The 107,827-nt window shown below is 42.7% G+C and overlaps 2 protein-coding genes across 4 annotated transcripts; one reads left to right on the plus strand and one right to left on the minus strand.

Annotated features, from left to right (window-relative positions):
- Positions 1–23,672: 23,672 nt before the first annotated feature.
- Positions 23,673–97,391, minus strand: MAN1A2 (mannosidase alpha class 1A member 2). Of its 3 annotated transcripts, XM_044449624.1 has the most exons (13): positions 96,520–97,078; positions 71,911–72,166; positions 66,772–66,868; positions 54,075–54,193; positions 47,457–47,537; positions 38,252–38,346; positions 37,843–37,966; positions 37,622–37,715; positions 35,481–35,596; positions 32,440–32,659; positions 30,316–30,488; positions 27,660–27,775; positions 23,673–24,417 (listed from the first exon to the last, which is right to left on the minus strand). In XM_044449624.1, exons 1-13 carry the CDS (start codon positions 96,828–96,830, stop codon positions 24,285–24,287), a joined length of 1,935 nt encoding a protein of 644 aa, XP_044305559.1. In that variant the 5' UTR covers positions 96,831–97,078; the 3' UTR covers positions 23,673–24,284. The 3 variants fall into 3 exon arrangements, with proteins under 3 accessions (XP_044305559.1, XP_044305560.1, XP_044305561.1); XM_044449625.1 differs by lacking the exons at positions 23,673–24,417; positions 27,660–27,775; positions 30,316–30,488 and adding an exon at positions 33,885–34,064 and having other exon boundaries at positions 32,544–32,659; positions 35,500–35,596; positions 96,520–97,391; XM_044449626.1 differs by lacking the exons at positions 23,673–24,417; positions 27,660–27,775; positions 30,316–30,488 and having other exon boundaries at positions 32,547–32,659; positions 35,500–35,596; positions 96,520–97,117.
- Positions 56,564–59,135, plus strand: LOC123033177 (signal peptide peptidase-like 2B). The gene has a single exon (XM_044449627.1). It carries the CDS (start codon positions 57,439–57,441, stop codon positions 59,050–59,052), a length of 1,614 nt encoding a protein of 537 aa, XP_044305562.1. The 5' UTR covers positions 56,564–57,438; the 3' UTR covers positions 59,053–59,135.
- Positions 97,392–107,827: the final 10,436 nt, after the last annotated feature.

Here is a 107,827-nt window from a genome sequence, read left to right on the forward strand (position 1 = left end):
CACCAGTTCCACATGCGAAGGTCGAGATGTGCCAATGGTGCTGACTTAGTACTGCCCTGTTTATTTATATAGAACATGGTCACTATGTTGTCTGACACTATCTGGACCTTGTGGTCTTGGAGGAAGGTTTGGAGGGAATGTAGCGCCTTGAAGACCACCAGCAATTCCAGGTAGTTGATATGCCTGGTGGTCCAGTGTCCATGCCAGGTGCCTTGGGTCCAAAGAGACATGCAGTGGGCACCCCATCTAGTCAGGGAAGCATCGGTATAAAGGGTCACGGTCGGCTCTAGTGCATGGAAAGGAACTTCGCAGGAGAGATTGGTATCGACAGTCCACCAGGACAAGGTCTGAAGAACCGAGTGCGGAGGTTGTAGTATCCGGTTGGGTCAATCGCGGTCCAGGTGGAAAATGCAATTGAACCAGAGCTTCAAGGGTCTCATTCACAGTCTCGCATTCGGCACCACCGAAACCGCGGGTGCCGTATGACCGAGCACCTGTTGAATCGAATGTGCAGAGACAGTCCGCTGGGCAGTGATCTGTCGAATAGAGGTGATCAGTCTTTTTTGTCGGTCCCGAGGAAGGCAGGCTCGTGTGCGCAGAGTCCAGGCACTCTCCAATGAAATTGATGACCTGGGAGGGAATGAGGCATGATTTTTCAGTGTTAATACAAAGTCCCAGTTGATCAAGCAGAGAACAGGTAGCATCAATTGAGGCCAAAAGGTCATCTCTCGACGAGGAAATAAGCCAACCATCCAGCTAAGGGTAAATGTGGACACCCTGAAGTCTGAGTTGGGCACAAACCGGAGCCATGCACTTGGTAAAGACTCTCAGAGTGGCGGCCAGCCCAACGGGGAGAACGTTCTATTCGTAGGTGTCAGTACCGACAGTGAACCGAAGGATGCACCTGAGAGCAGGAAAAGGAGGGAAAAGAAGGACAATAGAGGGGATTTATTTATTTTGAAAGGGTGAAGGGGAAGTGGGGAAGAACAAGAGATAAGGGTAGGGGTTCAGTAAGGGATGAACTGGGTTTAGGGTTATAAAGCTGCAAAGTGGCATTTTAGAGAAAAAAACAAGTTCAAGATTTAGAGATTACGTTGAGAAGCATGAGTAGACAAGCGAAGAGAAAAGGCTCGAGGCACGGCGAACGGCAGTCACGAGCAGACTGGGGAAAGGGTGGGCACTCTGACCATTTATACTACAGGAGGGGGCACAGAGTTCCTGCCAAAAACCATTAATGCTAGTAAATCTTCCCGGCAACAGGCACTGGGCAGGCACAGCATCCATGATGTGTGATGCACGGAGACCACGATGAAGAGCACTGCCTCTGTTTTGCTCTATCCTGCACCTTTTCCACCTTTACAATATCCGTTTTGAGGTGCAGTGACCAGCATTGCACAGAATTGCAAGTGTGGCTGCACCACAGATTTGCTTAAGAGCACTATGAGCTCAGTAATTTTTGCAATAGTTTAAACTGTGCAGCTTTTCTAATGATGCCCAGATGGATGGTGAAATGACAGAAACCTTTCTGTACAGGTTGTTAAATGTTCTATTTCACTCTCCAACTCACTGTGATTAGCAAACACAGCCAATAAAGGTATTATCTTCCTTCCACATCATTGTATTCAACAGCTGGGGTTCAGCAGTGACCATACAGCTTAGAACATCACACTGAAGAATGTACAACAATAAAACTAGGAATCTTGATTATTCAGATACTACATACTAAGTAGGAGTTAAGTGATTTAACTAAGCAGTGACAATGAATATTCCAACCAGCAGGAGGAACCAGCAGCCCATGTATTACTGACCCTCAGATGTTGGGTTTTGATTTTTGTTTTAAATCAGAGCCACCAAATCATGAGACTCAAGACAGTGAGATGTTAAGCATCATGGTACTCTGCAGCCCCCCCCCCCCACACACACACACAACTTGACCACTAGTGCTTGCACCTTTCCAGCTTAAATCTGAACTATGGTTCCCCAGGAGATTTGGCTCTGCTCTCAGGTCATTTGTGTAATGGAAAAGTCAAAGTGGAGCATGAAAACCTTTTTCTCATTGTAATAACCACAGCCACAGTTCAGATATCTTGAATAAACTGGCAGTTTGCAGAGCAGAGAGAACTAAGCACTATCCTCACCAAGGATCTAGATCAGGACTACTGCTTTTCAACTTGATTAAACTGGAATTAGTAAGAGATTTAGAACACTGAAATGACTAGTTTTGCTGATTACAGCAGACTATTTATTTCTAAATCTTATTTGTAATAAATTAATTTTATAAAACTACAAAGCTTGGCTGTAAAAGGTACAAACGCTATCTCCAAACTGCGTTAATGGAAACTAAAGATATACCAAAGTATAAAAAACAAAGAAAAAACTAAAACCCTAACTTCCGTATGCACTGACGGTTTCTGAACTGACAGGAATTAGCAGGAAAGAGCTAACTGTCTGAAAGGCAGTAAATGCTAGTGGTTAGAACTGGAATCATTGAGGAATAGAGTTTTTATTCCAATTCCAATGAGACATGCAGCTCATCATACAACTCTAGGGAAAATGTTTACTCTCACTATAGCCTACCCTATATTGAAGATAAAATGAAGGCCTGTGAACACATGAACAATGCCCTGTATTTCTTTGAAGAATTGTGGAATATTCCTCTTGCAGACTACATAGGTTTTTGTCAGGTTGTCACAGTGCCATGCATCTTCTGTACTCCAGGTTTATTGGAACCATGTTCTGCACTGCACATGAAGGAGCAATAAATTTACTATTGGCATTCCCCAAAATGTCTGATTAGGGTAGAAGAGTCATTGCAAAGAAGGAGACTCTATTCTTTCTCTCTGCTCCCCACCCTTGGCAGTACTTTCTTCTTCCCCTCTCTCTTCACTTTTCATAACAGGAACGGACAAGAAATGCTTTCCAGTGAGTAATTAACAAGGCAAAAAGGAAACCACTAGAACAGGGGTCCTCAAACTTTTTCAACAGAGGGCCAGTTCACTGTCCCTCAGACTGTTGAGGGGCCAGACTATAGTTTGAAAAAAAATGAACTAATTCCTATGCACATTGCACATTAAAAATAATTAAAATAAAAATTTTAAAATTAACATTTAAAAAATAAAAAATTTAAAATGTTTGCTCTGTTCTCTTGGGTTGTAGCAGAAGCCCAAGATGATGCTGTGCCGCCTGCCGAAAGGGAGCGCACAACACGAGGGGGAACCATGAGGACGCACTCGCCTCAGTCTAGGCCAGGGGTTGGCAACCCGCGGCTCCAGAGCCACACGTGGCTCTTGAATCCCTCTGCTGCAGTTCCATCATTCAAAATACATGCCAGCACAGCCCCCGATCTGCGACAGCCCCCGATCTGTTTCATAAATGCAACCCACTAGTTTTTTTATACATAGCATAAAGGTAAAAAACGATATATGCAGTGTTATTTTCATTTTAGAGGTCACACGAGTTTTGCGGCTCCTGGTGTTTTCTTTTCTGTGGGAAAAGGGTCCAAATGGCTCTTTGAGTGTTAAAGGTTGCCAACCCCTGGTCCAGGCCTTCCTGGCTCCTCACCGCTGCCCCGCTTCAGAGCAGCCGAATCTGGGAGAGCAGGAGTGGGAGGCCAGAAAGGCAGGCGTAGGATGGCTCCCCCTGGCCAGGAGAGGACCATGAGAAAGGGCTGCTTTCCGCGGGCCAAGGCAAGGGGAGGAAATGGATGGGACCTGGCCCACAGCCCGGGGACATGGCTCACATAGTTAAAAATAAATTTAAAAAGTTTTATTTTTCTTACCTTCAATCCTTTTATAGTTTCTTCATCTTATTCTCTCTTCTGTCCCCCCATTCTGTTTCCCACTTCATATTCCCACTCTGTATATGCATGCAATTGTGGCGGGGGGGGGGGGAGCCAGTGCACACGCAGTTGAGCTCTTACAATTTGGTGCATGTGCTGGCTCGGAGCTTTTGGACTTGCTTGGAGATCGTTTTCTCTGAGCGAGTCCAAAAGCTCTGAGGTGGGCTGGATAAATGAGCACGGCGGGCTGGATCCGGCCCGTAGTTTGAGGACCCATGCACTAGAAGGTACTTCCAATTAGTCCTCAGTGGAGAAAGAGGTTGTAGTGTGTTGCACTCATGACTTGGGGACTTGGCTGAAATCTGCCCCTAAGGCAACCTCTAAGGAGCCCCATGCTTAGCCGAAAGGAAGGGGGTACTTCAACTGGTCTGACTCCATGTCAGACAATTTCATTTGATCAGATCCCCTGAATGCCAACCAAATATTCCTTTTGCTGAGTGTTTGGCTCCAAGCGCTGCCTTTTGAATGGTTAAGTATCATTAACAATCAGAGACTAATATTAGCTCAAGAAACAATTATGAGAGCTCATTTCCCTATGCAGCAGCCATCTTCCCCAGTTTATCACCATTAATTGATAATGTACCTGACCGCAGCTTATGTTGACGGTTTGTATTGCTGATTTTCTGAAATATGAATGAGTCTTAAGAGTTTACTTGAATGGCCAAATACCCAACAGCACCTTTAGAAGTTGTACTCATGTGAAAGATTTTTATACATTTCGTATCTTTAGGCGAATGTATCTTACTTTTCTGGAACTTTACACAAAAGTATAACTCTCAAGAGCATACCTTAATCTTTCAGATTTCATGTAAGAAATGGCTCCAGCCCACAGTGCCAGCAAGCCAAAGGCCATGCAGTCCCATTCTTGTTGAAATAGCTTCATTCATTACTCTAAGAATGGTTGATCTCCATTAAGGGATGCCACACAAGTATGGCAGACACAACTGTTAGTGCTCACCAAACTCCTGTGCAAGCTTAACTCATCTACCCACAAAAATAAGGGGTAATGAAATTTTAAAATGCATATAGTGTATATAATACAGTGTTCACTATTATCCAGTTTCAGGCATCTGCTGGGGGACTTGGAACTGATCTGTGCGGATATGAGGGTCCTGGTATATAAATAGTAAGAAAACAATAGCCTTACTGATTTAATATATATAAGTCTTTTGTTCAAATTCAAAGCTGGATCCTTCTCCCACCACTCTACCTCATAGTTTTCTCTATTTGCATTTCATGTTTTTTACTTTCACAGATGATTTAACTGGAGGATTAATTTTGGAGTTTTTAAATCCTTATTCCAAGTGTTCTGCAGAGGAACTCTCTCTGCTATTCCATGTTTTGTTTTTATTATTTGTTTTTAGCTGTTTAAAACTTTTTAATATTCTGATTTTCTATCTTTAATTGTACTTTTATCATCTCTTTTTATGGGCCATGTAAACCACCCAGAGAGCACTGGCTGTGGGACAGTATAGAAATGCAATAAATACATGGAGATTTAGGATGCAACCCATACCTCAAAACTAGGTGGTTTATGGGCAGACCAGAACAAACCAAGTAGCAGAGGCAGTCTCTGGTCCAGTCCCTGTCCTGGAATTTCCACTAGACCAGCTTTTTTGCCCATCTAGGTAGAAAAACTCAGAGAGAGGAGGCTAGAATGGCTGCAGGATGCCTCATAGCCTGGTCTCTTTTTTCCTCTTCTCCCTGCCCCTCAGTAAATGGGTGAAGGAGTAACGTCAGAGCTCTGATCCCCAGCTCTGAGGTCTTAGCGATGTCTGAAATCTCAAAACTGGAAATCCAAGCTACTCTTACTAAGGGACACAGGATAATTCCCTTAAAATGTTCCAAAACAACTGTGTGTCATTCACACCTAAGAATGCACACAAAATCATACTTTATAGACTTATAACAATCTAGAATGCTCCCACTCACCAGAGCAGTGTAATCTGCACTGCTGACATTCTGAGGCTGGTGTGCTGCATTATTATTTGTGACTTTGTGCTCCAGTTCCTGGTTTTTACTCTGTGGGAACTCATTTAAAGATGTACAAGTTTTTGTACAATTTACTGAAATTGAAGTATTACATTGTTCCATTCCTTCTCTATCACAGTAGCAACCTTTGTGGGAGCACACATACATTTAAAAAGCACCCTGTGTTATTGATGTCCACCAGTATTTGACATGAAATATTGACAGAGAAAAAAATTAAAAGACACTTTAAATCAGGGGTGTCCAAACTTTTTGCAAGGAGGGCCAGATTTGGTGAGGTGAAAATGTGTGGGGACCGACCATTCAGCCTGAAATTCTTTGAACCATTAACATTAAATGCAAATGAACTATTTTATGAAAGACTAAACAAATAACTTTACTGAGATCTCGACTGCATTATATAGGCCAGGTCTGGCTCAAAAACAGTGGTTTGATGCGCAAGATGTCATGCAGGTGAAAGTCACTTAGTCTCGTCCTCACGCGGTTCTTGTTAATGTTCATAACTGAGAATGTCTTCTCGCACAAGTATGTCGAACCAAACAAGCTCAGCATTTTCTTAGCAAATGTTCGAATCTCTTGGAACCTGTCTTTATCCAGCTGGCGGTAAAAGTTGACAAAAGGGAACTGTTGGTGCCAACTGCGACACTTGGCGTCACACTGCAGCTCAATGAGCTCCAGCTGCAGGTGGTCTGGAGCGTCATCAGGGTCCACAGAGAAAGGAGATGAAAAAAGCGTGATCTCCTTTTCAATAGCTGCAAAATCCCGAAAGCGCTGTTGAAACTCTTCAGCCAGAGATGAGATGTCTGCTTCATACCTCCTTATTTGCACACTCATATTGTTCTGTGAAAAACTGGTCATATTTCCTGCAGCGATGGGAAAAGTGTGGTATTGGGCTGCGTTTGTGACAGGTGCCTTTGGAGAAGTGCCAGCTTGGTCCCAAAGGCTTTGATATGTGAATACAGTTGGCTTACCACTGCATTTTGCCCCTGAAGGCTCGTGTTCAGCACATTCAAATGTTGTGTTATGTCAACTAAAAATCCAAAATCAGCCAGCCAAACAGGATCAGATAGCTCTGGCATCGGTTGTCCCTTTTTTGCCAAGAATTGTCCAATTTCCTCCCTAAGAGAGTAGAAGCGCTGCAGTGCAGACCCCCAACTGAGCCATCTTACCTCGTTGTGATGTACAGGATCTCCGTATTCAGCCTGGATGTCGAGTAGAAACTGTTGAAACTGGCGGTGGCACAGGGCTTTGGAGCAAATATAATTAATAGCCTTCATCACCGGTTTCATAACATGATCATATTACAGATGTCTGGCACAGAGAACTTGTTGGTGAATAATACAGTGGAGTGTTATAGCTTTGCCTCCTTCTTCGCTGACTTTGTTACAGACTAGGGTTGATAATCCACTTCGCTCGCCAGTCATGGCAGGTGCGCCATCCGTAATAATCCCAGTGACTTTATTCCATGGTAGTTCCATGTCATCTACGGCGGAACAAACAGAAACAAATAAATCTGTTCCTCTTGTTTGGTCCTTAAGGCTCTGGAGGTCAAGTAGTTCTTCACTCACGTTCAAGTCATTGTCCACTCCTCTCAAAAAAATCAGTAAGTGAGCAGTGTCAGATGCATCCGTGCTTTCGTCGCAGGCTAACGAAAAAAAGTCAAACTCGACTCCTTTTGCCTCTGTCTCTTAATATCAGATGAAATGTCTTCAATTCTCCGTACCACAGTGTTACGAGCCAGGCAAACATTGGCAAACTCTTGCTTCTTCTCAGGACAAATTTTCTCCACCATTTTCATCACGCAGTCTTTAATAAATTCACCCTCAGTAAAAGGTTTGCAGTGCTTGGCAATCAGCGTTGCCACATCGTAGCTCGCCTTTGTGGCATTTTCATTTGACTCATGGGCTCCTGTGAAAAAGCGCTGCTGTGCTGTTAAAGCAGCTTCCAGTTCCTTCAATTTTTCGCTGCGTTCATTCCCAGTTAGCTTGTTGTAGTTAGCATGTTTCGTCTGGTAGTGCCTCTTGATATTGAATTCCTTGAAAACAGCCACAGTCTCTTGGCAAATTAGGCAGACACAGTTGTTTCGTATTTCAGTGAAAAAATAATCCAATTGCCACTTGTCCTGGAAGCGGCGGCGGCCCTCGCAGTCAACTTTCCTTTTTTTTAGTTACAGTCGCCATTTTAGAAATGGGCACACAAGCCTTGTGTCACAAGGGTCACGCGGTGAGAGTGCTGACTCAGGTCTACTGCCATCTTCTGGTGAAATGTAACCACCAGCCTTGAAGGAGCAGGAGGCAGCAGGGGACAGCTGCGGGAACCGCTGTGCGGTGAAGGGAAAAACGCCGGCCGGCGGGGATGAGTGACAGGCTGAGCCGGTGGGGAGAAGAGGCTGCGGGCCGCTCAAAATTTGAAAACGGGCCGCAATTGGCCCCCGGGCCGGACTTTGGACATGCCTGCTCTAAATGAATTAGGTATTATAATATGTAAAAAGTGTATTGGAATACTTGTAGAAAATTAGGACAGTAACACGTACTTTCATTTTTTAAAATTTAAGAACAAATAACAAGCATCTTGGAAAGTGATAAACTAACAAATTTAGCAAAGAATTGTGTATGATATACTGGCAACCACTCATCTATTTCAATATATACGCTATGTAAAATTGTGGTTTTTTTAATCCCAATACAATACATAATCACTGATGATGAACTGCTTGTGGTTTTTATTCTCAAATCCCACAAACAAATTCCAGGAACACAGGAAGCTGCCCTAAACTGCATTAGACCATTGGTCCTTGGGTATTGTTGGCATTGGTTGGCAGCAGCTCTCTGGAGTTTCAGACAGTAGTTTCTCCTGTTCTACTTGGATCGATGCTGGGACCGTTGTCATGAAAAATATTAGGTACCACTTTTAAACTAAGATTGTATTTACCAATAAAACTGAAAAATTCCCCAGGAAAAAAACCTTTTCTGTGGGCAAAAAATTGCCCTACATCACTAGACAAGGTATTTTGACTTGTTGCACAGAAGGTGAATAATTAAAGGCTGGCTGGTGCAGGCCTTTCTCTGGCCCATGCGTAACCTCAAGGTGCTACATGATATCTGGAGCAGGGGGTAGAGTTTCTGGGTCACATTCTGAACCTGAGAAACTGGAGGCATTGCCAAGACTTGGTTCAGATAACAGAATAATCCTCGTGCAAGAGTTGAGTATGGAGCCATCACTGAACCTGGAGTTGTTGCTGAAATGCATATCCAGGTGCACTAACAGGTCATGGCTTGGTAACCAAAATCAACCCACCAACCCATGTGGTGTTCGGGGTTGTTAGTTACCCCATCTACGTTCCCACACTGACACCCCTCCTTCATCCCGAAAATGGGTCACCCAGCATGAGAGCTCTTGGGGCAGAGCGGGGTGGAAGCCCGAGCCGCGGGAGTTGATTTGGCGCGTCAGCCTGGCGTCGCCGAACAGCAGCAGGGGAGGCGGCGCAGACTCAGCAAAGACTCCTCCTCAGTGGCGACCACGAGCAGCCGGCCCGGTACTTCACGCCCTCCCCGAAGGTGCTAAGGCGGCTAAAATCCCGATACCTCCAGGAGGTGTGTGGGGTTTCCTGGGAAGGCAGGGGAGAAGCTGCGGGCTGCATCCCCCATCCCCACTGAAGAGCTTTGCTTGAAACCTGGCTGAAGCCGTTCGCTAAGCCTTTGCCTAAGAAGGAACAAGCGGGCCTCCTCCTGCGAGTGAATAAAATCCCATGTGGTGCAGGAACCTGTGGCCGGCGGTTTCGCTGCCTCGGCCGCAAAGCCCTTCCTCCCGCCGGGGCCCGATCGCGCAGCGGGCTTCAGTCCCCGGGCCTGTTCTGCGCCCCACATCCGAGCTCCTCGGATTTCCAGCGCGGTCGATCTGACCCGCAAACAGCTGCCCGCCGAACCGGCGAGCACCCCAAAATGCCCTCCTACCTCTTCTTCGCCTCGCCTCGCCTCCGCCCCGCCACAGCAGGCCTGGGGAGAGACAAAGGCCGGGCCAGCCCCGCGGATTCGTTCTCGCCGCCGCGCCGCGCGTCCCGCCCCCACCCCGCCGTGCTCCGGCTGCCCCTCGCCCAGCCCGGAGGAAGACAGTCCGCCCTCCCCCAGCCGCTCTCCCGGTAACCCGAGAAGGCTTCCTCAGCCGCCCAGCGGCAGGCGGCCCCCCTCGGACTTGCAACGCAAGTCAGCCAGAAGTTGCCCTCGGTGTTTTTGCCCCGCTCTGCGTGGCATCAAAAGCGCGAGACCAGCGGCTTGCAGGGCTGCGCGGCTTGCGATGTACTTGACGGCGGACGTGGGAGCCTTAATGAGCTCGGTCGTCCCGCCGTTCCTTTTCTGAAACGGAGCTCGCCCCACACCTGCCCACGCTGAGGCTAGCGCAAGCCGTTTTGCATTCCTTTTAGATACCCTCAGTGCAAAGCACGCACCCTCCAGCCTCGGCTGCAAAGGTGAACGATGGAAAGCCGGGTTACACCGTGATCGTCTGGAGCAGCCTTCCCAGAGCGCTGCTACTTAGATAAGGGAGCAGCTGCGATCTTGAAATTAGATAAACTTTAAGGGGTTCTACTAGCTGTAGCCCCTTAAATAACTTCTCTTTCCCCACCCACAAAAAGTCTGCAAAAAGAGGTAACTGCTTCTCTGTCCACCAACATCGCCTGACCCCTAAGACAGCGCCACGAGCTGTGCCTGCAAAGCCATAGAGTTAGAGGTTTGATTATTACGTCTTTTGCCTAACATTTGATCGAAAAGCATCAGGTGAGAGCAGCCAAAGGTTCGCCAAACGAGTTTTTTCTTCCTTTCTGCATCTGCTTTCCCAAATGAGCAATTTAACTGCAGGGCCGGAGTCTTGAGACCTCGGCTTTGCAAGAAATAAACCGTTTGCAATTTTGAATCTGTCGAGAGCCAAACGTTACGTAGGAGAACTGTAATTAGATTTCCTGTCGGGTTTCTTTCTCAGTGCTGGAGAGTTTAAGCCGACAAACACGCCGTTTTCTGATTAAAATCGCCGCAGGGCAAACAGCGTGAGGGAAAAGAGGGCGTCAGGCTTGCTGGAAGCACCCACCGTCTGCACGATGCTCGGGACAAGTCAATCTGCGGAGCCTCCTGGCCTGGCTGCCTCTGCTTGCCCTTGCCGAGCAGGCGCGCACTGCCCCGGGAAAGACTCTTCCCTTGGTTGGACTTTCTCCTTTGCTCTCCGCCCTGGCAGCTGTACAGAGAAGGCTCAGAGGACAAGCCCCGCTCTCGAGCTGGCTCTGGAGGGAATTGTGCAACCGTTCTGCAGCTGAAACGGCCAGGCCTGACTTTCGTTTAAAAAAATAAAAGATAAATCAGGAGGGACAATTCTGACTCTCCTGTATGCGGAGATGTGGGTTAGAGGAAGCCTTCTTGGTCACAGTTGTTTTCTTTGGATGCCTGATGCAGAGTTAATAACAGTGCTGCTGATGAAGGCTTTTTTTCTCCAAGTGCACTGTGTGTGCATGAATAAAAAGGAAATCGTACAGACCCTGCTAGCCTTCGGCACACTCTTCTCTTAATACAACAGAGCCCGGGGGAGCGTCCCTCCATCTTAACAGGCACGGAAGCAGCGGGAGCTACCGTTAGCAGGCCGCTTGGCATAAGGCGGGCATGGCAGGCTTAGCAGCTCTGGCAACCAAGAAGCAGGCAGCCATTTTAAGAAGTCCTTGCTTGGTGGCAGACAGCGGAGCTCTTTTACTTAATGGTTCTACCAGCTACATAATAATACTTGCTTAAATGTAGTCAATAGTTAAAAAGATAAGCCAAAACTAATAAAAAGTGTGCATTTGGCATCCTCGAAGGGATTTCCTGATGTACACTCAGCTCCATATCCAGCTATAGACTGGAAAGTTCTGTGTTTTAAAGGGGCTCAATCCATGAATAGCTGCAGGTACAGCATCCTCTTTGCTGAGTGCCTGTTGCCCTCTACACATGAGTCAAAGAATTTTGGTTAGAGTATACTCCTTTGCAAGGTGAAACAGCAGAGCAAACTTAGGGAGCCTGGACTGGGCCTTTATAAGTAATGCTGGAGCCAGGTTCAAGCAAATCCCTTCCTTTGTATAAGACATGCCATACACACCCTCCCCAACCACCATGAGAAGATCCCATATGTTACCAGACTCAGCCAGTCAACAGCTGGGGCAAACCCTGGTGGACCCCAGACTTGAGCCAAACAGAGCCTGAGATGAGACTTAGAGCCAAAATCAGCTTTATTCTAGTGCACTATAGAATAAAGGGAGACAAAAGGGGACAGTCAGCCCAAAGCAGTGTCTCAAAAGTTGCACCTCAGTACATGCGTTTTATACCCTAGGTAACCAATTAGGTCACCTAATACACATCTAATACATCGATACATCAATGTATGCACCCCCTCCTGTGCTAGAGAAAGAGTCCTTTCTTCTGTCAAGGACCAGACATTTCCCATGTCTATTTCTTATCTGCTCGAGATTCACACAGGCTTGCCATGTTCTTACTCCCCACACATTTGCAACTTTCATGGCGGCTAGAACCAGTTTCCACTGTCCCTTTGATTACTGTATTCGAGGTCAGGCTAGAGTGTTAGCTAGAGTTCATTTTGTTCTTATCTGCCCTCCCTTCTGGGACAGTATAACTGTGGTGTTTTTACTATGTGGCCTTCCTGTGGCCAACTACTTTTGGGGCCTTCCTCTGGCCAATTACTTTTGGGGTGTTTTGGGCTGCTGCAATTGGCAACACATATATCAACAGCAAACTCTTTGAGCCAGTCCTTTTGTAACCAGAATGGCACCACCCATTCACAAGAGGGAGGTATCACAAGGATGGCAAAAGTAGCACGTGTCAGAGAAGAATAATGCCAAAAAGCCCAATGAGAAGCTGAGTGAGCTTCCTGCTTAGGTGGGGCAGGGGATGACAGGATAGGCTGTGGAGAAGAACAGAAGAACTGGGGTGCCTAGATCCATTAGGGGAACATTTGCAACATTTGTTCTTTTAAGGCACAGTTCTATGCACATTAAATAGAGAAAAAATCCTACAACTTCTAGGATGTTGTACAACTTCCAGATGCTAGGACGGCTTCTTTCTTAACATGGGTAGGATGGCATCCTGAAATAAGTACCAAGGAATCAGTTTAAAGTTTCACTTTTAGTCCTCTGAGTTTAGCATTGTAGTTTGGCCATATGGGCACAGAATCAAAGCCACCACCATTCAGTATCTAATATACTTCATTCTGAGACTTTTGAGACTTTTTAATTAATTTGTTATTTCATTTTTATACTGCTCAATAGCCCAAAAGATCTCTGGGTAGTTAACATAGTCAAAACACATAAACAGCATATTACAACAAGACAATAAAACCAATAAATCCCCCCTAAAACAACCAATGCAACAAGCCCACCACTGCCATAATCAAATTGGAAAACAGGCACAGCAGTAATAGAAAATGCACTTGAATTTAGCTATTAAAATACCTGGAGAATAAAAAGGTTTACACCTGATGCCCCCCCCCCCAAATAAAGTAGGTGCCAGGCATACCTCTTTGGGGAGCTGATTCCATAAATGGGATGCCACAACTGAAAAGGCCCTACCCTCCTTACTTCCATTGAAGGGAGCTCCCTAAGAAGACCCCAGAAGATGCTCTTAAGGCCTGGTAGGTCCATACAGTATGAGGCTTTTTTCAGACAACCTGGCCCCAAGTGGTTTAGAGCTTTAAATGTTAATACTAGCACTTTGAACTGGATCTGGACTACAGGTGGGAGCCAGTGTAGCTGAAAGAGGACTGGCATAATACGATCTTGTGGACCAGTCCCCATTAACAGCCATGCTGCCCTATTTTGAACCAACAGAAATTTCCAGACTGTTTTCAAAGGCAGCCCCAGGTTGTGAGGTTCTGAGGCAGCACCAGGGCCTCTGCTAGCCAGAGACCAGAATAGCAGCTCTGGTGGTTGCAGGATTCTGACCTCAGTCCACTGCAGCTGCCGGGGCTCTCATGAGTTCCACCTGGGGAGGCCTGGGGAAGAGCTACATAAGAACCAGCTCTTCTCCTCACAAGCTGCCTTGGCAACAAAGGTCTCCTGTTGTTGGTGAAACCCTTCCTGGTCTATTAGATGTGGAATGCCCTGCCTGTGCCCCTTCTCTCCCTGACTGGTCTGCATTCCTTGGTTTTTCTGGCCCTTGGCTTGCTTTGGACTACCCATCTCTACAGACTTGCCTAGTATATTGACCCCGGCTTGACCTAAGACTATGTACTGGACTTGCTCTTGCCACACCCTGTCTGCCTGTGTCCCGGTGCCTAAACCCTGTTAGGTAGCTGCCCTTGTCCTGGATGGTGACACAGGTACAGTGTTACAATAGTCCAAATAAGAGGTTACTAGAACATGGATGACTGTAGCTATGCTCTGTCCAGATAGGATCATAGTTGGTAAAGCAGCCTGAACTGATAAAAGGTGCTCCATGCCACTGAGTCCACTTGTGACTCAAGCAACAGCTCTGGATCCAGGAGCACCCCCAAGCTATGAACCTTGTTCTTTAGAGAAAGTACAACCTTATCCAGAACAGTTGAGTATCTCCCACTTGGAGAGATGACCAATCCACCAACAGCATCTGTCTTGTCTGGATTGAGTCTCAATTTATTGGCCCTCATCCAGTTCATTACCAAGCCCAGATGCAGATTCAGAACAGTCCCTGGGCTTGATGAAAAAGAGGTAGAACTGAGTGTCATCTGCACATGCCCAAACCTTCAGATAACCTCCCCCAGCAGTTTCATCTAGATGTTAAAAAGTATGGGTGATAGAACTGCCATGGTGCAGAGCAACAATCCCCCAGCACCACCTTCTGGAATCAGTCAAATTGGAGCGGAACCACTGCAGTGCGATACTTCCTACTCCCAACTCAACCAGCCTGTCTAGAAGGATGCTATGGTTGATGGTATCAAAAGCCACTGAGAAGTCCAGGAGAATCAACAGGGTTGTACTCCCCCGTCTTCCTTCTGGCAAAGGTCATCCCACAGGGTACTCAAGGCAGTTTCCATTCCAAAACCAGGCCTGAAGCTGGATTGAAATGGGCCTAGATAATTCATTTCATCCAAGAGTGCTTGGAGCAGCTTGGCCACCACCTGTTTGGGTACCTTGCCCAGGAAGGGAATATTGGCAGCAGACCTATAATCACATCCTTTGGGTCCAACTTACACTTTTAAAAGAGTGGCTTAATCACAGCCTATTTTAAAGAGGCTGGCGCCACTCCTCTTTCAAAGGGGCACTTAGAAGATGCAATGCTGGTGGAAAAGAACTCTTTGTCACTTTCACTGCCATGGAGTTGGCTCAGTAGCGAGTACTAAGCTGTGTTTGGTCAGATTCAGCACAAGTTTACCTCCACCTGTGCTCTAGCCATGTCCCCTCTTATTTTACTGCCCTCAGCTTAGGTGTATATCAAGTAGCTGACCGGTCTGTCCTTGAGGGAAGAGGTGTGAACCACCTGTGCCATCTCTGTGTTCCACAGAGAGACTTAGGCTTCAACAGGAGCACCAACCATATGAGCCAGAAATTCCCCCAGAGCTCTCTGGAAACCATCAGGATTCATTAGCCTTCAGGGTAGGACCATTTTAAAAGGTCCTCCACCTTTGCAGAAAGGAAAAAGGGCTGAATGTCTAAACCTCAAAGGTAGTGATCTTACCACGACAAGGGAGTTAATGTTAACCCCTGCACACGTCCAGATCACCATCCTCCTGCCCAGTTGAGAAAACCAGATCAAGAGTGTGTCCTTTTACATCTGTTGGGTCAATAAGATGTTGAGACAGTCCCATGGTTGTCATGTAGGCCTTGAAAACCGGAGCTGCCCTGGAAAAAACAGCCTTGGCATGGAAGTTGAGATCCCACAGATCCTGGGAGTTGTTACACCAGGTAATCTTGGGGAGCTATACACCTCAAAAGGAGGCACATGCTCTCCAGGTTGCTCCAAAAGGTTAGGGACCTTTTGCTGGGGTTTAACATGCACAGCCAGAGAGAACAAGCTCTGGTTTTGTATGCATGTGCATGTGGGCACACACACACAGCACTTAGAAAGGAAAAGGACCGTTTATTCATTAGAAAAAATATAGAGCAGGCACACACTTTATTCCCATGTGGTCTAGGCTGCAAATATTCCCACTACATCCCAGTCTTACTCTATATTTGTAAAGAGAAAGTTTTCTATTTAACAGAAAGACTAACAGAAAAGGGTGCTGGGGAGGCATTACCTGTCCTGCAGCAGTAGAGTTTGTATGTCCAGCACTCCGGGAGGGCAGAGTGGGGAGCCCACTCCTTTTTGATGTCCTGATATTTATACCATTTCTTTCTGAACATGGGAAAGATGAGCTTCCCAAGCTTATGTGAATTCTTGGGATGGGGCTTGATGGCCTCTGGATGGCCTTAACTCTTGTTTCCCTGAGTAAGAGGTGCCTTCCTTGTCTGTGTTTGCTGGCTGCTATAGGTGAGGCAATTTCCAGGTATTTTGGGACAGTGGATCATCCTTCTTGCAGGGCTGTTTTGCCTGATTTCCTTAAGGGGGGGCAATGCCTGCCCTTTGGCAGCAAGAAAGCCTGTGTGAGAGAAGAACGCAAACTCAGGATATGAGGTCCCTTCTTCTGGAATTCAAGCCTGTCCAACATAGTCCATGGCCTAAAAGCCCATTCTTGCCTGGCATGTGTGGCTATGGTGCTAATATTGATATATACATGCATTATAGGGTCCTCAACACCAGATCAAAAACACCTCTGTCAGCTCAGGCAGGGATGATGTACTTAGATGCAACATCAGTGGCAGCCTAGTTCTCTGGAGATAGAGTATTCACTGCTTTTTGTTCTGTGGCATTGGCTTGAGTGTACCCAAGCCAGTGTGTTTTGGGGCATGTGTAGGGTGCATAGTTCCCCTTTGGTTCTTCTGTAGCATTTGCCCTTGCAACCAGGCCCTCAGCTGCCATAAGGCCATTTTTTATGAGAAAAAGAAAATGGCTGTACAAACTACCCTTGAGGCCTACTTCAAGAAAGCCACTCCAGTAGTAACCTGCCACTAGAGCAGCACAACCAAACCCTGCCTCTGCAGCACCAGCTCCATCATCATCAGTTAACGTTAATGTTACCTCAGGTATGTTCTAAACTCTTTTAAGAACTGTTTTTTTTTATTTCTTTACAATAGTGTATACGTTAGCACATACAGAAATCCATACAGATTCTCTCTCTCTCTTCAAAACTTGTAGGTACTTTATTATTACAGTGGTACATCGGCTCATGAACACCTCAGTTCACGACCAAATTGGGTCACGAACAGAAATTTCAGAAAAATTTTGCCCAAGGTCATGAACTCTGCATCGGGTGCCTTCCCCAGCCCACAGCCCTGCAAGCAGTGTGCCCCTCCTGATGCCCTGGGGAGACCGGGGGTGAGGGAGGGGGAGAGAGAGGGCAGGCAAGGTGTGACAGAGCTGCGGCATGCTGAGCCTCCCTGCAGGGCCTCTTAAGACAGCTGGCACCCAAGGCCATCCACACCTGCCTCGCCATCGTCAACTGCTGCTGAGGGCCTCCAAGGAGACTGCCTCACCCCCTGAAGTCCCACAACCTGCCCACCACAGCTCCCCCTCCTGATGCTCCGGTGAGAGTGGGGGTGTACACCTGGGTTTTTTTATTTTTAATAAAAAGATCTTCAGTTTTCCTTCTCTGTCCTTGTGTGCTGAAATTTTTCTGTCAATATATCTTAAGTAAAACATTATGCTAAAGCATTTCATTTATTTCAAAAAACAGCATTTTCCAAAATTTCAGTTGGGAAAAATTGAAAAAAAAAAGTCTTTGCAAGGAACAGGTGAAAAGAAATCTATTTTTCCCTAGTCTTCACATCTAATTAAAACTAGGAATGTCCATTCACTTAGTCAAATCTTGTCAAATTATCAGAGACAGCCATGGCAAGAAGCAGGGGTTGATTTGGGGCACCAATGAAAGGCATCCAAAGGGGAGGCAGATTTGATTCAAAGGAATCTGTAAAGAGAATTTTTTGTTGGCAATGAACCTAAGACATTTATGCATCTTGGGGAACTCTTGGTATGGTGGAAAATAGACTGCCACGTCAGTGGCACTCTTCATCCATTGCAGCTTTTATTTTGAGCTTCACAGGAGCTATTCATGGTCCTGAATTTATCCACAAAACAGGATCACCACCATGGATAAGCTCCTATAAAATTCAAAATAAAAGCAGCAATGGATGAGGATCCCCACTGTTACCATCCTCTCTAGTTACTCTGATAACTGAATGAAATCAGTTACATTTCTTACCATCATCTATATTAAAAAGATATACACATTGCACACATTTTCTTTTAAAGACATTCTTTATTTTATATACAATATTTTTAAACCTTTAAAAATTACATATGCAGGATGTCAGCTCAGAGACAGCCAAAAGTTTCCCAGTTCACAAGTCTGACTCTACCTTTTTTAATATTTCAGAAGAAAAATATAAAATTTAGGAAAGTGAAATAGAGGCAGGATGATTGGCCAATACCCACTATGAATAGCAGTGTTTAAAAGTAGATCCATCAAGACTCCTTGCTACCTGGGAGTAAGTCCTTATGAATGCAGTGGGACTTACTTCTGAGTAGACATGTATAGGATTGCACTGTAAATCTAAGTGGGCTATCCTTAGGCCAGTGCTTGTTGAAAACTGCACAACAACTTGACCTTTTAGTCATAGGAGTGAGCCAGGTCCAATATCATTTAATCTGTAATGGCAGTCCAAAACACAAGGGCTAAAAATATTTACCAATAACAATACATTACAAGCTAGCTATTTAACTGTCTGGTTATCTCCCCAATTTTTTTGGTGTGAAAAGAAACTGCAAGTTATACAAGCAATCCAAAAGGCATTGTGTATATAGAATGCATATAAACCAATACTCCGAAGAATACAGCACTACCCCTTTGCTCCCGCCATTGACTGGGCTCTTAAATGGATTGTGCCCAGAATATTTATGGCTTTATGTTTAGAAAAATTGTCGAGGGGAGGGGTTGCTCAAATTACTCCAATCAGCTAAATATATTGAAACGAATAGGAAAAGCACATTCCTGTTGAAATGAACATCTTGCTTACCAAAAGATGATCAAAGTGAGTAACGCCACTATCGCCACCTGGGGGACCCATTTCATGTGCGTGCCTGTATGTATAGTCCACATGGATTAGAGAATATATGGTACGTCAATCACTTTTTACTCTTGGTCTATCATAGGAAAAAGACTACAAGTGTTCTCTCAGCAGAAATCCTAAGACTGCAATCCTAAACACAAGAAGACTTACTTCCAAATAAACATGCATAGGATAAAATTGTAAGACCCGGGTCATATTTGCGTGTGCAGCATTTTATGATTGCAAGATCAAGCGATTTGAACACTTAAAAGAGTGCCATCAGATACTGTAGCACACAGAACCCTTACCCCTCACCTCACAGAACCGCAAACAATACTTTCACTTAAAACAGGTCTCATTCTCCGCTGCCAACCAACACGTGCAGTAGGCTCATGCAGAGAAAATTAGTGATGTACATGCAACCATATTCTCCTGGGCATTCCATTGTGAGGTTGTCATATGTAAGTAGTCGTTTTTAGGAGTTTCTCTGGGGAGGGGGCATACTGTAAAAAAATGGGATTAGCTATTAATGTGTGTGTGGTTAGGATGTGGGTGTTGTAAATACCCAAATGCAAAAAGTCACTAAAGAAAACCTAGAGGAATGCATGTGGAATGTCATCAGTCCTGAATGTTTATGTAATCCTTTTTTCTTCTATAAAGCAAGACTTAAGTACATTGCTTAGCTTTATTGCAGCTAGTTTACACTAGCAAACTCTACATATTGTTTAAATAATTGTTGTAATAATCATCATATGTATGGCTGCCATCAGTCTGTGGCAACTTAATAGAAGGATGCACAAGGATGCATCAAAGGACAGCAACTACCTTCTTGTGCAAGCAACCCCTCGGTTTAGCTTAATGCGGGAAAAGAAACAGGAGTCTGCCAAAGCCAGAGGTGAAGAGCCACACTTCAGGGCTGTGACTACAAGGTGGTGCAGACTATCCAACAGAGTCACTGCCTCTGTGAGGTATTTGAGAGGCAGAGCACTAAACAAGGAAGCAACTCTTTGCAATTTGCTAATTGATTCAACAAGAGAAAATTGGCATTGCACCTGATAGGTGAAAATCTCTCATTACTTTTGAAGTGACTCAGGATCCAAGATTAGCCCTTTCTTATGGTAGAGAGCTAAGCTATTTTGCAACTCAAGCCTTAGTAATGGGAAAGCAAGCGTCTGTCAAGCAGGAGAGTAGCAACTACTCTGCCTTAATAGAATTGTCACTAGACTCACAACTTAGGGCAACTATATTTTCTCCATTCAGAAGAGTAAGAATGAACTTGGAGGGATTACAGTTTCCCCTCATTTCTCCTTATGCACAATAAGTTTGCAGGAGCCAAGTAACCAAGGGCAAAGCTCAAATTACTAGCAATTATAACCAGAGTGGAAAATCTAATTTTAAACCACTCTTTTAAAATGGAACAAAAGTACTTGCCTGAAGTAATTAAATACTAATTAGATAATTAGTTTTAATGATACTAGGAATGCAATTGCAGCAATTTAATCCAGCTTTTAGTTTCCAGTAAATAGCCATAAGAGTCACAATTTACTTGAGTGGCTATTATTTATACTAGCAATTATTTTGAACTGCAATGTTGATTTTTCTAACATCAATTATGCCAATAGATTCACCTTTACCATACAAGAGCTCACTGTAGATGTTCTTCAGACTCTTCAAGTCTCAATTTTGAACAATTCCCCCCCATTTATTCGAGTATAGATATTTCAAGGTGGAATTACACACTGGCCTTATACATAATGCTACCCCCCTGGCTTATTTAACCAATGAGTTGTTACAATGTCCCAACCCAGCCATGCTAACAAACTGTAATTAACTGTGAACAACCCCCAAAGAATACCCATGGCTTGTTGTTGTGTTGTGGGTTTTGGGTTGTTTAAACCACAGGTTGTCAATATACTGAACCCATAAACATGGGTTGCAGATGGGCTGTTTCCCCAGGCTACAGAAGTGGCAGGCAAGAGTGGTAAATTCACCCATACTCTCTACATGACTTTACCACTGCAAAGGCATTTGGAATATAGCAAGGGAACAGCAAGGAAGACATTAACAACCAGCCCAGGGACTGAGAAAACAAATAATGCTGAAAACGGCACCCCTTCGTCTTTTCCTTAAGTTTCCCTAACAAAGTTACAATGTCATGGCACAGCATTTCCCTATGTGAGAATACTTACTGATGCCAGTGGGGTGGGGAAATTACATCACAACGAAAGATAAACAGAGGGAATGCCAGCTCCAGACTTCCTGGTACTGGGAAGTGGGGGGGGGGGGAGGCAGCTGTGGGGCAAAGCCCCCGGAGGGGACCCATTCCCACCTCTTGCTTATCATTGCTGCAAAGCATTCAGTATCCCTGCCCCAGGACCAGTCCACAGTGGGAGAAGGCAAGCTGAATAGAGGCTACTGAGATGCTGTTCCTATTCCTTATTCCTTGGAGAGGGCAGGTGAACAAACAAGCACCATGACTGGCAGGGACAGGGACCTCTGAGGGTTGGTAGTAGGCCAGCGAAGAGAATCCTCTTCACCAGTTGCCCAAAAACATGGCCCTATACAGATACTATGTTTTTGTTTCATAGCTTGGCTCTACCCTCCTTTCTGTTCTGATAGTTAAACTTAAAGAATGTCTGGTATTGATTTTTGCATTTCTGTATGTCTATTTTGCAACAAGCTGCTTGTGTTTTAGTTCTTGTTTTCTTGTGTGCACATGAATACACCATACAAAAAGCAAAATAGATGGGATCCCCAATCACTCCAGGATTCCTTTTTCTACGGTGGTTTCACTGATGGATTTTGAGCACATACTGCAATCACATTACCACTGCATTTTGCAGGACTGGACAGATCAGCTTTGTGGAACCCTTTCTTTAAAAAAGATCCATTGAAAGCACAGTGCAAAACAATGCTTGGAGAGGGTAGCAATTAATGAACCATGTCCCTGTGAGCAAATAGTTTAGGCCAGGAATTTGTTTTCATTATCAGATCTGAGATCAGTCTTCACACAAAAAGCTACTCTGCTTCCTTCAAACTCTTTTTCGTTTTAGCAATCCAACTGAGCAAATGGGCAGAGTGGAATCACCTCCTAGCTTTTACATACTGCAAATAAGCCAGAAAGCTGTTTTAATTAATCCACTCATCCACCCTGGTAGCCAATGAGGGATGGGGAAAGAAGCAGGCTGAAAGTGTGGTAAATTCCATGCAGTATCTGAAAAATGTTTCGAACCTTTGTGTGTGTGCGCGCATAGGGGGCAGAAATGGAAGGATCACTTAGCACCTTTAATGCTAATCTACAAAACAGATCAGAAAATCCCTGTAAGTATTCCTAAGCATAACATTGTGTTGTTCTAATGTGTGATTCTGTTCTAAAATGGAAAAGAAAATATAGTCTGCACATTATTATCTAAGGAGAAGACAAATTTAGCAGTAATGTGGTAGTTTTACCACAAGGATCCAAGACTGTATGTTCTAATTTTCCAGTAAGCATGTGGGAGCTGAAAACTTGCCAGCTAAATTCCAAACCTAATTCCATTCTATTTAGGCTGAGAATCATTTTTAGCCATCCATTTTAGAAGATGTGTGTGCTGAGAATATCTCCTGATGTCTGAAGTTTCTCCTATACTAGCCTGTAAATATTTCATAATTTTCCCCAGTATGTCTGTGGGATTATCTTTGCAACTGTGTGGACTAGAAGCATTCACAAAAAAATAACTGGATTTCTCATTAGACAGCAGAGTGATCATGGCCAGAGCTGTTGCTATTGAAAATGTGCCAATGCAAACTCTGCTCATGGATCTCTAGTATAGTAACTGCAATATGCAAAAGACATTTCACTTATATTCCACAACAATTGGATCATATGTTTGTTAACAGTTACCTAGTTAAATGGTTTGCTGAGCTGCAGATTCATTATGTCCTTGAACAATAGTAAGGTCCCAGTAGGATAACTTGGTCAATCAACACTAGTGATTTTTAACCAGACTTCTGGATTTCATTACTCTTTTTAAAAGGTATGCATTCCAACAAAAACGGACTCTTATCTGTATGTACCAGTAAATCAGATTCCGGTATACATGAGCAATATTCACATGAAACTTTTACATATCCTGTTCAGCAAAACATCCCCAAAATTTCTCTTTAACTGAAGCTGACAAATCAACAAATCAACTTAGAAACAAAGCAGTTTCTAACCCAAATTGTCAACAGCATCTAATAATGCTAAGAATGCTTTGCAAATTAAAAATCTCTTTCAAATTTCTATCGATCTGTTGTCTAATATGACAGACACCATAGATGTTATGCTTCCAGTTACCCAGAGATCAAATGGTAGAATTTCTGCATACCTTACAACTGACAACTTCTCAGACTTGTACAAAAGATGCAAACACAACCACTGTAAGACCAGGTAAATCTTACTTGGATGATTTAAGAGTGGTAAAAACATCTCTTACAGGACAGTCTTTGAATTTTTGAATATTGCACAAATAAAAAGAGTGAGATTTGAACCATACTCCAGACTTCATAGACAAAGTTAGCAACTTAGTTGAAAAGAAACTTTACCAAGTGATAGTTGGTATTGGATAACTTGTCAAGAAATAACTCTGTGCTGAATGTTTTCCAACTCCTAAAATGGAAGATTGAGAGAAAGTGTTGAGCATTTCCATATCCCATTTACTGATGAACAAGAACACATGACTGATAATTATTATTTTATTAATATCATTTTATTTTTATTATTATTATTAAGGAGGCAAGGGTCTCAGAGGCACTGGGAATGGCTGCCAGTCCGGATAGACCGATGAAGAGTAGAAAATTCAAAACAAGTTGAGTAGCTTCAAATCTGGGTGCTATTAGTGCACTTTTGTTGCCTGTCACTGTGTTGCTCATGCCATCACCAAAAGAAAAAGCAAACGACAAAATATCAGTAATCCACGTCATTTGGGCAGGAGACAGATCACTACAAAGATCAAGAGTACCAGTTGTAGCTCACTCCTGTCATTGGGCAGGAAGCATGTTCCCTTGGCCTTTGGATCCTCAAACACCATGCTCTCTGCCTTCTCAGTTGCAAATGTGTATGGTCTCTTTCTGACACACACTGCACTAGGTTGTTTTGGTCATGTATAAAATGGAATTTTAAAATTTATCTACATGCTTAAGAGTGCAGTTTTGATCCTCTCTCTTGTTTCAATGTTCTTGATTAATTAAACATATACCAGTTTTCTCTCAAGCCTTAAGTCTGAAGTGGTCCATGTAAACAAAACACAGCTAAAATAAAAGTTTTTTGTCCTTGTCCTGGAATAGTTTCTATCGATATGCATGGTTTCCTGAAAGTGTTGTGTTGACTAAATGTAAAACAGGCAGGGGATGAGCTTCTGTGTTAAAAACCCAGTGATCCAAAGGTAGAAGATCATCATTGGAGAACAGCAAATACAAATACCTGCAAAGTCAGAGAGAGAAAACAAGCTCAAGTGAGCAACTGGTTCAAGTCTGTCAGCAGTCTGAACAAGATGACCTTTCTAATTATGCACTGTGGGGTTTAAAGTAAATATATCACTTGATTAAAGAAGTTGTAGATGATCAATTACATCTGTATAGATTCGTCTATGAAAACTAGTAACATTTCTGAAAGAAATTTTCTGACGTAGCCATGCCTCATAGCAGACCTGTTAAAAGGTGCCTCCACTTTTGTCATGAAGAAAAGAAAGCTTCTTCTAGGATGATGCCTGCCGCTCAAAAATGTTAGTGCTTGCTTTAAAAAACATAATTCTAAATCTGCTACCTAATTAACTGGGCCAGCTGTTTTACTAGTTTAACAGTTGCTTGTTCATATACATTGTTTTCATAATCTAATTTAGATTTTGAAAATGTTTTTAATACTGATATAAAATATAATTCTTTTGAGCCATCTGACTGTATTTTAAATCTGTAACATAGGACAGGTGTGTGTTGGTGATGCTCTACATCACCTGTTCATTTATCTTAATTTTTGTAAACATTTAAATAATTTTGAGAAAAGTTAGGATAATTGAGGAGATTACAGGACACTTTTTATTAGTAAATTGCTATGTTACCTGAAGATTAGTAACTATATCGACAACAAAAAGGACAGTTGAAGAATTATTAATTGTGTGGGTATGCTGTTACTGTTGTCATTTACTTTTTGATTGTTATATTGTGCCAGGGTTTTTCCTGTTTGTTTGTTTCTATGCCTTTTTAAATTTGTAAACCACCCAGAGAGCCATCTGGATATTGGGAAGTATAAAAATGAAATAAATAGTAAATAACAGCAACACTCCTATTTCAGAATGGTATTTAAATATATGGTATACCATCTTATCTAAGAAGACATTATCTGAGAAATGAAAGGGAGAATGATAGTGAAAGATTTAAGAGAATGTGTATTCTGCTTTTAAAGTACTGGCATAATAAATTTCAGTAAGCCAGTAAATGTTCCATATATTTGGGTGAATAATTGTGATTTTGTCAGACTGTGAAGACTTAGAAATGATGGATATTAAGATCATATCGTTTGTAGTAACATGCTGCTGTGATTGTCCATTTATATGGAAGAAAATAAGTAATATTTTAATTAAATACATAAAATACTTGAAATAAACTAAATGTTCACAAATGGTCCATTTTGTTACAAAATTAACACGAGTGAATTCCATTTGGCATTCCATCTGCAGTGAGACACCTCACTGGAGGGTCTTGTCTCTGATGAAATGTGATGCTGGCTTGCAGGCTTTACTGGAGACCCATAGCTTTCCTTTTCAGTCCTCATCAGGTAATTCACCACTATATACCCCACCCTTGCCCAGTATAGCCATATATACTTCTTGGGATCACAGTCAAAGAAAGCAGATGTGGCAAGTGAGCTTTAATTCAAAAGCTTTTCAAGCTTCCTCCTACAACATAACACAGAACCTCAATATAGCAAGTTTAAGGAAAACTAGAATAAATGTGTGCCGCCATAAGAGTAAAATACTAAGCCTCAGGCAGAAGGTTTTAAAAACACAATATGGCTAAGAGTTACTATCGAGGACAACTCCTTAAGGGATCCAACTCAGAAAGACAAAATATGCATCTCCGCTTTCTTCACTCTAGTTCAGGCATGGGGAAACGAATGAACTGCTTTTGGCCCCATCCTGTGCAGCCCAGAGGACGTCAGTGGACAACAGCCCTGCCCCTTTCTCTATGTGGAGATGTATAAAATTCAATGCCTTGCTTAGCACAGAGAAAAGAACTTGGCTGATGTTAGCAGCTGCTGCTCTATCCGGCACTGGTATAGTCAGGCACCTCATTTGTGAGTCTCTTGCTGTCCCCACTTGGGTGAGGACTAAGATGCACAATTCCTCTCAATTCCGCAGCAAGAGGTACAAAAGGGAAGATTTGACCCACACTAGGAGGATTGGCTCCTTCCAGGACTGGCTAACTCCTTGGCTGTGAATATCCTTAAGTATTCTGTCTGATATTGGAAGCTAAACCCCAACTCTGGGGAACCTCTGCATGCCCCGTTAGCTGGAGGTTCCACATCCCTGTTCAATGACTTCTAGATTATGGTATTTCATAGTTATACATGAAATTTCTGGAAGAATGTGTTAGGCAACTGCCATATTACTGTTTCAAAGCATCAGAATTATGATCCAAAGAATTCTAAATTCTGTACACTTACTTGAATTCTATTCCCTACCCACCAACTGCAATGTATGGGTTTTCACGAAATTCAATCAAGTCAAGGAGTAGGTATGAAGGATCAAGTGAAGGGAGAAAGATAAGAATTAGACCAGAAGCACTTGCCTAATGAATGACTAAAAGCTGTGTAGAGCATAAATGTATCATTTATTATAACTAGAAGTCCTTCCTCAGATATATTTTACGCTCGGTATTCAGAGGACACTACAATGTAATTCAGATCTACCCCCATCCTGAAAACCATGCACACCTATAAGGACTAGACACTTCTTCGTGTAACAAAGGTAGTTTGAAACAGCAACAACTGCCTTCACTATATTCAATTTTCCCTTGAGTAGGACTTGACAGCATGGAGACCTTTTATAATTTCTTTTGCATGGAGGAAAGGGGGCAATACAGCAAGAAAGTAAGCTCATGGTGAAACATACTAATAGCCTGCTCCTATAAAATATCTCAGAGGTACTTATCTAGATGGAAACACAACTAGTATGGCAAAAGCAACTTCTTTGATATTTTCTGTAAACAAGTAACACTAAAATTTTAATTAAGAAACAGGGAAGTATTATACTTTCAGGATCTCAGAAACACTGTTCCTGAAAATGCAACTTTTGTCTGGTCATTCATTCATACATAGTTTACCAATATCCTTTTTGTTCTTCTGTTACATTCAGTACACTGTGCAGCAGTGTACCTTTCTGTCAGCCTGTTTGTGTTTTTACGTCCAATAAACTGGTTGGGTGTTCCTCACTGGGTCACTCTCATCTATAAATAGGTTGTTTCTAGGTTGTTTGCAGATGACAGTTATCCATTTAAAACATTTTATATTAGCCTTCATCAAGATCAATTCCAAAATAGTGTGAAAAATGCAATATGTGAGAAAAAAAATAACAGTAATTAAACATTTGTAAAAAAACTAGGTATCTTTCTGTGATCTCCACTGTTTGAAGCTTGCTCAGACAAATATCAAGAAGAAAATGAGCTTACTTTAGTGTTTCAGCAAGAAAGAAACTTTGTTGTACATCATCATATGTAGGAGCTGAAGAGTAGACATCTTTCACACCAGAAAATCCTCCACTCACTCGGCAGTACTTGTCAATGGCCTTTATGAAAGGAAAATATAATGAATGCTCTACTGACCAGTTTGCCATAATTGCTAGATGCAAGTCACATTCAACTATGCCCCATTATGGACCATACACAACAAAAATACAAAAAAGGCAGCAAAAAAAAAAAAAAAAAACCGAACCAAGGCCAACACCAGGTATTTGTATCTGAAAGATAAGATGCCAATTTGGCAGCAGTATGGCCTCATGACCTGGGCTCAAGCCATTAATAGCTTGAAAAATTAAAACTATCAGCTTAAATTGGTCCCAGAAACACAGCCAGTGCAGTTCATAAAGCCCTGGCATTAGCTGAGTGGACCATCAAGTTCCAGTTAATAATATTCAGCAGCCCTATTTTGGACCAACTGCAGTTTCCCAGTCATTTAAAAAGTAAGCTGCATGCAGAAGGCACTGCAACAGGTCACATAAGATTAGACCCTACACAAGATTTATCTTCACATATTTGTTCCAAGTTTTCCCACAAACACAGGATAGAACTACTTCCATTAATCACACTTCCTGTTTTGGGATGCAACCATGATGAAGCATTAAAAGGGAGTTTACTTTTTAAAATGGTATTTTAAAATAATGTATTTTCCCCACTTTACACTTGTGGATTCCTCCACTGGGTCAGAAGCCACATGCAGGCAGAAGGAGCCCTTCTGCCTGTGAGAAGCTTTACTGGATCCTACTCAGTGCTCATGCAACACCATGCAGTATCTTTGTAAGAAACATCCTTTCCCTGCTGTTATGTTGCATTCCTATCCCACCTAGCCTCACTCTATGTCCTCCTTACATAGTTTTCCTCCATTTGATTTTATTCTTACAACAACACTGCAAGGTAACACTGAGAGCAAATGACTGGCCCAAAGTCACCGAGTAAGCTTCATGGCTAAGCGGGGACTAGAGCCTGGATCTCCCATGTCTGCAGTCCAGCACTCTAACCACCACAACACACTGCCTCTTGAGTCTCATCTACTTCAAATCCCTCCACTATGGCATCAAATAAAGCAAATAGATGTATCTTTAAAAGTACACCCATAACAAGGAGCAAGCTAAGATGTGGCACAGTTGAAAAGTTTTTTTCGATTTATCTATCCTTCGGGTTTCAGAAGTCCATGCAACTCCCAGTGCAAGTTCACATCCAGAAGTTATGGATCTTTTAGACCAGGATTTAGGCTAACGGATGGTAATGTTTTCATGGATATTGCATTACCGATATGGAGTGGAATATAAATAAATATGGACCCATGATACTAATTTCCTCTGCAGTTACTAAAGGCTGACCGTTTGCATGTTTGATCCAAAACATAGCCCACTGAATTCAATGGGCTCATTTCCAATTAATGCTGCAATTCTGTGCACGCTTACTAGGAAGTAAACCCCATGGAAGTCGCTTGGGGATACTACTGAATAAACAAAGGATTGCACTGCATATGCATAAATGTTAACTGAATATCTAAATTGTTGCCACTCATCCATAACATTAGGAGAAGCTGTCACCACTGGCAGCCAGCTGGCTGGGCTCAAGAAGATGAGAGTGTGCAAGGCCATGCCAGTAGCGCAGCTGAAACTCCCCCTTGAGAAGGCTCCTTTGCACTCCCCTCTCACCACCACCCACCGTTCCAGCAGGCCATACCGAAGGAAATGAGGGAAGGATGCCGTATGCAGAGCCATTCAGCTGTGTCCGCTTTCCCCTTCCTATTCTTTTTTCTTTGTATGTCATGTCTTTTTAGATTGTAAGGCAGTAGGCAGGGAGTAGTTTCTAGTTTCTCCCTCAGGACAAGTTGCTGTGGGAGCTCTTTTGGAAGAGGAACAGCAAAAACTGCTCCAAATAAACAAATCTTTGAGCTATTCTCTCTAAATATGAATTTCTTCTGTTTCTGCAAGGTAATACTTAGGATAATAAAACCTTTCTTTGTTTAATAAAACACTGATAGCATTTTAAATGCAATTTGAAAGTTCAACCTATCTGCTTACATGTAACCCAAATGCAGCAACTTAGAACTGGAACACAGAATTAAGCAGAACTGCATGGTGCAGCTCTGGATTGCACCATATCTGACTACAATGAAGATATCTGAATCATACATAAGCCCCTTCTTTGCACAGCGTCAGGTTCTTCCTAGTACTTTTTTGGTTGTGGGGAGATTTTTATATGTAACATCATTCTGACAGGGGCTTCCCAACTCCAAAGACTAAAATGGCATATCTCAGTGAAAGTGATACTAGTTGTCTGTTTTTCAGCTGTCATGTTATATTCCCCATTAAAATATGGCCTAATTTTGAATTATATGAATGCGTAGTATTCTTTTTATTCCAATGCTCATTTCAGAGCTCAACTGTATTACTTGTACAACAGATTCAAACTTAAAAGAGTTTCATTCTTTGAACTGGCACTTGTTTGGTGTGCAGGTAATTTTCTTTCTTTCTATTACACTGCCTGTAAAGCAAACAACTATTCAGAAACTTCACACATAAGATAAATTGCTAAGTAAACATTTTGATTTCCAAACAAAAAAGCAGTCAATGGTTACCTGTGCTGCCTCCCAGCCCCACTGCCTGTATTTTGGATCATGCGTGAACCGCCACATATACCAATATGTTTCTATCACTTCTGGTCTTAAAATGTAGTATTTTTCATTTTGTCGTACTGCTACTGCCTCCACACCACCATCAAATTTAAAAGCTTCAGGTCCCAGTTTTAATGCTGCAGAGATAAGAAGGAAAAATTTAATCCATCAAAGCTTTACAGAATTTTTATGCCACACAGGTTAATATATTAATTGATGTTTGTTTTCAATGGTCACAAATATTTCGTGCTAATAACATTTGTAATGAATGATTCCTGCAAATCTGACAAGGCCTTTCATAACCTGAGAGAAATCTAAAGCCCATTCAATTTTGAGCACCCACATTTGAGAAGCCTTTGCTCCACATAATAATAGAAAGCTATAGCACAATGTTTAAATTCTGTCTAGACTACCTCTAGTAATGAGTATGTAACAGGTCACTAACCAAAACTAGGTCACTCAATAGGGTTCTGGACTTTATTTCCTTCCTCCTTCCCCAACCCTGCCTAATTTTTCCCTGTCCTCTCCTACCAGCCAAGGACAAAAGCCAGGTGGTTGCTTGGACACTGGGAGCCCTCCTGGTCTCCACCTCTAAACCCTGTACTTAGTTCAAGAGTGAAAGGAGATTCAGTCAGCGTCCTAATGGTGCACCAGTTTCTTCCGCTTGTAATCATGAGAGTTGAAGTCATGATAAAGCATCCCAGAATCCCCCTTCTGAGCTCTACAATCTCAGAGGGATTCTAAAGAAACCCATGCTCCCTAGGATACTCTCCAAGGAACACAGGATTACACCCAACTTCTTGCTCCTAGGCATTCTGAACCATTGTTACAATTCCACTGTATGTATATTCACACAGAGGAAAGTCTGATTTTGCTCAGAGTGATTTATTTATAAACATGCATGTAATTTTAGCCTTCCTCTTCAAGTAAATGATGCAGCTTTGCATCCTTGCATGCATATAGAGGGAACAGAACAGAACTCTGTCTCTTGTGTCAAAGCCAGTAACTATATATGTAGTTGCAAACCCAGGTTTAACTGATACAGCTATTCATCCATATGCATGCCTAATCAGGAGTAATTTCTAAATGAGAAAATGGAGTTAATTTGTTCTTTTTCTTTACAATTCTAAATCAATCCAGCCTAGTTGGAATGACCCACCCACATCTTCCCAAAACTCACATATTGCACGTTTGTGCTTCCCTCATGCTGCTGGCAAGTATCCCCACTAGCCCATGGCTCAAAAAGGCAAGGAGCCGGTTTCTGAGAAAGCAGTTTGTCAAAACTAATTCCTTCTTTGCCCAGCCCAGAGCAAAGAAGGACAGAAAGGCTCATATTCCATCCAGTGCTGAAGCAACCAAAGGGGACACTCAGTAGAAATACATCCTTTAGCACACTTCTTTTGAGGCCAATTCCCTCCACTCTTCAGCTATAAATGCTCTCTCGCTGGTATTGAACATAATTGTCTTTGGAATGTTCAGGCAATTGATTCTCAGCCTTCCCTCCATCAGGGGCCAAGAATGGATTTCATGATGTGTCACTACCAGTAGATGTACAAGAAAGTCCATAAATAATTACGTTCCTGCCTCAGATGTTTGTTAGAAATCCATCAGAAGCCCAATCAGCCCCTTCTATCCCAGCTTTCACGAAGGCAATTTTGAATTATCTAGATTTTGCTCCTTGTATCAAGAATTAACCCTCAAATATTCGGGCTTAGAACTTCTCTCAGCTTTCAAGGATTTTTAATCTTAAGGCACCCTGTACTATCTTGGTTTTCAGTGTTTCAGGATTTAATTGTTGGATTTAATATTCCCCTGTTCTAATTCTCCTGCAATTAATGTCTACCAGAAACCTATGGCGCTTTCATGCAGTCTCTCTTCTCAAAATTAGGTTTAAATACACACAGCACATTCTCAAGGTAATCTAAATATCAAGTCAGGAGCACAAAAAAAAAAAAAAAAAAAAAAATCAACCGAGTTTACCACCTCTCCCCACTTGTCCACATTCCGTTGCCCAAATGAGTTCCTTTATAATTGGCAAAGACAAATATTAAGGAAAGCACACACACAAGCCCCGAAACAGATGCGTACTTGTCCTGTCATATGATTCGTGACATGTATGCGCAATCTCTGCTCCAAGCTGAAGGTAGTGCCCAGCCTTATCATCTCTTGAGCCATCTGCTCCAAGGGCAAACATTCCCCCAGCAAAGCATGTGAGATGGCCCATCTTTCTCTCAAGATGGCCATTCTTCCACTCCCCAATAAAAGTTAGGCCTCCATTGGACTTTCTGATAAGATGTTCCTCTATGGCCTGCAGGGAGAAATCAATATAGTTCAATTATTTTGAATCACCAAAACATTTCATACAGTAAGTATATTTTTATGCTTTGTATGAAAGCATTTTCCGAGAGTTTTTTCTCATGCCTTGCTCTGAACCAAAGAATGGCATAAATATTCATATAATTGGATTAGCACAATAAACATACAGAAGGGAGACTGGGAGCTAAGCAGCTGCTCATTTAATTCCATAGCTGCTGAACAGGGTAAAGAAAAGGAAGAGAAGTCATGTAGCTCCTGCTTGGTTACATATAACAGGGGTTAGGCACCTAGCCCTCATCATCCTTCCCACAAAAAGTGGTTGGAAGGAGCAGAGTTAGAATTCAGTAAGGCATATTTTACACTCTTCTCTCTTCTTCAGAGGCTGTTTGGGGTGGGTAAGGGCTGGTTATAATTAGTCTGGAAGCTTTCTTTTAAGTAAAGTTGGGAAAATATACCCTTTCAATGTTTTGACTTTCAATTCCCATCACTCCTCACACTTGACAGTGGTGGCTAAGGCTGATGGGAGGTGTAGAACAATCCACCTGACCACCAGATGAAGTGATCAGCTATTAGAGCAGAGGGTTCTGTCCCTTCATCTCAACAGTTCATCAGTGCTGTGGTCAAGATGATTTTCTGAACACTATTCCTGCCGAAATACACAGAGCTATGAGCCATAGGTTCTTCGGCCAGCAGCTGAACTGTTCAGTTGTGGACTCTAGCTTCCATTCCTGTTCAGACAACAGCCAAGAATATGGTCTTCAGGATTATAGCCTTCATTTATCTGAGGTAAAACTTCTTGCCCAGGTTACTGTGAGGACATGCAGCTGATTTTGCATACACTGTCAACATTACTGTTTCTGCTCATTTTTCTTTTTAGTATCAGATTACTTGGCCAACTATTAAACTGTACTAAAATTTCCATACAACTATGAATACCACAGTAGCAACTCAATTTGTAATTATGTAATGTTTTCATATAAAATTGCTTTATATCCCCTCTCAGTTTATTAATTTATCATGTAGTTACTTATTTTATAGATTTAATGTATTATCACTATCAGGTTTTTATTACTATTAATTTTATTGATACTATTGTTTTATTGTATTGTTGATTTTACTCTGCTTGTATGTAAGTTGCCCCGAGGACCAATGGCTAATCGGGGGACATATAAAATAAAAAAAAAGTGTTAGCAAGCACATGAGCGACAGCTACTTGCCCTGTAGCACTCAGGAGCAAACCTAATGGCACAGGAACATTTCTCCTCACTGGCTGCCTCTTAGCAGTTAGTGTTGGATTAGGAGGACTTGGTTCAAATCCACATCCACACTCAGTCATAAGGCTCAATGAATGACTTTGTTTGGCCCAGTCCCACTCTCCACATAAGCTACTCACAGGACTGCTGAAAGAAATGGGATGGGAAGTCACAGATGCTGGGGGTGGGGGTAGAAACATTATATGTTAAACAAAATTGCAGGTATCTCCAAACAGGAACATAAATTGTTCTGAGAAATAGACACCTAACCTAGTATATTTAAAATGAATATGAATATATATATTATATAGTCATTACTTTTTAAAATTCCATTGTTTAACAAAAATAATGTGTTGATCATACATAGCAGACCTCCTGATCCTTATGTGTTTTTGTTCTTGTTGTTGCTCTAACAATATTCATGTTCTAGAAACACTTTTTTGGGAGCAATATGCTGAACGGGCATCTTTGCATTCACATATATGGGCTCTGCACTTGCATGCAGCCTTGATTCATAGAATCATAGAAACAGAGCAAGTCAGAAGGGACCTCCGGCACCAGCCGGCTCCGCTCACAACATGCCAAAACTGCAACACCTGCAGACTCTAGGTAGGAAGCCCTCCCTCACCACAGTCATGCACAAGTCCTTTGTGAGCTCCCATGTATTCACTCAGTTCTCTAAGACAACCTGCTGTGATTCTTGGATGTATGTTGAAGCTGGCTCAGGGTCAATTCTAGTTTCTCTTGGCCCACAGAATTGTACAGTCAAGTGATTCATTGTATAAAACCTGAAACTGTGAGATTTTATCGCCATGTATGAACAAAAGTTCTGCCAAAAGTTCTGGAAACAGGTTAATACTTATCCATAATTTAGAGATAGGATACAAATTCTACTTTTTATATAAAAGGAAGCAGTCCTCTGATCATTTTCTGTCGATCTCTTAATGCTAATCCTTGCAATTATCTTTGGAAATCTCTAATTCAATTGCAATGCTTGTAGGACCCAAAAGGACCACCTACTATGTTTAATCAAATAAGCTTAGCTAGTAAAATTAATTAAGCCTAGGAAGCCACATTCAGGATGGCATCACTCATTTATTCAGTTACGATACTGTTGAAATAATACTGAGTGAGAAGGCTCTTGTTACTGTATTAAAATCCAGTTCTTACTATATTCACATAACCTACATAGCTGGTTCATTTATGGTAAAATGTGGAACTTAATACAATCCTGCACAGCTTGAGATCCATCAGTCCAAATGCCAACTACTAGACAAGTGCTGTCATAAAGCTCCTCTTCTTGCTGGCTGCCCAAGACCAAAGGGGATAGGTGGAACAGGAAGTCAAGGTTATCACGTATCTGAAAGATTACAGTAGGTTGCTAGTAGGGTATGTTCAGTTTGGTGATTTTTTGTTTTCAAACATTAACCAAAATAGAAAAGAATCACATATACCTGGCTGCTCTGTAAAGGATCATCTCAATTAGAAGAAAAAGAAACTTTCAAAAAATCAACATTTGTATTGTTTGTGGGGGGAGGGGAATCAGTGCACTATAATCACCTCAATAGCATCATCATACATTTTCCTTGCCTCCACGTCCATCTTATCGGACATCAACCAAGCTTTCAGCAAGTACTCATAGAAACTGTCTCCCAAACCACCCATGGATGTGTGATCTGCACAAAGCAAAGAGAGAGAATGTGTGCATACATAAGTATATACAATGCTATCTATACTTGCGAAGGCAAAGTCTTCAGTCTGAATAACTAAACTAATATTTTAAAACATTGCAAACATTCTAGCAATCTACCTCAAATTTGAACGCCTTAGAGTTCTCATTTTCTTAGAACCAACTTCTACAAGCCTTGTATTCAGAACACTGAATATATAGGCACCTCTCATTTTGTATCACTAACAAAATAAAGCAAATCCTCCTATCATAGATTGGTTTACAAGCACTTTGGCTTGCAAGACAGAACTTAAATGTACTATTTCCCTGATTGGACAAAAATCCTTAATGTCAGATCTAGGATCAAACACTCAATTTGACTGAATAAACCTCAAAACAGAAACAGAATGAACATTTTCCACTATTTTTCACAATCCAGTAGTTGCATACTGCCAGAGCTTTGACATGAAATGCTCAGATTAAACTTCCCACCATCAAGATGAAGAACAATGTACTTTTCTGTGTAATGGTGGAAAACCAATGACCCATGGAGTCAGGTCTTATGGCCTCCCCCTTCACAGTTCTGCCCCTTTCTTTTCTGCTCCCATCTGCCATGAAGAACACCCTTCTCCTGACTGGCAAGTCACTCCCCCCAAGTCAAACCCTGCGAGAAGTGTTTTTGGGGGGGGGGAGTTCAGGATTCTGAAAAGGGAGTGAACGTTACCTTCTAGAGTGGATCAATGAGGAAGACGTCTTTGATAGTTTATGACCGTTGTCCCCCAGAATCAGAGGCAAAGTGCCTCTGTATGTCAGTTACTGATGAATACAAATAGGAGAATATAGTACATTTGTGGATCTATTCAACACAGCTTAATCTCAAGCATGTGTGAATAGTAACCATACTTCAATTTTCCAGCTAAAAATGTAGAACTTAATTCATTTGAGCATGTGCTTCATCCTTTTGCTCAAAAGATAGAGGGACAAAGTTAAAATGCCCCTTTTCATGTCCAGTCAGCCCTCCACATTCATGGAGGTTAGGGGCACTGGACTTCTGCCAAAGTAAGAAAAAAAACATGAATGCCTCTAGCCCTTCCCTCAACCTTAACTCTTACAACTGCTGACCATGCATGTACTGGATTGCTTCTCCCCACAGCTGCCACGCATGTGAGTCTTCAAGCTCATTAGTGTAGCTGCAGCAATGGCTTCACCAATTTCCCTTTCTTTTTTCTTGATATACCATATATACTAGCATATAGTATACACCCCCAATTTTTGTCTTGCCGTTTTTAGTATCAAATGTCAACTTATATGCTGATATATACAGTAATAACATGTGGAATGAGCAACCAGGAAGTATGTTTCAGAAAAATACTCCTATATATCAGGTATTTTCTAGTCTATGTACTTCATCTGCAATTTTCTGCAGTAGACTGCAAAACTTTTTAAAAATCCTATTTAATTATTGATGGCAAACTCACAAATAATCAAATTTGTGAAAGCTAAAACCTGTGAAAGTTGAGGTTTGACTGTATATTTATATAAGATACATATTTCTTATTAGAGTGAAAGTTCCTTAACAATTATTAGAGTAAAACTGAGTCCCCTCTTTTTGAAGAAGAGGTATACAACAACCCCATTTTCAGGTGTCAGTCTACCTGCAATACATTTCAGCTTTCTAGACCACATGGAAATTTTATCTCAAACACTACTGAGGTTTCATTCCAAAATAGAACTGGCAAAGAAGGAATCTTGAACTGGTTTTCCATTTCTGCTTTGGTGGCAAACAGTGCTTCAGGTAGCCACGGGAGGGTTTTATCAGACATAATGTTAAACTTGATTACCATAAACCAGGAAGTGAGGGTTGAAATTAGAACATGTAAAGGAAGGAGGGAACATGGGAGCATGAAGTCAGTGCATGGTAGCTAAATCATGGTTTGGCTGTAATGTCTGAATTGGATTTTCTATTCATATCTATTTTATACACACCATACATATGCACACCCACACTTTTTTCTGAGAAGGAAATACTCACGTTGCCCCCAGCGTCCAGTTCTTGGATTCAAGTAGTTAGGATAAAGCCCATTGGGACGGTCCATTTTTTGAAGTAGTTTACGAATATGCATAACCTAAAAGAAAAAGCATAAATATGTAGGAAGTAGACACATTTTAAGATTACTGCATTATTTGTGTTATCAACTGTCAGTGTTACACAAACTCTTAAAAATCATATCACAAAGGCAGCCCAAAGCTAACCTTTTCATAGTAGATTGGATTGCCAGTTAGGTAACTCAGGTGAACAAATTCCATGTGAAGCGTACCAAATTCTGATAGGATACTGCTGCCAGCTGAAGCCCATCCCCAATTGCGACCAACACCACTGTAAGAAAAGGAACTAATTAAAGCATGAAATAAAGAACAAAAGAAAAACACTGAAACAAATTGAAAAAAACAACAACAAGGAAGAACCAATAAAGCAAGCCTAACACAGGAACCTGAGTATGCAAACAGCTTAAGATAATACCTCCACTTTTATGAAAAGAAAGACAACGCACCACATATATACTAAATACACAGAGTGTCCCTCTGCAGTCCTTGAGCAGCCCAAATCTATGATTTACACCTCTTCTAATTGCCAGCATGGTCCTCACCCTAAATCTCATACCTTTTCAAATTCACCATTGCCCATGGAATCCCTGTGGGTGTGTTGAAGGCAGGAAGAAGTTTTCCTGCAAGTTGCACTGCTTTTGTCTTGAATACCTGTAACAGAAGAAAGGTGGTTAGACCACTACCTGTTATTTACAGTCCAATCCTCTTCAGGAGTTCAATGTGACTCATTTCCTGGTAAATGTGCATTAAGTGCACAGGCCCTTCTTACCTGCCCACACATGCACCCTCACACCCAGATGCATGTGGTCTTTCAGGGAAAGAGACACGCTTATAAAAACCGCCCCTCGGCACACTCTTCTTCAACTCTCCATTAATAAGGAGCACACATGAAGATCTTCCATCTTGTCTGGATTCAGTTCACCCTGCTGATTCACACATATTCAGCCACGACAACACTCTGAACGCTTCTTTCCAAGTCTTGAGACAATTTTCTCAGCAAGCATTAAATACTGGGGCCAACATGAGTCTGAGAAACTTGCCATGACATTCTCTGTGTTCTCTGAGTAGCTGTTTTACAATCTCTTCAAGCAAAGGCAGGTTGCTTACCTGTAACTGTTGTTCTTCGAGTGGTCATCTGTGCATTCACACGTATATGGGTGCTGAGCCTGTGCAGTGCCTGTTGCCGGGAAGATTTAAAAGCTTTAACGGTTTTGGCGGGAACTCCGCCCCCCATAGTATAAATGGGTGGAGTGTCTGCCCCTTTGCCAGTCAGCTGAAGACCGTCCATTCGCCCCTAGCTGAAGCTGGCCAGTATAGAACCCTGCTCCATAAGGAAGTATAGACTATACAGTCTACCCAGTCACCGACACTGAAGTGGGGCCAGTGGGCGGGTTGTTTGAATGCACGGATGACCACTCGAAGAACGAAAGTTACAGGTAAGCAACATGCCTTTCTTCATCATGGTCTCCATGCATCACACATATATGGGTGACTAACAAGCTTACCACACCCAGAGGCGGGATGGTGTCGTCACTGAAGAACTGTGGACAAGATGGAGCGGCCAAAGGAGCAGTCCTGTCTGGCCTTGATGTCTAAGTGATAGTGCTTCATGAATGTGCACAGGGTAGACCATGTGGCTGCTTTGCAGATATCATGAAGTGGAATGCCCGCAAGAAGGGCAGAAGAAGTGGCAACAGCTCTTGTGGAATGTCCTTTTGGAGTAACAGGTAGGTCCAGTTTGGAGAGGTGGTTAAGTGAGTTCAATCGTTTCGACGATCCATTTCGACAGTCTCTGAGTGCTGACAGGTGCTCCCTTGTCATGTTCCAAGTATATGACAAAAAGCCGTTTTGTTTTCCTGAATGACTCAGTTTGGGATAGATAGAAGGCCAAACTTCTGCGGACATCTAGGCTGTGTAAAGAGCGCTCAATCAGTGTCAAGGGAGCTGGGAAGTAAGCTGGTAGAACAATGTCTTGATTAAGATGAAAAGGCACCACAACCTTAGGCAGAAAAGGTGGGTTGGTACAGAGAACGACTTTTTCCTTGTGGAAATTGAGGTATGGAGGGTCAATGCGAAGAGCACACAATTCGCTGGTTCTTCTGGCCGATGTGATAGCAACTAGGAAAGCCGTTTTCCATGAGAGAAGGCGGAAATCGGTAGTAGCCAGTGGTTCAAATGGAGCTTTGGTGAGAGCCTGCAAAATGACAGAAAGGCTCCACATCAGGACAACCAATCGGATCAGAGGTTGTAGGTTTTGTAATCCTCACACCAGGTAACAGGAGAAAACAAACGAACCTCCAATACATCCTCAATGATGCGAGATGGCTGTGGTATACACCTTAATGGAGGAAGGTTGAGAACCCCATAGTGTAACGAGAGTAGGAATTGTAAAACGTTCACAGTGGTGGCAGATTGAAGTAGAAATTGGTTAGCAGCAGCAAAGGAGGTGAAATGCTTCCACTTAGCATTATAGGAGCATTGTATGTTTGGTTGTAGTGCAAATTGGAAAATGTCTGAGTGAAGATGTGTCAGATTTGAAGATGCTGTTGGTACCAGGGTCAGTAGCGAGTGTAATGGTGGCATAGAAGGAGTCTCTGATCTTGTGGAAGCAAGTGTAGACAATGCAAACATTGATCCTGAAGGAGGCGTTTTTGTCAGATCCAAAGGAGTTAGCAGGATGAGCAAAGGCAATAGTTGGTACTGAAGATGCAGTCGGTTTCGAAGATGAAGTTGAAGAAGCAGTCAGTGAATGACCCAAGCGGTGAGGTTCAGGGATCACAGGTCTGGATGCCGTATAGCACCTTGTTCTTGAGTGAGAAGGTGAGGGATGTGAGGTAGATGTAGGAACTCATTGTTGAACAGCTGGAGGAGAGTGCGGAACTAGGACTGTCGAGGCCACTAGGGAGTGATAAGGATGCCGTGAGCATTGTCGTGATGGATCTTCACTATAGTCTTTGTTATTAGCGGGATTGGAGGGAATGCATAGAAGAACTCATTCTCCCAGGAAATCATGAGTACGTCCCCGGTCGAATCCAGACTGATCCCCGCTCTGGAACAGTAAGTCCTGCAGACAGAGTTGTCCCATGTAGCAAACAGGTCTATGGTCAGTGTTCTCCACAGCTGGAAAAGATGGTGACAAGTTTGACGATCCAACTCCCACTTGTGAGTTGTGGACATGTGCCTGCTGAGGGAGGCAGATTCCTTGCTGTTGACGCTGGCCAGATGAACTGCTCGAGGAGTGATCCTGTGGACAATGCATCAGTTCCACATGTGGAGGGTGAGGTGCGCTAATGGGACCGATCTCATTCCACCCTGCTTGTTTATGTAGAACACAGTCACTACGTTGCCCCATGAAATCTGGACCGTGTGGCCTTATAGGATGGCCTGAAAGGAACGCAGTGCCTAGAAGACCGCCAGCAATTCCAAATAGTTGATATGCCTGGTGTTCTCATGTCCATGCCAGGTGCCTTGGGTCCGAAGAGACACACAGTGGGCACCCCATCCAGTCAGGGAGGCATCAGTATAGTTCTGGTGCACGGAATGGTACTCTGCAAGAAAGGTTGGTATCAATAGTCCACCAGGATAGAGTTTGGAGGACTGAATGTAGAAGTCGTAATAGTTGGTTCGGTCAATCGTGGTCTGGATGAAAATTACAATTGAACCACAACTGCAATGGTCACATTCATAGTCTCGGATTCAGCACCACCGATACCGTGGACACCATATGATTGAGCACCTGTTGAATGGAGTGTGCTGAAACAGTCCATTAAGTGGTAATCTGTCATACAGAAGTTATCAGTCTCACTTGTCAGTTTGAAGGTAGGAAGGCTCGTGTGTAAAGGGAATCCGGGCATGCTCCAAAGTAGTTGATGACCTGGGAGGGAACAAGGTATGATTTCTCAGCATTGATACAAAGACCCAATGGTCAAGCAGGGAACAGGTGGTGTCAATTGAAGTCAGTAGGTCATCTCTGGAGGAGGAGACGATGAGCCAATCATCCAGGTAAGGAGAGATGTGGATACCCTGAAGCCTGAGGTGGGCACAGAAAGGAGCCATGCATTTCCTACAGACCCTTGGAGTGGTAGCGAGCCCAAAAGGGAGAACATTGTACTCATAGGCTTCAGTACCGACAGTGAACTGAAGGAGGCCCCTGTGAGCAGGATGGAAGTATGCGTCTTTTAAGTCCAGGGATACAAACCAATCCTCTTTTCTGAGCAACAGAAGTATGTTCTGGAGTGCGGCCATTCCGATTTTTTTGGTTTTGATGTATTTATTAATCCCATGTAAATCCAGAATGGGGCGAACACCTGTCTCTTTTCAATACCATAAAGTACCTGGAGTAGAAACCGTGCAGTCCTTCAGAACGATTAAGTTTTCGGATTGCTCCCTTACGAAGTAGCTCAGTGACTTCTTCCAGGAGGGCTGCAGAGGCTGCTGTATACTGGATCAGGCTGGAAGGCGGCACAGTCTCAAACCTGATTTTACATCTGTGCTCTACGATGGTAAGAACCCACCTATCAGATGTGATGGGCTCCCAGATGGAGAGTTGACTTTGCAGCCGATCCCCAAAAGGGAGAGGGGAAGGTGGGTTGAAGGACTGAGGAAAGGTCCATGTGTCCCATCAGTGAGGACGCTTGTCAGCATCAGCTCGGCGTCTGGGCTGTTTGTAGTGTGGGGCACTGGATTGTCGGGTCCGAGGCTATCTTTGCCCAAATTGCTGGTGGTCAGAGGGATATATCCCTGGTGATAGGGTCGGAAGGGCCAGTACTGAGATCTTTTCCATGGCCACTTACGTCTTAGTTGAGTGGAGTACTCCATCCAACGTGCAATGAGGCGAGCCTTGTACATATGTTCTAACTTGTCGTTGGTCTTAGAGTGGAACAGACTGATGCCATTGAAAAGCGTATTCTTGACCCTTTGCTTCGTTTCCTGTGGCAAGTTGCCCACTCTGAGCCAGGCATGGCGTTGGAGGGCTACAGCACGGACAAGTGCCCTTGAGTTGAAATTGACATGATGTCTCACTGTGGTAAGCTGTTGTTTTGAGAACTGCATTACCTCCCTGATGAAGATGCGGCCAGTTCCCTTTGCTGGTCTGCGAGGAATGCAGCGAGGGACTTGATCTTTTGCGCAGAAAATATTGATAACGGGCCATAGTGGTCTTGTAATTGGAAATGCGTAGACTGAGTCCCATGGTGCTGTAGATGCGGCGAGACATCATGTCAATTTTGCATCCCTCTCTGTCCAATTGAGTAGAATGTTCCCTGGACTGGCAGCCCTGTGTTGACTCGGTAACTGTTGGGGATGTTTTAAGAGGAATGGTATGTCCTGCTCCTGAACTTTATACATGGCCTCCAGATGATGAGAGGTAGGATGAGGGTGGTTAGGTAGTAGCCAAGAGTCTGTCATCACCTGTCGAAGGGTGATAATAAATGGCAGGGCAGTTGGAGTGGAGTCTTCTTTACGAACCACATAGTAGATATTATCCTGCTTCACATCAGTGCACTGTTGAACGTCGATTTCAAGGGACTATGTCATATGTGCTAGCAGCTCCGAGAACCGACCTTAGGTGTCACTAGGAGAACTGGGACCCTGGGTTGTAATAATAGCATTGGGAGAGGTCTGTCCTTCTTGGGACGCTTAGGTTTCGAAGCTTCTTTGGACCCAACATGCTTCCTTATGTTACCTCAGAGAAGAATGAGAGGAGCACTTTCCATCGGGACTGGCTGAATCCTCTTTGGATGAGCGAGAGGGGGCACTTTTAGAAGACCCTGGAGCCACAGAGGAGCCACTATCAGCCGAGATTTACTTCATGGCAACCAAAGCTTGGTCCCACAACATTTCGCGCAGCCAATTTTCTCGGTTTTTCCGAGTCTGCCTAGTGAATGATTGGCAGTGGCTGCACTTGTCGGTTCTATGTCCCTCTCCTAGGCAGAGGAGACAGAGGGTGTGTGGGTCAGCAGGAGACATATTAGCTCCACACTGAGAGCACTTGTGGAAGGCCGTCCACTGTGCCATCAAGAGAAGGAGGAGGAAAGAACAGCAGTAAAGAGAGGTATAACTCAAGAGTAAGATGATAGAAGGGTTTATTTATTTATTATTTGGAAAGGGGGTTAGGGGGAAGGGGAAAGACATAAAGCAGGGTTCATTAGGGTAGCAAACAACTGGGTAAAGGGTTTTAGATCAAGAAGGGGTAAGACAAAGTTAAGAGTTTAGAAATATTTGAAAGAGTAAAGTAAGTACTGCAAAAAGACAAGGAGACAAGCAAAAAGGCCTGAGGCACAGCAAATGGTGGTTGCAAGCAGACTGGCAAAGGGGTGGGCACTCTGTCCATTTATCCCACAGGGTGGGCGCGTAGTTCCCGCTAAAGCTGTTAAAGCTCTTAAATCTCCCTGGCAAAAAGCACTGCGCAGGCGCAACACCCATATATGGGTGATGCACGATGAAGAACTGCCGCTTTCAGTAAAAATCCCTGATAAGCTTGGAACCAGCCTTATGTATTTTAAATTTTTCTATACCATCTTATAGTCTCAAAAAATCTCAAGATGGTACACAAAGAATTAAAAACATTAAAACAAGGAACACGGTTCTTGATTTAAAAATACAATAGATCAGAATACATTAAAACGAACATTAAAAACTAGGTAGATAAAAAGGTTTTGGCCTGGCACTGGAATGAACAAAAGGTTGGCACCAGGTGAACCTCTCTGGGGAGCACATGCCACAATCAGGTTACCACCACTGAAAAGGCCCTTCTCCTAGTAATAGCCCTCCTCACCTCTTTCAAGGAGGGCTCTTGGAGAAGGACCTCCACCAATGATCTTAAGATCCAGGCAGGAGTATGCAGAAGGAGACATTGCATTAGGACTTTTCGGATAATGGCCCTAAACAGTTCAGTACAACATCTTAGGGTACAACAGCACATTAATTCCAAAGCGTAAAATGCAAAGTAAACAAGGCTCCTAAAATAACGTAGGTTGCAGGAAGGCTTAAGAAGTCCATGCACACTGGCCTAGATATGCCATACATTTCACTATGGGTCCAAAAAATCAGGAGAACAATCTTCTGTGGCTTACAGAAAGAATAGCTCACCTTAAGCAGGAAGCAAAGGTCAAGCTACAATGGAAACCAGAAAGGTCAACATAATGGGAGAAACATTAAAGAGGAAAGCTGAGTCCAGAAGCATAAAAGACTCCCTAGTCAAGATGTGGACATTAAAACCCCAGGTCAGGAATCTGTGGCCCTCAGACTACAAATGTGGGGATGCCCAGATATCTTGGGTGACTTTCTCCCAAGGAGGTGGAGAGACTACTTAACCCTTTTCACTCTTGCCTTCTCATCCAAAATTTCCAACCCCATGCTGCTTTGCTACACTGCCCACCAGTGGAAGCAACACTTTGGGAAGGGAGAAAACCGTAAGAATGGGAATACTCTCTGACCATATGCTGCTGCTGGATCACCATCAAGGAATGTACCAGCAAAAAATCCATTTGTACAATTACTCTTGGTATGTCAGCTACACCCCTTCATGAATCAGTCAACAGTTACACATGCCCTGCTTACAGTACATCCAGACTATGGCAACACACTCTCTATGGGGCTCCTCCTGAATAGTGTTCAGAAGTAATGAGCTGCTATCCACTGCACAGGATTAAAACCATAATAAATCTGCCTTGAAAGATCTGCATTGGTTGCCAATTGCTTTCTAGGCTCAATCCAAGCTATTGGTATTAATCTTCAAAGGCAAAATGACTTAGGGCAGTGGTGGCGAATCTATGGCATGCGTGCCACAGTGGGCACGCAGAGCCCTCTCTGTTGGCACATGAGCCAAGTCCCCCCAGCATCGCCCCAGCAGCCAAGCATCGGATAACAGCGCACACAGAGGCCATATGCATGCTCAGAAAGGAGCAGCAGTGCCAGCCGATGACATCATGCACTGCGACTCATTAGCCACAACTCGTCCGAGCTTTCGCATAGCCAGTCAGTGCACTGCCAAGGATGTATATAAATTTGCTTGGACTGGCTGTGAGTTGTTTTTTCTAGTTTTTCTCAGTTTTCAGGTTTTATTGTAGTATTGGCATTTCGCAATAAATAAGTGGGTTTTGGGTTGCAGTTTAGGCACTCGGTCTCTAAAAGGTTCACCATCACTGCATTAGGGTTAGAAAAACAAGGTGTCCTGGAATGATTCTGATGGTTGGAATGTGTTCAGAATGGGCAGAAATGATGAGCTCTGCAGAAAAAACTACTCAAGGAAGGCTTTTAGAAAATCGCCCTCTTTTCAATGGAACATTCACCCTCTATTAGGGTTAGGTGTATGCACCAGGGTAGGGTTAGGCTTAGAAAAATGAGGTGTCCTGGCATGATTTTGATGGTTGGAATGTGTTTAGAAGAAGGGGTAGAAATGATGAGCTGTGCAGAAACAGCTACTCAAGGAAGGCTTTTTCAAAATCCCTCTCTTTTCAATAGAACTGTAGCCCTATATTAGGGTTAGGGGAGTGCACCAGGGTAGGGTTAGTGCAGTCATGTTGAACCTATGGCACGCGTGCTACAGCAGGCACACAGAGCCCCCTCCATCAGCACCTCAGCCAAGTCACCCCAGCATCACCCCAGCAGCCAAGTATCAGATAACAACACACATAGGAGCCATGCACATGCTCAGAAAGGAGTGGCGGCGCCAGGCGATGATGTCACAAGTCACGACTCATTTCCCGCGACTTGTCTGAGCTTACATAGGGCCAGTCAGTGCGCTGCCAAGGATTTGCTTGGATTGGCTGTGAGGTGTTTTTTCTAAACTAAAACCTCAGATTTCAGGTTTTATTATAGTGTTGGCACTTTGCAATAAATCAGTGGGTTTTGGGTTGCAGTTTGGGCACTCGGTCTCTAAAAGGTTCACTATCACTGGCTTAGGGGGTCTGGCTTTCCAAGGAATTATTATTATTATTATTATTATTATTATTATTATTATTATTATTATAACATTTCTATGCCGCCCCTTGCCGAAACCTCGGGGCGGCTTACAACATGATAAAATACATTGAAATACAATAGTACATCACCTCTCCCATTATGAACCTGCCTGGTTATGAAGATCAGCAAGAGAGGTTCTTTCGTGGTCACCCTTATCCAGAAAGACCTATTTGTCAGGCTTCCATGAATGGGCTTTCTCCTGTGTCACTCCCCAAATGTGTCCCTGTTTGACTTTTACAAAGGTTTGATGACATCATTTTAATCTACATTTTAAATGTCCTAATATTTTAGTATTTTACTGTTTTATTGTTATTGTTTTGAAATCATCTTAATTTTTGTTTTTACACATACATACATAAATGGGAAAACAGTGACAGAAAAGGGCTACGAAGTGTAGCTGAACCAAAATGCTGTGCCAAAAAAACCTGAATTCTGCATTCTGGATAAACTACACAAATAAAGTCAGCTTTCACAGATTTTCTTAATATGCAAGGGAAGCAAAGCGTGTTCCTCAGAGAACCAAAGCAACCATTACCAAATTCCCAATCAGAGATTTTATTGTAATGTCCTTTTTCATTAAAATAAAGGGAGAATCTCAGGATATCGATTTCTGTGGCCAATATCAAATTCCATCCTCTTATTGAATTTTCTAAATTTCATCCATCCATGAAAACATCCATCAGTTCATGAATAGTTACCAAAGAGACTATGAAGAGGCAAGAAAACAAGATTTGGTTCCCTTTAAGACATTCCTGTGATGCGCACATATGTCCACAAATACGTAATAATTCATTTACCTCCTGTCCTGACAGGTAATAGGCTGCAAGCAAACCACCGATGAAACGGATGTTGACTTCAAAGACAGATACCTCTGAATTCTTAGAAGAGAAAAAGGGGAAAGTCTGTAAGATAGAGGCTAGTACAGTGTATCCACATTTAGCACACATTCTTATGGCCTTCTGTATGCACATAGCAGGATGGTACCGATTTTGAATCAGTGATATATAGCAAATGGATAGGCAAATTAATACCAGAACCTTCTGGCTGAGAGCCAGCAAATGTAATAGTAAATCTGAATCACCTCATGAAGAGCAGAAGCCCAAAATATTTCTGAAAACAATCATGGGAAGAGCAGGTTGCTTACCTGTAACTGATGCTCTTCGAGTGGCCATCTGTGCAGTCACACATATGGGTGCTGCGCCTGCGCAGTGCCTTTGGCCGGAAAGATTAACAGCTAACGGTTTTTGGCGGGAACTCCGCTCCCCCTCCCCCCTAGCATTATATAAGGAGCGGAGTGTCCGCCATTTTCCAGTCTTTGAAAGACCGACGTTCGCTCTCTTAATAAAGTTATTGTCATAATGGCAAAAAAGCCAAAAATCTCAGTGGTACGACACATATCTAAAGAGATCCTAGCATCGAAGAGAAGGAAGTCGGACCACCCATGACACCAAGCGGGGTCGGAGGGTGGGTTGTGTGACTGCACAGATGGCCACTCGAAGAACATCAGTTACAGGTAAGCAACCTGCTCTTCTTCGTCGTGGCCTCTGTGCATCACACACATGGGTAGAATAACAAGCTTACCCAGACTTGGAGGAGGGAGGTGTCATCAGCGAAGAATAGAAGAGAGGACAGCCCTGCCAAACGAGCAGTCTTGTCTGGCGCAGCATCAAGTCTGTAGTGTCTGGCAAAGGTACACGGGGTAGCCCAAGTGGCAGCTCTGCAAACATCTTCCATCGGAACTCCCGATGCAAAAGCCAAAGCAGCAGCCACAGCCCTTGTAGAATGAGCTCTTGGAGTAGATGGTAAGTCCAATTTAGCCAATTGGTAAGACAGCGCAATTGTGTGCACTATCCATTTGGAAAGTCGTTGTGAAGTGACCGGATAGCCCCGGTCGTGTTCCGAGTATTTAACAAAAAGTCTATTGGAGTGTTGAACAGATTCAGTCCTAGACCTATAAAAGGCTAAGCAACAACAAACATCCAGCATATGCAGGGATCTCTTTATCGGATTCAAAGGACCTGGAAAGAACGCTGGCAAAACGATCTCCTGCTGCATGTGAAATGAGGTAGCAATTTTTGGAAGAAAAGACGGATCCAGCTGTAGAACTACCTTTTCCTTATGAAAATTCAAAAAAGGAGGGTCTACCTTAAGGGTGCAAAGTTCAGATGATCTACAGGCTGAAGTAATAGCTACTAGGAAAGCAGTCTTCCATGAGACAAGGCGTAAATCGATTGTCGCCATGGGTTCGAAAGGTGGTCGGGTCAGTGCCTGCAAAACCACTGAAAGACACCAAGTGGGCATTAAAGGCCTTATTGTCGGATGGAGGTTACCCAATCCTCTCAAAAATCTTTTAATCAGAGGTTGAGAAAAAATAGAGAAACCTTGAACAGTTCCACAGTAGTGAGAAATTGCTGCTGTATATACTTTTATAGAAGAAGGTTTTAGTCCAGACTGGTGCAATTCGAAGAGGAATTGAAGAATCTGCTGAATCGACGCCGATGACGCCGGAAATGAGTGAGACTCGGCAAAGCGGGAGAATCTACGCCATTTCGCTGCATATGACTTCCTAGTGGACGGTCTTAATGCAGTTTCGAGAATATATAGCAGATCTGGATGTAAAGTCTGTGGAGTAGAGGTAGTGGGGCTCGCTGGTGGCATCGACACTGGTGCAGTACATACAGTTATCAGATCCTCCAGGCAGTCAATTTCAGTGACAATGGGTCTGGGTGTCGTATCGTGCCTCTCTCCTGAGTAATGAGATAAGGAAGGAGAGGGAGCTGAAGAAAATCTTCCCGAGAGATGTGAAAGAGAGTTGAGAACCATGGTTGGTGCGACCACCATGGGGTTATCAGTAGCCCTGTGGCCCCTTCGTGAATAATCTTTGCCAACACTCTCATGATGAGGGGGATCGGCGGGAAAGCGTAAAAAGTCAGGTTGGTCCAGGAGATCATGAAGGCGTCCCCGGATGACCCCTGTCCTATCCCCGCTCTGGAGCAATAGTTCATGCACACCCTGTTCTGTCGGGTGGCAAACAGGTATATGTCCGGTGGACCCGAGAGGCGGAACAGTCTGCCGCGAACCCGATGGTCCAGTTCCCATCCGTGTGACCGCGACATATGTCTGCTCAAGAGGTCTGTCTCTACATTGTCCATGCCTGCAAGATGTACTGCTAGAAGAGTGATACCTCTCGGTATGCACCAGTCCCAAATTTTGATGGACAGACAGGTTAGTTTCGGGGACCGGGTTCCCCCTTGTTTGTTCAGATAAAAGACCGTAGCCATGTTGTCCGAAGTTACCTGGACAACCTAATGAAGAAGCACATCTTCGAACGATTGCAGGGCTTTGAAAAGAGCAAGAAGTTCCAGAAAGTTGATGTGGTTCCTGGAATCCCTGGGACTCCACATCCCTTGGGTACGTAGTCCAGAGCAAATGGCTACCCATCCGAGAAGAGACGCGTCGGTACCGAGAGTCACTGTAGGGTACCAAGGCCGAAACGGAACACCAACATTCAAACTGGCTGGTTCTGTCCACTATGACAGGGACTGAAGAACGGAGGCCGGGAGCTGAATCCGTTTGGTAGGTGGATCTCTGTGTGGTCGGAACATTCTGTTGAAGAATAACTGAAGAGGATGCAGTCTGAGTCTGGCATGTGGAACCACAGCGATGGATGCAGCCATGTGTCCCAACAGGCTTTGGATAGATCGGGCAGGAACAGTCCTTTCTCGTCGAATCCGAGAGATGCACTGAGCGATGGCGTGAATCCAGCCGGGCTCCAATAAAGTTGATCGTCTGTGCAGGGATAAGAGAAGACTTCTGTTGATTTAATGCAGAGTCCAAGGTCTTGTAAAAGAGCACAAGTAATATCAACGGCAGACAAAAGTCCTGCCCTAGTGTCGGAAACCAACAACCAATCATCAAGGTACAGATATATCCGAATTCCACGTAGTCGAAGCTGTGCGCAAACAGGAGCCATACACTTCGTAAAAACTCTTGGTGCAGTGGCCAATCCAAACGGTAACACCTTGAATTCATAGATCTCAGAGCCTACCACGAAATGAAGGAATTGCCTATGACGTGGATGTATTGAAATATGAAAATAGGCATCTTTCAAGTCCAACAAGGCAAACCAATCCCCTCTCCCCAGCAACGGAAGTATATTTTGGAGCATGGTCATCCGAAACTTCTTTGGTGTTATGAATTTATTGAGAGCTCTCAAGTCCAATATGGGTCGGAGACCCCCATCTCATTTTGGGACTGTAAAATATTTAGAATAGAATCCATGGAGTCCGTCTGACAACGATAAGCAACGAACAGCTCCCTTAGTAAGGAGTTGGTGAATTTCATCCAATAGTACCGAGGAGGCCGGTGTAAAACAGATAAAATTTGATGACAGAACAACGTCGAATACAATTCTATAGCCATGCTGGATAATGGATAACACCCATCCATCAGATGTAATGGACTCCCAATGGGAAGGTGACTATTCAGTCGGTCCGCAAATGAGAGAGGGGAGGGTGAGGTTGAGAGGAGAGGAAAGGCTCGCACATCCCATCAGCGCTGTCGCCGATCTGTGTCAAAATGACGGCGGCCCTGGTGGAAATGCTGGGACGGTTGCTGTCTGCGGCGCTGTTGGCGTTGATGTGGTTGTTGTTGCCAAGGTTGGAATTGTTGGTGGTATTGCGGATGTGACCATGACCACTTACATCGGGGCTGGGACTGCAGTTCCATATGCCGGGCCATCATTCTGGATTCATGGATCTTTTTCAGTTTACTGTCCGTCCTCGCATTGAAGAGACCGGATCCGTCGAACGGCATCTCCTCAATTCCCCGCTTCATCTCTTCAGGAAAATTACAATTACGCAGCCAGGCATGTCTGCGGAGGGAAATGGCACCGACGAGCGACCTCGAATCAGAATCAACGTGGTGCCTCGCTGTGGAAAGCTGTTGCACCACCACTTGCATAGCTTCCTTAACAAAAGTTTTCGCAACTCACCCTGGTTGCCTGGGAAGGTGTTAATGATGGTATCTAGGCGCTGCATAAGGAAGTATTGATAGAGCGCCAGGGCCGCCTCATAATTTGAAATTCGTAATCTGAGACCTAAAGCAGCGTACACCCGGCGGGTGAGGAAGTCAACTTTTCTTCCTTCCTTAGCACAAGGCGAAGTGTGTCCACGTGCTTCCTGGCCCTTCCTGGCCCTGATTCACAACAACCGAATTCGGCTTGGGGTGACGGAGGAGGAAAGGGATGTCCTCCTCACGAACCCGATACATGGATTCGTATTTACGTGAAGTCGGTTGTGGGTGGGCCGAGAGGTCCCATGGTTGAGTCATTGCCTGCCTCAGAGTCGTTATGAGTGGTAAGGCAATGGAGGTGGATCTTTTGCCCCTGACTACATCATAAAAACGGTCAGTGCTCGGCCCTGGTTGTTGGTGGGCCTCAATGTCGAGTGACCTCACCAGTCTGCCCATTAGCTCGTTGAAAGAGATATACGGTTCTTCAGGTGACCCTGGGCCTTGAGAAGTAACTCCTGCATCTGGCGAGGTCGAGTCAACCTCCGACTCATCAGATTCCATCCAGTAAGTGGGTGGAGCACTGGAAGAGGAATCTCCTGGCAACTCTGATCTGCCGCTTTCTCTAGATGGAATCCTCGGGATGTCCCTTGGTGTAGAATGGAAACGATCCCGAGGAGGTGGCGGCGAAGATTGTCCTCTGGAAACTGGGTAATAGGCCACGGATTGGTACTCTTCCCGTCTCGGAGTGGAGGAGTAGCGGGACTGGTACCAGTCATCAGATCTAGCATCCAAAGAGCGGCTCCTGCGGCTTCTCGGAGGAGAGATGGCGATGTTGGTATCCAGAGGGACAGGTAGCATTGGTGTAGGCAACCAAGGTCTCGGCAGGGAATCTCTTATCTCCCCATCCGAGATGGAACCACGCCGTGGATCCTGAAGAGGTTCGGCTACCAGTCGGCGTGGGGAGGCTGGTGGAGTAACCCTCATAGCTGCCAGGATGGTCAGGACCAAGGGGGTCAGTTCCGTGGCTGGAGTTGGGATCAAGGAGGCCGCCGAACCCGAGTGGCGATGTTTTGCATGCTCGGGATTCCTCGATTTCTTGACCAGCTTGCCCGCCTTATCTTTCTTGGCCTTCTTATGCACAGGATGCTTGTCCGGATCACTGTGCTTTCATTTCTCCTTTTGTTTCCTTGGAAGGGAAACGGGCTGATCAGCCATGCTGGAAGCACCTTCTTCCGAAGGGCGTGAGGGCGGAGCAATGGAGGAAGAGGCCGGGCGTTGCGGCAGATCGGCTTGAGTTGGGCAGCCTTCGGGTGGAGCCACTGTAGGGGCTTAGCCACCAGCCGGTCTGATTGGAGGAGAGCCTGGTCTCACAAGAGCTTGCGGAGGCGGTTCTCCCGATTCTTCCTCGCCTGTTTGGAAAAAGCCAAACAGTGGCCGCATTTTTCTGTCCTGTGCCCTTCCCCCAGGCAGAGGCAGCACAAGTCATGCGGGTCCGCGGCGGGCATTTTGGAGCTGCACTTTCCGCACTTGTGGAATGCCGCTCGTTGCACCATCGTAGAAAAATGAAGAAGATAGAAAAGCAGGAGAATAATATTTTGGGGGGTTTTTTTATAGGAACAAGAGAGAGTAAGTGAAAAAGCAAGAAGAGTGAAATACTAACAGGAACAAGGGAATACTAACTTGTTAAGAAAAGAGAAATTTTTCAACAAGCGAGAAGGTAAGTAATGATCTAGGTGAGAGCAAAGCGGCACGAGGCACAATGAACAGCGGTCGCAAAGACTGGAAAGTAGTGGACACTCCGCTCCTTATATAATGCTAGGAGGGAGGGGGAGCGGAGTTCCTGCCAAAAACCGTTAGCTGTTCATCTTTCCGGCCAAAGGCACTGCACAGGCACAGAACCCATATGTGTGATGCACAGAGGCCACGACGAAGGAGGAGGCATTGTCCTCATTTGGATGTAACAATAAAGCATGGTGTATTGTTACTAGAAGGAGTTACAGCAAATCTCAACCCCTCTCCTGTGCAGCTTGGAATTAGGAATTTTTGTTTTCATTGCAGATAAGTTAAGCATTAAGTCTGAACCTAGGCAGACTGCAGTTAGTCTTACTAAGAGCTAGTTACAACATGCCAACACCAAAGCCGAATTTACAACGCTGGTTCATTTTAACTAATCCTAGTTAAGATTAACCATAGTTTACAGTTTGGAAAGTACACTAACTATGGTTAATTGAAATCAAAAGTAAACAGGTCCTGATTGGAGCAGTGATGGATAGACAAGATGGGTTCTGCTATGCAGGACCCTAGCATACAATGTATGGTAAGCCTGACTGTCTGTCTGTGAGTAGTCCATCCTTTGTAGCTTAGTTTGGGCACACGCATCTGCAAAAAGAAGTTCTACTTACCACACTGAAATCAAGGTGATTGTCAATCCATTCCTGGCCTTCTCTGAATTCATCATGAAGGCCCATAATATAAAGAGTATCCAGTGCGTCTACTATGGTAGCACCTAGCTGTGAATTTCCTACAGGTGAAAATAAGGAATTTCATTATATATGTTTCACTTATTGTCATCTTCTCTTCCAATGTCATCGCTATTTATTTCTAAATTATAGTACCAGTACACACAGGGGCCCATTCCACAGTTTGGGAGTGTCACAAGCATCACAGGATAACAACCTTTCATGCATACCTGAGAAACAGGCCTCTGTGGGTATGGGTTTCCTCAACAGGGACTCTGCTTCATATCTTAATAGTTGGAACAGATTCTTAATGAGACAGACAGTCACAAGCATCACAGGATAACAACCTTTCATGCATACCTGAGAAACAGGCCTCTGTGGGTATGGGTTTCCTCAACAGGGACTCTGCTTCATATCTTAATAGTTGGAACAGATTCTTAATGAGACAGGCAGTCTCTTAGATATCCATATCTTAAGCTGTTTAGAACTTTAAAGGTTAAAAACAATACTTTGAGTTGAGTTTGGGAAACAAATGACAACCAGTAAATGTCTTTCAAGGCAGGAGTAATATAGTTCCAACACTATGATTTGATTAGCAGCCTTTCTTCTTGACTACAAACTGTGACTGGTACAGGGGCAACAAGCCAGGATCCCCATCAGACAACAAGCTAAAGAAACCACTTCTACATGGAGGAACGGGCTATGTGCAAAGGTATGCAGCTTGTTCTTGGCAATCCAGGATTACCCAAACTTCTAGTTACTGTTCTATGGCAATGTGGTCAGTGACATGTTCAGCCTCCCCATGCAACCAAAATCCTGTTGTGGATAATATTATATGCTATGTGTGTCCAAACTTATGACATTCTCACATTTGAGTGTTTAGGCAATACTATATTCACATCTTTCTTCCATCCTTCCGTCCGTCCGTCCTTGGATTTATATCCCAGCATTTTTCTTTTAACCAATTCAAAGTGGCTTACATCATTCTCCTCCACCTGCTCTCAATCTTATCCCAACAACCCTGTGTTTGTCTTGCCTAAGCGTCTGTGACTGGCCCAAAGTCACCCAGTTGGCTCCATGCCTGAGTGAGGACTGGAACCCAGATTGCCTGAATTCCAGTCCTACGCTCTTAAACTCTACACTACACTGGTCCTAATCATGAAATCTATATTGTTATTTTCAAAATGTCAAGATTCATCCTATGATTTGTAGCTACAGGAAAGTTGTTGTACTACACGAACTGCCATACATCTTGCTTAGATATGATTTAGCAATAATGTCAGTTTTATTCCCCCAAAAGTTTATCACAAAACATGGTTAAAATATACCACTCTTTATGCTTAGTATAAGTAGCTAATTTTTATTTTTATATTAACAATGTACTTTATCTAAAATATTAAATAAAAGCTGTAAGTTAAAAGAGTGGAGGAAATGCACAATATATGAAATAACCATTGGGACGTTTTTGCTGTTGTTGCTGAGACAAAGGAAATACCGGTGAAAATGGAGGATTGTTTTGTGTATTCCTCATTTACTTAACAGTAGTTGCTCAGATAAATGACAAATAAATTTAAATAAACTCCTGTTCTCTAAGTTCCAGCTATCAGCACTGTAAGCATCTCTGCACACAATTCTACCAAAATCGTTAAACTAGCAGTGAGCCAAAAGAGAGCTAGAGAAGTATTTCATCTCCTATGAAATAAGCCTCTTCTTTCCCGTATTGTTTTCCTACTCCTTTGAGCGACGGTACAAAACTGTTCACAAGCAGGTAGAAGAGGGAATGTCCCATCTCCCACAAGCAACAGGGTCAAGCTGCTTTGACCCTGGGCTACACATCCAAACACACACTTTACTAAAAGAAGAGTGCACTTGGCTACACACGAAAATATGGGAGGCACACTCCTGTGATACATTACTTTCAGTGGGAATCACATCTCAATATGTGAGGGTTTCTGCCTAGTTGCCTTGGCAATAGGGAAGAATCACATGCACCCTGCTCAGCAGCAGATCAGCAAACAACAGGTACAAGCAAGTGCAAAAAATGTGAAGGAGTTGGAAGAACACAGGGTTTCTTCATAAATATTTATATGCCCCTAGAAATAGTAACTTTCACAGCAAAAATAGAATCTCATGAATGTTAGACACAGTTTTACTCTTTTAAAAGGTAGTACTTTATTAAGGCATAAATTACTGTTGACATAGCAATAACAGTTTGCTATGTATGTTTATCATTAGAACACTGCTACAATTCTAATTTAACAATACAAAACCCAACTTTCTCACTAGCAATCACCAAACACATCTTGGCAAAACACTGAATTGGGGGGCAGGGGGAGAGGGAAAGAGAAAGGGAAGCACTCCTCCAAGTGCAGGGCATTAGAAAGAGAGGAAGAAAAGTAGATGTAGAAGAAAGGTAACATGGAAGATGAAGGCAGACAGGAGTCACTGTGGTGTAGAGTCAGGTATATTTCAGAGGCAGTGTTCTAGTTTATTCCATTCCCCATTTCAGAAATGAGAGACTCAGAAGGCCTAGCTTTCAGTCCTCAGCCCACAGCTATATGTTAGACATGGCTACAGAGTGAAACTGCTTTCTAATGGGCACTACCTCATTAAGGGTTGTTGGGGGAATGGAGCTTCTACTAGTTGCCAGGGGACAATTCTGATTTGCATGGGAAACTGGTGAATTGCAAGCCTGTGTTGGCTAATGTTGACGAAAGGTCCTACAGTTCCTTGACCTCATTATTCATGATGACCTTCCAATAGTACATTCTCTTTGTATTCCTCCACCAAAAATTCCTCCACTTTACCCTCAAAAATTTTGCTGTATCCCACTGTAATATCAAAACAATAAATATTTGACATTATATTGGAAGAAGATACTGATGAAATGAAATGCCTGTATCTCAGCTGTTTCTGCAGGAGTAACTAGAATTAAGCAAAACATTAAATTACAAAAGCAGTAATACCATTGCACTGCCAAAGGGCAATTCTGCCTCCAGTTCCACAGAGGAGGATTAGACCCACTACTAACAAACAACATCAGTCAAGGGCCAAAAAAAGATGAAGTCTTTAGTCTAGCAGACAAGGGTGGGTTTTGTCTCCATGGCTAGGAAGTTGAGTTATTATGTAACAAACAAGCTTGAAAGTTATATCCATGGTGAGGGTGTAAGGTTACAGGAAGAGCTTACCATGTAGCAGGCAGAGTTTAGGACTCATGGCCTAAGCTTCATACTTAAAGGAAATAAGGGACTGACTCCCTTTTAGAAGAAGAGAACGAAGCAGTACTTGATGACTGTTTCTAGCAAGGATGAAGGAAAACTATGGAATGCCTAGGATAAAAGCGTATTTGCTAGCCAGTTTGTTCCTGTCCTTTATTCTACCTGTACTTGCTCAGAATCCAGGAATCATCCACATCAGTCCAGAAAAAGGAGGGGATTACTGCTTCCTCTTCCCTTCACAATGGATGAGATCTTATCAGGGAGAGAGCAAAAACCACTGGCTCAGCCTTGAGCGGTCGACTCAGAATCTCACTTACTCTGCCATGTGCTGCCTGCCTTCATTCTTTGGAGAGGATGACAATGATGGTGGTGGATTAAGCACAAGAATTGCATCTGTGCGGGAAGGCAACTGCAATCTCTATGAGAATGCCAGACTCCATCAAATTAATGGGACACAGGGACTATTGACTCTCGGTGGAGATGCTCCATATCCCATTAGAAGTCGGCAATCTGGATACAACTGGGGTCACTGTGAGGAGATTACTATCCCAGGGGTTCTGCTCAGTGATCTGGGCATTCTCTACTTACTTCTCAAGAAATTGTTCGTGGACTCGCTATGCAAAAGTGGGATCATCTATTTGATGTCAATGGGCATAGTCATTATAGGAAGCTACTGGGCAGGAAGCACAGAGAAACAGAAGCAACAATGTATCAAAAACAGAAAAGAAGGTTTTGGTGAGATAACAGTTGATACCAATATCTACTTCACGTGTATTTGTGCAGTGATGGTTTCCTTCATGCTTCTTGCTCTCTACTCTTTCTATGATTACCTGGTGCACGCAATGATTGGCATTTTCTGTCTATATGCATCTTTTAGCCTATACTGTTGTTTGGCTCCATTTATAAGCAAGCTCCCATTTGGAAAACACCTAATCCATTTTCCGTATTTTCACAAAGATCTAGAGGCCAAAACAATGCTTCTAGCAGTGCTGTGTATGTTTGTCAATGCAATCTGGGTTATCTTCAGAAATAAAGAGTGGAGCTGGATTTTGCAGGACATTTTAGGAATCTCCATTGGCATTTACATTCTCAAGACAGTCCACATGCCTACCTTAAGGAACTGTAGTTTGTTTCTGTTTGCTCATTTGTTTTATGATGTATTCTGTTTGTTCGTCACGCCTTTCCTAACCAAAACAGGAAGAAGTGTCACAGACATGACAGCTTTCAAGTCATCTGACTCTGAAGAGATCCCCTTTCTGTTGAAAGTACCAATACTACCCTCAGCATCAATCCTGGATGATAGCTCTTTTACTGCTGTAGGGCTTGGGGATATTGTACTTCCAGGCTTTCTAGTAGCATACTGCAACAGATTTGATATGCAAGTGAACTCTTCAGGGATCTATTTTCTAGCATCTACTCTGGCATACAGTTATGGCCTCATAGTTACTTTTCTTGCAGCATCATTTTTGCAAGCCAGTCAGTCAACCCTCCTTTACTTGGTGCCCTGTATACTCATCACTACCCTGGCTGTTGCTGCTTCTCGCAAAGAGGTGATCATTTTTTGGTCAGGTATGAGCTCTGCAGATGACCTATCTCAACCTTCTTTGCAAAATATGCTGAAGGATTCAGAGGGACAACTTGCTCAACAAGGAGGGAAAAAAACAAATTATGAACATCACATTCCAGAAGGAAGAACTTACTAGCAACAGCATATTCCCTGAAGAGTTATCTAACCTGATAACACATACTGAATTGATAATTAATTGCATGCCAAGTCATGAAAAGCAAGCCAGTCAACATGAGGATTATAAAAAATAAAAAGCTTGAAACGGAGTAACCGAATTTTGAGGAAATTAGGAAAAAGCACCTCACATGAGAATTGACTATGCAACTATCCAGGTTTTTCAGGTTGATCCAATACAAGTCCTTTAAACCTGAGCTGGGAAATAAAGCTACATTGTCACCCTCACTGTGGAATTTACTAATTTAGAATACACTGCACATCAGCCACTTATCCATAGAAGCCACTCCCTAATCATCTACTGATTATAACCAACGAACAGAACCCAAAATGAGACTATGCAGTCTTGCTTCTTAATGGCAGGGGGTCCCAGGAAATGAAACATATTTAGGACACAGTAATTCATTCAAGTATGTCTTACATGTAAATTCTTGACATTCATCCCAGAAGAAACAGTCAAGCTTAACATTTGGGGATATTGTAGGAAAGTCTTCCCTCAATCCTTGGCATTGGATAGCCTAACCTTCACTAACAGACATCCCACAAAGAGGTGCAAACTATTGATTGCACTATTGGGAATCAATTATATAACCTTTTCTGGAAGACATCTGGTACCTTATACAGTGGTACCTCGGCTCACGAACTTAATCCATTCCAGGACTTTGGTCACAACCCAAATTGGTTGTGAGCCAAGTCAAATTTCCCCATAATGTTCAATGTAAATAAGGTGAATCTGTTCTGCAAATATTTTTTTTAAATCACAAAAAACTGAAACAAAGAAACAAAGTACAGTAGAGAACACTAACCTAGGTGGGGCAGGGGGGTTTATTGTTTGGAGGGAGGGTCCAGATGATAATTGTATGATAGCGATTGTGCTGGGGGGAGGGGGAGATGGCCACGATCGCATTCACGATTGTGCTTGTGCAGGGAAGGCAGGTGCGATGGCAATCATGCTTGGGGTGGGGAGGTGGGTGCAATCATGCTCGGGGGGGAGACGGACGAGATGGCGATCGTGCTTGTGTGGCAACATGGGCGCAATCGTGGTTGTCACCCAATGTGGAGTTCGTGAACTGAGGCAAATTTTTTCGGAAATTTCTGTTTGTGACCTGATTTGGTCATGAACTGAGGCGTTAGTGAGCCAAGGTACCACTGTATATCTGTTGTGACCTGGTGAGGTCTCCAAGTCCTGACAGACATTGAAAAATTTTCTCAACGTCCACCCAGTTACTAAGTTAAAACTTTTATAAACTGGATTTATCCTATACCTGGCCTGTATATGTAACTATAAGTTTATTTATTTCCAATATTTATGTAATCCTGCACATCTAAACAGACTCTGGAGTGGTATATAACACAAAGATTAAAAAGATTAAAAGAATAAAACAATAGATTATTAAGAAAAAAACACAATCAATAAAATTTGACCCCTTTAAGGACAAAGTAATAACACTCAAGGCCCTTCAATACTGTATTTATAGTATTGAATAAATACTATAGTATAGTATAGAAAAAGGTTATTAATTCCCAAGCTATCATAACTTCTTCTTAGTAAGAGCAGCTGTAAAGTAACAACTTCATTAAATATTGTCTCCAGAAAAATCTGTAGGGTCAGCTCCAGAGAGTGGGGCTGAGGAATTGAGTACTAACTCCTTGGCAATTACTGTTATTGCATTACATTAATATTGTGCCTGAAGGAGTGTTGTCCATGGGGTCACGATGAGTCGGACACGACTTCGCAACTAACAACAACAATATTGTGCCTTCCTTCCTTTTGCAAGAAAACTAAGACAGCTTACAAGGTATTCCTCCTCTCTGTTTTATGTTCACAATAACCCTGTGGAATTGTTCCGGCTGAGCATTAATGACCAGAAAGGCACCCAGCAGGTCTCCTGGCCAAGTGAGGGCTAGAACCCCAATCACCGAAGTCCCAGTCTAGCAGTGTAACCACTACTCCATATTGTGCTGTGGGGTGCCACAGCACAATATTCCTGCCACCACTGTTTTCTTTAATATATGTGAAGCCACTGAGTATAGTTAATAGGGGATATGGGATTCAGTGTTCAGATGACACCCAACAATATTTCTCTGCTCATTTGAGTGAGGTGTAGCTGTGCATGGCGTGAAGCCAGGTGGGGGTTAACCAACTGAAACTGAATCCTGGTCAGATGATGGCTTTGTGGATAGTCAATTTCTGGATCTGAGGCATTAGGTAATTGTGGTGCTTTGGGATTAATTCCTGTCATTGGACTGGCAAATGACTTCAGCAAGAGCACCAGGATCAGCTATGACAGGGATTGCCTGGCTTCAGAGATCCATACCTTGGTAACCACAAGACCAGACTGTCATAAATGCAGTATGTGAGGCTGCCTTTGAGTATGGTTTGGGAGCTAGAGCCAGGGTATAAAAGAAGCAAACATTGCAAAATGAAGCAGTGAGATTCCTCAACAGCACTTTCTATCATGCATATATGATTCCTGTGCTGAAAACTGTGCAAATGACTTCCAGTTAGCTGACAAGCCATATTCACAGTGCTATTACGGTATTATAAAGCCTAAAACAGCTCAGCTTCAGGCTAAGATAGCACCTTCTCCCACACAGATTGCCCTGTCTTTTTATTTTGCCATTAAGTCCTGGTGAAGCAGAAGTTCCATAAGGTTGCGGAACAGAAGAAGGCTTTGTCCATAATGGCACCCTCTCCATGGAATGATCTCCCCATCACAATCAGGTGGACCCTAAGTGTGGCATGTTTAAACTAACAGCCAGGGCTTTTTTTTTTTTGGTCATAGAACGCACCGGAACAGTGTTCCAGCACCTTTTTTTGACGGATTTTTCCATGTGATTGTGAATCGCCCTGTCGGGCGTAGCAGGTCGGCAGCAAAAAGCATTAAAATAGTGCCTGGGGGCTGCGTGTGTGTTGGCGCTGCTCGGGAGGGTGCTGTTCGGCTCGGGACGCTGCTCAGCTTGGGATTGGTCGTGTGGTCGCACGCTCAGTGCTTACTGCCGTGACGACCATTATGTTTATGTGTGTGTAGAGTGACTGACTCCAAAAGGTGAGTTCCAGCACCTTTTTTTTTTTTTTTTTACAAAAAAAGCACTGCTAACAGCTAAGGATTGGGTTTGCACTTGAATTTCCCAGACTGTTACCACTGCTAGCAACCCTTGGATATATTTGTTTTGTTTTTGGAGACATCTCCTTTTTAAATGAAAAATATAAACATATTCTGAAACAAATACATAAAACATGGAGACCTTAATTTCCAAGGGACACCCCCCACACATTTTATTGTTACAGAAATAATGTGCATTCTAGGATAGATTCTATTTTATGATGTTTTTCTCATCAAGGATGTAGGTCAAAGCAGAGAAAGACAGATTTTAGATGGAAACAACACATGGCTTCTAAGAAAACAACATCCTTGCAGATAAATTTGACTGAGTATAGCCATATGCATGTTATGCATAAAGCTATGCAAGATTGCAAGAGGGCAATGTTACCTATTTCATATGGTTAGAGTTGCAGTTATAAAGATGACAGATTTAGCCATATCTTATTTCTCTTTTATTACCAGTTAACTTTGGCACCACAAATGTGTTTACATATAATTCAGTCAGAAATCAATAAATATGGAATTATAAAACTTCAAGGATTAGATCATAAATACTGTAACAAGGGAGGTCTAAAGAAGTACTCCCATGAAACAGGAAAAGATATGCTCATATATGGAGACTGACCAAAAAGGGAAGTTTGGACTAATAACGGTATAAAAAACAGACTTAAATGGAACCTGATATTTTTCATTACTTCTAATACTTGGTTTAGGATAGCAAAAGAATTGAAAATTTCTGGGGGGGGGGGCGTTGTGGTGGTGTTAGAACTTAAAGATTTCATTTCTCTTCTTATACTCAATTACTATATTAGAATGTGAATGTGCACCTCATTTTTCTGGTTTTGGAAATCATATTTTCTGGTTTTGGAAATCAAGAGTTATTCAAGAAGCAACTATTTGCTAGAAAAAATACTATCTTTGAAAAACGATTGATTTTGAGAGTGCGCAAAGAATTGCCTAAAGTATATAAAATATTAATGAACATTTTAAATACTTTGGACCTATCTTGTACCCCAGTACTTAACAAAAGAGGGAAAGAGAATTTAACACACCTATTATGTATATAGAGACTCTTAAAATGTTAGGCACAGACTCTAAATAAATTTTAATAAAAGGATCTACACACCTGATCAGATATCTAGTCTATTTGCAGCAGTTATGAATATGCATTGGAGATAAAAGAACAAGGACTTTTGTTCTTCTATATAGGACAGAACTGTAATCTGGCTAAGGACTATTGGAAAAAGATGCCAGGCAGCATCAGAGCTATTACAAACTATGAATTTGTAATTAATTCCAGCAGCTATCCTCTTAAGGATCTGATCCCTAGACTCTTTGTCATGATGGAGAGTTATAAACATCTGCAAATATTCTGCCAGCCAAAGGTTAACAATTTGTGCATACCACACAGAAAAAAGCTGATATGGATTCTTATGTTAAGAAATAAAATAGACAAACATTTCAAAAAATTAGACTATTAATTACAGGAACAAGCACAGCCTTGAGGATATGGCAATCTGGTTTATATTGCATGTGTGTTAAAGCATATGCACACATACCCAAATGGGTGACTTTTCATGGATATTTTTCGTTAATATGTTTCTTTAAAATTAAAGCACTGAAAATCATTAACACAAGGATTTTACCAAGCCCACAGGGTATCACATGCTTCATAGGGAAAGTCACCTGAAAAGAGTTAATTATGAAACCTCTCAATATGAATATTTTATCTATTCTTCATGTTGCTAATGAGTAACATGATGAGTGATAGAACTGATGAATTTTAGGAAAAGGGCATGTTTTTGTTTTTGCTTTGTAAATAACAAATAACAGCAGAACTTTGTCTGCCTGATGCTGCTACGTATGTCCTGCAGCAGGGCTGGAGAACCACTAACCTATGTGTTGCAGCCTTCCCTCCCGGGCCATCCTGCATGGTAGTCAGGGTTAGCCCCCAAAAGCTCTAATGTGCTGAAATGGGGCTCGCTGCTGCACGGGCTGTGGAGGAGGAAGGGGCTAATGCTTCTCTCCCTGTAAGCTGTCGCCTCCAAAAATTGCATGCTGCTTATTGTATCATTGTACTAAGATGCTTGGTATTGGACAGGATATAAATGGTTTAAATAAATAAATAAATAAATTTCACCCAGGTGCAATTGTGCATTCCTTTTCTAAGCTTAATTGCCAGTCTGGGAGAAGGTATTTTCAGCAGGAAGACAAAAGATGATCTACCACCAGCTCTGGTCTTGCCTTCTTAATCTGACCCTGTCTGTTACCTTCCCAAGATCTCCCACAAGAAAATGTGGCCCTCACTATACAAAGGTTTCCCTACCCTTGTTCTAGAGCACATGCTATGCTTATTTACAGCTTAATCTCCATATACTTTCTCTTGATTTTTTCAGGAATACAACAAAACCAGGTTGGTGATATGTCATATAATAATTGTTTTTATACTCTAAATGTTAATTCTGACAAAACCTATCCTAAAGGTGCAGAGCACAATTCTGCACATGTTTAACCACAACAAAGACCATTAAGTGGTTAAACCATGTTAAACCATTTAACTATTCAAGCTTCTTAGAACTGACATGCTCTACTCGTAAATGCTAAAGTTTTAATTATTTTAAGCAGGACAAATCTGTGGATATCCTATGCCTGTCCACTCATAAATGGAGGGCACACCACCTTTTATTGCCCGTTGAGGCGTGCCATCAGCTCAGTATGATTCAGACAGTATTATCTGTCTGCCACCAGCCTTATGACTCTTTCTGCATCCCCTGCCTGAGAACCTCATTCCCTTCATATTCCTTGTCATGAGTAAGACACACCATTCTGCCAAACAAAGATGAAAGCATATGTGGAAAGCTGTTGGACCTGACTTCCCAGAGCTGAGGCAGAAGTCTCAATAAAACTTTTTATTGCACTAATTAAGATCCACAATTAACAGATCAGCATGAAGTTTCTAGAAGAGCAGTGCGTGAACATCACAACAAAAGGCCCCAATTTTCCCTGCGTTCAGCACACAGAACAGGTCCTAGCACATTCATGGGGAAAGCAGGAAGCCTTCCCATGTTACCAATGTTTTGTTTCCAGCAAGATCTACCGCAAGTTGCTCCAGCTTAAGTACAAGGCAGTGGCCACTAAAGTTCACTATTGGGCATTTGATCCTGGCAAGAAAGCTTTGGTTCTCCAGTGGCTGTTGCACCTCACCAACTGCCTCTGCCTTTCCCTTGATAACAACAAAAGCCAACACACCACCCTCAACTGAAACACTCTCTCCTGCAAAGACCTGCTGCTGCTGTTCTGCTGCAATGGAAAATGCCCCTGGTCAAAACAAAAGGCTCTCTGTCAAGGTGTGGTCTCCCAGCTATGGAAGACGCCTCATATCCGTATTATGCACCAAACTCCTCCCAGCCTGTCAGCCAGTGGGAAGGCAGGTAGAACTGAGTTCTCAGGTGCCTGATTTTCCATGGCTCCACCTGACTCTACAGCTTCATCCTCTACAGCTTCACAGGCTGTAGCTCTCCCCACACTGAGACAAGGTCCCACAGGAGAGGTCAGAAGGCATTGTTGTAGAGCTCCAACCCAAATGACCACTCAGTCAAAATCATGTAGCTTGAGAGCTAAATTGTAGAAAGTTCAGGTGGTTGTGCTCTACCAAGATGCACTCCCCAACTTAGCTGGTGATTGACTTGAAAACTGAGCCCAAGAGTGCCCAAGAGAAAAAGTATCAGCATTTACCTAAAATGCTTCTGCTTTCCTCATTGAGAATTACAGTAAAATATGGGAGCTATGGAAGTTTCTCTTTGGACCAACTGAAGCTTTCATTTCTTAATATTCAGGCTGTGTGTGTGTGTGGGTGGGAGGAATAAATATTACTTAAGAATGACTTGCTTAAAGGGTCAGCACACTTCATCTTCCAAAGTTTTGACCATCTGTCTACCTGTGCACTGCACAAGTGCAAGGCCCCAAAAGGCTACAAAAACCCCGAAGGTGAGCTTATTAAAATTACACTGAACTGCTTGTTAACAGGACCGTAAATGGGTCAATAATTCTATTTCACCATACCATTTCAAGTTATGACAGTCTACAATGTAGCTTAGGTTGCAGAGTTATGCTATGGACCATATCTTGAGCAGGGGTTCAGGTCAAGTCAGTTTTTTCAGGAAGATGCCAGCATCATGAAATCTCCAAGCGGTGCTAGGACTAGTTAGATGGGGCTGTCTGTATGTTGGTTCAACAAGAAACAGGGCAAATAGAAATGTAGTGGCCTTTAGACTGGTTGGCCCCATTTCTATTCTGACTGAAGCTTGATCTCACTAATGTGACCTCTTCTGAATGTGGAAAAGCCAACTCCCCAGGGCTTTCTGGTGGACTGGGGTGGCAGAAGATTTGAGAAAGCTTTCTATGGTTGAACCATCTCCCTCAGCCATTAATTCTTCAGTCTTTGTCAAGGACAAGGGGTTGGAATCTCCTGAGGATTGACGTTAGAGTCCTGATCCATTACATGCACTTCATTATATACCAATAATTCAATGTTGTAAATAGTAGATGGGGAATTTTCAGAATAAATTACCTACCAAATATGTTGGTGGAATGTCCTTTCCTGGCAATGGGTTTCAGTTCATTATGTCCCCATCCATACTGCTTGTAATTATCCCAAGCATGTTTCATCATCTAAGGAACAAAAGCAAACTGAATTTAGATTAATTAACACAAATTAGTATTGATGTCTATAACCTGTCAATGTTTTAATCACAACTATTTGCTTTGGTTATTCATCCCACATATTCTTTCTTCCCAAGGGATAAGCAAGAAAGTATAAAATTTCTCTCAAGTTATTTTGAAAAGTCTGAACATATTTCTGATATAAGTGAATGGAGATTTATTGCAGCATATACTCAATTTCTTCCACTGGATTACAAGAAAAAATGCTAACAAAAAGTTTGTTGTTAAAATGCAGGTTATAAAGGAATTTATAAACCTGCAGAGTAATATTGACCCCTACTATTGTTTGTATCAAAATAAAGTGATGTATGATAATATATAAAATATAATATTGTTTTAACCCTTCTATGCTCTTTTCTCACAACACATGGAAAGAACAGATTCTTGTCTATGCAAACAGACATAAATAACATAAGTGACAGATACAAATACATTTAAACGGATTTTTGTGGGGTCACACTGACCTATAGCACTTTTTGCATATGATTTTTCAATTTCTTCAATAAGACATATTTAGCTACAAACATCACACAAACTACACTTAATTTTCACAAGATTTAGAAGGAAATCCCTTGAAACATCACATAGCAATTCACACCTCATCATACTGAAAAATACCCAGGGAATCGAATTAGAGAAGATTGACAGAAAAGTTATTATTTTTTTCAGTGCTGTCAATGCTTATTTGACCCTTCCTATCACAAAATTCTTCGGATTCCCTAGCAAATCATGCACTAAGTTGCATGCAGGAACCATGTATTACATTGCAACAATTATGTCACATGAATCTAATCCTTACTTTGCTCTGTAATTTATGTGGCACAGGACAAGTCGAAATCTACTGGTAGATCTGAGTAATCAAAAGTAGATCAGTAAGCATTTTTATTCCTATTTGTTTAACAAAGTCTAAATTACTCCCCTCCATTAATTACTGAAATGAAGAAAGTTGGAAAGGGATAACAAGATGGAAGTACAGTTGTGGCACTCAAAACACATTCCTAGGCTCAGAATTTTTTATTACCAAATGTATACCTTATCTCCCAGCTCCACCTGAAGAATTCTAAAGTTTTAAGCTCAGTTCCCTTCCCATACAAGATCCAGTGTAATTTAGAGTCAGTGTCAATACAGGCATACGCAAATCACATGATCTTAGGAAGCAAGCTCATTGCTGTAGTAACCAATATCCTAATCACAAAATCTTGCATTGTAATTAATGACCTCTGTAGATAACCTCTCATGATTATACAATGTCAATTATGAAAAATCTTATATAATCCATCTCTCTCCATATTGCTACTTTTGTCTCTCCAAGATACAGAATATCCATGAAATACATATTTTTCTTTTTTACCAATACTGTCCAAATTAATTCTGATTAAGTCATACTTAGATTGCTGTTATAGCCTGGGACCTAAAATCATTAAATTTATTTTCTAAATATAGCCCCATTGACAAATATGGAACTATACAAACCAGAATTAAGACAACAGGCCCTGCCTTATGGTACTTCTCATGTGAAAAGGTAAAGCAAGGAAGACAACAAAAGAAGAGGAGAAATTGGAGGGACAGGCACTGAATGGATATGAACAAATGTAGCAACATGTACTTAAGCCCTATTTCAACTGTGAATGGGGTGGAAGGCTTATGCCAAAAACAGGTTTAAAGGAAGATGGTTCTATGTAAGTATTCTAGTTGCAAATCTAGAGCAAGTGAGGTTGGAAGGAAGCATGTAAGAAACTGCAATGATTTTGGGGCAGCTGAGGGAAGTTAACATTGGAAAAATGCTGATCCTAGTAGTTAGGGTTAGATTAGATCCAAGGACAGAAAAGTTACGGTAGGCAACAATATTTTATATTGTATTTTTGTATTTTTAATTTAATGTTTATATTTATTGTAATTTATATTATAATTACTTTTAATTTATTGTTGTAAGCCGCCCCGAGCCTTCGGCGAATGGGGCGGCATAAAAATGTTTTAATAAATAAATAAATAAATCAGTAGACAGCAAGAAAAGCACAGGCAGGAAGCTTATCTTTCAAAGCGGGCTGAAATGGGGAGCTAGAGGAGGCATTTGAGGAGCTGTCTCACATGGCCAGAGTGTCTAGAGAAGTGAATGGTTTTGGCAGAAAAGTTCTGAACAAAGGTGACTGAAGTGTATCACGTGAAGGCCAGAGAACAGATTGCCATTAAGCAAGGTAGGCTATTACCAGAGCTTGAACTGCTAGGAGAGGTCATCTGGAGGTTGGGCTGAGGTGCCATCAGTACCCTGAGGGCACTCAGCTCTATCTCTTTTTTCATCTAATCCAGGTGAGGCAGTGACTGTTCTTAACCAGTGCCTAGGCTCAGTAATGGACTGGATATGGTCCAATAAGCTCAAGCCCAATCCTGGTAAAGCAGAGGTACTGTTAGTGGAAAGTCTGGGGAATTTTCAACCTGTCCCGGATGGGGTTGTGTTACTCCTAAAGGACAAGGTTCACAGCCTTGGTGCTCCTGGATCCCAAGCTGTCACTTATTTCTCAGGTGGTTTCATTAGCCAGGAGCACTTTTTACCAGCTGAGGCTGGTTTATGAGCTGTATCCCTACAAGGATGAGTGGAGCCTTGCTACAGTTATTCATGCACTGGTAACCTTGAGCATGGCTGACTGTAATGCACTCTATGTGGGGCCGCCTTTGAAAATGGTACAGATACTGCAACTAGTCCAGAATAGGGCTGAGCACCTGCTAACAAGTACTGGCCTTACAGGCTACATTGGCTGCCAGTTGCCATCAGACCCCAATTCAAAGTGCTTACAACAACAAACAAAGGCCTAAATAGGTTGGGGCCAGAATAGCTGAGGGAATGCCTCTCTCCATATATCCCAGCCTGATCTGTGAAATTGTCCTCTGAGACCCCTTTCCAAATCCTTCCCCCCAGTGAAGGGGGGGGGGTGGCTACGAGAAGAGTGTTTTCTGTAATAGCACCCCATTTGTGGAGTATGCTTCCAACAGAGATCTGCCAGGCAGCTTCTCTTTTCTCATTTAGATGATAACTGAAAACATTCCTTTTCCATAACCAGTTTGGTGAGTAAGTTAAGTTGGTTTTGCAACAGTTTATCACATTGGCGTTATTGCTGCTACTGCCATGGCAAAATTTTAGCTGCCACACTAAAATTTGTAAAGTTGTTTTCAACTGATTGTTTTAAATGGTTTTATTATTAAGTAATAATTTTGATTTTATTTTTATTGTTTTATTTTACTGATTTATCATATGATTTATACTGAATTGTTTTATTTATTGAATGTAATGCTAGCTGCCCAGAGAGCCTTATGGCAATGGGGTGTGGCATACAAGTGAAATAAATAAATAAGCAAACAAACCAACCAGTGTTTTGGCAGAAAGGCTGGTGAGAAAAGGGGGGATTTTGCCCTATGCTTTATAGGGGAAAGTACATGGCTTGAAACAGACTGCATATGAAACAAAAAGAGAAGGAAGTATCAGAACAATCTGTTGAATACAACTGATGTAGAACTAATTGTAGAACTACAATTGATGGTGGGCATGTCATGAGCGGAGCCAGCTGGTGCCGGAGGTCAGACTAGATGGCCCGGGAGACCCCTTCTGACTCGCTCTGTTTCTATGTTTCTAAAGTATATCTATTAGACACATCCTCCCTGGATTCCATCATGTTCAAGTTTCATCCTATTGATATACAAGTTAAAAATAAAAAACTATTTATTATTATTACAGTGCATTTACATCTTGTCTTTTTTCTCCCCTTGTGAGGAACCCAAGGCAATTTACATAGCTCTATTTGATCCTCACAACAACTTTTTGAGGTAGGTTTGGCTGAGAGCGAGTGACTGACCCAAAGTCATCCAGTGAGTTCAATGGTCAAGTGGGGACTAGAACCTGGATCTACCAGGTCCCCAGTCCAATACGGTAACCACCATGCTACTCTGGCTCTCATTCTACGTTACATCTACATTAAAACGTTTTAACAATGATTACACTTTGGGCACACAGTCCTGAGAGTTTTTAGAGACTGGAATTGCAATAAATGCCAAGTACAAAAAGGAAGCAACCACTACCTCTATTTCTCACAGAGACCTCACATGATGGGCAGGCAGCATTCTTTATGTCAAATGCCAATTTAGAGAAATCCTTCTTCAACTAAACATAAACACATCACCAAACATTCATTTTATACCAATTTAATTGTCACAGCTTTCAGCAAAGAGCCTAGTTCATTGTAGATCTCTTGTTCTCTTTCTCCGAACTCCAGCTCCCAGGATCCCTGGGGAGAATTGTAGCTATAGCCTACTTTTCAAAGTGGCTTATAACAATTACCGTCTATCACAACAATATAGTATAAGTGATAAAACATGGGATGTGTAGCAAGTAGAGAGAGGCATAAAGAGGAAAAATGTATGGAATCAGTTTCTACTGGTACTGCTGATGTGCTTTAGTTCTTAAAAATAAATCGCTAAGAACAAAAAGAGAAAATACCAATGCATTATATTAATTCAGTTGAGGTGTCCAACCTGCTCCAGTTACATCTAAGACAGAAGCAAAGGATCAAGCAGGAGGTGTCTTACAACTGCAATCAGGCCAGTGTGGTTCAGATGCAAGCCCACTGAAGCTGCACTAAACCTTACTTTTGGCAAGATAAAATGAGAGGTAGCCAGGAATTTACCTCTCTTGTCACCATATTTTGTGACCTCAGCAGTCACAGTTAAGCTCTTCACAATTCTTTACTAGCACTACCAAAGTGGCATATTTCTCGTAGCGTATGCTTAATTTTATGACAAATAAAACCAAGGGAAAAAAAGAAAATTGTTCATTTAAGTAGCACAAACACACTCCACCTGGAAGGCGGGACATGACAAATCAGCAGGAGAGAAGAATGGGCATGACTGCCATAAAATAGATGGTTTCTGAGAGCTTTATAGAAATAATCTTCATATTAGAAAATATCTCCAGGCAATAACAGATGACACAAACCATTAATTACCTCTTTAATTTTGTCTCTCTTTTCTCGGATGTTTGGATCCACTGGATCTCCACTGTTTATCCCCACAAGATTTGGCACTGGGACCGGTGGCAGAGGTTTGCTGCTTTTGTTCTTCAAGCCCTTGATTATCTTGTTCTTCTCAGTCTGAATTTCTGCTTGGATCTCATCCCGTGACTTCTTCAGTTTCTCTTTTGCTTCTTCTAGAGCTTTTTCATGGTCTGCACGAATTTTATTTCTCAAGAGCTCTTCTTCTTCTCTAAAAAACCAAACAGAAGGCTAATTTCTTAAAGGCAATTTGACAATTTTTGGAAAATGCTGGCAATCACTTAAGCATGGACTGATTTTACCTTGCTACTATAAAAAAGAGTCACTTATTCCAAGTATAACTGACAATGATTAACTAATACATTGATATTAGCAATAGATGTATGCTGATATATCTATTGGTCTTTGAATACTTATATACGTTACACAAAAGTGCAAGAAATAGTTTGTCCTGGAGTATTGTAGCCATTTTGGTGATTCAGTTTCCCTTTCCATTTATTCAGGAAAAGCAGGTTGCTTACCTGTAACTGATGTTCTTTGAGTGGCCATCTGTGCATTCACACATATGGGTGCAGCGCCTGCGCAGTGCCTAGGCCGGAAAGATTGAAAGCTAACAGTTTTGGCAGGAAAACTCCGCTCCCCTCCCCCTCAGCAGTATATATAGAGCGAAGTGTCTGCCATTTTCCCCAGTCTTGGGAGACCAAAGGTTCGCCACTTTCCAGAAAAGGATGACATGACAACCCGTTAGGTACCGTAGCAAGAACATACGGTACCGATGGCATAATAACTTACCAGGCACCGAAGCAAGAGCATACGGTACCGATGAAAGAAACCACTCACCAACACCGAGCGGGGCCGGCGGGTGGGTTGTGTGAATGCACAGATGGCCATTCGAAGAACATCAATTACAGGTAAGCAACCTGCTTTTCTTCATCATGGCCTCTGTGCATCACACATATGGGTAAGTAGCAAGCTTACCAGAATTGGTGGAGGGCAGTGTTGTCACTGAAGAACGGCAGAGAGGACAGCCCTCCCGAAGGAGCTGTCTCTTCTGGCATGCACATCAAGGTGGTAGTGCTTTGTGAAAGTACACGGAGTGGCCCAAGTCGCGACTTTGCAGACCTCTTGGATCGGGATACCCGTGGCAAATGCGGAGGAAGCTGCCACTGCTCTAGTGGAATGACCCCTCAGAACTACAGGTAAGTCCATCTTTGCAACCTGGTACGCCAACAAAACGGTCTGAACAATCCATTTCGACAGTCTCTGAGACGAAACAGGCAATCCTTGGTCCTGTTGAGAGTACTTCACAAATAGTCTATTAGAACGTCTAAGAGATTCTGTACGTGATCTGTAAAAAGCTAAGCAGCGTAATACATCCAAAGTATGCAAGGACCTTTCGATTGGGTTCGACGGCGACAGAAAGAAGGCAGGCAACACGATCTCTTGATTCAGATGGAACGGCGTGGCCACTTTAGGTAAAAAGGAAGGATCCATTCTCAGAACCACCTTCTCCTTATGAAAGCTAAGATAAGGTGGATCTATTCGAAGAGCACAAAGTTCACTGGTTCTACAAGCTGATGTAACTGCAACAAGAAAAGCCATCTTCCATGAAACGAGACACATATCGACAGTCGCTAGGGGTTCAAATGGTGGTCTTGTAAGTGCTTGAAGGACGACTGAAAGACTCCATGTGGGCATGACAGGCCGAATACAAGGATGAAGATTTTGCAGTCCTTTCAGAAATTTCCTTATAAGCGGTTGTGAAAACACCGACGATCCCTGTATTGTACCACGATAATGTGACACAGCAGCTGCACAGACCTTAATTGACGAAGGTTTAAGTCCCGAACGATGTAGTTGCAACAGAAACTGAAGAATATTCTCCACCGAAGCTGCCACTGGATTGAAGTGACTGCAAAAGATGAGAAGCAGCGCCACTTTGCTGCATAAGACTTCCGAGTTGATGATCTTAGTGCAGACTCGAGAATCCTTAAAACGTCTGGGTCTAAAGAGATCAGTCCCAACGGTACATCTATTGGTACCGAGGCAGTGAGGAGGTCCGATCGGTCATGAGCTGAAGTACCGAGCGACCTAGTAGATCTTAGTCCCGAAGCAGTGCTGTTAATCAACGAATTCGCCACGCTGTGAGATTCAATGAGGGCAGGTCTGGGTGACGGACAATGTCTTTTTGTTGAGTTAGCAGATCTTGTCTGGATGGAAAATGAAGGAAGGTGCTGTTCGAGATCCGAAGGAGAGTGGAAAAGCACGCTTGACGAGGCCACCAAGGTGTTATCAGTATTCCTGCGGCATCGTCATGTACGATCTTTGATACGTCTTTTGTCAGTAGGGGAATAGGTGGGAACGTGTAAATCCTGAAGTTTGTTCAAGGAATCATAAGGACGTCTCTCATCGATTCCAGTCCTATTCCCGCTCTGGAGCAGAATCTTTTGCGTACCCTGTTCCTGTGGGTGGCGAATAGGTATATGTCTGAATGTCCCCAAAGTCGGAATAATTGCGTGCAGACCTGGTGATTTAACTCCCATTCGTGGGTCAAGGACATGTGTCCGCTCAGAGTGTCGGCTTCCTCGTTGTCGGTCCCGGCAAGATGGACCGCTAGGAGGGTTATACCCCTCAGGATGCACCATTCCCAAATGTCCATGGACAGGTGGGCAAACTTTGTTCCACCCTGTTTGTTGATATAGAACACCACCACTACACTGTCAGACATAATCTGCACCACTTGTTGGCAGACAGTTTCCTCGAAGGACCGAAGTGCTTCGAAGATTGCTAAGAGCACAAGGTAATTGATGTGACTCGATGATTCCTGTCGGCTCCACATGCCCTGGGACCGAAGTCCTGAGCATACCGCGCCCCACCCGATCAGCGAAGCATCGGTATATAGGTGAGGGGCTTGGAACGGGTACCCACATTAAAGTTGATTGGGGTAGTCCACCAAGTCAACGTCGGTAGGACAGCACGAGGCATTCGAAGCGGTTTGTCAGGCAAATCTCGTGGATGAATGTTCTTGTTGAACCAAAGTTGAAGAGGACGGAACTTCAACCTGGCGTGTGGGACAATGGCAATGGTGGCAGCCATGTGACCCAAAAGTCTCTGACTCGAGAGCGCTGGGACAACGTTGTTCTGTCAGATCCGAGAAATACAGGAGCGGAGACTGTCCTGACGAGCTGCGGGGAGGAATGCCCTCGCTACCGTGGAATCAAGATGAGCTCCGATGAAATCTATCACCTGCATAGGGACATGGAATGATTTTTCGCAGTTAATACAAAGTCCTAGATTGTCCAACAGTGCACAAGTTACCTCAACAGCTGACAGGAGACTTTCGTGGGTCTGCGAAACTATAAGCCAGTCATCCAGGTAAGGATACACTTGGATGCCCTGAAGCCGTAGATGTGCACATACCGGGGCCATACATTTCGTGAAGACCCTTGGAACCGTGGCCAAACCGAACAGAAGGACATTGAATTTGTATATGTCGGTCCCGACGGTGAAACGTAGAAGATGTCTATGGGTTGGATGGATCAAAATATGAAAGTAGGCATCTTTCAGATCCAGTGAGGTGAACCAATCCTCTCTCCTCAGCAGCAGAAGGATATTTTGAAGGGTAGTCATCCGAAATTTCTTTGGTTTGATAAATCTGTTGATATTTCAGAGGTCCAAGATCGGACGAAGACCACCATCCCGTTTAAGGACCGTAAAATATCTAGAATAGAATCCATGAAGCCCATCGGAGCTAGAGAGTTGCCAAATCGCACCCTTACAAAGCAGTTGATGTACTTCGTCCACCAATACCAGGGAACGCAGTGTAAATTGAATCGGGCTCGACGAAGGAACAGTATCGAATTCTATTCTGTATCTGAGCTGTATGAAGGATAATACCCACCGATCAGATGTGATGGACTCCCAAATGGGGAGTCAGCCTTGCAGCCGTTCCCAAAAGGGAGGGGGAAAGGTGGGTGTGGAGGTGGAGGAGAGGTTCACCTGTCCCATCAGCGTTGACGCTTTTCCGTTTCGAAACAGTGACGGCCTTGTTGCAAACGCTGGTGGGGTTGTTGTCTCCTACGCTGAGGCTGCTGTTGATATTGTCTCTGCGGGGGCTGGTAGCGGTAGGATGAACGCGTCCATGTCCACTTACATTTTTGCTTTCCCAGCAATTCCATCCATCTTACTGTCATGCAGGATTCGTGGATGGACTTGAGCTTATGGTCCATCCGTGAATGAAAAAGCCCGGAGCCATCAAACAGCATTTCTTCTATTCGCTGCTTCATCTCATCAGGGAAGTTGCAATTCCTCAACCAGGCATGCCTGCGCAGTGAGATGGCCCCGACAAGAGCCCTCGAATCTGTATCCACATGACGACAGGCTGTGGATAGTTGCTGTATAGCCACCTGCATACCCTCCCTTGATGAAAGTCCTAGCCAAATCCTGTTGTTGTTCCGGCAGGGGGGTGACGATGTTATTCAGCCTCTGCATAATAAAGAATTGATACCTGGCCAGGGTGGCTTCGTAATTAGACATACGAAGACCATGTCCTGCAGCAGCATAGACCCTGCGTGCCAAGGTATCAATCTTGCGGCCCTCCTTATCTTGGGGGGTGGTATGTCCCCTGGATTCCCTGCCTTGGGATGATTCAACCACCACGGAATTTAGCTTGGGATGATGAAGCAAGAAGGGTATATCACTCTCCCAGACCCGATACATGGATTCGTATCTTCTCACTGTGGGCTGAGTCTGCGAAGGCAAGTTCCAAGGCTGAGTCATCGCCTGCCGCAGCATTGTAATTAGCGGCAGGACAACTGCAGGTGATTGCTCTCCCCTGACAATGTCATAGAACTTGTCGGTGCTCGGATCTGGCTGGTGTTGTGCCTCGATCTCGAGCAACTGAACAAGTCTAGCCATGAGCTCTCTGAATGAGATGTGGGGCTCTTCCGGTGACAATGGCCCCTGAGCTGTTATGAGAACGTCAGGGGAAGTGGATTCTACATCGGAGTCAGAGTCGGGCCCAAGGTGGTACGGTTCTGACGAGGAAGTCCCCGGTGAAGTGGGACGTTCACGTTCTGCACGTCTAGAGGTGGACGGCATATCCTCATGGGCGGATGGCAAGGAATGGTCCCTTGGTTGAGGACGAAATCCAAATGAGTGGTAATCTTCCCAGCCCGACGGATAATTATAGTAGGGCTGGAACCATCCTTCTTCTCGCCTTCTCGGGACCGAGGTGGCAGTGGAGAAGCTGGATATGGATCCCCAACTCTTGACGGAGGCATGGGGGTCGGAGACTGAGCCCTGGGAGGGGAGTCTTGAATCTCCCCATCAGAGATAGACTCACGAAGCGGTTCCTCGGGCATCTCAATAGGTTGGCCCTGTTGAGGGGCAGGTTGTATTGGAGACCCCGGTGGGGTAACCTGCATCACTGTCTGAAGCATTGGTACCGATGGCATTGGTACCGAAGGTGCCGTTGGGATCAATGGTGCTGTTGAACCCGAATCCTTATGCCTCTTCTTATGGGGCAGTTTGGCCACTTTATCTTTCTTTGCCTTTTTGTGGGCAGAAGAGTGATCCGACCCTCCGTGCTTCCTCTTCTGCTGTTTACGGGGGGAGAGAGGGATTGTTGAGCCCCGGAGGGAGAATTTCCATCGTCCGATGGCTGCAGCTGAGGCATGGGCGGCGTGGACGAAGGGCGTTGTCCGGGCATGCCTGAGGCAGAGGCTGGGCATTGACCCGCTACAGTCGAAGCAGCGGCCTTGCGCTTGGCGGATGGAGCATGCGCCAGCCCGGGCTTTACCGCAGGCTGATCTGACTGCATCAGGGCTTGGTCCCATAGGAGCTTTTGCAAGCGATTCTTCCTGTTTTTCCGCACCTGCTTAGTAAAAGCAAGGCAATGGCGGCATTTATCCATCCTGCGCCCCTCACCGAGGTAAAGGAGGCACAAGTCATGAGGGTCTGCCAGGGACATCTTGGACCCACATTCCGCACATTTGCGGAAGGCCATCTGCTGCGCCATCGTAGAAAAAGGAAGGAATAGAGTATAGGAAAGAGGGAAAGATAATATTTTTGTTATTATGTTTTTTTTATATGTAAGAACAAAGAAAAGAGAAAGGTATAACAAGGGAATAATAACTTGGAGTAATAGCAACGAAGAGTATAAGAACAATAAGAATAAAAGAGCAAATACTGAGTCGAGCAAGAGACGAACAGGCACGAGGCACAGCGAACGGCAGTCGCAAAAGACTGGCGAAAATGGCAGACACTCGGCTCTATATATACTGCTGAGAGGGAGGGGAGCGGAGTTTTCCTGCCAAAACCATTAGCTTTCAATCTTTCTGGCCTAGGCACTGCACAGGCGCAGCTCCCATATGTGTGATGCACAGAGGCCACGACAAAGAATTTAATTAATCAGTATTTATTTATTTATTTATTTATTAAAACATTTCTATGCTTTATGTATTTAATAATTTGCAGCTTGATATGCAGTAACAGAACCAGTTTTTCAGCCCTCTTCCAACTCTAGTGCAGTACAGGTAATAAGGTATATACTGTTACACAAGAATGTGCAACCCACTAAAAGCAAAGCAATGTGGGTGGATTAGAGCTAGGCAGAATCTGTTGGGCCAACTTTTTTTAATCATCTGTGGGAGAAACACACCAGCAATTTATTAAACATGTAGTGTTGTGGTTCTCATGGGGCATCCTGTTGAAGAAGTGAAGATTGTCAGCTTTCTAAGGGCCAGTGGGTCAGTGTTTTTATGAAATGAAAAAGGAAAAAAAACTCTTAGCACATCATAATTATCTGAAATTAAGGTAAAATCCTCGTAAAGAGTCTTAGAATTGTGTGTGTTATGTCCCCGAGATCAATGGAAATCCCTAACTTACATTGTAGGTAGATACTGACAGAGCTTTCAAATTAATATTATGCTCCCAGTTGCCAATCTGAAGAAATAAATCCATGTATCTACACATCACTACACATAAAAAGTTTTTCCTATTGTTTAACTAAAAAAACCCTATTTTTGTACTGGAACATACCTGTAATCATTCACTTCATTTTATAGTCTCTTTAAAATCTAGGTAAAGTATTAGTTCTTTGCCCCATTAATGTAACAACCCATATGTGCGAGGAAGTAGTTTTTACATGCATGTATGGCGATCCAGAAGAACTACATGTGCAAGAAGGCTGCATATGCACAGTTCTGCATGATCAATCGTTATTTATCACACAATCAATCATACAATTTTTTTTTTGTGTGCACAGATGCATAAACAATACCAACAGGACAACAAAACAGCCTGTCCAGGCTCCCACAAGACCCAGCTGGCAGCGTCTTCTGACTCTCCATAAGGACAGGTATGGCAGCTAAAATAAGTGGTGGGCATGGCAGGGAAGCTCACAAAGCCACAGGATGAACCAGCTTTGGTTCTGGTTGCTTCAGAGGGAACAATGCTTTGCTTGAGAGAGCCACAGAATCTCTCTGAAGTAGCTGAATTCCTCTTGGTAGTCAACCAGATGGGAAGCACGTCACTAGCCATTTGGCTACAGCTTGAGAAATAACTGACAAGCTCACCTTATGCACTTAGCTAGATCATACTGGAAATATGGAGCCCCACCTTGCTGCGGTGTGATACGTGGGCAGCTGCACACAATTTGATCTGAAAGCTATAAATGCAGTCCAATATAGCATTGGCTTTTTTTGCATCCATACCACATTGTTGGCTCATATTCAATTTATAATCTATAGCAATTCCATGATCCTCCTCACTTGTAGTATTGTTGAATCAAATACCTCCCATCTTGCAACTATTCTTTTGGTTCTCTTTTCCTAGGTATGGAACTTTGCATTCGTCCCTGTTGAACTTCACTCTATTGCTTTCAGCCCATACCTCTGAAATTTGTTTCTCTCCTCCAGGGTATTAACTTTCACTCTGAAGACTACATTCATATGTGACACCTGCTATCACCTGTTAACTGCAGAGGGAAGGCAATTAATTTTGGCCATGGAGAAAACATGGGGATACTTGGGGGACAGTCAAATGATCAAGATACGACTTTCTGGAAACTGAAAGGTTAAGCTAGAAAGTGAATTCCATGAGTATTTGATGCAGAACACTGAAGATAATGTCCTTTAGCCAGTCTAAAATCAATTTTATGGAACAAAAATCATGTGTACCAAGAAAATCCATAGAAAGGCCCAGTAGATGTACTCTGGTAGTAAAACCTTTAAACCATAAACTAATAAAAACATGTATTTCAATAAAATAAAAATAACCCAAATATTGATTAGTGTAAATAATGTTCAACTAGTATCAGAAAGCAAGTGTCCATGCCCTGCATTTAGCTGATGCCAGGCCAGCCTCTACAAAAGCAAGTGCTGGAAGTTTGCAGGCACATCCTAACAGTTGGATTAAATCCCTGAATTCATATTCAGATACTGTTCTGCACAACTGGAACAAGATTTTCACCTTAAATACGAGCAAGGAAGCAGGAATAAATTGTTCCCTCTTAGTAGGAAAAAACTTAAGTACTACCTTGGTGGAATGCTGTGCTAACAGAACTGAAGACCTTCTATAAATGAGTGAGAAAGAGACAATAATGCCTAAATAGCTAAACTGTTCAGCTTGTTCTACATGCTGTCCATCAATAAAAGACCATGATCTTTGTACTGCTGAAGTTAATATTTAGTAAGTTAATGCTGCAGTAACTCACAAAAACACCTAATAGACATTTATGGCTTATTTTCAGTCGCAACGTATGACTGGCATTGTCCACATAATGGAACAACTGCTGTAACTACATAATAATAAAACTTTAGTCTCTACCAGTTTTGGGATATGGAATTCTAGTGCTAAACAATTCCCAAACAAGTCATTTGGGTAAACATTAAATAATATGGAGTCTAATATAGAATCCTATTAGTTGCAAGAATAGGTTTTGTCAAGGTGTCCTCCAGACCACAGCTTACAAGGAGCATTAATACATCTACTAAGATAATTTTGTCAATGAAATAATCCATCAAACTCTATAATATAATCCAGCTTCCCCCTTTTATTCCCAAAGACCACTCCGTTGTCATTCTAAGGCTTCTTCTTTGAACTGCTATGTTAAGGTGTCTTAAGGGGAATTAACTGTGACCCACCTCTTCTGGGCTAAGCTATATACTCTGTAATAATTCTGTGCTAGCACCAAATCCTTTGAAAGTGCATTGAACTTTTATTCTTGGGGTGGGGATGGGTTGGATATTAATTAGAAGGGGAATATTTCTTGCCAAATATTTGCCTTTACTTAAGGGAAAGTCATTCCTCCCTCTTTTGCACTGCTCTGTTTACACTGTAATATGTATGGCCTCTATGGCACCCATCCAGTCAGTGGTTCAGGAATACATTCATATCTCACAAAGATTACAGTCTATCCATTCTTGCATCCTCTGACTATGCTATGAAAGAATTTGGAAGAGATAAATTTTCTAGAACAGGAAAATTTCTGACCACATTCGGTAAGTAAGAAGAGTCTTGCTTTTCACTATGCGGTTTTAGTTTATTATAATAGTTCTAAATCGGCAATCTTATCAGTCGGATGGACTCCCCAATGTCATTATCATTTAATTCAGATCTTAGATCTTTTTTGGAATAGGACTAAGAGAATATTGTATTCAAAGTCTAGTCAATGCCAAGCCACATCCAGAAACTTAGCTTTTTTATACTCTGCAGAATGTGCATGAAGATAACCATAGAACAGATCATCTATATTTAGAACAGTATATCATCCATTTTGAGTATTTCAAGAATTAGCCGATCTATTAAATACAGAAAATGAATTTCTTATTTTAACTGAGAGAGCATGCCTTTGGGCTTTCAGAAAGTTAAAAGGACTAACTTCCAGTTATGTGTTCAAGTCCTTTAATCCAAGTCTCGAGTCAAGTCTCAAGACTTTACTTTCAAGTCCAAGTTGTTTGCAAGTCACTACAAGAAATATTTGAGTCAAGTCTCAAGTCTCTTCTCAAGTCCCAAGAGCCAACTTTAACAGAAAAAAGGGACTTAAGGAAAAAGCCCAATATTTTAGTTTAATCTAATTTGATTTTTTTTTCTTTTCCCTTCAATCTGTAGTTTAGGTTTTGTTTGTATTTTTCTGAAGATAGATCAATCAATTGATCAATAGATAGATGTTCTACAACTTCTGGTTATACCCCAGCCTAGCTGGGACATGCTGGAATGTTAGGACCTTTTTCTGCCTACACATGCATAGGATTGTGCCCTGAGGGTGATCTTAGTCTGAATTAGGAGGTGTACCACCATCTGATGCAGGACCAGAGGGCAAAGGAGGCAATCTTCATCTTGCTGTGCTCTTGCCCTGCATTTTCACCAGATAGGCTTGTTTTACCCAACTACCAACCATTTTTAAAGGTGAGGGGAAGGAGGCTGGAGAAGCCTCTGAATAGACCATACCTGGCCTCCCTACTGGGCTCCCCACCACACCCCAGAATGCCCTTGAACATCACTTTGCTTGCATGGGAAATTAGTGTAACTAACATACTTGTTGCACTCTTTACCATCTTTCTTGGGGACTGCAATGTACACTGAATGTTTCTAGTTTGCTTTTTCCCATATTTGTTGGCATAATCTTGTTAGGATCTAAAGAGATTCAGTCTCTGCAGCTTGGAATAGTTACCATAACTACTCTGGATGCTTTATTCCTATCAAATGCTTTCAGAGCAGCTCTGTATTCTAATATTGCTACTTCTTCCTCATAGGATTCCTCTTCAAAGGAGTTTGTCATCTTTTTATCTCTTCTGTACAGAATGTCTGTATATTTTTTTCTATTTTCTCCTGGTCAGATGGTATGTTCCCCTGGTGGTCTTTCAGCATTCCTAATCTAGATTTGAATTTCCTGTTGATTTCTTGGACCTTCTGCATGAGGTCCCTTGTTTTTCCCTCTTTTGTTTTCTTTGATTTATTTACAGTTTTCTTTTTGTCTTTATGTGACAGTTGCTGAAAAGTTGCATTCAGGATTCTGACCCTATTTCTGGAAACTTTTGCTTGTCACCTGTGATATTTATTTCAAATTTATATGCTGCTCAATAGCCCAACAGGACTCTCTAAGCAGCTAACAATATCAATATACAGCTCATGGTACAAGTACCAGGGGAAGGAGGGGAGGAAATCTGTTGGAACAGAGTGAGCACTTACAATCAGGTTTTAAATCTGGGTTTTGTAAAATTTGTAAAAGAGGATGGTTTTTGGCTGGCACCAAAATGAAAACAGAGACAGTGCCAGGCAGATCTCTTGAAGAAGCCTGTTCCGCCGAGAAGGCCCTTCTTATAAATGCCATCCCTTTTACTTCCTTTAGGGAGGACTCAGAAGGACCTCATTCCAAGATCTCATTGGGTGGTAGGAGTATATTGGAAAAGGTGGTCTTTCAAGAAACCAGGTCCCAAGCCAGTTAGGGCTTTGTGTGTTACAACAAGCACTTTAAATTGAGCCTGGGCTTCAAATGGCAACCAATGTTATTTATACAGAATAGGTATTATGTAGGCATACATATTAATACCTGACACCAGATACGCAGCGGTATTTAGGACCAGCTGAAGTCTCCAGACCATCTTCAAAGGCAACCCTACGTAGAGCACATCACAGTAAACTGGTCAGGATGCTGCCAGTGCATGAGTAACCATGGTCAGGCTCTATCTGTTCAGATAAGGCCATAGTTGCCATATTCACTGCAGCTGGCCACCAAGTCCACCTGAGACTCCAATGAAGGTTTTGGCTCTAGCAGCACTCCTAAGCTGCAGACCCTGTCCTTTAGAGGAAGTGTGTCCCCATCCAAGCAGGATAACAGCCATCTAATCTGTTAGACAGATCATTAACCAACAGCGGCTCTGTCTTACCTGGACTGAGTTTCAGTTTATTGGCCCTCATCCAGTCCATTAGTGAACTCAAACACTGGTTAAGCACAGAGATTGCCTCGCCTGGATTCAGTGTAAACAAGCAGTAGAGCTGATAGTCGTCAGCATACTGTTGATACCTCAGCCCAAACCTCTTGATGACCTCTCCTAGCAGCTTCACTAAAATATTAAAGACAATGGGGGACAGTATAGATCTCTGTGGAACTAGCGCAACTATCCCCCAGCACCAACTTCTGGAAACGTTCGGCCAGGTAGGAGTGGAACCACCACAAAGCAGTACCCCTGACTCCCATCCCAGCTAACCTATCCAGAAGGACATCATGGTCAACTGTATCAAAAGCTGTTGAGAGGTCTAAAATAATCAACAGGGTCACACTTCCCTTCTCCTGACAAAAGTCATCATACAGAACAACCAAGGTAGTCCCCATCCTGAACCTCAGCCCGAAACCCAATTGAAATGGGCCCAGATAATCTGCTTCCTCCAAGAGTGCCTAGAGCTGTCTCGCCACCACTCTCTCCAATACCTTGCTCAAAAAGGGAAGGTTCACTACCAGTTGGTAGTTGGCAACCATCCCTGGATTCGGCTTGGCTTTTAAAAGAGAGGTTTATCACAGCCTCCTTTACAGTGGCTGGCACTATCCCCTCTCTTAAGGAAGCATTAACAGAACGCTGGACACAGGGGCGAGCCATCTCTTTAGATTTCCCAATGATCCATGATGGGCAAGGATCAAGTTGGCAGGTGGTGGGATGGACAGTGTCAAGCACCTTGTCTACATCCTTGTGCTGCGGTAAATGAAACTCTTCCAGAAAATGGGCCTAGAAGACAGTATTCTGACTATATCCCAAGATGGAGCTGAAACAATGGTGGAATCCAACTCAATCGTGTTTCTTTTATCATCCATCCAAACCTTCTTTTTCTTTCTTTCTGCTATGGGGATGGAATTTTTTGCATCCTTTCCTAGTAACATCTCTGGTTTCAGTGCACAGTTCTTCTACTTCACAGTTAATTGAGTTCAGTAATGCAAATCTGTTCTTTATGAGGACCTTATATTCCTCATGGATGTTATTTAAGTTGTTTTTTGGTACAATGCTTCTGCTATTGATCTTTTTCTGCTTTGCTCTGATTTTTTATCTTGCTGCTGATCTTTTTCCGGCAGGGAGAATGCAGCTTATCCATCTCCTGCTTCCAATTACATAGCTTATTTGATTTCTATATTTGCCATCTCATGATGTTCACGTGTACAGTCATTTGATTAGTGAAAATACATCTTCAGGCAGCCAAACAGATGGTTGGCATTTGAGAACCGAGTCATTCTCCTGTTTTGTTTCTGACTCTTAACCCAAATTCTCCCACAACACTGGATTTTGCTTTGTTTTCTATTTTTCCATTTCAGTCACCTATGATGATCAGCATGTCTTGTTTTTGTATGTATTATTTCCTTTATGTATTATTACAAACATTTGTATCCCGTTCTTCCACACAAGTGCTCAAGGATGGCTTACATAGTACAAAATTACAATAATAAAACCACATTAAAAACATCTTGAATGCTTGCATAAAAGTTTTTGATTTCTTCCTCAGCATCTGTTGCTGAAGCATTTACGTGAATGATGGTTATATGTTGATACATTCTTTACATTATAGCCCCTTACTGGCTGTGCTGCATCTTGCCTCAGTATAGACTCATTCGGTTTCCTCTGAGATTTGTCAGTTCCAGGTTTATATTTGACTGACTGAAAATGTCCCATTCCAGTCCACTTTAGTTTGCTCCCAACAAGAACTGCAACATTTAGCCATTCCATTTCTTGCTTTATAGTTTCCAATTTGCTCTAGTTTGTACTTTTCATGTTCTATGTTCAATTTTATGTTTTGTATAACATCAGACTTTCCTTTCACCTCTGTGGTTGTCAGTCACAAGAGTTCTTCTTGGCTTTGATCTGGTCATGTCATTAGCAACTGTGCTATGTGTACTTGTCCTTTGCTTTTCTCCAGCTGGTTGAGTGCCTTCTGACTTAGAAGTCACATCTACTAGTACTCTCTTGTTTCTTCACCACATTTTCAAGGTAAGGAAATTCAGAAAGTTACTATTGCCTTCTTTGGCACAGCACTAATCAGAGTTCACTTGAGCATCACAGTCTTTGTCTATCAAAGATCCTTTGCCACTGTTGCCTTTGACTATGGCTGCTGCCCAGTAGCTGCCCTTCAGGAGTTTCTCTGACCCAATAACTGTTAGAGATATGTATTCTCCTCTGCTGATGTGACCATTACTACTGATGGTGTCTTGGCTTTGACCATTCTTTGTCGGGTGAGTCTGCTAAAAGACGAGCCTAGTAAGAGAGCCTGGCTTTGCTCTTGGCTTCTCTGACACTTGCCATGTTAAGGTGTGCATCCAAGAGGGTCTAATGCAGAAGAAAATGTATTTGATATAAGCTTGAAATTCATTTATTCCAATTGATATTAAAATCATGTTAAGACCTAAAATGTAAAGAATAAAAAGAGTGTGGCAAAGATATAAAAAGTTACTGGAAGTAAGTTACAAAAATATATCGCCAAGAGAGGGGGAAAAAGAGGAAGTCTGAGCAAGAAAGCAAGTTGAAAGTATTTTTATTCCTCCAAAAGAAGGCTCCACTCTTTTATGCCAGTTCTGTTAATTTCATTTCTGCTTTTTTCCTACACACTCTAATTTTTATCTTTTGTTTGTGTAGGGAAGACGATTTAGGCTATTCCTATGAGAGTAGTCTGAGGTTCCCTTCCAGCACTCTGATCAACTGCAGTGTATAAATTCCATAAAAGTGTGATAGACTGTATCCTAAATGGAGTCAAAGTTTTTCTTCAATGCTGACAATGACCTAAACTTTTTAAAAGAATTCAGCTGTCTTCCACTAAGATTGTTTTGGGCACCTTCAGTTTTGCTGTCACTATTTATTGCATTTCACCACAAGACATATATGTATTTCAGTAACAAGAACATTATCTTTCTTCTCACACACTTGGCAAGGATAATCACCTGAAAAGATTAATTACAACCTTGAAACTTCTAAGCTTACCTAATATTGCATTTTAAATTGATATACATTCCTTTTTACTAATGAATTTATGAAATTTCTGTGGAAAGATAAAGCATCAGAAAATGTTCCACATCACTGGGCAATAACAAACCTTACCACACACAACCCTTCCAGAGGAAGGGGGAGCCAAACAGCAGCCCCTGAGAACCCTCTTCCTAGCTGAGAATGCTTATGCAGGAAAAAACAGTCCTCCAAGCAACTTAGTCCCAAGCCATTCGGGGCTTTAAAAAGTTAAAACTAGCATTCTGAAATGTGCCTAGTTAACAACAATTAAGCAGTTTTAAGAATGAAATGATACTCACCATTGCGCAATCCTAGTCAGCAATCAGATCAGTCTATTTTGAGCCAATTAACATTCCCAAGCAGTCTTCCTATTTCATATGCAAGGCACTGCAGTTATCCAAATAGCATACTACCAGTGCATGGATTATCCTCAAAGGATATAATTTTCTACTGTTAAAACCAAAATGGCTTTAGCCTTTACTCATTCCAAGTATGCTTGAAAGGGATATCTAAGTCACTTTGAATTCACAAGGAAATGAATGCAAAATACACACATATACAATATTCATAAGCTTGGATTCTTGCTGTTCTTAAAATGTTTTTATATCTTTCTGTATCTGCCTTTTCTTTGAAGATAGACTGGCACATATCAGTTGCGATTCTGTGTAACATGATGCATAGATTTATATCCTTGTAAAGTATTCAGGAGAACCTGGTCGACAGAAGAACCTGGAGGAATGTTGTCCATGAGGTTGCAAAGAGTAGAATGCAACTTCGGAACTAAACAACAAGAACAAAAAAGTATACACAGCCCACCTTTCTGTTTGATGAAAGGTCACCAAGATGACTTACAATAAATGATCGTGTTCTCTCGTTCTCTCTCTCATTCTCTCTCTCTCTCTCACACACACACCAATTTTTTTAAAAACAGGAAACAGTGATTAATGAAGGTTCAGAAGGGATGATGTGAAATGTCCACTCCACTAGCTCTGTGATGCTACTGTTGCTACAGCTGGTCTTTGAAAGCAGCCACTTGTCCACAGCGGCAACAAGGAAGAACAGCCTTTCTGATGAAAGGAGGCTACATAACCACCAGTGCCAGATGGATATGTTACATTTCCTTGACGGTCCTCCAAAATAAAATTTGGCCCTCAGATTCACTCCATTATACAGTATCCAAAAAAATAAATATAGGAAACAATTGTGTTTTGGGATTGTGAGATGTTCTTCCATGCCTCTGATGAAATTGTATTTTGATTCATGTATGTGCTCCCTAAAAGAGACACCGAGACACTCACCATTTTCTTATGCCATCCATGTCCAAACAACTTTCCCATACATATTAATGGAAATGTGTGCATTAATGGAACTTGCATATTAAAAAAATGTGCCAGGACAAGAAGCTTCATTTGGCAAAGATTTCTGAAGGTATTAAAAATAGAGAAAATGTTTGCCAAATATATAAAGCAGGAAGGGGGAATCTCAATCTCCAAGTCTCACTCGTTGGCTCCACCTCCATCCAGACAAGACTGAGATGCTATTAGTGGGTGGTTCTTCTGACCGGATACAGAGAATCCAACCTGTTCTAGATAGGGTTGCACTTCCCTTGAAGGAGCAGGTTCATAACCTAGGGGTGCTCCTTGAATCATCTTTGTCACTTCTAGCAGTTTTAGCTGGTGGGCCAGCTACATCCCTATCTAGACAGAGATGGACTGTTATCACTGATCTATGCTCTGATAATCTCTAAAACAGATTACTGCAATGCACTCTACATGGGGCTGTCTTTGAAGACTATTTGGAAGCTGCAATTTGTGCAAAATGCAGCAGCCAGACTAATAACTGTGATCAAACAATCTGATCACATAATACCAATTCTGGCCTGCTTGTACTGACTGTTTATATCCTTCTAAGCCCAATTCAAGGGCTGGTTTTAACCCATACAGTCCCACACAGTTTGGGACCACGATATGTGGTCCCAAACTGTGCCTCTCCCAACCTTCATCTATCTGGAAGATGAAGTTCTGGAGCCTATTCCAACTACCACCTCTTAGGGAAGCTTTCAGATATCCAATAAGGAAAGTGCCAACCTAGCCTCCCTGGGAAGGGAGTTCTAGAGCCTAGGGGCAGCCACTGAGAAGGCCCTCTCCCATATGCCCATCACACGTGCCCGTGAGGGTGGTGGGACCAAGGAAAGGAGCTGCCCAGAAGATTTTCGAACCCAGGCAGGCTCATATGAGAGCATAAGGCTAATGGAAGGCCTTTAAACAAATAAAATAAATAAAATATAGGAGAATACAGTCTTTCAGATAGCCTCGACCCAAGCTGTATAGGGCTTTATATCACTTTGTATTGTGCCTGGAGCCAGTGAAGCTGTTTCAACAAGGGAGTTGTATGCTCCCTGTAGGCAGCCTCAGTCAGCAGCACCAGGTGAAGTTTCTTGAACACTCTTCAGAGGCAGCCCCACATACAGCACACTACAGTAATCCAAATGGGATGTTACTATAGCATGTGTCATCACAGACAAATCAGACAGCTCAAGGAACAGGGGGAGCTGGTGCACATTTTTTTAACTGTACAAATGAATAGCTGGAGGACAGTCCTGCTATGCCAAATGGCCTGCCTTGAACTTCCTAAGCTAGTCTGCTGCCAGGCAGAGTGGAAGAGATTGCCTGCTATGGGTATTAAAGTAAGATTCGATTGCTAGTTAATCAACTCTTGTCCAAAGAATGGGAGTGGACTTTGTCTTTCCTTCAGGAAGGGAAATGTTTTTGGCTATGAGGTGTTATATATAAATAAGTATCTAGGCCAGCTCAGTGGTGCCACGATAAACTTCATACTCTCTGCACTGTATTTGCCTAAAAATAAAACAAACAACAACACATTCAACAACACACCCAGGGGCTAGATACTGCACAGGATGTTTGACTATACTGTATAGTTGCTAAAGACCTCTGATAAACCACCATCATAAAAATACTGGGCTACACTTCAGCACTGCCATAAACCACAGTTGTCCAGCCACTTTGGTCAATACGGGCATAATAATGATAATCTATCTGTATACATTGACAGGGTAATAAAACAGGTAAGGATTTACAAATGCAGACTGTTTTTAGTAAGAGCTGTAGAAAGATCATGAACTGTCACTGCTGCTATATTTTGTGCTAGAATAATTTTTGCATTGTTTTTAAGAGGCTGCAATCATTTCCCATTAGGGAAGACTCCCAAAAAACAAACAAAAGAAAACAAAAACCCTAATTCTAAATGACCCAGGAAATTCCATCTCCCAAAGTAGATTAGCCTGCCATCTAAACCCAGAACATTTTCTGCAGGGTGGCAAAACACATTGCCCATGAGAAAAGGAGTGGCAAACTTGCTTTCTAAACTTTTCCTAGTAACAGACTGCACTGTAGCTGCCTGCCTGCCTCAGCAGAAATACCACCCCACTACCTGCACTCCTTCATTCCTTTATTTGGTAGTGAAGGTTTTTCCCTTGTCTCTGTTTTACTTATGTATTTATTTATTTAAGTTGTATTTAGAAGGCCCCACTTCTGTTTGTCATACTTCTTACATCCTTGGAGGATGACTCTTTCACAGGGACCTCCGAACCCGATCTTGGGGTTTGGGTACGGAACAGAGAACATATGGAAGCAGACAGCTGTATTCTGCAGTACCAGCTATGATGACCTCTTGCCCTGGTCTTTCAAGCAGATACTGTTTCAGGACACAGCGCAGAGAAGCTGCACAAGCTGAAGAAAAGATTTAAGGAAGTCCTGACATACAATAAGCAATAAAAGATAGAGCCAGAGCTGGTGCCATTGTATAACAAGATGGCTTCGTTCCTGCTTGTTCAGAGGGACATCATTCCCAGGTATATGGCCAGCCCCACTGACCAACCAATGCAGACTGCCAGTATCCAACCCATGACTCCTCCTCCCATGGCCTATCCAGATGTATTAAGCCCTGTCCTGCACAGCAGCCTTTCTTGACTATTCCAGAGCCACTCAATCCCCAGGTTTTCAACTTTTTCCACAACCACAGGAACCTGTCACATCAGAAAGGGCTTTCCACTCTGAGGCCTCTGTTCACCTGGGCAGACGTCCACTGTTTCTCCAATCACCAACTTGCCAAACCTTGAGTCTGCCTACTATGTACTCCTCAACTACAAGCAACTTCATCTCTTCCAAACCTTTTGAACCACGGAGGGAAACAAGGCCAGTTACCATTCCATGTGAACCCACTAAGGATTTGGGCACTGCCATTCACAAAACTGCAATCATTAGTGGGATTTTCCCACTAACTGTACCCATGTATGAGTTAATGGATACAAAATTGTCCCAGAAATTAAAACATATATATTAAAATTCAAGGCAGTCATGGGAATCCCCTCCAGGGTCCTGCTGGAGCACTGTGAAGGGGCAGCTTGAGGTTGCCCACCTGGGGTGCCCTGGGGGATTAGGGTTCTGTGCCCTGGCAACTATTGCATGAGGTTCCAGAGGGCTCTGTTCTTTCCCCTGAGTTGTTTAGTATCTATATGAAATAACAAGGGGATGTTATCAACAAGTGTGGGAGTTAAATTAAACCCCCTGAAACTACTTGGGGCCAGACTGCTTGAAGGATTGTCTCCCCACATAAACATGCTGGACCCTAAGATTGTCTTCAGCACTCTGGGAGTCCCTGTCAAAATAAATAAGGTAGGCAGCCACTAAGAAGGTGGCCTTTTCTGCTGCGGCACCCCAACTCTGGAATGAGCTTCCCAGAGAGGTTCAGCTTGCAAAAAAGAAAATACAACATAGGTGCATCAGATGAAGACCTTATTTTCTCAGGTATTTTAAGTCTTTCAGTTTCTGTTGTTTTGAATTCTTTACTATGTTTCAAGTCTTTGCACTGCTGCTAGGCTTTCTATTTGATTTATATTTCATTTTATACTGTAGTTTAAACTTTAACATTATATTTTATGGTTTTAATTGCTGTATACCACCTAGAGAGCTCCAGTTATTACATGATATAGAAAAGAAATAATGAGTCCCAAAATGAAATGAAACTAAGAAATAGCAACAGTAAAGCTGGAGGTATCCCAATAACCATAATGAAAGAGACATGAATTCTACTGAAATAGAGCAGGAAATCAAACACAGTTCTTAGGTTGCTAAATTAACAGTTTTCAATACCATCCTTTTTTCCTTAAATTTAGACAAGAAAAGTACATTTATCTGAACTGTTACAAGTATACAAACACGAATGTCTGCATAGTATAACATTTAAATTAAATTAAGTATTTTTTTATCAAATGTCAAGTCAAATACTTGTGATCAATTTGATCTAAAAAAATTAATGTGGGGTACTTTTTAAAATCTTTGTTTATAAAATGCAAGTAAAATGTACATGGCAAATTAAATTTTCTAGGATAGGGGTAGGCAACCTATGGCTTCCATCAGCTTGAACCAGCATAGCAGATGGTGAGGTATGGTGGAAGTTCTAGACTGAAAGACCTCTGTCTGTACAATGTCAGAACACTTCCCTATCCAACAGATACTGGAACATTTTCTAGAAAACCTACATCACATCAGCTGTTTCAGGCTTCTGGGATGGCCTGTAAACCATGGCAACAAACCACCCTCTTTGGGTTTGCATAATGAGGTAGGCCACACTGGTGAGAGTAATTATGCTAATCCCATGGCACACAACACGCACACATACAAAATACAGAAAGAAGCCACTGTGTGTGTTCATTGTTTATAACTCATTTTCTCCCCTCTTGCAAGCAATCCAAGCTGGCTTACATGGCCCAAGGGTACTAGTGCTGCTAGTGTTCTACTCTAAACTACCTGTTATCTAGGGAAGTGCCAGTCCTAAAGGGTCAGCAGTGTAACAAAGGCAGACACAATGCAAAGGATGAGTTGGGAATGCGAGGTGGAAAGGACATGAAGGAAGATACTGAACTGCACAGAGAAACATGAAGGCTGTTCATTTTAGGTGTTGCAACTGAGCAATTAAAAAGTTGTCCTCTAAAATATTCAGACACGTGGTAAGGGTAAAAAGATGCAGCTGTATGTAATATCCCAGTTTTGCATTTAACCTATAAAGTTGCAGCAATAATGAACTCCCTATTTCAAGTTATAACATTCGTAATTTACAGATTTCACATAATCACACCAAGCACTAGTTATACAACAAGCCTTTAGCACAAACAGTTTAGGCAATGGCAAAGTAAGGAAGACCAACATCTGTGATTACAAAATTAACATTTTCAGTTTAAAGAACTAGCTGTCCAATCCTACATATGTTTAATCAAGAGTAAGTCCTACTACATTCAGTGGAGCTTACTTGCAAAGTATGTGCATTTAGGGTTGCCGCCTAAGATTCCCCTGATAAACCTGATTTAAAGCAGATTTAAAATTCATCAGAAACTTGGCATGATGAATCTCAGCATGTGCTTATCCCCCAAGCTTTAAACTACTCAGCCCTAATAAGGAGGTCACAATGCATGTGCTGAAAAGAAGAAAATATCATTACCTGATTTCCTAAACTTTTACTACTGGCTATTTTAAACATAAAACAAAAGAAAAAGTTATTTTTGATTTTATCATTTCTTTGAGGTCTACCGAAGACCAATAAGTCATCTTGGCAGCTTATTTACAACCAAGTAGCAGCAACACCTAATAACAATAACTTCAAAGCTGTCTTTAGTGCCTTGAAAATGGCTATCCTAGTACAAACTGTGAGGAGACTGGGACGTCACAGGCACACCTAGGTACAGAATCACAGCAATACTGTAACCACAACCATTTCAATCTGTTGCACCACTCATAGAGGGTAACAGTGCTAGCTCATGAGAACAGTACAGGAGTTCAGGTATTCAGCTCAGGCTGTTTTATCAACTGCAGCCTCACAACAGTGATCCATGCTCTGGTAACCTCTCACTTGGATTATAATGCACCCTATGTGGGGCTGCCTTTGAAGACAGTCTGGAAGGTTCATTTGGTTCAAAATAGAGCAGCAAGGCAGGGACTGGCTGATATGAACTTATTACCAGTCCTTTTGCAACTTTGCTGGTTACCAATTGAAGTGTGGGCTCAATTCAAGGTGCTTATATTAATATTTAAAGCCCTAAATGGCAAGTGGCCAGGCTGTCTAAAGGAACACCTCTTCCCATACATGTTTACCTGGATCCTGAGATGTTCATCTGACAGCCTTCTCGGAGAGCCAGCTTCAAAGGAAATAAAGAAGGTTGCTACTAGGAGAAGGGCCTTTTCAGAGGTGGCAGCCTGAGAATGGAATCACTTCTAATACTAACCCAAGGCAGTGCACCTGGAGCCCACTTTTTTTTCCTTCCTTCCAGCACCTTTTTATTAACCCAACATTTTAACAGGTAACAATTTAAGTATATTACATTTTACTGTGTTTTATTGTTGCTAACCTTGAACTAATTTGGTGTGCTACTGCTGTGGGCTTATTGTGGGTCTACTGTTGCTATTTTAATCTCATCACTGTATTGAAGTACTGTTTATTTTGATTTTAACTGTTCATTTATTAGCATAATTTGACTATGCAAACTGCCCAAAGAGTCATCTTCACTAAGGGGCAGTATAGAAAATAAATTCCACAATAGCACGAGAGTCCGCCTGGCACCGTCGTTACTGGTTTTTCGGCGCCAGGTAAAGACCTTTTTATTTAAACATCATTTGAATTGTTAAAACATATGATCTGGCTAGGGCAACTTCTTCTTCCTTCTCTTTCTCCTCCTATATTTTTATTTACTTAAGTTATACTGATAATTTTAATCTTATATTTGTAAACCAATGTATTTTTTGTATTTTGTATTTAATGGTAATTTATTATGTGCTATTGTATTTCATTGTATTTTATCGTGTTGTAAGCCGCCCCGAGGTTTCGGCAAGGGGCGGCATAGAAATGTTATAATAATAATAATAATAATAATAATAATAACAACAACAATGTAGAAAAATATATCAGTAAAATTCAGGAATAGCAGCTGTTCTTAATGGCCCATTTTGGATGGACCTTATGTTGGCTGCTGAAACACATACATCCCTCATGCCCAAGCAATCCGATTCCTATTGAAGCCTTCCTGAGTTAATTAACAACAGCTTCCCATTATGGCTGAACTAGAAACTCTGGTTACCAAGTTCTGAACAAACCAGAATTTGAAATTAACATCAAACCATGGTTTCTGATCCAGGTTTGTTCCATATCAACAAATCTACTTGCACAAGAGAAATTACAGCCACATCATACAAGCCATTTAAATATAACTTTTTGTAAGCTTGCTTACCTTTCTAATTAAAAAGCCACAGACTACCTTTGAAATAGCTCAAGAGCCTTCAGCAAACAAGTATTTAATAAGAATGCTCATTTAGAAGTAAGTGCCACTGAAATCAGTGATGCCTACTGCTAGGTAGGAATAGGTGCAATCTTAGAATCAAAGTAGCTAACTGAGCATAGCTGGATGTCAGGCAGTGTTTCATGGCCAGAATACAGCAGAATCCTCCTCCTTCACTTCACATTTTGTATAGACAAATACAAAATGTGAAGTGGAGGAGGAGGAACAAACAACTTTTCAACCTATAGAAACAATACACTTTGACATGGCTGTATGTATATATGGCTGTATTTTGCCAAATTGATTGCCAACTCCAATCATTTATCATGCAGACTGCTAAATGAAGAAACAAGCGACTACTCTGGGGGCTTAAATAAAGAAACTTGTATGCCAAAAATCTGGTTTTCTCATAAATTCATGAACAAGAAAACTCTAATATAGTTTTTCTATACCTCAAGGACAGAAATTTCTGTGATCCAGCTTGGAAAAACTTATGTCAGAGAAGACTGGTCTAGCTTAAACTCTGCCACACAACAAACACATGTCATCTTAAGGTGCCACAAATCAATTCTTTGAAAAAGTGGTAGAAACTAACATTTAGTAACCAAGCCCAGCCAAGTGATGAAAAGAAAAATTTAATCAATAAAGCCTCAGTTCCATAAATTACACACCAACTCTACATCTAGCTGAACTCAAACACATATGAAAGCCATTATAAATGTTGTTATAGTGTCACCAGCTATGTGGAACAAGTTTCTACCCTGAAAACCTTTGAATATGCTTTCTCCAGGTTAAAGTTACTTAAAGTTTATCCACAAAGGTCTCTGGCACAATCCCCACAAAGCAACATGTTATCCCATAAAAGGCCCAGCAGACCTGCATGTCTAATATGGGCAGGCACCAGACCTTCTAATTCGCAATCAGTCAAAAACCTATCTCAAGAAAACATCATTTGCATTCTTTCCCTTGGGTACTGCTTGCATTACAGCAAGGAACTGCAACAGACTAGTATACATTTGGTTTTCCGAAGTCCAAAAGTCTGCTAACAGGAATAGGGAAGTGAAGGGGGAAATAGGCAGGCTTATATCAACCATCAAATCTCTCTAAAAAGCAACTGCTGCTCTGCTCTCTCCGGAGCGCCCAGGAATGAGAACTGCTAGCGCGCACTGGTTCTTTTTCACCCTGCATGTTCCTCCGCCCGGGCTGACAGGTACTCCGCATCGCATCCGGCAGGCGTACCTGTGCCTATGCTGGTCTCGGCCTTGCCCATGGATCAAGTATCCGCCCACGTTTTTCCCTCCGTCGCCGGTGTCCACGTGGGGAATCAAGACATCCTCCAAGCCCAGGTCGAAGCGCTTGTGCTTCGAAGAGTCCGGCAGGAAGAAGAAAGCCCCGAAGCACAACGTGATGAAGGCACTGAGAATGAGCAGCAGGATGAATTTCTCGGAGAGTCTCAGGGTAGCCCTGTGGTGAGGGAAGGACGACGACGGGCCCACGCTGCGAGGCGGGATCCGGCGCCCGGAGACAGGCAGCAGAGCCGGCGTGGTCATCGCGCTCGCGAGCGGCAGCGCGGGGAAGAAGCCGCCGCCGCCGCCGCCGAGGGGGCTCTCGCGGACTGCGCCGGGGAGGCGCTCCGGCCCCTGCAGGGGCTTCACGAGGGCCGGCTCGCTCCGCGTGGGGGAGCCGGCATCAGAGGGGCTTCCTCCCGGGTGGGCCGCCCCTGACGCCGGCGGCCTGAGGGGGATCCGCGCCGGCCGCGCTCATCCGGGGGCAGAGGCGGCAGCGGGGACACCTGGCCGGGCGGGGAACGCAGCGGGCCGGGGAGCGAGCGTGGGCTCAGCCGGTCAGCCCTGCCGCGTCCCTGGCCTGGGCACCGCTCGCGGATCCCTCTCCTCACCGGGGCCGGGCAGCCAGCGAGCGGGGCCCCCGGGCGGCAAGCGGGGCTCACGGCGGGCGGCACCGGCGGGGTCGCTAGAGCGGGATGCGCCACCTTGCTCCGCTGGGGACAGGTGCCTCCCTCCCCGGGCAGGCCGTGGCGACACGCTCCGGGCCCCCGCCACTTTCCCCGCCGATAAACACCGGGCCGGGCGATCGCCGACTCCGGGATCTTGAGCAGCAGAGCGGCCCCTCGCGCCTGCGCACACGGAGAAAACGGAAAAGGAGGATTCCCTTTCATAGACTTATTTGTGTAGACGAGTCCGCGGTGCCAGTTCCTGTTTCCACTGGAATATATTTTTTTCCCTCCCTTGGGACGGAAGTAAGAACTCCATAGAAATCAGTGCAGAAATGTTCGCATTTAGTTTCAGCGGGGCTGGATAGCACGTGACTACTCCCATTTCAGTAAACAGAGGGATTTCATCCTTTTCTCACTTCACATGAAATCTAAGCATGCTTCACTTTGTAAGCATTTAGAATTAGTTCTAACAGGAAAGATTCCAGTGTAAATGACATTTCCTGTTTATATGGTCATATTTATAATGTATTTTAATTCTACATTGTTTTATACTTTTCTTATTATTTATTTTATCTGTATTTTAAGTATATTAATACTGCACACTGTGAGCCCCTCAGAGAGCTTTTGGCTATGGGGCAGCATACAAAAGTGATGAATGAGTGGGTGGGTGGATGGATGGAGTTCATTATGCCCACATTGTAGACTGGCTGAGTGAATGGAATATAGTCTGGTCAATGTGGCAGGTTGAGGGGTCATACTGCAGTGTAGCCAATGTTCATATAGTCTACTGTGGTGTGTGTGTGTGTGTGTGTGTGTGAGAGAGAGAGAGAGAGAGAGAGAGAGAGAGAGAGAGAGAGAGAGTTCACAGCCAGTTTGCATCATGTTATCAGATAGGATGTATACTGACAGGCGACAGGTTCTAATTATATAACAAGTACTGCAACTGCTTGGGCATTTTATTATTTTAAGTGAAATACAAGTATTACAAATAAACAACTATTTTAGAATGTTTGCCTTTTTGATCTTTACTGATTTAATAAGACAGAACAATATCATAGTGATAAACATTGTCAGTATTTTAAAGTGTTTTTTTTTTCATTTACTATATTAAGGGTATCACCATACTGGAGGTTGGACGATGGTTGCTGTAAGACTGGCTTTCGAATTTCTCTGCATGTTTATCGAAGTATTGCATGTCTACAATTCTAAGTCTATGTCTACAAAATACCTGTACTTCCTCTTGTTTACACCATAGACTTACAGAAATGGATCAAGATGTAGGGCTGATATCAGCTTTATAGAACTATTTATTCTTTTTCTTCTTGGGATGAAGTATAGTTATGTATAGAAATCTAGGGCTATAGCACGGCTATAGTTGGATTCCAGACTATCAAGAAAGGAAAGGTCTCAGCAAAGAGAGGAGTACTGCTTTATTTTGTGTGAGAATTTTAATATGTTGTGCAGCATGACGGGAGACATTCAAAGTGCAACGTGGCTGTATGTAAGTCACTGAAGCACACGGCTTTTGGGTGTCCCAGAGTGCTCAGCTGGGACAGGGCCTGGGCCTGGGCCTGAAGGGGGATTTTAAGGGAACTGATTTTTCCTGCAACCTTTTGTGAGAGGAATTTTTGGCTAGAAACTCGAAGCAGTTTCAGTCCCACTTGCGCCTGGATTATTTTACAAGGCGACATACGGGATGCTCTCTGACCCTTAGCTGGATCCTCCCCTTGCAAACAGGGTATAACAACACTGGACCATACTGTTGCAATCCATTCTAAATCTCAGCCTGGCCCCAGACATTCGCACTGAATCTCACTGCAGGCTTCTGTAAGCCACTGTCTTTTAACCTCAGCCTCTCACAATGTGCAATACAGAGTGCATCAGCATTGGAATTTGGAATAATTGCTATTTTTAAGACGTTTAGAAGCTCCCCAAAAATATGTTTTGCAAAAGATCTGATCTAGAAACAACCAGGAACCTTTTTGCTACTTTATTTTATGAATTCTTTTTTGTGGGAAAAGATAATAGTAAAATTCAGGATTTTTTCTGTTGAGGCACCTCTCACTTCCACCATGAAGATCACTTGAAAAGGGCTTCTCCAGTGTGAATCCAGATTTTATTTCAGACATGCCGCTATATCTCCCAAACTGCTCTCTGGGCAGTTTACAACTGCACAAAAATAAAATACAACATAAAAGCATCATAAAGAGAAAATACAAAATTTAAAATCCAGATTTAAAACTGAATTTAATGACTAACGTAACTCATACCCTAAGATATGAGACTTGTTAGACAGCTAACATGTCACCCCAATATACTATTTAAGGCTGATTAAATGCCCTGTTGCAGAGGACAGTCTTAGCCTGGTGCTAAAATGATAGCAGAGCTGCTGCCAGGTAGCCTTAGTCAGAGAACTTGTTCCATAACTGGGGAGCTGCCCCTCCTTGCGGCAAGATCCTCCTTAGAGTTGGTGTCAGGGAATCCTGGTTTCTCAGCCATGAGTACAAACACTTAGATCCACATGGAGACACCTTTGCCTCAAACCTCAGCAGTTTTATTGGTGAGAACTACCTAGGGTAAACCCTTCTGCAGAGTACAAACCTACAACTGCTGCCAGCGGGAGGTACACCAACCAGCTACGAAGTTCCACAACATATACAGAGTGTATAGGTTTTGAGACACGTGCACAAGAACAGGGTTGATGACGAGGGAAGAACAGGTACATTTCGAAAGATAAAGCATCCATAAACAGAATAATATCAGTTAACTGCAGAGGGTTACAGCGTGTTACAGTAAATATCAGAGATTAACAGAGTATTGATATAGCAAACAGAGAGGTACATGCGTCACATAGGGCTGGCTTTGACATGCAAGAGAAGGCAGAACAGGAAGGAGAAGGCTTTATACATTGTAACACTTGTTTGCTCTGCAACTAACTTTAGTGGAGGGTCTCATTCTCTTAAAGGGACAGATGAATGACAAGCTTCAGGGGAAAGGAGCCTGATGGAGAGTCCTGGATCGTTCTGGGCAAGAGGCGCAGGGGCACGGTAGGTTTTGATTTTATATCACAAAGGCACACATGAGCAACCTTTTCCTATATTTGGATTTCCCCAACAGTGGCAAGCAGAGGTGGGCCCCAGAAATGGATCATAGCGTCTGGGTTCATGGCGGCTCAGAGAAATTTCCATCTAGTATTGCCATCCCAAGTTGTATAGGGCTGTTCAGATCAGCACCTTGAACTGGGTTCAGAAACACATAAGCTGACAATGCAAGCAGGCCAGAATTGATGCTACGTGTCTGGACCTTCTGGTCACAGCTGCTACATTTTTCACAAGCTGCAGCATTTAAACAGTCTTCACAGGCATGCAGTTTAGCTTAGAAACTATCAGCGTCTAGATTACTGAATCCACAGTTTTCCTGTCCAGACAGAGCAGTAGCTGGGCCAGTGGCCAAAGCTGGTAGGAGGCACTCTGAGCCGCTCAGGCCACCTGAGCCTCGAATGACAAAGACGGTTCAAGGAGGACTCCCAGACTATGAAGCTGTTCCCTCAAGGGGAGTGTAACACCTCCATAACAGGCTGAACATCCGCCATTCAAGGAACTCGCCCACCAACAGCACAGTCTTGTCTGGATTGACCTTTTTCAGCCCTCATTCAGTCCATCATCACAGCCAGGCCCTGGTTTAGCACATCCACAGCCTCATCTGTTGGAGATGAAAAAGAAAAGCTGAGCTGTGTGTCATTAGCATGCCAACGATTGCACTCCAAAACTAGGGATGGCTCCATTCAGTGGTTTCCTGTAGATGTTACAGAACATGGGAGGCAAGGGTGTGTGGCGGGTTGGCTGGGCCAGCCAGTCAACCTCGGCAAGCGGCGCGAGAAAGTTTAAAGAAAGAAAAAAAGACTGCAGTCCAGAAATCAGTTACAAAGCATGCTCGGTTTAGTTGCAGGGGGAGAACAGCAAAAACTTCTTCCCCCAAGGTTTTTTCTTCTTCTCTCTTCTTGCTCTCCTCCCCCCCCTCACCACCGGCATCTGCTTTTATTACTTCACACTTTTTACCTAGGCATTTGAATACAGCCAATTAGCCATCGTACACAAGCAGCCAACACCTTAATGCTTAGGTTACAAGCCTTATATGGTTACAAGCCTTATATGGTTACAAGCCTTATATGGTTACATAGGTAAATTACAATACTCTTGGTCTTCGTGTGGTACGTGAGTACAGCATGACCCAGCAATGAATTCCCACAAGGGTGACTCTTGAGGAAGCCCATTCTGGAGAATCCAAGCAGCCAGGCAGTACTGCATAAGCACCACCTTCTGGGGCTGACCATCCAAACAGGAGTACAGTCACTGCAGTGCTGTATTCCCCTCTCCAAAGTCAGTCATCCCAGAAGGATACCTTGAGTGATGGTATTAAAAGCCACTGAGTGATCTAGGGGTCTCGGCAGACACGCCTTTTTTCAGGATAAAACATTCCGTTCTCCTCACCCACCCAATCCTCATTGACCTAGTTGCTCCGCCCACTTGTCTGCCATTGTGCCTATCCTTAGTTGGCCGACCATCTACCCAAACAGCCCCCATGGGCATAAACCACCACTGTTATTAAGTCAAGCAGAAAATATACTGTCTTTTATCCCGCGCCATAGTCAGCAATTGGAAACCTATCAATATGTTTTTCCCCACTTGGAAATCCAGGCACGCCCCATTTCACTAGCCCTCTTCTTAGAACTGTGTCTCATTCTGTGGAAGCACCATCACCTTGCACTGCTCATGAATTAGCACTAGCTATTCAGTTTGAAACCTGACCTCTGCTTTCAGAAACTGGTATTACTCCTTGATATAGATCAGCTTAAGAAAATAGCATTTGGCTATTTCAACTTACTTCATTTTTTTAAAAAGTAAAATTTATTGTGAGTCCACTGAATGTTTGTTGTAGGAAGACAACAGAAAGTCTTCTAGCAGTTTGAAGACTTAAAAAGTCTTGGGCAAGGTTACATATATTATCCTAAATTATAGTTATACATATGACTGGATGCTGATGAATAAACAGCAATGCCAGAGAAAACTGACATGAGGAAATGCAGACAGGGTCAATTACACTAACAGTGTCCATTTGCAAAACAGTCTTGTAACTGTTCCAGGCATCACTGCGGCAGGGAACAAGGAAGGGTGGGGGACTAGCGCAAGGCTTCCTCTGTTTCCCAGACACCTGACAGATTGCTGGACTCCTGAAGGAGGGGATGACCAGAGAAGGGGAAAAGCCTAGGGCAAGGCTCCTCTGCAGCACCACCATGACTGGGGTGACTGGAGGAGGCCTCGTGCAGGACCTCCAGTCTTCCCCAGCCACCCAGAGCAGAGCACCATGCTGCCTGGAAAAGGGAGGGGCTACAGGAACAAGAGGGAACTTGTGCAAGCGCTTTCCTCATCAGCCCCCTCAGGCAGTGCAGTTGCCTGAGTGATCAGGGAGCCTGGGGAATGGGGGTGGGGGCTTGCACAGGGCCTCCTCCCTCCTCTGGCTGCTCCTTTTCCCAGGCAGTCCAGTCACCCTGATGATCAGATGGGGCAAGGCATCAGGAAGGGAGCAAGCGCAGTCTTCTTGTGATCTGATTTGACCCATGCTTTGCTGCGTGAGTTGATAATGAGAAACAGTGGGTCCCTTTTGATGAAGCTGGACTGAGTGTGGCGCTGCTCCTAATGGCCCGGGTTGCCATGCTTGCAACTGTATTCCCCAATACCACTGTGATGGAATAATGATGTTGCCAGTCATGATGAGAAATCTCAAAACAGGTAGTGGTGGTAGGGAATACAGCTGTTTCACAGGGGCTTTTATGTTCTCTTTTGTTTTTTGAGGAGCAAGAGAAATTACCTCTTGGCAATATGAGGATGGGGAGCATCTGATTTTTAGTACAAATGGGTTGATTAATTATTATGTTAACAGTGATTCCAAGATGGCGTCGGAACGAGACGGATGTGATTAACGGAGTTCGTTTATCACGCCAGTATTACTCGGCAGCGAGTCGTGGGAGGCTCATCTAAGCCCTGTCGGGGTGAAGACAGATTGCCTGGGCACGCTTTTGGCTTGATGTGAGATGGCAATCTCATATCTGCTGAGAGCAATTCAGGTACTTCTCAACCGAGTAACACAGGGGGTGGTTTCAGCCCCTTCAAGTTCTCGACATCTTAGAAGATTAGCTTAGGATTTTTATTAGCTAGATAAACATTGGAACTGCTGAGTAAATACTTTTTACTTCTTTCGCAATATTACCCGTGGAAAAGCTGCATTTGTTTATAATTTGGCATTAAGAAAAGAAAAACCCTCCGGATGTTTAGGCAGCGACTGAGATGAGAGAGTGCTGAGGCTTTTGTCCAAGTTGAAGCCGAAGAAAAAGACTTTTTCCTCTAACTTCTCTAAGGGTATAAAATTAGTTTAAATTTTTAAGGTGCAATTACGTGATAGGAGTTCAAAGCTTTGACCGATCATTTTGGATATCTGTTTGGACTTCTGCCAAGATCAACTGGACACTCGCCAGGATATTTTTCACATTGTCCGATGCTTTCTTCTTTAATGTGACAACTGTTTGGGTGAGCATTCCTATTTTCCTTTTGCAATATTACTTGTGGAAAAACTATATCTGTTGTTAATTGGCATAAAAAAAGAGAGAGAAAAGGGAGAAAAGAGGAAGGATATAAGAATCTCCATTTCCTCTCCTGTGTTTCTGGGACCTCTGCCAAAGTATTTGGCAACTTGCCAACCTTCTGACCACTAGTGGTCTAGGGAAAAGAAAAGTAGAACTGATCTTGGCTGCCACTTTGTGGCTATTAGAATTATTGCAACGATGGTAGAGCTTAAGAGACTTTTTTTGGAAATACAAGAATCTTTTAACAGCTTTACAAATATCCCAAGAGGTGATGTTGAGACAACAGGAAATCTTCTCAATTGTACAAAAAAAGCGCTTTGATAAGCTTGATGCTTCTTTTAAGGAGATGGTGATTGATGTAGAATCCAAAACTGAACAGAATATACAAGAAATGCAACAAGTATATGAAAAATCTGAAAAATTTGAAACTGTGGATAAAAAGAAACAAATTTGGCCACTAAAGGAAGGAATATTTCTTTTGAAGGATGGATGGCTCCTGAATTAACTAAAATTGATTCTGAGGAAGAAGAAACAGTGAAGGTTGATTCGCAGCAAAAAACACAGCCATGTGGAATAAATACTGACCTACAACAAATGCTACAATCACTGAAGATAAAGCAAGACATAGTGAAGATTGAAATACAGACTTTGAAGTGGGTTGATTTTCAACAAATAACACCAAAGGGAGAAAGATGGGCTGGAGATGTAAAGTTTAAAAATTTTGATGTTCAACAAACCCTATTAAAGCAAAAGCGGTTTGGAAGAAGTGTAAAAAAGAAATCTTAAAAAGGAATGGTATAAATGGGTTGGCATGTTTATTGTGGTATGGAAAGGCTAAGGTATATGATTTTAACTGTGGAAGCTTTTCTACATTTAAATGTGTTGAATTATGAAGAGATTATAAGATAATATTTAAACTGAACTAAGAAGGAGAAGAATAGGAGTGAAGACCCCCCCTTTTTTTTCCTCTCCTTTGTGGGTGATATAAGGGAAAATGAGAGATTCTTTTTTCTTTTTTTTATCTTAAAAATGAATGACCAAAAGCTAAGTTGCATGACTCTTTTGTCTTTGAATTGCTATACTAGAAAATGACTATTATGGGAGTAGGAGGAGCTGTACTAAATAGATTTCTTTTTATAAGCGAGATATAGTAAAGATTGTGAGGAGCTGGACTCTTATAAGGAGTTAATTGTATGTGATTAAGTGAAGTGTAAGCTAGATGAAACTTTAATAAATTAGCTTAAAGAAAATTTGTTTAAAAGATATCATAGATAATTGTTGTCATTAAATAGATTAGATAAGATGTCCTTAAAGATGCTAAATGGATGTTAGACATGTGAACATAAATTGGGTTAAAAGTCTTTAGTTTTTTTTTTTTTTTTTTTTTAAGCTTAGAACTTTTCTTCTCTTTCACTTTCCTTTTTAGTGGATATTAGACTGGAATACTAGTAAGCAAAAAATGTATTTGATCGTATTTGTAACTATTATGAGGAGTTTATCTGTTTAACATTAGAAAAATGAAAAGATCTGGAATTGTGTAGAGTTGGTTAGATTGCAGCTACTATCAAAGAAGAAAGAAGATACTGACTTTTATCAAATTTGGAGAGTCTTTCTTTTAATATTGGTCAAGGAAAATGGGACTCTAAGAAATGGATGGACTGATCTTATTGCAGAAGGAGAAAGAAGATAGTGACTTCTATCAAATTTGGAACCTTTTTTTTTTTATTGGCTGGAGAAATGGGACTTGGTTTAGATCTAAAAATGTTTTTAAGATTCCATAAATGGATCTGAATATGATTACAGAATGTTAAAAAATATGTAGTAAGGGGCTGACTCAGTAGTTCCGATGTTTGTGATGATTGATGTTTTTAGTACTGTTTTAAAATTTAATAAAAAAGTACTGCAAAAAAATTATTATGTTAACAGCAACAAGAAAACTTTTATCCCTGCCAGGCAAACTCATGTTCGAGGACACCAGAGATAAGTCCTGCAACACAAGTGCTGGTAGAAATCTCATCTTAGCAGGGAATACTTTTTTCACACCTCTAAGTGATTCAATCCCAACCATGCATCTCAGATTCCAAAGAAACCCCAACAAGTTATAGCAGTCCTGCTGAGAGAGCTCTCAACATGGGTGCATTATCCCCCCTCCCACATTCATCAGGATGCATTTCCCATAAACTCTCATGTAATTGTACAGTGATACAGTCATGTATGGTGATGCTGCCCAAAACAGTAAGGAAGAGTGAATATGACTAGAAGAGGGTACTTTCTCACTGCTCAACCCACCCTGCCAGCCACTGATGTAAACAATAGACAGGCCTAGCAGGACAATAAGGCATAGGGGCTTTATTAAGGTAATATGGGGCCAGGGCAATGTGGGGCACCCTTGTTGGTTCCCGGCACTCCATCCTCCCTATTTGGATTTGGGCCTGAAAGATCAAAGAAATAGCGGGTATATGGAGGGAAAATTATAAGGAAGCCCAACCTGTGACATTGCACATCATCACTGATCACAGAATACATCAGTTAAGGCATCAGCTTTAGTTACCAATTTCTTGACTTTTTACAGTTTGGACCCACATAAGGTAGACTTGGCTCTGGTCGTTTAAATCAGCAGGTTTTAAAATAACTGGATAATGTAAGATGATTGAGGACTTCCAGAAGTCAGCAGAGGGAGATGTTGACTTATAGGTTAGGAACACTGTTAACATCCCTGAGTTAACAATGTTCCTATGTTAGTCCTATGTTAGTTCATTCCTATGTTAGTCCTATCCCTCCATCTTGCTGAATGACTAGAACTTGTAAAAGATGCGCTTTCCTCTTCATTTCTTCTTAATTGGCTTTGAAGCAAAGGCTGTTTGAGAGCTCAACTGCAGACCATATGACTGCAGGGCAAAAGGAACAGTCAGTAAGGAGCTACTCATATTCATGTTTCCTTGGAAGCATTTCAGGAAATATATCTGAACTTCAGTCACAACAGTAGAACATGGCATCATTTTCATGGAGCTTAATTGTCCAGCAGGGTGCGGTTATATTCAAATCCCTCATTTATAGTAAAGATGGCTGCTGTAGCAATGCTGATCTTTATGGAGTTAAATGGGATTTCCCATCAGGACTGAGACCACAGTCTATATTTCATAGTAATTAATATCCACCAGCTGAAATTCTATGGGATTATATTTGGTAGCTAATTCTTCACCTCTAGCTATATCCTTTATGGTAGTTGTCCTTTAAACCAAACGTTCAGCATTGTATCTGACCAATTTCTACCTGTTCTGTTGAATTAAAGATGCCAGGGACTGAACCCAAAGCTTCTGCATATAAAGCAGGTGTTCTACCACTAAGCTTTTGAGAACTTTTAACAAGTATTTCATCAGTGTGATAAATATATCAGGAATGGTGTAAGCTATTCTTGCCTGCATTTGCAATGGAAGATAAACAGAAGTTAATACAAGCAGTATCAATTCAAAAGATCCATAACCAAGATAAGAAGTGGGGGGGAAATAAGGCCCTTGGATTAGAAAGGTTTATCTTCAGATTCTATCTCACAATTGCACATATAGTAACTCTTGCTACTTTTCCCATTATCGTATCTTGAATAGCGTTTTCCCAGAAAGTTGCAATCAACCCAAAGTAGCTTTCATATTAAATGAAAGAAAAGATTTCAGTAACATTGAAACATACAGTCGTGCCTTGGCTCATGAACTTAATCCATTCCACAACTCTGGTCTCGACCCAAATTGGTGGTGACCCAAGTCAAATTTCCTCATAAGGTTCAATGTAAATAAGGTTAATCTGTTCTGTAACCATTTTTTTTTAAATCATGAAAATTTGAAACAAAGTGACAAAGAACAAAGTAACAAAGAACAACAAAGATTGTGGCCATCTCCCCCCCCCCCCCAGAGCATGACAGCAGCCAACACGCCCCAAGCATGACCACGATCATGGCC

The sequence above is a fragment of the Varanus komodoensis genome, unplaced genomic scaffold (assembly GCF_004798865.1).
Source record: "Varanus komodoensis strain SLA01 unplaced genomic scaffold, ASM479886v1 scaffold60, whole genome shotgun sequence".
Classification (NCBI taxonomy): Eukaryota; Metazoa; Chordata; class Lepidosauria; order Squamata; family Varanidae; genus Varanus; species Varanus komodoensis.

Coding starts and splice junctions, on each gene's coding strand:
- LOC123033177 (XM_044449627.1), top strand. CDS start 57,439: ATGAAGGAAAACTATGGAATGCCTAGGATAAAAGCGTATTTGCTAGCC.
- MAN1A2 (XM_044449624.1), bottom strand. CDS start 96,830: ATGACCACGCCGGCTCTGCTGCCTGTCTCCGGGCGCCGGATCCCGCCT. Junction 54,194..66,771: donor ACATTCCACCAACATATTTG/GTAGGTAATTTA, acceptor TTTCACCTGTAG/GAAATTCACAGCTAGGTGCT. Junction 47,538..54,074: donor ATCACCTTGATTTCAGTGTG/GTAAGTAGAACT, acceptor TTCTCTTCTAAG/AATTCAGAGGTATCTGTCTT.